This window comes from Phalacrocorax aristotelis, chromosome 3 (genome assembly GCF_949628215.1).
Source record: "Phalacrocorax aristotelis chromosome 3, bGulAri2.1, whole genome shotgun sequence".
In the NCBI taxonomy this organism is placed as follows: domain Eukaryota; kingdom Metazoa; phylum Chordata; class Aves; order Suliformes; family Phalacrocoracidae; genus Phalacrocorax; species Phalacrocorax aristotelis.
Genome location: NC_134278.1, coordinates 45,555,689 through 45,699,867, shown reverse-complemented (window position 1 = coordinate 45,699,867; position 144,179 = coordinate 45,555,689). Strand labels below are relative to the sequence as shown.

Here is a 144,179-nt window from a genome sequence, read left to right as displayed (position 1 = left end):
CGAGGGAATTTTTGTTTCAGGACCGTGGGGAAAGCCCCAACGTGGCCACGGCAGTAGGAATGCAGTGCAAGTCTGCTTGAGCTGCAATTACTTTTTGCAAGTCAAAAAACTTTCTCTTTGACAAATTATTTTTTGTACCTTGCTTTCTTCCTTTAAGAATTCATGGTTTTGTCCTAGAAATAATAGTGTGCATAATCTTTCCCCCCTTATTACCAGTTTATAGCAGGATACTGAGCCTGTCTGATAAATTTAGACCTGATTCAACTTGATTAAACTTCATACTTTAAAATCTTTTGTATTTTTCTGTGCAGGTCTCATGACTGCTGTCTTTTAAATCCATTCTTGGTTTCATGCTATAGACATCAAAATTTTGCTCATGATTTAATTCAGAGTCTCTGTTCCTTGTTCTCCTCAGTTATTAAAAGCTCAGCCATTCACTAGAGGCTTGTCTTTTGTGGAGCTTTTTGGTCACAGCTTCCTTTCTCTCTGAGGGAAGGGTCTCAATGAAGAGCTGTGATTTAAGAATTAATGCGATGGCTCTTTGCAGAAGCATTCCAGAAAGCTCTTTTGATTTCCTGTTTCCATATGAGGGCTTCTAAAGGATTTTTTTGGGGAAATCCTCTATTTTTGTTGAAATAGGATTGACAACACACTTGGTAATGCTGTCCTGCTTATAGGGAAAAGTTAATCCTGACCATTAGAAGCAGGACATTTTGTCACATGTATTTTTACTGTTTTCTGTTTCTCAGGTGGTAATTGTTCCTCATACTCCTTTCTTGCACAATAACAAGAAAGAAACAGCAGCCAGGCAATTTCTTCTCAAATCCTTTACATCACTTCTTCTTTTTCCCCTTTTGTAGACCCAGCCACAGCCTGTCCATAACTGTTTTACAAACAGAAAGGAGTTTGCAGAGGTACAATGGATTTTTCCATAACTAACATCATTCCCCAGCCTTTTCCAAAGTGTTTTTCTTAATGTCAGTGTTACAGATGGATGAAAAAACTGTGCATTGCACTGAGAACTTTAGCATTCACTAATAGTACTAACACAAAGCTAACAGGCAAAAAGAAGTAACTAAAAATATGAACAAGTGCTAGGGAGCAGCATATGAGAGGAAGAAAATTAGAAAGTCAAAAGTATGAAATGCCATGTTAGGATAGTAACTCTGTGAAATAATATGTGGAAAGATGACCCTCACAGTTGCATGATTTTAACTTCCAAAAGCCAGCAACTCATAATATTTGTCTTACCTTTGGCACTTAAAATAGAAGGCCAGCTTTATTTTTCGGCTAAAGGTAGTTTCTATTTTGATTTTCTTGATGGTCTCATCTACATGCGAGTTTTTCCCAGTACTTCCAGTATAATTAGACTGCTACAGTTGCATTTTTCTATTACAATTAGTCTTCCCACAGTAAGGACTTTTTATTGTTTACATTAAGCAGACATAAACTAAACTGGACACAAAAAAGGCACTCGTAGGGGGCTCTGAGCAAGCGTCAGGGAAGTAATACTTATAACAGTGTAGGTCACACCTCTCTGACTTCCTGTGTGCTCCTACCCTTGGGTTCAGACACCAAGTTATGGAGCTGAAATGCCTATTTTGCAGATGTTGGGAGGGAAAGGAGTTCAGCGCCAGTAGTTACGCTGCTGCAGTGAGATGCTTCACGCACGGGACTGCGCACTTCAGGATGATTTGCTGAAAACCAGAACTATCCATGGGGCCTCCTCCAGCCAACATTCAGGTCTGACTGTTAAACTTCTTAATAGTGGATATCCCAGTGGCTTGTATACCTTAAGGGGACACCCTTAGACAAAAGCTGAGCAAATAATTTCCATCATTTCATGGAAAACATACTAAGTATTGCCATTTTAATGATCAGTATAGAGTAGCCTAGGTCTTCCAAAATGATCCAAGGTAAGTAAAATCTTATTGGCAGGTATTAAGAATGCTTAGCTTCTGGGCAATTGAACCTCTTTTTGATGAAAATTACAAAAAATAAAAGACTGCTCACAAACAGCAGTTGGGGCAGAATCTAAACTTGATGTTACTAAACTCTGTGTTTCTTTGGGCAATTTCACAAGTTGATGTATCAGGGAAAAATGTAATCCACTGCAGTGCTCGAATTAACCTGACATCCTCATAGCCGATGAACACATGCAATGAATGCCAATAACCAGAATTAAGGTTACCTTGGCTGCCGAATGGAAATTGTCTTTAAACATATGGAAAATGGCATAGAAGCATAAAAAACAGCCTGGCTGATTTGTAAAAGAGTGTAAAGCATATTCATGGGAGACCTTGGGCCTGACCAGCTCCCACATGGTGTTAGTAAAGCTTTTGCCAGGAAGCATAGGAGCGAGAGAAACTAACCCCTGGGGAGCCGAGCTGCCTGGCTCACATTAGCATGGCTGGCAGGGGAATACAATTCAACTTATAACTGGAACTGGTCTCTGTACAGTTGCAACCTGATGCTAGTTTCAAGGGCTTCCAACCTTAGTTAGGTTTCTACCTTCGTTAGTACGGTGCGTACAATGGAGCTGGATCCAATCCTTTTTTTTTCCCCAAGGTACGGATGTTTTCACAGGCACAACCTGCCAGCAGCACACAGCGCTCCCACTAACTTCTGGAGATCCTGCTGCATTCAGATGAGGATCCCCCTCTCTGGTCTGTGCTCTCCCTGGAAATGGGCAGCGTGTCCAGCTCTTTCCTGGTGCAGAGGACAGGATGACTGGTGGCTCTGGTTGGGGACAGCAGGAACTGGAGATATTTCAGCTCACAGGTGGGAGAAATTGCTGCACCTCAGGAGGAGAGTCAGAGCTGGCATGGGCACTGTCCCCAGGCTGGCACAACTCTCAGAGGGCAGTCTGTGTACTCACACCTTCACTCCTTGCTTTCAAAGGGAAGGACACACATGCACAGGCTGCTCTCAGTGTTTCCAGCATTTAAGACCTGATTGACTATCCTTTGCTGGGAACTGGTGAATGAACAGGGGCAGCCAGTCAATGCATTATTCTAAAATATACTTAGACTCCTCCTTGAATCCCGTGGGTGCTCATAAACCATGGCCAATCTGCTATTGCATCAGATTTTTCTTCCTGTTAAATGAAATTTGAGTGATAATTGGTAGCAGTCACAACTTTCTCATTATTAGTGTTACTGCATGTGAGAGACATACTTGGAAGGAGATGCAGAACCTGAATAGTTTTCAAATGGAAGCACCAAGACCTTTTGGGTTTAGTGTTTCCTTTGCCATTTAATTAATAGTTAGCCATATTCCTAAGAAGGTGGCAAGTCCATGAGTAGGTGTTGACATGTTTTCCTGTAATTTGTTAATCCTAGCACTGACCTGTTAAGATTACTCCACAAAACCCACCATATAAAATAGCACAGCAAAACTGCTACTTGCTGAAAATACTGCAGACAGGGCTGGGCTCCCAGGTGGTGGGAATACTCTAGGTTTATACCAGTGAGACAAATTTGGCCACAGCATTCATAGGGAAAAGCACATCTTTTGAAACTGTACCAAACATTAAATGAAGGAGAAACATGGGTTCTCTGCATCTGTGATGCTAAATATTCAGATTTTTAGATTTTTTTACTCATTATGCAGTTGTAAGACAATGGGAAGTAAGGCACTGAAGTAATTCCAAGCTGAGGGAGAGTACATGACCCTGAGACCTCTCCCCTATAAGATATCTTAATGGTAAGCAAAAGCCACAAGCAATAGTTGAAAAAAATCAAAATCAATCTCTTTAACATTTGGTGATTATTCAGAATGTTCTAGGGTGTGTGCAGGAAGGATGGATGGATGGATAAACCAGATTTTTATCAGGCCAATGCTTTTTTCTAACATGTTCTGAATTTAGTGTAATATAGTGATGATCACTCATCAGAGACAATGTTGGCCACTAGCGTGACCAAGGAAGAGACAAAATTACATTGCTATTTAACAGGAGCTATGCTTGGCTATCATTCTGCTGAAACAGTGGTTGGTATAATCCCTCTGTTACTCATGGACATTTCAACAGCTGGAATAAATGACATTGTCGGCAAGTGTGATGCTGTGGCTATCTCCTGAATTGAGACAAGTGTAGAACATGTGGAAAATGGGGTGGGGGGAATGGAAAATCACTGGGGCAGGGCATTGTACTGGTTCTTTTCTTAATGTTCTTGCTAGGCATCCATCCTGGGCACTGCCAAGGGGCAGTACAGAGAATCCAAGAGTCCTTTGGCCTACAGCACAAGAGCAGCTCCTGCGCTCTCCTCAGCTACTGTGACATTTATAGTCTACAATTTGCACAGTTGATGAGTGCACAGGCTTCCATGCTCAGCTGGTGCACACCAGCCCGGTGAAGTTCTTGCTACCTTTCCTTGGCAGGTGGAGTTCCCACTCTTTGTCCCAGGGCAGCCTGCCCTCCTTCCTGAGGGCAGCGTGCACCTGGTCACACATTGCACTTTGCTACGATTGCTCACACTCTCCAGTCTCTCTTCTTACATTCCTGTGGTCTAAGGCCAGCTGTTTCCACTAAACAGAAATCCAGGAAAGTTAGAACCAGGCAGATGAAATACTTTGAAAGCAAGGATACGTCTTATCCCTTTGAGTAAAGGTAGATAGCACAGAAAACCTTTCAGTATTGCCAGTACAGTTTCTGCAGGTGCTGAATATCAATTGCAAAAATGTATCTGTCCACATAACTGCTTCAGTAAAGCAGCTCACCTTCAGAAATGAAAATGTCCATTAAACCCATTGGCTACAATTCAGCTGTCTCCCAAAGTAAAGTTGAGGTTTACATTACTTTCTCCAACCCTATTTTCCTGTTTTTATGTAACCTGTTAAGTCAGCACCACACAGGGACTGGCATTTCTTGTGCAGTCGGGTTTGCTGGTGGCAGGGGGCACTGGAGGTGTCTTGGTCTTGTCTGGCCACAGATTGACTGTAAAAACCATGGCTGATTCAGGGGCTGGCTGAGAAATGGCTGCTAACAGGGTCTGCTCCTGTGGCTCTGGGTCCCACCTCAGCTCCCAGTATGGTTGTGTCAACTTCGCGGAGTTTCCCAGGAGGCCTACAGAGCTGCAGCTGCAAATGCTTGTTATGTATTGCAGGGGCCAAAAGGATTGCACCTGAAGGCGGCACTTGTTGCCATCACAGTTTACGCCTTTTGTGCTTTTGATGGCGATTATCAGAAATGTTATAGTGTCCTTGTAAAGCACTTAGCTTTGCTTGTTCCTTGAAAGTATCCTGTTGTGCCCATTCAGGGATGTTTTCTCTTTGCTCCTTCTTCCCATCCTAATTACTGTATATATAATTACGAGATTTAAAAGGTAACAGCTGGTCTTTAGTGGGCGCCTCTGTGTTTCTTTTTCTAAACTTTGCAGCATTTGCTTTCTTTTTAAGAATAGTGCTTTCCTATGCAAGCCTATAAGCTATGGGCCAGAGCCAAAGCCGCTGTCAGCAGCCTTGATCAGCTCCCAGCAGTGAGACCCCAGCCCCGTACATTTACTAGGTGTCTTCAGCTAAGAGCTGGGTGCTGTGCATGTGTGCAGAGGTTGTCTGAAAAGGGCTCCTATCTTCCATGAGCTACAGAGACTGAGATGGCTATTTCCAATAGACTGGTCACTGATACCTAAGTATTTTGGCAATTGTATTAAAAGTATATCCATAGGAAAGTGATAAATGGGGCTTGGTCTTTCCTACGAACTTCCACTGTCCAAGTGCAGAGATTTTTATAAGGCGATTTAGCAACAAAGTATTAGATTTCTAAAACCCCTAAGCAATTACCTAAAAGGCTTTACCACAAGCTGCCAAACATATAATCCTTTCATATGGATTATAATTAGCTATTGTTTGTCTGGCGCTTTGGAAATGTAACATGCAAAACATGGTTATACAGCATTCGATTTCTAGTGGGAACTGGGGAGCCCTGCCCTGGAGGTGGCAGAGCCGCTGCCTGCAGGGCTTTTTGCCTGCTCCTGCTCAGCACCGCTGCTGCTGGCTGCTTTGAGGTGCTGGCGGTGGGAAAGGACCAAAGCCATCTATGGCTCCAGCTGATCTGGAAGGGTGCTTTAGAGCCTGCCACTTCCTTCCAGTCATTTAAGTGTGATGTTCTCCCTTCCGCCTCAGCCACATGCAGTGTCTGATACATTGATTTAAAAGCCTTAAACTTCAGTGCTATCAACTGCAGATTTTAGAGAACTCTCAGAAAATGTCCTTAATTATTTAAAAAGAAACCTCTAATAGTAATAGCACACTATCTGTGGCTAAAGTGAGCAGTGGCAGCATGGTGGGTATTTCTTTTTTAAATGCATTGAAGCAGAATATTGACTTGGTGAATACATGAAGACCATGAAAGTCATCTGATGGATCAGCTCTGGGTCGTCCAGACACTTTTTATGAAACAGGCACAGAGGAAAAGTTTTGCAGGTTCCTGAGATTTAGAAAGAATGTAGTGGTGGTGTGTGGAGTGGTGGTGTAGCCTGTGGAGGTGATGCTGATGGCAGCAGTCGCAGACTTCATCCCAGTTCACCCTCCTTGGCTGTGTCTGAACCAGCAGGCAGCACAGCTTGGTAGCAGCAGGTATATGAAGTGGCTCAGCTGGTGCCAAAGCCTTCCATTCACCCTATGCATGTTTGGTTTTACTTGGTCTGGTGCCGTAGAGTGCACGCCCACAGCGCTGGAGAACATGAAGTGTGTTCATCAAGTGCACCTCCCATGGAGCAAAGCCGTGCTGGCCGAGAGCTGTGGTAGGAGCCAGAGCACTGTGCAGGAGTGCAGTGGGGAGACTCACACTGAAACTGCCCTCTGGATCTGAATGGAAATGCTGATACAGGCTCCACCTTCTTGTGCCAAACTGATGACAGAGGCGCCCTGCCAGCTGGGATGTTTGTCTGTACGTCCCCTGGCTCAGTTGCCCCCAGGGTCAGGAAGGAGCCTTTACACTGGCACTGCCCTGGGCCGTCGATTCAATGGCACAAAGGCTATGGAGGTCTTGGTGTAATTCTGTCATCTCTTTTGGAAACATAAATAACTAAATCCTCAATAATAAAGAAAAGTGGCATTTAACATCGTACCACCAGGGCCTATCAGTAGGAGATTTTTACCAGAAATATTGCAGATAATGTGATTGGCAAAGGAGAGAGGAGGTTATTAATTTGAAAGTGTTGTGATTACTTGTCAGTCTTAAAAGGGTCATTTTCATAAGACTGGCAAAGAGTAGACTGAATTAATACTCCTTCTAATAATGTCTTGATCTTTTGTAACTTCAGATTCCCCAAAGTTCACTGTTGCTTGTAAAACCGTAAGGATTACATCAGAAATTATCAACACGATTATATTATTTGATTAAAAGTCAGGCAAACAGACACCTGTTTTAAACTGTTTAGGATAACATAATACTAATTGATGTGATTATATACTGCTGTAAACAGAGAGGAAGTGAAAGACTTGCTCAGAGGTTCAGAGTACAATATGGGAACAATCACCACTATACTTCGAATTTCTCAGTGGAGTACACATTCAAAAATCTGAAGTCAGTCACCCTGGAGAACGTTTATGCATGGCTTCTGAACATTAAGCCCCTTTTATAACGCGCTACTGGCGAGGACAGTGTGGCTGGGTCCCGCCCCAGCCGCTTGGGAATTGATGACAGTTGTCTCCTAATGAGAAAGGCACTGAAACTCAGCACCAATGTCACGGTGGAGTCCCCGCTGAGAAAATGACACCAACGGAGAAAAAAGTTCTTCTTTTGGTAAGGTGCATGAATATAAAGAGACTTATAATTGGATTTCCTTAAAGACTTGGAGAACTAACACTCTTACAACTCCTCACATTGAAAGGAAGTTCTTTTAAATTCTATTAGTTCTCCAGCCTACATTTTTTAGAAAAGTAAGTTGTATGGCTTCTGAAGAAAACCAGGAACAATGAGGTGAGCAGTATTTGCATTCACAAGTTATTCTGTGGTGGCACGTTGTCATCTTTTGTTGAAATATCACAACTTTCAAAAAGACTCCTTTGAAGCTAAAGAATTATATTTCATCTTGTTTTCTAAAAAGTTACACTGAATACACACTTTGAAATGACAACGTGAGATTTGGCTGCCCTTTAGCATTGGTCTGTCACCTAAGGTGCCTGTGTTCAAATCAGGGTCACTGTGTTTTCTCTTATCTGTGGATCATAGTATACATCAGTCCATATCCATACCACTGGCCAATCCCAACATTTGGTATGAAAGACTACGACATATTGCATTTGGAAGATGAACAAGAGTGAACTAATAAGGGCGTTAGATTTAGATACTAATCTCTGCATTGAACGGTTCGTCAAGATCAAAGTTAAAATCAATGCAGGGATACGTGCCACACAGAATTAATACAAGATTGAAAAGAAGGTATTTTAAATATCTGAGTAATGTAGTGCTGAAAGACTTCTGGGCTCACCGATCAGTAGGAGGGCACGGTCCCAAACTTTTAAGACGAAGCAACCATGGTAGCATTATGAGCTAAGAGACTCCTCCAGTCTAGAAACTTATTTCTTCCTTTAGGCAAATTGAGAACAAACAGCAACAACAGTGTACAACCAGGCTTAAAATGGGCATTAAAAGCATATCTGCATTAGGAGATCACCCCAGCCACAAATGGGCATTCAGCCCATTCAGACTAGGGATCATCTGAATTAAAGAAATGTGCACAGGATTAACATCAGGTTCTCCAAAATACCTGTTCCTCTCTACTTTCTGTAGGTTTTCACCCTGCTCTGCACTGGGAATTAATGTAGACACAACCAAAAAATATTTGAGCCTTTCAGTGAAGAAGCCCAGTGAGCTGCTTTGCATAACCTAGATTTTAATGTCCTCATTGACTGCCTTACTGCGGTCTTATCTTATTAACACCGTGCTCTTATTCAGATAGTTATCATTCTGCAGGGGTCTGGAGTCCGGCCCAAAGCCAGCCGCTGACTTCTCCTTCACGACCCAGGCAGAAAGCTCACCTCCTGTGCTGCCATTTCCCTATTAGTTAAAGGGAGAACAGTAAATTTTGGCAAACTTGTGAGGCCTGTTTTATTAATCTAGGAAAAAATGCTTTGTAGCATTTGAAAATTAGGTTTATAGGGAAGTTGGTTTTCTTTTTTTATTACTTTTGGGCCAAATACCAAACCATTTACACAGGCAAAACCCCAGTCCAGACTACTTCTGAGAAGAAATAGTGACAGAGCCAGCATCTGTTGCAATGGCTTTGATGGCTCTCTGGTTGTGATGACCAGCGAGTGCCTTGCTTTCCAAGAACATGCCCAAGATCTGGCAGAAACGTGTTGTTTCAGGACCAACTTGCTCTTAAAGAGGCATCAATTTTGCTCTAAGTGCTATTCCATTAAGAAGAGCTGCAACCGATGCTCTGACTTTATGCTAATCTGCAGTCTGGAAATCAAAACATAGACTGTTCAGCCATTAGGAAACTGCACATCAATTAGGAGATCTGAATTTGATGCCTTGCCAGCTTTCCAGATTTCATATATGACCCTGAATAATCATGGGGCCAAATTTGTAAATGGGTGCATTAACCCCAGTTGAAGATCCTCTCACTTTGCCGTGGTCCATCTGAGCACCAGCTTCTGGCCCACACAAGGCATCTCTGTCTCACAGAAAGAAAGATCGATCCCACCTGTTTTTTCCAGGCAAAGAAAATAATCTGCCTTTTGCAAGTGCTGATCGTTTTTGCGCAGCTACAGAGGGAGCCTGGCCCATTGGGCCAAGGACACCTTCCTCAGCCCCCAGGTTGCTTGAGCAAGGTCCCTGCTTTTATGATACTAGGTTTCTCTAGTCCTTCTTTGCACATGGGCAGAGCATCTGCATTGCAGACACTTGTGGTTGGAAAGGCCACTGGGGTGCTAAGCATTTCATCGCCCAAATCCCAAGGGAATCTGGCCCTTCTCTCCCAGATGGGAACCCTTCATCTGTCTGTGTGTCCGTTCCTTATTTGTACAGTGGAGATAACGGCGCTGCCCTGTCCCATACCGATTTTGCAAAGAGAAATCTATGAATGTAGTCCTTGGGATTAGCAGGAAGACTGTGATGATTGGGACCATATAAATACCTAGATAGATCTTTTAGGGAAACAGCTGGTAAAGATATTGGGAAGGATTTAATTCCCCTCTGAGCAATTAAAATGAGAAAAGGCCATAGTTCTAATTTACAAAGTAAGTAAGAGAGAGTAAAACTGAACTGTATTAGATTTTATTCTGTTTAAATGAGAAAATCTGCAGATTTTGTAATTAGGTAGTAGAATTCTCTGATACATTCAGTTGCTTTTACTACCCAATGGTTTACAAAATAGGAGTCGTCTCTGAGACCTATCATAATGGGTTTAAATAAACCCAGTGCCAATTAATATGAATGGGAAAGGTTGTACCCGAACAATCATAAGCCTGGAACAGTAAGACGGTTAGCGCTGTCATTTACAAAGAAATCAGTGCTGAAATATATGCAGCAGAACTTGCTCGAGATTTAAGGAGGAATGCCACAGGCCACTAGTGTTTCTGTCTCTAAAATTCAGCTGTGGAAGCAGATGGTCAGGAGAAACTGGCCAGAAATCTTGCAGTGGATATTACCAATGAAGATAATTTTTAAATCAGCAGAACAGAAGGTACAAATATTATGACTTGTGATTGCAGCCTACGTTACTCTATTTCCACTCTCCCAAGCTCTTCTATGTGATATTGTGAGTCTGAGACAAGTGAGCAAATGTGCTTGCTGTGCTGAGACACTCTGAAATGTTGTGGCACCTCTTCTGCCCCCATAGGATAGGGTGCAGGGCAGCTTGAGCACTCAGGACCTCAGCTTAATCACCGCACACTTTTTCTCTTGGTGGCGATGCCTCAGGTGAGCAGAGAACTCCTGGAGATCATTACTTGTGATTTGTGCCACGTCCCAGTGCACGCTGCCTCTGTGTCAGTTAACGCTGCGGAGCACTGATGCCACCAGCTCCTGGGTCTCTCAGTGTTTTGTTTATTTGGGCTTTGAAAACTGTATTTCTTAATGCACCTGTTTTTTATTCTTATGCTTCCATACACTTTCATTCTGAAGCCTATTAGCTTGCATTTACTAGAAGTGAATTTTTGTTTTGCATAATCAGTCTTTGCTATAATACTACCATTGTGCTGGTATCAAACCAATCTTCATTCCATCACTGTTTATTTTCTTCACCTACAGAGAACTACGGTGTGTGGCTAGCGCTCATTAAACCTTATCTGCAAGCAGTTTAGCTTGCTGCTTGTGTCAGTCCTAAGCTTAGTGAGAGGGTAAGAGAACAGAGTCCACAGGGCGCAAAGGACTAGAGAGGACCATTTTCAGGCAAAACAAGAGAGTGCCATATCCCACTATAGGGGCGGGGTCCAGAGGGTACATAGGGTTGACTAATTACATACCTGCATGATGCTGGGTGCTGTACAGATGTATTGTACCTTTCTCTAAGCCCTCACATCCAATGGCCCTTATATCACGCTAAGCCTTTCACAATATTTCAGTTGCAGGTACTTCCAACCCCTCTACACAACTACAGCTCTTTTCACCTCAGCTACACACCTCCTGACAAATGCCATTTTGCCCTCATTTTCAGTCAAAAATACCAGAATAAAAAACCCTCTACCTTAACTAATAGTTTCTTTTCATTACTGCTTCTTCATTTGTGATTTGGTAATGAAAATGAAGGTTGCATTGTAAGTTCACCTAAAAGGTGAGTCTTATCTAGTTTCTATATGAGTTCCCCCCCAGACAGCCTGTTAATAAAGTGAACAGAACATGAGGTGGAAAGAGGAGAGCATTCCTACATGTGGCAGTCGTCTGCAGAGAGCCTGGGGATGACTGCAAGCCATGGCTCAGTGCACAGGTATGACAGCGTCCTCATTTTCCAACCACCAGTGGTTGTCATCATATATATTTTTACAATAAACCTTTGTCAATAAGGATCAAGTGAGGCGTCAGTTCAAGAATCAAGGCTACCAGCTCACAGACTGGCATATATAAATACTCCTTGAAATTGAGATTACAATTACATTTTTTAATAATCACACTATTCTTTGAAATACCTTTTTGTTACACTTAATATCCAATGGCATTTTAGACAGTCTTAATTCTACCTGTGTAATCAAAGAGTGAAGTCCCACCTCACTGACTTTGGGATGCTGGATTTTACCCTGGATATCAGTGTTCAAAGTGGCCTCTGAGCATCTACTCCACCTGTGCCTACGACACTGCGAAGTCCCGTGTCCCTCAGACCTCCTGTGAAATGCAGTTCCTGACAATACCTTCATGGACCATCATTGAGAATCCAGCCTGTCCTTTAAATAAAAAAATATTGGGAAAACATATTGACTTACGTTTTGTGGAAATGAAAAATATTGGGATGACTATAGGTGGGAAAACCATGTCAGAGAGGATAATCAACCTTTGCTGTAATTACAGTCTGAGCACAGGTGGCAGCATGCTGTATGAAGATCTGAAATGATATGATGATGTTAGAGCGTGTGGGAAGCAGGCTTGGTAATTTCAGCTCTTTCATTGTTGAAAATGCTGTCTGAGAGGAGAACATGAGTGTCTGAGAGGAGAACATGAGTACATTTTCTCTGTTTACTTTTAAAATCTCTTTTCCCTTGGGTAAGGCCCACAATTCATTCCATTAACAAACAGGAACTTCCCATTGATTCATTGTATTTAAAAGCAGAGCAGGTGCGAGGACTTAGTCATCCATTTCAATGGTGTCATCCCCTGCACAAGCTGGAACATATAGTTACACAAATACCAGCTGATATTTCACATAAATAGGGCGATCAAAGGCAAGAGAAGTTTTCTTGGACTCTGAAATTAGGCAAATCATGTTTCCAGAAGACACCCTGTTCTGCCAGCAACCATTTTCTGAGACATTTTTCTATGTACAAAGTATGATTCTGTAGGAAAATAATGTGGAAGCATAGGTCGGAAAAGCAGGGGGTGCAATTGAGATATCAGCCCATTTATCCCAGGCTTTGATACCCTGTTATTTCTGTGTGTGAGATGACAGTTTTTGTGGGAGGAGGTGTTCAAGGAGATTGCTCCTCGAGGGGCAGCAGGGGCCAGAACCTGGGCTGGGAGTCCAGGATGAGCTCCTGTTTTGTTGGGGGAGAGCTTTAAGGTGGGCTACGGAGGCAGCTGCTGGGCAGTCTGTGCCTTCTGCACTGGATGCAGCTGCGACGAGGGGAGGACAGGTGCTCTGGACAGTCAGTAACCCTGGTGCTTGAAACCATGGTGGTTTGTTAATGGACGATTGCTTTGGCAGGGCTCCTGCTCTAGCTATCCCGTTGCCACCCAATTCTGTTAAGGGTGAGCATGCCTCATGCCCAAGCAACTAGCAGAGAATAGTTGCAGCATGCCGTGCTTTCCAAAGCCTTCTGGGAACCCTGTGCACGTGTCCTGCTTCCTCCAGCCCCCGATGAAGTGGCACAAAGCAAGATCTGATTTAGAGCTTCCGTTCGCTTTCCTTAATAGACCACGGTTTGAGCTGAGCTTGCATGCCACACCGCTCATCGCATTTGACAGTCCAGACTTGCATCTCCAGGACAAGAAGGGCTGCATCCCACAGCCACTCTCATTATTTGACTCCAGTTAATAATGTCTGTCTCTGTATGGGAGGCTTTTTTTTTTCATGGAAAAGTTAGGAAACACTTTGAGCAAAGTGATTTTCCCAGATATTATATTCATTATTTTCTCTTCAATGTAATAGGCAGATTCTCCCGTGATACAACAGGAGCATTAACAGAGATTACAGCTGAACAATCCCCTTTTACAAGAACAGACCCTTTATCACTGTCTCCTACCCCCTTCTGCGATGTCTGTGGTTTTCATAGAAACTCAGTTTCTGAAATCTTGAGGAACTGTATTAAATACCACTGTTGTGATTTCCTTTCACTGTACATTCAGCTTCCTTTTTCTTATTCTGAAAAGAGGTGCCTCAATTCTGATATAGGATCTGCATAACACGAACAGCAAAGGGAGCAGCAAAGCATCCAGGAGAGCCTTTTACAGGTTTTCCTTGTATTCTGCCCTCCTCCTCCTCCTGCTTGAGATTCTCCAGGTGCTCTTTCACTTGCCATCAAATAAACAGCCCTCATGAAACCTAAAATCTGATCTAAAAACAAGGGCCTTTGGGCTAAAGTGTTAAATATGCTACCACAGCCCTGCTTAACTTCACTCAGAGTAGATTGTATAGATCTAAAGATAAAATCTGTTTTTCAACCTCTATATATTTGAGACAGGACCAAAATGCATTCTAAAAGGGGGAAAAAAGGCTGAGGGTTTCATGTTATAAGCAATTTGTGGGAGCATTACCTGAGAAATTTGCTGTTGTGCTCTACATATAGATGCTATTCTATTAAAAAAAGACATTGTTACACGTGTAGCGTGCTTGGAAGCATGATACAAAAGAAAAGTCAAGCAGGTGCTGCCTATAATTGTTTCAGTCATTTTAGATCTTTGGAAATGCCCAGGTATTTGTATTTTTTCCCTCTGCTATTTCGTCTTGCAAACAGGCCTGTTTAAAACACAGTAAAAGACAGGACTGAAAGTGTCTGAATAAAGGAAAAAAATCCCACTCAACTTCCCTCACTCCCATTTCTCCCAATTTCCACTTACATTTCAAAATCAAGACCTTCCTCTACCTCAGATCCTGAAGTTGGATGTCCTGAATTTTCGGCACTTTGATTCATTTTCTTCTGTTTTAAGAAGAAGAAGAAAAAAAAATGCCATGTTCTTGGTGAGGAGGTACAGAGTGGATATTATCTAAACTTCCAGTGAATCACAGCTGACAGTGTTGCTATTTCTAGGCCAGAGAATCACTCTTTGAACAAAATGCAATCGCTGTGTCTTTTCAACCTGCGCTTCAGCAGAGTGAAACAGCAGGATTCCCGTACTGTATAATAACTGTCAGAAACAATTTCTGCTCTGTAAGTGAGGTGAAGCAAAATGTCAAAATATTTGAATACATTTCATTGAGGATATCTTCTTTTAAATTAGTGAAGGCTAGAGGAAGAGAATCCTATTCTTTCACATAATAAATATGCATGGAACTGTGGGGCCAAGTGAATTCTAATAAAGCTGGGTCCTCGCTCGTTAATGTGTTAGAGAACCACAACAATAAAACACAATAATTATTAGTTAAAGAAATGCCAGCATTGGCCTTTTACCAACACTCCCGAACATATAAATTGCAATAAATTTAGACTGTCTGAAGGCACTGCGTTAATTACCATATTTTATAAAATGCCTTGGGTAGAGGGAGCAATCACAGCGACCGAGAAGGATCCTAGCCCGAGTGTACATATCTCGTTATTAGTACAACTGCATTCCTTGGAAATCATTAGCTGACCTGTGTTATCTTTGCTTATACCCAGGGAAGAAGGGTAAGGAAAGTTTACTACCAACAACCTCATAGTTTTACAGGGTTTTCCATCCCTGAGGATCCCAAAGCACCTTCTGAAGAAATGCCTGAGATTTTGCAAATGTCTAGATTTGGGATTCTTTCAATAATATTATCTTGAACTTCCAAACAATTCTTTTGTGCTCCCGCTTGGTGCTTACAAACACAGGCTGGAGAAGGCTGCACGGGTTAACAAGCCTTGTGCCCAGTGATAAGCAGCCATGCGATGGATTTACATCCAATAGAAGGGTGAAGAGAGCACCTAATTCATGTGCCCCAAGAGCTGCCAGTCACAAAACCCTTTCAGATGATTTAATACCAGAATCAAGACAGCTGCAAAGCACCACAAGAAGAGAGCGACAGTGAAAGGTATCTGAAGTCCCACAATAGTGAGGGAATTACATGGAAGCATCTCAGCATCTCTAAGATGTGGATCACTCTTATATGCCATAGACAAATCAGCTCCCTGTTTTTCTAGAGTCCTTGCTAATCCAACGTGGTTCACCGAAGCACTAGGATCACGGATGCATCCAGCGCAACATTTCATCTCTAGCTACAGCCAGTCCAAGACGATTCAGAATAATGTGGAAAAAAAACTGCCAGAAGCCAAACTGTACGTTGAGAAAAAGAAAAAATATTCCTGGCTTCTGCAGGTCACCTGTGGAAACTGAAACATCACAGTAGTGTTAAGTAAGGGAAAGGCCAGTGAAATATGTAATTGTACAGGCATAATTCTAGCAAGAGGAATATGACGCCCATAAAAAATCCCCTCCTTTCAGTTTCCTGAATGAGTATTCTTGGTGACTGTATTGAAATGCTGAAGTGGCTTCATCATTAAGGTGGGGAGCAGAAATAATGAGTGCAATTTATAATGAGATAGGCATACGTACATAACCACATACAAAAGTAGGAATCCTCTGTGTCAGTGAAAATATGACTGTCCCTGAATCGATTCAGGATTTATTAGTTCACAGATCTCATTATGTCATACTATGAGATAAGAGTTCAGCCCTCTTTATTGTTTTACTGCCATAACCCACTAAAGCGTTGCTTTTTCAGTTGATGCTAAAATGTTCTCATCTGATAAAGCCCTTCTGTAATAATTTTTTAACTTATAGTTGTTTAAAAAGTGTCAATTCGAGTATCTAATACCAACGGACTGCTATCTAAAACACTGATCTTCTGATAAATTTCTACTCTGCTTGGCATTTCATCCTTTGCCTGTTTAGGACTCCTGGAAAAATCTCTCAGGAGGTGAACAGACTGTGCTAAAGAACAGGTTAATTCAAATTACCATACTTTTTTGCAATGGAAACTACAAATCCTTTTGTTAAATGTATACATTTATGGAAACATGAAAAATAACTAGGTCGTGTGGCTTTCTGCTGAAACTAGTACCAGTCAATAGCCTTGTTTTGAAATGTTGATCAAATTGGTTGCATTCCCAACCGCTGCTAGTGAAGGAGATTAAATCTAGTAAATATCTATCTAGATGCCCAGCTAGCGGAAGGCATTTTGACAGCAGTCCAGTGCGTAATAACAGATTACAACGTATTGCCTGTGCTGAATGCAATACAGTTACACCAGTTCTACCAAAAAATATTAGTGTTAATATTGGGGGTTTTGCATCTATCCAATGCATCTCCTCTGTAGACAAAAAGAGAATTGTGATTACACTCATTGTTTACACTCTTAAGGTGCCCGAGCGATTTTATTTTGAAGGCAAGTGATACCAAATAAATATTGTTGTTTTCTTCTAGATAAAAACTTCCTCATTTGTGAAGAATCTGCTTGTTGATGTGATTGCTCGGCTGTATTATTTAAAATAATGTAGCTGGAGATGACAGGTTTCTTTGGTAATACTGGGATGAAATTACAAACCATTTCGGCAGTGTTCAGAGGAAGATAATGGCAACCCTTGGTAATGTACAGCGGTCTGCCAAAATTGCTGAAAAGAAAGAGGAAATTTCATCTAATCCACATAAATTGAGTGTCTGGGATATCAGGCTTTCTGAAAAATGCTTGTTTTAGTTCCGGTGTGTGGCAGGTAGCTATGCAAGATGAAATATATATCTCAGCTCCTCTAACCATAGCAAATGCAGGATTGGCCCTAATTGCGTGTTTGCAAGTATTTTGAGTAAATTCAATAATCATCATTGCCTTGTTTTCCTCATTGCTTTTTCTGTTCACTCCTCAGCCTAATCTCTCTCTTCTTGTGTGTTCTCACCCTGGGGATCAAGGGTTTGTCACTAATATAGTTTAATACCTCCTTCATTAACCATTTTTGATTCTTTTCTCCATCCCATTAAAACTCTGGCTGATTAAAACCCCTTCTATATATAATATCCCTTGCTATGGACTTCTTGGTAATTGCTCCTTTACCTGCTGACACTGTACGCGCCCCACAGCTGTGCATGCACCCTGCTCACACGCAGGGTAAAAATAACTGTAAAAATTTTAATTTGTAAAAATGTACAATTAATTAATGTCTTCTTTTATTTGAAGATTACACAGGTGTTAGTGGTTCATCTGTTACTTTAATTTCTTGTCAATAGCAATGAACCATAAATAAAAGTTTGTCTTTCAGTTAACTTTTTAACTAGTCTCAGACATACATTCACAAAGGTAACACTATGCTTTTGGAAGAACCAATATGGCATGTATTCAAGTGGTTTAAATTCATTGAATAGTATATTTTTAAGCATATGAAAGGACATGCTCCTTGGTAAGCATTAGGGAGCACACCATTTGCAGTTCAGATGTCAGTATTTTTTGCTGTTACCGTGGCACCAAAGAATATGTAGTGTTACCATAAGCCTTCCAAAAGCTTAAAATGTTTTGGTTTTTTTACTTATTTAAAAATGTTCATGGGATTCTGTTTGCCTTTTCCAGAAAATGCTCTACCAAGGAGGAAATCAACCATATAAACATTTGGAAAGGTAAATATTTTGACAGAGTCATAACCTCTCCTTATGCTCCTACAAGAAAAAAGTATTACAGACTTGAATGTGGGAGTACAATACACAGTGGAATAAAGATGATTTTGAACAAATATATAAAGGAGGAGGTACCATAGGACTGCCATTGCCTTTCATGTAGGCTCCCAGTGTCTCATAAACCCCAGGTCCCTCTCAGAAACCAAAGCAAGCGCTGATGAATATATTTGTCCCTATCACAACTTGAATTTCCTGGCTGATGCGATGTAGAAGGTTTGGATTGAATCTACTGAAGCAGGATAGCAGGTTTGGATCAGTGCTCTTTCATATTACTGTAACAGTTGAGCATCAAAATTTCTGCAAATACTTCTCACTCAGTTGCCAGTAATTATCTGTGTAAACCATAAATGAACAGCTTTAAAATAATTTAAATCATGAAACCAGGTGCCTACTCTATGTTTCTCACTCATCATAATCTTTTATGTTTTATTCTTTCCTACCACTTTCTCTGTTTCCTTTATCCCTTTTTCCTCAATCTTTATCTAAACATGTTTGGTTTTGAATGCCAGTCGTTCCTCAGGTCTGTGGTCTCCATAGGGCCTTTCATTTAAGCAACAAATGGAGTGTAACACATGGAAATGGGATTGTAGCTACTGGATCTATAAACTAATTGGAAAACAAGTCATGTTGTTTCTTGGAAGAAGCCTGGGATGAATAGCAATAAGTGGTAAAGTGAGGCCTTTGTTTTGGGGAAGATAATATTTTGCCTGCTTGGGACAGCAAAACCTTAAGACGGTTGTGTGATAAGGGGGAGCAGAGCTTTCCTCCAAAACTATCTCAGGTTCCTTGTTCAGCATCCACTTGCATGGACTGTGCATGAGAACACATGCATGTGAAGGGCTGTGGCTGTACTAGCCCAAGAATGGTCATCGTGAAAACCTTCAGAGGACAGTAAACATATGCCAAAAGCCGTATCAGTTCCCCAGTAGACCCTTTCCTTTTTAAACTTACTTCCTCATGGAAGTACCACATGCCTTTGTGCATTTGCTTTGTAGGTCAGCAAAACTAACCACAATATGCTACTTTCTCATTTTGACAAAGAAATACGGGATTTTTCTTTTTTTTACTTAAGTCTTTCAAATAATTGGAATACTCTGTGTGATTTGCAGTACGCCCAGAAAAACTGCTTTGGATATAGAGTAAGTATTTAAGTGTTTTGGTTAGTGATAGGATTCTACAACCACTTGTTTCCTGTATTCTAGTATATGCAGTCACCTAAAGACTACCAGAAAGGGCAGAAAGCAACAACTTGCTTTCTGAAAAGTCCTAAGTTCAAAATCTGTTTTGCCATGGGAATGTCATGTTTCTGGTGAGTCATATTTGCCATATATGTCATGTATCCAGTGAGTCAAATGTTGCGTTTCCAGGGACTGTGCTCTCTTACAGGAGGCCTGGGCTTGTCCTGACTCCCCAGAAGCACGAGCAAACTCAGTCCAAAACTTGCAGCCGTAAGAGGGGCCCAAAGCTGAGCCAGGTACGAGAGTGATTCTTGTCACTTGTGTAAGTTTTAACTCATCGAGATGCAAAAGACAGCAGAGAAGGCAAGCAAATTCTCCCTTCTAGATGGAGTTTTTTCTCTGTCTGACACAGATACACAAAGAATTCCAGTAAAAAACATCTGTAAACTGCACAAAGATGTATTTCCCTAATGTGATGCATATTTATCTTGGAAAAAAATGTTGCTAATGAAAAATTATCCATAATACAGATATTCTGAAGAGCAGAAAAAGTAGGAAGAAGTGGTAACTGAACAGAACTATGAGGAAAGGCAAAGGGAAAATTAGCTATGAAACTGAGAATAAAAATGTCTATAGAATCTGAAACTGAATATACAGTAGAGCAGCACCTGAAGTAAAAAGAACATCTCAGACCCTTTCAGAAGGATTTTGTTACAGACATAATTCAGGAAAGAATGAATTCATTTAAGGCATTTCCTTAATCATAAGATTCTGTCTTACAGGAAAAACGAGACCTACAAAAATAATTAGGGGCATGGAGTGAATTCATTTAAAAGGGGAAAGATAACAACTAGTTATCTTTGGTAGGTGATGATTAAGAGTGGGAGAGGGATGCATAATAAGAATTTACAAATATTAGAGGCATAAATATACAAAAAGCAGATTATAAATATGCAGTGAAGTATTTTTAAAGGACTGGTGTTTGGGCTGTAGATGACTTATTTGCTAAAGGAAAAAACACATGATATAAAGGCCTTTTTCTACGCAGGTTAGCGGCTCAAATCTGTCCCTGCCATGACATGACTTTGTAATCTAAAGACTGTTTAGGATTCTGCTTGAAATAAATTTACTCCTGTTTCAGGAGAAAGTATCTTCATTACAAAGACTGAAGCCTGGACCAGCACTGCTGCTCGTTGTCTCAACAGAGCAGCAAATGGTGCATGTAGCCCCTTCCCACTGCTGCGAAAGGGGTTTATCGGTGTGGGAAGGGGAGGGAGCCTTGCACCATCCCCGTGCACTTGCACTTTACTGGCTGCAGAGAACTTTGTCCAACGAGAGTGTCAGAATCTTACTTGTGATACACTGGGCTGGTAATTAGTGAAACAGAATATGATTTTATGGACCCAGTTTTCTGCAAAAACTGCACGCATATTAAAGCCAATGGGAAAGGTTTTGCAGGAACAGTTTTTCATTTATAGCTCTGACATATAGAGTTATGGATATGAAATTTCAGACAGATGAAAAAATTTATTATGTTCCTTTCTAATATAATCCTAAAGTCTAAGCATTACAGGAGTTTCATGTTCCACACTGGCACCCAGACCAGCACTAGGATTTATCAGAAGTGTCTCTGCTTAAGGACTGATCCACCTGCTGCATTGGTCAACACCAGCATGACAAAGAAGCACCACTCGCCCCACTAGCAATGAACCAAAAAGTCTCCAAATGCACAAAGCTCTAACCTGTTTTGTTGTGTAATGACAACTGAATTGCATATATAGCCATATACATGCATACTGTATGACCTGTATGGCCATCCAGAAGAAAGGCTAAGAGAATAATAAAACAATAATAAACAGCTGTAGCAGGTAGTCTGGATGCTTCTAGCAACATGCGTAAGTGAATTAACACGCTCTTTCAAATCAGACTGGCAAACACTCCCCGTAGCAGAAATAAAAGCTGCTTTTTAAGCTACCTCATATTTGACAAAGACAATCTGCTGCCTACACCTATACTAATCCAGGTGACATGAAATTTCTCAGAAATGCTGCACATCAATTTGATTTAGAAGGGGGAGAACAAATAAGTCATTTGCTAAACCTGAAAGCGGATTGTAGCATTTCCTTCTATTGCACCAGAACATACATTGCATTAGGGCTCTTTCAAGTAGGTATTGTTTCACTGTGAAAGCTTACTGAAACTTAGGGTATCAGAGAAAATGGATCTGTTAATAATTAAATACATTCCAAGTAGGAATATGATTATCTCCTCTAAGAAATATAGTAAGAAACCCAGTTCTCATGTTCCTTTCCAGACCATAACATGCATGCTCCTTTTAAGCAGAAGTCTCCACTGGTCTGGGTTTTACTGTCTTTAATCAAGCAAATCCACACCCTGCATCAATTAGATCTAGAGAATTAGCACTCAGTGTCATAAAAGTATGTGGTTTAATTTAATCTACAATGCATAAATTGATGATGTAAGGCAATCTGCTTCCCTCATCTTCTGCCCCTCTCCTGCTCCCTCCATCCTCCCATCTGAGTAATATGGTTCAGAGCAGGAAAGGTTAGGATTTCAATACCTGTGTGGATGAAACCTTTTTTTTTAGTGTGATACAAGGTCTCCTTTTTTCACGATTTGAAAAATCAGAATAGATTTTTTCATGTCTCCTCCTTCACCACAGTTAGCTTTTCTCAGTGTAAAATGTGATCCATTCATGTTTGAATTATCTTTATTGTTAACAAAAGGTTTTTAAAGTGAAGATGGAAGACTACAGGGATCCTTGACTGCTACTGGTGCTCTAAGCACAGATTTTCTGGAATTTCCCCTAAAATGTCAGAGGCTTGTGGGTTTTTTTTGTTTGGTTGGTTGTTTGGTTGGTTGTTTGGTTTGTTTTTTGTTTTCTGTTTTTTAATCTTCCCACAAATTATGGAATTCAGGGAATGGGGAGACATTATCCTCTGTCCTACCAGTAAGTGAATGAGTGTATCTGCTGGCCACGTGGGTTGAAATGAAGCTTCTTCATTCATACTTCTTTTTCAGATCAGTCATTATGGTTTGGAAACTCTCTTTTGTTGTCAGATGCAGTCCTAATATCTATCTTACTAGCTGGTTTTCCTCTGCAAAGGTAGCAGCGAACATACTTAGATGGTATAAAATGGCATACCTGTCCTGACTTGAAAAGTAGTTGCTTTACACGAGCTGAAGATTTACTGAAGAACAGCTTCTCTGCCGGTTTGGGGGAGGCTGGATGGCTGATAACAACCAGAAAAAGAAATGTCATTACTCATTTTACTCTCCATTTTATCAGCATAATAATGCTTGTACTGTTCAAGGCTTCTCTTTCAGTCCTTTGCTGTCAATACATTTCAAACCCAGCATCTAGTGGTACAAGCCAATTAAATCCCAAATTCACTTGTCAGAGCATTCCCTCTATGTGTCTGCCATGTTCGGGAGCCAAGTTCTTCAGTTTCTTGGTTTTAGTCCAAGAGGAAACATTAACAATAAATAACTATGAAGATCTGTATGCTGGGAATTAAAACAATATCTATTAAAGGCACTCCATGAAAATGATCTTGAAATGCATGATGTGAAATTTAAATAAAACCTGTAAGAACATTAAAGCGCCAAAGAAATAAATGGAATGACCGCTGAGAAAAACTGAAAATGAGGTGCCCAGTGTTTTTAAACTGTTCAGATTTTTGGCAACTTGCACACTAAGTAAATGCTTTGAATCAGAAAAATTCCAAACAACTTTCAATTGCCTTTAAGCATATTTTGGACTCAGTTCTCAGTGTGGACAAATGTCATGGAGGAGAAGAAATCTGGCTCAAAACGATGAAGTATGAGTATTGAAAAAAACTTAAATATGCACAATATGTGACTTTCTATTATATTTTTAACAACATTTCAAGGTTGGATACATAATTCATGGCATTTTGGATATCTTGAGAGAAAGCACAGTGTTGTAAAATTTCTGGATCAGCATCTCTTGGCTTGGGACCCATAGCTCTGAAAATTTTTCAGTTCCCTTAAAACTGTTCTGAATGCAAAAACTCTGGTGCTATGATCCAAAGCCCTCTGAAAAAAATTAAAATTTCCTTATTCCAAAATATGCTCTGAATCTGCCTGCATTGTGTAAGGCAAGGGATTCATTCCTTATGTGGCACAGGCTATTTAGAAATACAAGGCAACAAAGCAGCACGCATTTCAGTAGTTTCCTCCTTCAGAAAGGAGCAATCCTCTCCTTGCAGAAGGGACCACACTCATTAGGGGGGTTATTTGTTGTTGGGTTTTTCATCTCAGCAGCAGTCACCACAACTGGCAGACACCTTTGGTTTGGCATCGTGCCAAGCCCTGTTTCTCAGGTGAGGTTTGGACAACTGGGTCCCGAAGCTGCGGGCAGGTTCGGTGCTGCACTCGCACGTGGCTAGTATGGCATTCATGGTGCTCGCACCTCCACCTAAGACTCCTTCTCGAAGCTTCTAGAAGGAAATAAATCTCAGTGCTAGTAAAAAAACCCCGTGGGTGTTTTTTTCCCTCCCTTGGGTGGTTTGAATGTGTTAGTTTTTGCTGTTGCAAATGAAACCTGAGTTGTACAATTGTATACAGCTCCCAGTCGCCACAGCGCTGAGGTCAATCCAAGCTAAAACAGGAGTTGCCTCTCCAGGCTCACCCAGCCAACAATCATCCTGAAGCCAACCGAAAATGAAGCCCCGCGCAAACACTTGAGCTGCAATTCCTTTCATCCATGCTGAAAGGCTTTCGGCGCGGTGTCAGCCAGCGTCTCCCAGACCCACCAGTGCCAGGCGGGTCTGCTGTTGTGCTGGGGTTGGCCGGCTCGCTGGGGCACTTCACCCCTCTCCCCTGCAGCCTCCAAAAGCGTGGCATCCTTGTGGCTGGGTCACCCGCCGCTCGCCTCCCCACAGGGGCCGCCGGGGTTGCTCTTCATCACGGTCTGCTCGACAGTTGTCTCTCGACTGGAGATACTCAGGGAAGCCCTTCAGCGTGAGACCTGGCCATAGGATAAAAGCCTCACGGTAAATAATAGCTGTTATTCTCAATCCTCTACACACAGAATTTAAGGCAGAAAAGAAAAGAAGAAAGGGAGAGTGAGTGCTGTGAAATTAAGTAGTGTACCACATGCTTAAGACTTTAAAAAAAATGCAGCTCGAAATGAAAATAAGGCCTAGGTAATGTCCTCACCCTCAGCAATGAAATATTCCTTTAGTAACTATTGTCCCCTGCTATTCTTACAGCAGTTTCAGACCCTTGTGGTCTTGCTGTTTTTCATATATTGCCAGTGGATGACGGTGAAACAGGGTCAGTTGAGTCCACCCAGAGCCTGTTCCCTCCATGTAACACCAGAACCAAGTCAGGATTTTGGAGGACTTCTGGGCCACCACATCCTTCCCTTTGTGCTCCCTGTTCTCCCTGATAGACTGATTTACAGTTGGGCAATATTATAAACATCCACCCCAGAGGTTCTTTAATATGGACCTTGAGGGCAGCTGAAGGCCCCAGATCTACAGTTCCTCACAATGTGCCTTGCTTCTTCCTTGGATCATGATGATGAGTAACCACAACCTCCTCCAGTCCTGCACATCATCCCCTTACAAAGGAGGTCACCAAGAGAACAAGCCTGTCTGGGGCAAGAAGGAGACTGCCCGTACCAAGATGGCTTGCGTGACTTTCTTCTAAATAACCTTCTACCATACGTACTATTAGTGCTAGGGAGTGCCAAATTAAGAGCAATGTTAAAACTCTGCAAATGGTGACTAAATGATGGAGACAATAACAATGTAAATAACTTGGTAATTTAAATAGCTGGTTTATAAATAAACCAGAGTCAATATATATTCCTGCTGGTCTCTAAAGAAATTAGACCAGTAAATTCCTCTGAATCACAATAAGGAACATATTTTCAGCATTTAAAATAAATCTCAAAGCTGCATGATGAAGTACTTTTAATTATTGTAGAGTGGTACAGGCAGCAGCTTTATATATTATATCCTTCTAATCAATAACAAAAGAAGTGCTTTGCAGGAACTGATGCTGTACTTTTGCAAGAAAATAAGTTGTACTTCAAAAGAAAAAGTCGAGTGCTAACCTTAATTTGTCCTTGCTAGTCATTTTGTTTGACATGTGTCTTAAAATTCAGTTGGTTACTTCATGAAGGATCACACTGCTTAGAAGAATGCAGTGTACCTTAAACTGGGTAAAAGTTTGGTGGGTTTTGCATTTTAGTTGTAGCTGATAAGGAGAAAAAATGTAGAAATACTTTTCTTTGAATTTATAAGCAACATGTATGAAAGCAGGGATAATTTCTCTAAACATTCTTTTTATTTAAAAAAAATAATGAAAGGAACTCTGCAAGGTGGGCACTTGAGAATGATATTTTATTTTAAAAGAAATGAAAAAATGCTCACAGTAGGCAAAATCCCCAAATGGAGCCTGTAGCTGTTGCATTCAGCGGGTAGCCTGGGTTGTTAGCATAATAGTACAACTCCAACAGTGATACTTGAAGCAAAACTGTATGCATTTTTAAAGAGAGCTAAAAAAAACACCAAACCCTGAATTTGATTCTTGCATTCTTGTTTTCAAACATGCCACTGGAAAAAATAAGCCAATATATAGTCTTAGTAACTAATGTTAGCAGCCCACACTTATCTCTGTACAACTCTGCAGCACAAACACTTGAGAGATATTGGTCCTGTCCAAGGTCACGGGTGATCCGTTTTTCAGAAAAAACACCTTGCTTCTAACTGGCTTCATATTTAGGAAACCACATCTGTCCTTCTGTGACCCTTTAGGACCCTTTAGGATCATTCTTTCATTTTGCAGTCATTCCTAAAACAAGTTTCGTACTCTTCCTTACCTGAGCAAGTGGTGATTACGCTCTCAGAAAGGAATTGCGTCCTCAGAAAACTGTTTAGTGGATGAGATACTCACAGGAGCACTTAGTTAACGTTACTGCTGACCGCACTTGGGGGAACTGGACGTACACTTGGGGCTGCTACCAGAGTTTGATCCAGACACATGGGAGGGTGGCTTATCTCCACATCTGGAGCTACAGTGTGAAACTGCGTTAGCTTTCCTTTTCTTAGTGATACGGGGTTTTTTTCTCAAGAGAGCCTACAGCTGCTTGTGGCCAGTAGCAGAGCCCACAGCCATGAGTGCTCGCTTAGGTCCTAATATTGGCATGTATTTTGGCCTGGAAATGGCCACTATTAGCTATTCATTGTGCCATTTCACACCTTGGGTCTCTCTCAAGCTCCAGCTGCATTGTGGATTATCTGAAACCCATGGGAAATGGGCATCGGCTCAAGCTGGCTTCAAAGACATTTTTCTATAGAATATTTCGGTACCTACTTTCTTTGTTTTGTCATATTTGGCACATCTGGCAGAATCATTGCCCAGCTGACGTTTCAATGGCACCTCTGCCCCAAGGCACCCAGCAGACTTTGTGGAGAGTGTCCAGCTGCCCCCAGGGCAGCAGTTATTAGCGGTTCCTCACCAGCACCAAGCAGCACCCAGACTGCGTTGCAGGAAGGATGGGGATGGGCAGAATGAACTACACAATTTTAAACTGATCTCAGGGCTAACATTATCCTGGGAGGAAGTCCCTGATAATGTTAATGACCATAGTGATTCAGGAAAAAGCCTCTCTATTAGATCTCATTCCAATGTAACATCTTCTCATCCCTGCACTGCATAGCAAATGGTGGTGAGGAGGTGTCCTCTGCCCAGCCTCTCTATTCCAACTCTGTCCCTGCTGCCCCTCTCCTCCCACAGTGCTCTGTGTGCCCTGGCACAGTCTTCCTGGGGATGGGAGAGGGGTCACCCATGGAAAAAGGGTAATAGGTAGCCCAAATGTTCATAACCTTGCTCTGAATTTTTCTCTGTCACCCACATCTATATTAAAATGCCCTGCCTGGATAGCTCTGCCAGTCAGGGGGGTATGATTTCTCATCAGAGGGACAGCATCAAGGCAGCATTTTTGCCTACAGCTAGGGTTTTTGACTGTGGGAGGGAAGGGCACTTATTTCAGAAGACGTGTAGGGATGTCCACAGGAGCACCTTCCCAGCCTGGTGCATCAGTCCTCGCTGTCTGGTAGAGAGGGATGCACTGCTTCCAAGCAAAAGAGAATTATCTCCTGAACAACTGTGCTTGCTGCAGCTCTCTTCCTTTGCCTACACAGCCAGCCAGCCAAACTCCTTGCAGAATGACTGGTTGGTTGACAAGAGTCACTGTGATCACAGTCCAAGGCAACATGTTTGCCATTCACAGGAAGCTGTGGGTTAAAGTACAATTGACCTTCAAAACCCACCAGCACAGGCAGTGCTTCAGTGAAGTGAAATACAAGGTTAACTTATGAATGGGGCAACTCATCATCAGCATTTTAATGAAAAAACGATGTGCCCATTCATTATTTTTCCATTTCCAAGTGTAAATAAACAGCGCAGTGATAATTAACTGAAATTCTATCTTTAAAGAAAAGTGGCACTTCAAAAATATCAAATTGTGCTCTTATCGTACACATCTACTGGGTTTCCATGAATATATAAATTTGGCAATTACCTTTGCAACTGTTTGCTAGAACGCAAAAGCAGGTTAGTGAAGAAGGGGAAAGTCATACAGCAATTAAAATTTGAGAAACAAGCACAACGTCCTCCTGATTCAAAAATTCAGTGAGAGTGAACAGGGCAATGCAATCAGGAAGGAAACCCCTGCCTTAATCAGCAAAGGTGATTTCTCACATAACTCGAGATGCGGCTGAGCAAGCAGTGGTGAAACCTGCCTTCAGTCAGCCAAACGAGTCTTTAACACACTGAACATCCAAAATTCCTGCCCAAGGAAGCGGAGCCTGGAGTCACACAACTATATCAGAAGGTCAGCTTTTTTTTAAAGCACAAAGAGAACCCCCAAATTTTCAAGCCTTCCTAGGAAATTACCCTGAAAAAAAAATATGAACTGACCTTTACCAGGGCTGGGCTTTGCACCTCGCTGGGAGAGGTGTGAGCTGCTTCTTTCATCTCAATGAGATGCTAATTCCCATACTCTCTTTCTGCGGGGAAATGCCAGGTCCTGCTGGAGCAGGAGGCTGTGGGAGTGGGGCATCCTTGAGTGTCTGGGAAAAAGGAGGAGGTGACTTTTTCTCTGATTTTTGATAAGTTGCAGTGCAGAAGGGAAGAGCTCAGGTCTCATCGGATCGTGACTGCCATCCTGGTCTGTAGTCTCTTGAAAACTAAGCAAGAGTAGATTCTTGGAACAAGATTTCAGAAGAAAATGGAGCATACAGAAAGTGGTGCTGGCTACCAGAAAGACAAGTACAGCTGCCTGTACTTTTTAGCCCGCGTTGAACCGGAGCTGTGTTTGGGCTGGAGCTCACCAGTGGTTCTGGATCTGGAGCTCCCCTGCGGTGGCCTCAGCTGCACTGGCGGAGGCTGTGGCAGCACAGACTTGGTTCAGCTGAGCCTGCTGCATGGTGCCTAGCTAACTGGTTGGGTGTGACACCGAGACGTCACGCCCAGGTCCTTGGTTTGGTTGGTTCAGTATCTCCGTCATCAATCCATCATCAAGTGGGGTGGTGGGGGATACCTACATAATGGGCTAGCAACACTGGGGCGTGGGTGCAACAGACATGTTGGACCAGAGGGTTAGGGCTAGAATTTAATATGTGTTGCTCCTTCACATTGCAAATTGGTGCCATGTCCTCCCTGGGGACACTGCTCCTTTATGGAGTGAAAAACCTGGACTTTCCCACTCCTGGATGAGCAGAGGTGCCCGAAGGATGAGGAATAGCACTGAGACAGGAAAGGGCGGAAGATAGATTTCTGGGTTTTGGGACATGCTGCATGGCTTACTTTGCTGTTTCAGCTGCAAACCCAAATTCTGACTCTGAGGCTCGGAGTGGTGAGCGCAGGGTCTCCCTCCTGCTTCGCGCTTATGTGCACTAACTGAGCAGCACCATGCTCCGGTCAGACAGCTACTACTGAGCACTCGCCCTTGTGCAGCAGTTTTCCACCGGCCTGGGCAATGAGGAGATTATCTTGCCCACAGCAGGTGACAGTGTTGATTCATGTCTCAGCCAGACGCGGTTGCTTAGCTATGCAGCTGCCATCCCCCAGCTTCCCACATCTCCATACAGTTCCTGAAGCCAAGACCACTCCAGCAAGGGAATGCACTGGGCCTAGAAAGGCAACTTCCTTTGATGAGGACCTTTCAAACCTCTTTGACCTGACCTCACTGACAAAAGAGCCCTTCAAAGAAGATGAACTGTTTCATGTGGCAGCAATTTCTCATGTCAATCAAAAAGATTTTTTTCTTACAGCAACAACTCTCTATCCTTTCCCCACAAAATTATTCATTTTAATACAGCTATCCTCCTCTCTACAGAGAACACCCTTGGGTAGCATCTTCCAGTGTCTCACAGACACACTCTTCAATTCACATTTCCATATTTTATTTTCTTTAAAAAGGGAGGAGAAAGGGAATGAATTGAACTTTCTTTGATTAAGATTCTCCTTTTGCATTTTTAAAACACACATCTTCTAAAGAGCAAATTCCTGCAAGAGATCTGGTGGTTTTCTGAATATCTTTTAAGAAATAGATGCTCAACTTCTTTTTTTTTTTTTCTTTAAATGATAGGATGTTTGACCTGTTGGCCTCAAATTTTTAACTCAGTTTTCTGCCTTAAAATATTGCTGCAGCAGTATTTGAACTTTTGTGACATTGGGACATACAAGTCAAACAAATATTTCTGATGTTGAAGGAACTACTAAACTTCAATGTGGATCCATGACCTTGAACCGTATTTTAGCCAGGAAGCAAATAATATGGATGCACCACTCAGAGGAAACCATAAAAGCTACTTAAAATGGCCTACAATAGATTTTCAGCACATAAAATTGTCCTGCATTGAAAGTCCATTCTCCCACATTCTTCCCAGGTTCAGAGGGAGCCTCGGCCTCCTCGGTGACTCTGGTAACCTCTACATTTTTGGGAAGGAGAGGTTTCCTTCCCAATGATATAAAGCATCTGTCCTGATTCTTGTGCAGGAAATACAAAAGAAATGCTTGAGTGGGTTAGTTTAGATGAAAAGCCTTAATCTGTTTAGAGGTTTGGAACATCTCAAGAGCTTCAGCAAAGATGGATGGGTGGTCAGGGAGTCAATGAGGTGGTCAAATATACATGCATGATTTAGTCATATTGTCATTGCTCCAGGACTTTCCTCACAGTTCCACGCTCTGCCATATGGCCATCATTACTGTGAACGTGTGATATGCCTAAGTGTTGAACATGTTCATAAACAAAACTGTATGTAATGCCTGCAGTTAGGGCTATATAACCATTTCCACCTTTTCACCTGTTTCTAATTACCTTACTCTTTACCTCCTCCTTTGTAACTGTCAATGTTTTCTTGGTTCTGCAATTGCTTATTTATCCATTTATTTCAAAAATTAGTTGGCTTAGGCATTTCTTAAACTTTAAAAAAACCCAACACTTTTTAAAACAAGACCTAACTTGTCAAAACAAACAGAACCTGGACATTTTTGAGAAAGAGGATGTGTAGGAGAGCAAAATGTGCTTCCTGTCAGCTGGTGGAAATTAGCTGTGATTTGAAAAAATAGTAAGAATTTTTTTTAAATGTCCTTCTTTTTTTCATGCTTTCTGCATTTAATAATGTGTTGTGATCACAGCCTAGTGGTTCTGTGGGAATGCCTCGTGTAGGAGTATGTAAATCACACTCCGCTTTTCTCAATGGTTATTGGAGTTGCATGGAAAGCTTTCCGCTAAGCTGCCAGAGAGATGCTTGTCACTGCCAGTGTCCAAGTTTTATGCCTATAAATCAGGAAATTTTACATTACATGAGGCAGAAAGTTCGATCTCTGGTTGTACCTCCTGAACAACCCCAGGTGCCCTGGTGCTAACAGATGTAGGTACATGGCAGAATAGGTTTATTCCTGTAATTTTGAAGAAATACAAAAAAATTGCATGGGAATTCTCTTAGAAGATTATTAATGCAGCAAAATTAAAGGTTCAAAGGCAGGGGAAAAGCTGAACTTTAATTCTGGTCTCTGAAATAGGCTCTTAATTACACCATTCTGCAGGGCTGCACAGAATCCTAGGTCGCTGTGAACGCTGAAACCTGCTGATTATTTGTTGCACCATATCTGCCCCAGTTATGCCTGGATGCCATGGGATGAAAGAGTGAGAGTCTCCTCACTCTTTAACAAGTCACAGCTAAACCAAGGAATACTGCTATGAGCCAAGGCTTGGACTGAGCTGCACATGCAGCTGCAGTTTTTATAGAGAGCAGCATTACTTTTTTCCTTTCGTACCAATGGCTGAGGGAAACTGAGGCTGAGTTTTAGTTGTTGGTCTTTATTTATGTGGTCTTTATATGATAACATACCTAACCTAAACATTTCTTTAAAGGAAAAATGAGCATTTGAAAGAGGCCGTCCCTGAGACCTTTGCTCAGAGCTGTTTATTGTAGCTCTTCTTTGAAAAAGTAGATACAGGACAGGAATACTGATCCAGTTTTCCAGTTTTGCAAGGAAAAAAAAAAGACTTAAACCTGTAGTGCCTGAGATTCCACCCATCCCATCCCTCATCATTTCTTTAATCCACTGATGATTGATGTAAACAAGTTTTACCGACTGCAGCTCTCAGATATGTGAGTTTATTTGAAACTGTGAAAAGCAGCATCTGCAAAGGAAAGATGGATCCAAGGAAATGCTGTGCTGGAGATTTCCTCGGGGAGGAGCTCAGTGGCAGGAGCCTGAGCCCAGCTGGGGTTTGGTTGCCAAGCAGGAGGTGCTCATTGGCCAGCTGGTCAGCACCCTCATCCCTGGGGACCAGCCGGGGTGCAGGCTGCTGCTCGGGTGGCATGGGGGATGGTGGAGAGATGACAGTGCTGGGGGAGGTGAAGGACAAGGGGAGGATGCTGTGGGAGGGTACCAAGGTGATAGGGAACACGATGAAGATTTGGGATGGTTTGGGGGGAGGAGGAGGAGGGGAATAGAAATATAGGACGGTTTCATAGTAAACTAGGCTTCGTTAATGATGCGGCTCTCAGAACTGCGTGTTTTCTAACTTGCAAAGAGTCTGTCAAGTGTTGCCTTTTTTTCCCCTATCAGACTTTTCTCCTCATTACTGTGTTCTTTTCTTTATTGCCATCCCATGCTGTGACTTTGATTCTCTGCTCTGAGTCACAACATACCCACTGCAACTTTATACTTTGAAATGCCTTTACATCAGCATTAATGTAAGAATGTATTTTGGCATAATAATTGTATCCAGTTATTGACCACATAATCAATAGTGCGGAGTTGGTAGAACCTTTGCTGCCATTTAAATCAAATCATTAACCAGAGCAATAAAAACCTAAATGTATGGGTCTGTAAATGGTCCTAACAGTTGCTTTATATTAAAGGGAAAAAAGGAACTCAACTTTGGGGTTTTTTTCCTCCCAGTCATATATAAAGCTGCCAAATAAGATGATTTCATCCTTTTGTTCATCTCTCAAGCAACGCCAGGATTAGGCAAAAATTACCGCAAGTGTCAGGCGAGGCTCCCAGGAAGCTGCAGGCAGCAGCGGAGGGGACTGCAGGCCATGTCACGCCTGGATTGCACTGGCAGAGTGATCTGGGAGCTGCAGTCACACGTTACACCCTGCAGATGTTTCCGGAAGCCTTGTGCTCACTCTCAAAGCAAAAATCAAGTTGTCAAAGGCTATGTCTGTGCTGCTAAATAAAGCAGGGCTACGGAGTAAGCTTGACTGCTGGCCATCCAGGCTACTTAGCTATTAGCTGTTAGCTCACACCTTGGTGCAGTCTCGATACATGCCAGCTTCCCTCCCTCAGGGAGTGCCCGGACGCGGCTGGCCCGTGCGCTCGGCTGGCGCTGTCAGTGAGGGTGCACCGGGTCTGGCTCCCTGTGCCCTGCGGCGGCCAGGATGCTCGCTCCAACGCCCCGCCTGTCCCCATGCACAGAGCCTGGCGTCTCTGCTAGGAAAACATCACCGTCACGGCCTGCAGACCCTCGTGACTCGGTGCCAAATACAGCAATGACAAAACCAGAATGCCACATTTGCATCTAGTCCTGTAGGCGCATCCCACAGGGCCTGAGGGAGGGCCAGAGCCCAGTGCCATGCAGCTGGTAAGCCTGAACCTTTCTGAGCTGCAGAGCCAGAGAACAGCTCCTGGACCTGTTTAATTTAGCAGTACAGATACAGTTGCTGAGATTAGGAGTGCAGACATCTCAGGTGGAGAATACTTCTGCAAGGGCACCTGAACTGGTGCGAGGTGATGCAATGAGGCCTCTTACCACATTTGCAAAGGTGTCTGAGCTTTACTATATTTTTTTCAGCTAGATCAGCCTTTCAGTATTGAATTTTGAGGTCTTAAATGAACGTGATTTTCAGACACTCTTAATGCTTAGCATTATGGAAACTAAGACCTTTTATAAACCCTTATGCCAGGCATCTAGAAACTGAGGAGCCTCAACTCATTGGTTACTGTTGAAACTCCTGGCCTGAATTTCTGGCTAGCTTGCTCCCTTCTCTTCCTATATGATACATCATTATGATATGTGAGAATTTCTTACCACTGTACTTTCTCCAAGAGTTCTTGCTCATTCCAGTGTAAAGGAGAATTACTCCCACTAATGGTAAAGGAGTTTCATCGACGTAAAGTTTCAGTACCAATGCACATGAAGTTAGAAGCAGACGGCCAGAGTTTCAGGGGTCGAGAAGAAATCACACTGCAGCTGGTACTCACCTCCCTGTACTCGCTGTCAAACTGACGGCAAGACAGCGCAATGTTGTCTTGCCCTCTTCACGGGGTGTATTGGCTATGACAGACGTGCGCACATCCTTAAAACACCTCCGTGCTTCTGAGACTACTTGTTTGTGTGGAGTGCTTTAGGAAGGCTGTGCTTATAAAAGGCTGATTAGAGATACTTGAGAAAAGAGAAGACAATGCACTGCTTTGGTCCATTTAAGTCTTCTTGCTATATAACAGAGACAAAATGGTTTCTGTTTACAAAAGCCAGCCTTGCAATGTGAGCATCCCACCCACCATTCAGGCTTTGTAGTCTCACCCCCTTAACTGAGATCTTGTCCTGATTATGGGCTTTCCCTCCTCCTCCCCTCCTTTCCCACCTCTAGGATCAGGTGAGCAAAAGTTACACCACAGCCCAGAAGGAAGGAAAAGAAGAGGAGAAGTCCTCAGAGATCAGCTGCATTGGTGGAGTTCATAGCTGCGTCCCAGGCAGGGCAGCTCCCAAACCCCCCTCTCAGGTGTCTCTCTCACCTATTGTCTCTTGGCCTCTCACCCTGGGGCCTCATGAGTTTTTCAGGATTCATCTGGGGCTTTTATAGTCAAAGGGCCGAATCTATAACTCAGATGTTAGTTTAATGTACAATGTAAATGCAAACTGCAAGTACAACAACGAAGCTCAAAGTCTGGACCCTGACCTGAAATATTTCATACGTGTGTTTTTCAAACCATGAGTAGACCATTAGCGGTCCTCCCCTACTGGGTTCACAGATATTTTTGAAATCTGACTGCAGCATCTGCTGACAATATTGTCTACATATATGTAAGCTCTGTTTTTCATGCATATTCATGTAGTAGGTCATTTATACACAGCCTAAACAATAACAGACCAAGGATGGACCCCAACAGGACTAGGCTGAAAAGAAGATTTAGTGCTTCTAGCAACAATATTTTGTTGGCAATTTGACAGCTTTGACCTAAGCCAAGTGACAGCGTTAGGTGATACACAGTATGCTGACAACTTATTACATAAAGTATCATGGTTGGCTGTCAAAAGCTTTCTTGGAATCCAGAAATATAGCTCTGGCCAATTTTTATGGCAGTGAAAATGTGTTCAGTAATTTCTACCAAGGCAGTTGTTGAGTGGGGAGGCTGAAAGACAGGACTGATGGAGAGTTATTTGATGACAACAGTAACTTGTCCACCTGCAATTGGACAGGTTTATCCACATGGTTTTGTAACCTTCTTGGCAGTGACTCAGACATTATGATACAGTCTGGACAATTCCCCTTTTTCTGTGGGGAAAAACATAATCCCAGCAAAAATAACATGATACCCATTTTCTTTGTAATCTAAAAATGAATTAGGAAGGAGGAGCAGTGCATGGGAATAATAAATCAATGCCAGTTGGATTCTGCACCTCTGAAATACAGGGCACCTCATTTTATGCCTTGAAACTGTGAGGAGTCTGAGGACCAGTGGGCATTGCTCACCCTTTTATGGCCCTGGAAATCTTTAAGGGCATTAGCAGGGCCAAGGATTTGGCTCCACTGATCTCCTTTTCCAGTAATGATTTGGAATTACAAAATCACAGTTCTTCATATTCTTTATCTGAAGCTTTGCTTGCAATAAAAAAGGGATGATTATTAGACTATATGTCATGCATTTTTGTGAGGACAAGGATCAATATGACAGGAATGGTCACTTTTGGGCAGCAAAAGCCCTCAGTGGCTTTCCTGAGCAACCCTTCCTTTATCCCTGTAAGGGGAGGGGATCAGCACGTATCCAAGTAGCTGGAAGGACACGTAGTGCTTTCAGAGGGGCAGATAGCTGCACTGCAGAGTGTAAGTCAGCAGGCACATGACTCACATACTCATCAGCTGAGGTATCCCACCAGGTCTGTGCTGATCTGGGCTTCTTTTTCCTCTGGCTTTTGCTACAGTGGTTGCATTCTCTGAGTTACAGAGGCTCACATATATTTTTTAAATGCAAATCAAGTATAGCATAAGAGACACACACTCTTGTTTAGAAAGCTTAATCTTGTCTTGACCAACACAAAGAGCTATTGCTTTTGTGAGAACATTAACCTAGGAAGTTAATTTAAATTAGTGCAATTTAGGCTGGGGAAAAAAACAAGGAGGTTCCACTACCCAGGGATGCATCAATAGGCAGCTGGTCCCCAGCTTTGGACCCTTGAGTTTGATAACTCTGCTTTGACCTTGCTTGCAGGATGCAGTGGGGAAGCAAAGCATGAGCCCTGACTTAAGGGAAGGCACTGCAGCTATCAGTGTTGGCCTTTCCTTTCTACTGCAATGCCAACCCATACCAGCATAGCTTTATAAAATGAACCAGTATGATGAGTGAACCAACCGCAGACAACAGTTTTTAACTGCCTGCACATGATCAGACACACAGACCCCTTCTTCTGGCATGTCTAGCACAGTCTTAATTAAGAAAGTCAGGAGCTGGAGTTGAAAATACGGTATCACATTTCCCATAATGTGCGAATGGATGGTTTCCTCCAGTCAGCGCCGACAAAAATCTTCCCTTCCTCCCAGTTCAAAGTAACTGTCGAATATACAGATGGGCCGTATCTACACCTTTCCCCTCACAGCGAAAAGTGCTTTAGATGATTAAGAATTTAAACTGTATTGTGAGCGAGAATCTTGGTGGTTTTAAGGAATAAGGGTTTCCTTAGAAACCGGGAAAAGTAGTTTAGGAGCAGACGTTTATGAGGGCGAATATGTACACCATCAATTAACACCTTGTTTCTTTCACAAGTTCAGTTATATTTACAACACTGCTATGAAGCAGTGAAAGCAGACAGTTTTGTATGTGCATCAGGGCTGTGAAAGATAGACTGTGCGCTACCAGACAAACAGGGATTCACACCATATGGCTGGTTCAGGAGTTTTGACCGATTTAGAGCAAACGCATAGTAATTTCCCACCGGGGCTGGGTTAGGATGAATATTAATACAGATCAGAAATGACAAACAGAGAAATGGACAAAGATTGTCCCCAGATTACACCCCCTCACCAGCCTGACACTAGTTTTTAAAGCTGTTTTCTTGGCAAAGTCAGCTGTTTGCACCTGACTTCCACAGTACTTTACTTACGTCGGGTCTCCGTAAAATCCCACCAAATGTTTCCAGCTCCAAGCAGCAGATCATCGCCTGCAATTTGGTATCCAGAAGAGTTCATAGGCTGAACATGTTTAAAAAGCAGACAAACAAGCCAAGAGCGCAACAGCTAACAATGTTGGGGAGGCTGTAGACACCGAGCCTGGCACTGACAAACACTGCTGTCATTCCTACCTTTAGTGCCGGTTTTATCCAGAGCCGGTTTTATATCAAATACCAGCACATTGCACATACACATCCTGAGAGGCTGCAGTACTAATACATTACAAATAACATAGCAGTTCAGCTGACAAGCAGAAGAGTAAACTATTGTCGACCCAGCTGGCATAAAATTAACCCTGGTTTTATCTTGCTTTCACTGAAGGAGATTTATTCCCCTTCTTTGAAAGAAGATAATTTAGAAGATAGTTTATAATTGCCTATGAGAGTCTCCTCAATTCAATTTCTGATCAGCTTGTGTAGTGGAAATAATTAATAATTAAGTTTGAGACAAATTTGAGTCAATTGGGTGCTAAAATTGACATTTTGAGTCATAGTCCTCCACCCTTCTTGTTCCAGAGAAGCAGCACTGCATTCAGCTCCACTGAAAGCAAAGGTGCCCTCATTTAAAGCACTGTTCCTCAGCTTCTGGAAAAAAGCCCATTTGGAGATGACGGCTGAATGAGGTTGTATCCCAACAGCCGCATGGAGCCAATCTAAGTACTCACCACCTGCAGAAACACAGCAGTGTAAGCCTCAGCTACACTTAGGGTATGTTGTTCCTCCGTATGGACAGATTCTCTTTTCAGCTAACAAACTGTAACTGTGTGAGTGGAAATTTTTCATTCAGTGGCTTATTTCAGGATGGCTGAGCTGAAAGAATTCAATTAAAATGACTCAGCTAATTCTGAGGACAGGTTGTAGAATGACTGTTTTCCTATGTTAAAAAAAGATTCGAGGAACTCTCTCACACAAATGCTCTGAAGTGGTGCCTTCAAATTTGGCGGGATGCATGACTTTTCTATACAAGATTTGGTTTTTGTGGTTATTCTGAATATTCTCGTGCATAGGTCTTTTAAAATCTTCAATTAACACATGCCCTCTAATAGGCGAGTTTGGGGTTTTTTTTAAATGAATTATTAAGCATGTTGACACAGGGATTTTTTGTGACTTCTTAATTTTCTTTTTTATTAATCCTCTATTTGAATCTTGGGTACTGCTGAGCTAGAGTATTCATGTTGTATGTGTTTTACTTCCAAAGAGAATATATGAAGGAACATTAAGTTATGAATTCAAAACTTAGCCAGTACCAAGACAAGCTTAATTTTCCCTTGCCTACCCAACGTACATTAAAAATTGTGTGAAGACCAACTATCTCAGCAACTACGTGCAGTTTAATTTCCTCTCCCTTGTTCAGCATGCTTTATTTTCTCTATGGTGTTCTATTTTCTAAATGTTGTTCACATTTTGGCCCAAAGGTAAATTTTCTGATTTTCTCATGGCTTGCAAGATGCACCTCAGGAGTATATCTTCCTGTTCCAAACACAAACTGAATTTTTGCAACACTACTGGCATCAGAGAGGACTCAAAGGACTACCACAGCCTGGAAACCATATCTTCTTTTTGAGATCCACTGCATCATAAATACTCACTACTTCCACAGCAGAAGAGGCAGAAGTCATCCAGATGCTTGCCTTTTTTTTTTTTACACAAGCTTGTTTCAAAATCTTCTGGCTGATTGTAGCACCAGTCTCGTGGTAAAAAAATGCAGCCATGTAAGTAATGCTTACTGCAGACAACTACGAGGAGTTCAAATTCAGGGTTTTTCAAAGAATCTCAGCTGCTACATAACTTTAGAACCCACCTTTGAAAAAATCTCATTCAATGGTTGTGCAACAAGTAGACCCTTTATCCATTAACAGAAGAAAACATAACAGACATCCATGTCATCAGAAAAAATGTCTGCACCAGCTTTAGATGCCAAAATGAAAGGCAATTCTGAGAGACTTGTATTTAGAATAACATGTGGGAGAGTAAAAAAAAATATGACCAGACTACGGTTTCTTTTGAGCTAGTGCAAAATTGTTCCTTAAGAATAAATGCTCATAAAGGGCCTCATTCTGAATGGGACCTATGCAACTGCATCTTCTGACTCTTTGCAAACGTAAGACCTCAGCTTGCAAAAAACACAGTGTTCTTCAAAATCTGAGCGGCCTATCACGGTCCAGCTGAGACAGACTTGGTGAACCGCAGGGCTTGCTTTTCATCAGCGAGGCCGTTGTTCACCTCCTGAACGTTTCAATCAGCCCACTGGCAGATGCTCTCCCGTACATGCCTTCATGCTCAGTCCCGCCGTGGCTTCCAGCATTGTTTGGCAGCGCTGCAGCAGAAGCGAGACAAAGATAAATGGAAGTGCAAAATCTATATTTACACAGCATTTAAACATACTGTGCACTGGAGATTGAAGGGCTTGCTGATAGGTGACACTGCAGGTTTCAATAGAGAGCACATCTAGTAGAGCCCTTTTGCCTTCTTCAGGTCATGCGGCTCCCATGACTTTACCTAAGGATTGTTGTTTTGCTTGAAAAACAGGTTTTTTGCAGCTAAAATCCAGACAATAGTGAAGTTTGATCCCTGATCTCAGCAAAGCAAGAACACTGCTCTCCCAGACATATTCTTCAACTATTCAAAGATCATTCAAATCTAAATAGGAAATAAGTCAAGTATGAAAGGGAACATGTATGGAAAGCAGAGATCCAGCAAAAAAGTTACTTCAAAAATATGATCATTTTGCTTCATAAGCTAAAAACACAAAGCAAGAATTACATAAATTTTTCATTGTTTGCCATTCAGACAACACTTCCATTTGGCATACCTTTAGACATTAGTCTTAAACTCCATAGAGTGTTGATATTAAAGCTGGAAGAACGTGAAGCTGGAAGAACATGAAGCTGGAAGAAGTATGTGTAACAAAGCACACTTTCACTGTTTTCTGAAAACAGCCAGTTTTCAAATTCACATAACACTGACAAAACTGGGGTAAATTTATGACATTTTGAAGACTGTCAATCTATTTTTATCAGAGGATGACTTTGGAAATTTATGTTGAAGACTGGCATAAAGGAGATATCATGAGAAGTTACAAGATATGTCTTTAATGAACAATATTTTACTAGATACTCATAAAGAAATCATCACACTTACCACGTGTCTCCTTTTAAGAAATCCCTTTTGATTCTGTTGTGAGCCACTGATGGAGAACACAGAGTATGAATGGCAGTAAATAAATTTTCTTTGTAAAAGGCTAATTTAACCGGGTCTTCTGGGCTGATGAATAGAACATTTATGGCACCAAGGCAGTCAAAATCTTGATGTTACTACTCCATGAGTGCAGGGGATGAAGGGCTGTTAATGACACCGGCATCTCTGTTAGACATTAAATATAGAAAGGGATGTGGGTCATGCATGTTCATTGTACAAGTAGTGCCTGAGCACCCTGAAGAGTTGTATCAGTTGTTCCACCACAGCAAATGAGATGGGATTCAGCTGCCTGGCTGTTACCTGCGGGCAGGTCTGTCGAGGTTTGTGGGAACTCTGGCCATCATTGTGGGGTATTACTTTTTCTCAAAAACTGGTTCTGATCCTCGGAGGACGCAGTCCTGATGAGGCTGCATCCCTGGAGAGATGGGGGGTGACTACAGAGAGGTATAGCTGCTCCCCTATCATTTGCTTGGGGTTACAGCCTGTTCAGATCCTGCTATTCCTCCCTGCCTGTGGAACTGTGCCTGTCTTATTGTAGTGCAAAATAATTCAGCAGAAATAAAAGTAAAATACTTCAACCAGATGAAATTTAAATAGTATAAAATTGTGATTTGTGGAGCAAAACTGCTGAATGAGTAAAAAGAAAAAGAAGCATGAAAGATTTCTTATCAGTTTTTCCATTTCAAAAGGCTCGCCTGTGGACTGACCCATCCAGCATTCTTCAGGCTTTAATTAATTAAAAGCAGGGACAAAGTTAGGATTTTGGTGCAGGATAAATATTCCAGACTTGAAGAGATGTTGCTTTAATGACCTGGACACTATCCAGGAAGTATGCAAAGGCTAGCAGGCACTTCTGACAGCTAATATATCTGATAAAAAAGAGCATTCTGGCCAATTAAAGAACTGGGGTAGAAATAATGGTTTGTCACCAAGTGTGTAACTGAGGCCAATTGGTCCAGATTAACCAATGGGTTATCCTTTGTAAGTGAATTTAAAGGTCACGATGAGCTGTCTTGGTGGGTAAAAGATAAAAATGTTAAATTAATATGGTGGCAAAAGATTTTCAAATGTGAGACGTGGAGATAAAAATTAGATTTGCAAATCATGCAAAATCACCTGGAGTGGACTAAGCAAATTGCTCTTATGGCAGAAGGTCATTAAGAAAAAAGTGTGAATAAAAGTATGAATTTCCATCCACCGTAGAGCGCAAAAGCCTTCTTTAAGTATTCATAGGCAAAGGTTCTCCTGAAGGACTTTATTATACACTAACAGCTGAGAGCCTATACATCTGTATATGGGGAGAGGTAGGGCTGTTTTCACCTTCTGCAGTAAAACAACTGGTTATGATATTGATAGCTGACCTATGCAATACTACATGACCATGAAGAGATTTTCTCTAATCTAGCCATAAATTTCCATCGTGCTGACCGTCCTGGGGACAAATCCTATCAAGGTGGATTTTTCCAACATGCTTTTCTCTACAACCTTCCATTGCACAGAGATGTAAAGTTTGACACTGACTCCGGACAAAGAAGATGGTCACAGACTTCAGGATCCCCACAAGACCTCTGGGGATCTCTAGGATGTCTTTGGTGTCCCTGTTTTGGCTATGGCAGCCTGTGACAGAGCAGTCACTAAGGTCACATTGCCTGAGTATCCTGAACTATAACAACATGCCTCAGGAGAGAGAACTGAACCCAAAAGTTTGCAGTCAGTGCTGTGAGGTGATACCTGTTCCTCCCAGGTATCTTGGAATCACTTGGACAATGACATCAGAGATATGGTGTAAATTTGGGGTTCTTGTGTGCAGGGACAGGATTTGGACTTGATGATCCTTGTGGGTCCCTTCCAACTCAGGACGTTCTATGACTCTGTGATTCTCCCAGCCATGCTCTTGGCCTTCTCCTTGCTCAGCCATGCTCTCTGCCCACAGACTGATGTAGACGGATATGTGAGTGGCCACCAATGGGACAAAAGGATGTTTACACTATAAATGACTGTCTGGCTTCCCAAATGCAAGACAGCCTATTTAGACACAGTGCAATATCTAGCTGAGAGCCAAGGCCTCTCCAAACTTGACTCTCCCCATGGGGGCAAGGTAAGATGGCCTGACCCCATGCCTACCCCATGCACGAGGAATGTGGAGGCAGTCTCATGGCTCTGCCTCTCACCTACCAGCACTGAGGACACCCATCAGAGCACCGAACTAGATAACTGCTGCTCGCCGTGGGCCAGCCACTCCTCATGAGCACCTCTGCCCCATCCCTCTCCAGAAAGTCCTGTTGTGCTATTAACATTAGAGAGAGCCTGTCCACCACACACTTCTGATTTCATGTGCATCACAGCCAGCCACTGTATTCAAATGGCTCTGCTTGCTGCTACTTGAGAGATAAGATTCTCCAAATAAGGCAATAAATATCCACAGTAGCTGTTGCTTACTTTTATAAGCACCTGCAATATGGAGGCACCACATCATCACTGCAGTGCATAAAAATGTAGATGTTTACAACAGGCAAAGTCTAGCCAGCCCCGTAGGGAGGTCTTTTGGTGTTCACAGCCTCCCGCTGTGGCTGTGCTTAGCACCTCCTTCCCACCTAGAGGGTGTCACCCCCACCCCTCAACCGGGAGGGGGAGGGGGGAGGGATGCCACTATCTTCTGTGTCCCTCTTTCAAGCAGGTGAATAGTTTGGGAGGGAGCCTGCCTGCCACCCACCCTGCCCAGTCTGCTGTGTGCATACTGCTGCTCTGGCAGGATTTGGGTGGCTTTGAAGCCACAGAAAACAGCAACAGCTCTGAGGGAGCTCAAGCGGTGTTAAAAAGCATAGAGCTCCATTCCTATACTGAGATACTGGTGCCAGGCCATGAGATTTTGGGAATTCAGAAATGGGTTATTACAAGTACATAACCAGTGATCATAAACGGTATTTATTTTTCTTTATGTGAGTACCTAAAATACCCAAAACACACATAAAGCAGCTGTTTATTTCTCTGAGGAGCATTTAAAATGCATGTTCTTCCATGGATTACCCGTGTGAGTGAATGAACTTAAACCACTAAACAGCTGATTCTGAGCCAAGTTTTCAATGGATATTAAAAAAGATGTACACATACCTACGAAAGTGTGCTTTGCCACATGAGGTAAATGCATGCAAATGAAGATATCCAAACACAATGGCCATAAAGCGTTGATGAAAGGTATTTTATTGACACTGAAGTAACCTTGTTGAATTGCAGATTTTGGCTTCATTTCCTTTTCTGTAACCAGTGCAAAAGCAAAGAAAGGATCTGATTTCCTGGAAGCAGGTCTGCCTTATCTGTTAATATATAGTCCCACCTTTTGCATTGGGTGAATATATTTTTATGTCCTTGGTTGGCATAATTTGGGATAAAAAGGTGAAAATACCTTGGTTTTTCAGAGAGAAGCAGCTATTCTGAGGACTAATTCTAGGGAAGTATTCTGACATTTCTTTAAAGAAAGTGTAGAAACAAATCATGCCTAGTCAAAGCATTAGCAAATTGCCCTTCTAGTAGAAGGAATTACAATACCGAAACTTTTAGTACATGGTTTCCTATAGGCAGACTGCCTTATAGGGTTTTGTAGGAAGCAAGACAGTCAAGTTGAAGTTAGCTTGTACGTGAGATTCCTTGGGATGGGAACTTCAGAAATACTAAGCGGAGCATGAACTTAATTCCCATTTTTGAAAGCAACTGAGCGTAGGAAGACCAGGGTGCATGGCCGTACATACTGGTGATGGTGTAGAGAATCCTGACGGCTGGTCCAGCTCAGGCTGTGACAGCATCCGCTTGGGTCTGCCTCTGCCTGGTGCTGTCTGTCCAGATGTGGCAGAGCTAGCCAGCTCTTCTGATACTTGCTGGTGAGGATGGTTTCAAGGTTGTGCTTATGTGGTGCCATTTCAGGGCTTTCTACATCTTTCTTAGGTGCACTAAGGTCCCATTCATTCTCAGTTCAATGCAGGCTCCCCACTCCCTTACTCGCTTCTGAAGACTCACTTAGGAAGCTTCTGAAACTTTTACCTTAAGTCTCTGCTGACACCATGAGAAAGTGAGGGAGCAGATGCAAGTACTCATGTAAAATAAAAATGATCTGTTTAATATTTGAAATTTCAGTGGAGGTGCCATTCTGTTTAGAGACTGTCCATTCAAGTGCTAGAGTGAGAAGCATCTCATCTTAAACCCACAGCCAGCAAAATCTCCTTTTGAAATCACAGTATCTTTCACGAGAGGCAAAATGTGGGGAAATAAAGCTCAGCTGAACTTTTTCTCCACTCTTGGTAAGTGACATGTAAAATAATAATAAAAAAAAATATAAAAAAGAATCCCCCAACCAAACAACAAGCAGAGCCTTCTTGACCCAGCTGACTTCACTAGTTGGTGCCTTGTTTCCTTCCCTCTCCTTAGCTGTCATTGCATCTCGCCCCCTGCAAGCAGCTCAGTCTCATTAAAAGCAATGTGGTGAAACTAGCCACATCATTATGCTCACTTAGACGGAGTTCTTGTAGCCAGCACGTACCGTTCGTGGCAACTGCCACTTAGGATTTGTGAACCCCCTATTGGCACCTTCCTGGTGGTTTGTTGGAGGTTTTTTTGTGTGTGTGTGTCTTACTTTGAAATTTACATGTCTACAGAACAACTAAAATTCACAAGAACAAACTAATTAATGGATTCCAGTTTTGACAGCTACAAGAAGACAGATGAGAAAGTAACATGCTTCTGGCAGCGTGTTATCAATTGGGAGGCACCAGTGCATCGCCTCTATGTGGTACAGTGAGCTGGAACCGACACTGACAGATGACACAGCCCTTGACAGTGAAGCCTGTACGAGCTGACAGCTCCACTTGCACTCAGGCAGGTCCACGCTCGGCGCTGGAACTGAACCAGATTGATGTGCAGAATATGTTTGCTTTTATCTCCCCCCCGGCTGTACAGTGGGCAGGCTGAACAGCACTGTCAGGTGGATCCCAGGACCTACCTTAGAAAGTTACAGCTGTAACAAATGCTAAAACCAGTAAAAATAAATTTAAACAATTAACAAGTATGTAATGATGCTTGTCTTCTGACCAGTGCTTTGCTCTCCCTTTCGGAAGCAGGGTGGCTCCCTGGTGGTGGGACCAAGGAAGCCTGGCTTCCTACAGACCAGTGGGTGTCTCTCTGTTGGATTCTCAAGTGTCTACTAAGAGGCTTGCTCTGAGATCCTCTGCCACAGCTGGGCACCCCGAGCCTCCCTCTGCTGCGTGGATTCGCCAGTGTCAAAGGGCTGAATGCACATGCCTGCCTTTCTTTCAGGTGGATCTCCCTTCTCTGGGCAGCTGCCTGCTTTCACAGAACTGCAGGTGTTTGTGCCTTTGGGCCTGCTACCCCTGTGTCAAAGTTGGTCAAAACTGGCCAAACGTTTAAGTTCAGATGGCTCTGCAGGGTGGAGAGAGAGTGCAGATGCACATGCAAATGTAGAGTGTGACAACATAGACTTAATTTCCTTTGAAAACAAGAGTAATACAGAAAGGCAAGAGTTTCTTCACACTAGACTTTCAAGACATATATCTACAATCTTGAGATTAAATAGAGCCTGAGTGTAGAGGCGCTGGCAGCCTTATCTAATTCTTCCCTAAGGGGACAGGGATGCTAGAGGCACCTGTGTAACTGCTCCATGCATGGTGAATTACAACCCTGCAGCAAGTATCCTTTCACAGATTATTATGATAGATCTTTGTTCTAGTCCTCCTCTCTTAGTGTACATAGATGAGCTCAGGAAGAGACCATATGGTTTTAAAAGCAACAGAACACTGGAATCAATATTCTCTCATAGATTTAAGAGAATATTGTCTTAATGAAGAAACAGCCCGGTCAAATTAGTTTGAATCAGCCTAGATCTTCAAGAAGCTTCCTTTCCTTCATCTCTAATGCTGTAATTTTTTTCAGATCACATTACAGAGGAACTGAGAGCCTTATTAAGGGGAAAATCCAAGTTTTATGGCTCCAGCGAGGGGATTTATTGCAGCCAGCACATCTCTCTCCCTTGCTCCTTACAGCTCCATGTGGCCCCTCTGCCTGCCTCCCTCCTGTTCATTACAGTCTCCTTTGCCCCCCAGAGCAGCTGCCAGTGCTCCCTTGGCCTAACGCTGGGGTGACACAAGCAATAATACCGGCAGAAGCCAGAATGGCATTGGGCATACTTGTCCACATTCAGCAGCTGTCAACACGAGCTATTTGAAAGATAGATGGGGGTTTCTATAGCTTTGTTTGTGCACATGTGCCCCAGAATACGGCGCTTAACTAGAAGGAACATAATTCCACTAGCTTCACTGGGACTATTTGTATCCTTAATATTATGCTCGTGTTTTAGGGACTTTGCTGAATCGGGACCTAAATTTGTGAAATCTGTATTGTGTGCACATTTGCTTGGATTTCTCTGTGCTGTGGCTACCCATACATGCTGTCGTTTCAGCTGCTCGAGAGCTTGGTAGTACTATGTAACAGGAGGCACTTTTCACACAGTCTGTTTCTGACTGTTTTAAAGTGTAAAAGGAGAAAAAAGTTCATTCAAAATTGGTCTATAGAAAGAAAATCAGGCAATTTTTTGAAGTGGTTTTCTCTGTGAAGCTCTATGAGGACAAAATGAAGGTTTTTTCCAGATATACATTTGCTTACTGTTACATACCTACATGATGTATAAATAATAAAACCTGCCAGAAGCCTTCAGAAAAGTTTAATGAGGATCAAGATTAACAGGCCTTCTCTTTATGTCAACAAGAACAAATTTGTATTCCTTTTCCCAGGTAGCCTTTGTGCATCACATCCCCTTTCCCTAGAAACCAAACAAAATCCACAACCTGTGTGGCTCAGGTGGACCATATCTTTGAGAAAAGCATGTAAGTATGGTCATTATTTGCCTTATGCTAATTTTTCGACACTCTTATTCCAACTTCACAATCAAGGAACAGGGAGGCAAAGAGAAGCAATTGCCTAAGGCAACATTATGGTCCCATGTTGAGCCATGAAGCCCCTATTTCCTCTTTAGCAATGGCATCAGTCACCCTGGAGAGTCACATTCTCATCTCGCTTGGTCCTTCCTTCTCCTGTTGAGGCAATCCGCCTGGGTAACAGCGTGACAGTTCGCAGGCACCAGCTCAGTCAAGGCAGAGCATTAGAGAGCAGCACTGCAGGCACTGCCTGCCTGAGTCGGGCTGGTCGTGCAGGGGTGAAAGGCTTTTTTTTTAACGTTGCAGCAGCATTCTATAATTGTGTTTGAGCAGACGGTTATCACTAAGTTCTTGCTTTCAATATCTTACACCCACCTGAAAAGTTACCATTTAGAAAGAAATTCAAATATCTCTTCTTAGCCTAAACCAGTTTGGAATTAACAGAATATAGAAAACCAGTGATTTTCACCATAAAATTATTTTCCCAGGCAAAACCATTGTATTTCCTGCACTCAGATGTTTGACCACATATGTCGCATCAGATAATTTTTTAAAGGAAAAGCTTCTATAAAACATGAGCTAAGGATATGTGGACAGAGCTCTTTCTTCTTTCATACCGATGAAAACTAATTTTATATAAGCAAATAGAAAAACGTCACTGGCGTTCTTAATTTTTAGGTGTTAGAAAAAAAAACCCTGGGGATAAAAATATCTTATGGATACTGCTCCTAATTTAAGAAAAGTCTTCCCAAGCACAGAACAAACATGCCGTGGGAGGTGCCCAGTGGCATTATAACTGAGTGCCCTGGATGGACTTCTGCAAAGGTCAATAGAAATAGCTATTTAGAAACCAGGCCCTCACTTCAGTCCCTCTAATATGAAATTGAGCAGTGAATTGACTACCCTTCATAATCCATCTTGCAGCAAGAATCTAGGGTGTTTGACTGTTCAGAGCTGAAGGTAGTCTCCTTCAGGTTTCTTTTTTTATTTTGGGGTTTTTGCTTCTATACTGGTTGTGAGAGTCACATCCTTACACACTTACAAAACAAAGCAGGATCACGGAACAGGCAATTTGTGAACTCTGCCTATCTAGGTTAGGAGCTGAATCCAAATTCAGACTAGATCCAGATGAAATATTTATGAGCATGCACAGATATATATTTACACAGAGAGACACGGATATAGACAAATTCAGATTATCTGTTTTCCTCTTCCATGACCAGATTGTTCCCGGATCCCTCGCTTAGATATATTTGAAATGGCTTGCATTCATACTCGTGGTGTTACACATATCTCTGTTCTTGCTGTGTTAGATGGATTTTACAATATCATACTGAAATTTTATAGACAGCGATAAAGTTGGATAGCAAACTTTCTTAAACAGAATGACGTTGTACTGTCTAACATGGCACAAGGCTATCCAAGATATTCTTTAACTTCTTTAAATATAACACTGAGCATGCAGTTCTTTTTGTTTGCCATTTTTTGAGCAAGTTATCTCCAAAAACCTCCATAATTTTTATCTGTAACCCAGGAATACTTGCAATATTTCTTTACAGCCTCGTTTATCAGAGAATCTGAAGTAGAGGAAGCTATGGTGAGCCAAATTTTCTGGTGGTATAAGTGGGGAAGCTCACTGACCTCATGAAGGCTCTGGCAATTTATACTAGTAGAGTCTGACTTTTCTAGTGCATCCACATTACGGTGATTAACAAAACATAATTAAAATGTCAGCTGAGTGCACACTGTGAAACTGTCAGCATGAAAAAAATGCATATTCCACACAACAAAAAACGAGCTTAAATTTTTTATTTACATTTTCACTCCATTGACTCCATCCTACATTCAGACAGGTAAATATAGTGTCTCTAACTGTTTCTTGTTTCTGTTTTGGAGCCATCCACGGAAGAGAAATCCACTAAGAGCTGTTAAAAACAAAACAGTCTCTCTGGCTCAGAAATCCCCTGAGGTGCAAATCTGTGATTGCTGGGAGAGTGTTTTGGGGAAACATGACTACGTGCTTTCTCTATTCTCATACTCTTCTCTAGCCACCTGCCCTCGGATACTGCTGGAAACAGGGTCTTGGGCTAGATGGACCTTATACTGGTTAAAGTCAAAGAGGCCGGGAGCAGACGTAAATCTTCACTGGTTTAAACTCTCAAAGTTGTTCTAGAAGTAGAAATGTTTGCTGATACTCAGAGTGCATTAGAGCGTGATAATGACATTTTGCTTTTTTCTAGAAGGCACTGGGTCTTTTCCTCGGAGGTACGTGTTTGTGTTTCTTTCTCAGAATTTACGAGTAATCAGACAAAATGTATTCAAAATATCCTACTCGGAATGTCCTCACAGTGTCCCTTGTCCCTGCCTCTTATATCTAGGAAGGACTAGCGCTTTGTTTTTTGTCACAAAATCATACCTAGCATATGAAAAATGGGGTTCTATTCTGTGCATGCATTTTCTGCTGTAACTCTGGAACTCAGAAATGGGGAGCTGAAAGTGGTGAGGGCAGCAAGGGGGAAAGAATTTTGCTCCTTTGAGAGCATCAAACACTAAGACAATAGAACTTTTTGGTGTTTTTTTTAATGGTGGTTTTTTTCACAGTAGATGAAGTAAGGAAGAGATTATCCAGTGGGTGAGTAACAGGGCTGAGATTCAGGAGGTGCCCTATCCCAGCAACTTCTTGCATGTCTATCGGAGTTTGCGCTCCTAAACGAATGAGGACCAAAGAAGATTTCACTCCAGGCCCCAGTTAAGTACCCTGCTAACTGCTCTCCCACCCATGGCTTTGATTTGGATCGCTGCAGACAACCCGCGCAAAGACAAGGCACAGGCACCAACCCTGTTGAATCTGCTCCATGGTCTGTTCCTGAAAGGCAGTATGGAGGAGACCACATTAGGTCTGGCCTCTCCTGCCTGGCACAGTTTCCAGCACTATCTCACCCACTTTGCATCCTCACATCACTCTCCAGGACATGTTATGTGAAGTCCTCGTTTTTGTAAAAACACTGCTCTAGTGGGTTGCAGCACACGTTTCATACTATTCCAGCAGTTCAAATTGAAGAAATACATGGAGGGAGTCATGACTATATCTAAAATCTACAGAGGCACCGCTTGGCCCAGAAGAGGCCCAGGTGTTGTGTGGATGATCTGGAGAGAACTGAAAGGAGCATCTCTTTCTGCTTTCCTCCCTGAGAAATCTGAGTCAGCACCTGTCTTTAACAATGTTTTTTTCAGCCGTTAGATTAACAGCTGGAAACTCTAAGCACTACTACAAGCTTGGTAAATAATACAAGTGAAGCTAGAGCTAGCTTTTTGGTAAAGCAGTTCTGGTAGGAAAGAGCAAGAGTTTCCATTACTCTTCCTGAATGCGATGCCTTTTAAGGCCTGCTCATCGGAAATGTTCATAAGAATTCTGTTTCAAGACATTCTCAGGAATTTCCTTAATTAGCCATCCATGTTTACTGTACTTGTCCCTTATAATATGTGCAGTGTTATATTTGCTATCTGTAATCTCTTTGTTGATTTTGATTCTCCTGAAATGCATTTTTCCCTCCAATGAAAAGTACCACAAGGGCTTTCATTCAAGAAAATATGCTCGGCATCTGAAAGTTTGGGATATGTGGGAGTCACATCCTTCTCATACAGTTTCCTTTAATACAGTGGGAGTTTAACTCCTTCTGTCTCCTGCAAAATGAAGTCAAACTTGCGGAGCTTGCAGCTCAGGGGGAGGGGAAGGTTTCAAGGGAAAGCCCAGCAGCTACTGCTCCCCCGGAAGGGGGGCAGGTGGAAGGGACGAAGGGGCTTTACCTGTGCTCACAGTCCTGTGTCCTGGAAAGGCTCCTGCTACTGCACAGCAGCTAGTGCAGCTGTACATCAGCTGTAACTTCAGTAAAACAGCACCTATAACTTTGGTGTTGGATAGGGAGGACTCCCTGGAAGCACATACCTTTCCGAGCCTGAGGACCTCTGCAGGCTTAATAGACTGCATTTTCAGTTGTTATAGATCACGTTTTTGTACTATTAAGGATCAGGCATAATGTCTCCATGTGAAGCTTTTTACATAGCTCCCCTTTTATTTTCCACTACTGTTCTGACTCCAGAGTCAGGTTAAAAGCTCTAGAAGCTGGTGAGAAAGTACCAGGTGCTGGACTGGAAGGAAAATATACAATATTCTGATTTTGTCACCTTCTTAATTCTGGTTGATCTGCAGGCCACAGGCGCTCCTCCACTCCCTGCTGACTGTAGCTGTTCTGCTTTGACAGCCTTGCACACTGGTTATGGTTTGTGCCACTATGCACACTTTGCACATTAAGTATGTTTTCTGCCACCCATGGGCCACCCACCGTCTTCCTCTCTTGCCTACATTTGTTCATCTGAGGCTATATGGCACAGGCATAAGTGCAGTATAAATGTAGGAAATGTTAGGGCTGCAGCACCAGAGAGTGCTTCCCAGGTCCTGAGCTGGCTTAGTAGCCAACCAAGGTCTGGACTGCATGGAAGCAAGGGAGCTATGATGCTCTCCAGCAGGGCTCCTGAGGGCGTCTTCCCTGCTGAACAGGCACAGCCATGGGGCTGATTTACTCTTTCTGCACCTGAGGAATTGCCAGAGATCATTACAGACATTTTACTCTGCAGGAGGAATACAAAAGAAGGCAGGCACCGGTATCTGGCTCACTGACAAAAAGATTTCAGGCCAAATGACTCACCTCTGGAGGAGTCAGACAAAGCTTTTCAGAGGACATGACTTAAAAGAGAATTCAGTAGCTGAGATTTATTTATTTTCAGGGTTTGTTGAGCTTTTTTTAGCTCTTAAACAGTAAATCTGCATACAGAAAGAACATAAGACTTCAGACTCATGAAGTTTGAGGACAAACTTCATAAATGGTCACTTGTTGTTGTGACTTATCCACAGAGGAAGAAAAAGCAGGTTTTTAGAATCTTATTGTTGCCCAGATCATAAGACCCTGATGCTTGTTTACATGAAGATGGCAAGCTGAGCGTCTGCTTCTGGTTATAAACACATCATTTGTGAAAGCATCCACCCTGAAAGAGAGAAGTTTCCTTCTTATGAGAACTGTCTCCTTTTTCCCTCGGTTCTTCAGCTGAAGCTTTGCAAAAGAGGTCAAGCAGACAGTGGTCTCACAAAACTGAGAGTCACCTAATGTACTTAGTGTATTCATAACTCTGACAGTTTCTAAATATACTGCTAGACAAGGACCAGAGTGTTCAGGAAAAGACTACACTGATAAAATCCTGAACATCCAGTGCAAATAGCCAGACACAGAGTAAGGCGTAATATAATGGACTACTTGGAGCATGACTCTAAAGTTGCATTATCTTGAAATTCTTCACATTCTGTGCAATAGTTTATACCTTAAGACCTTAAAGAATTTCCTGCAGCATAGACTATGTTTCACAACTTACTCTGTATGTCACTGAAAATTACCTGGTGTGTTTACCTAAATTGGGGATATTATCATATGTGGTAATTCTAATGAAATGTTTACTTTTGCCATAATAACTAGAAGTGATCGTACTACACGATGTTCAAGAAGAACTTCCCCAGTGAATTAAAAGGATAGGAAATTGCTTAACATATATTGATATTTTTTGCCTTTGAGAAGTCACATAACAGTTTTGTTTGGTGGTTTGTTCCATAGCACTTTGCATCTTCAGAACAACCCCTTTTAAATGGGACAGAGAATTATTTGATATCTGCTTGTGATATCGAGGCTGCATATCATTGCTGCTTCACTGAAATATGACTTGAAACAGTCTGACTTAAATTCTAAAAACAACAGTTCCAGACTGACAGTTTTCAGGGACTTTGCAAGTCCATTTTTAATTAACCAGTTTTGCTATATTTAGTATAACTGCAAACAAAATAACACATGTACAGAAAGCTTTTTTGTTTAGAGTTTTAAATCTACCAGTAAAAACTTTGCCAGAGCATTGGATTTAAAAAAGGGTAATACAGCAGGTGATCTAAGCAACTTCTTATAACCCACCATAGCGGTACTTACAGATGGTACTTTCACTACTACTACAGGCGTATTTTACTCATTTCACTAGGTTTTCATATTAATTCTATGTTTATCTGTTACAGAAGTGAAGAATAGTCATAAATAATGTAGGAAGCCTCCTAATTATATAGAAAAGCATACATAGGAAATTAAGAAAATATTTTAACAATGGACTACAGCTGCATGTTACAATTACAGGGAATTGTAATGGTTTGATGAGCTAAATCCTATAGCTTGTCTAAGCACAACAAGGTGAGCTGGAAAAATAAAATAAAACTTCTGTAAATGGTTCTTGTACTGGCACCATGTCTCATAGTCTACTACAAGGTAGAAATGGCAGCAGCAGAAGAGGGTGAGTGAGGAGATGTGAGGAAGGTGCTAGATGCCCAAGAAGCTGAGGTATACACTAAATGGTCCTTTGCACACTATTCTCCTGCCAGCAGCAGTGTGCAGCATTAGGCAGACACCTATTCTCCCTACATCTAAAGACAACCCTGCTCAGGGTGGCCCAGTTTTGTTAGGGCTGGTATTTGCAGCATTTCTGAGCTTGCAGACCTGCAGAAGGATTCAAATCAATATTAAGATACCTCTGTTTAGGGTTGCAGGCATGGGTTTTAGTGATATCTTGCTTGCACTAAGCCTCCAGTTGGTGGTCCAGAGGGGTGCAAGTTGCTCAGAACCCTGTGAAGATGCCTTAGATATCACAGAACATCTCAAATAACACCAAGTGCCTATATTTAGGTAACTAAACTGAGACTTAGTTGTCTACATCAAGATTTCTGCAGGTGATCAAGGTATCTAATCTTCCTTTGTAACGTGTGGAGACCTACCCTTTACAGTCAATGGAGACCTGAGCTCGTTCTCCATGTTCCATTGACAGTATTGACAGGGCCTCTACTTACTGAAACAAGAGCTTAGATACCTGCCTCCTATGTAGACATCTAAATATAAGTACCTATATCCAGAGCTGAATCCCACTCCAAGTTTTGATTTAAATTCTGGTTTGTTTTATTCTCATTGAAACCAGACTTTTTTATTGCTGTCTAAATTGTGGTGATGTCTAAGATGTATGCAGCTTGAGATTAAATAACTCATTAATCAAGTAAACTTTAAAGTCTAGCTTGATGGTAGCAGAAACACCACATTCACCTGTAGCACGCTGGCACCATGGCAACAATATGGTGTGGTTTAACCCCAACTGGCGACAAAGCCCCACACAGCTGCTCGCTTACTCCCCTCTTGGTGGGATGGAGGAGAGAACTGGAAGAGTAAAAGCACGAAAACTTGTGGGTTGAGATAAAGACTGTTTAATAGGTAAAGCAAAGGCTGCACACGCAAGCAAAACAAAACAGGAATTCATTCACTCCTTCCCATGGGCAGGCAGGTGCTCAGCCATCTCCAGGAAAGCAGGGCTCCATCACGTGTCATGGTTACTTGGGAAGACAAACACCATCACTCCGAACGTCGTGTCCCCCCTTCCTTCTTCTTCCCCCAGCTTTATATGCTGAGCATGACATCATTTGGTATGGAAGATCCCTTGGGTCAGTTGGGGTCAGCTGTCCCAGCTGTGTCCCCTCCCAGCTTCTTGTGCACCCCCAGCCTGCTCGCTGGTGGGGTGGGGTGAGAGGCAGAAAAGGCCTTGACTCTGTGCAAGGCCTGACTCTTGACTGCTCAGCAATAACAAAAGCATCCCTGTATTATCAACACTGTTTTCAGCACAAATCCAAAACATCACCCCATACTAGCTACTATGAAGAAAATTAACTATCCCAGCCAAAACCAGCACACAATGTGATTAACTTACGACAGAAGACTGCAGAGAGCAAACTATGAATTAAAAGTTAGTGTGCAGGTTCTCCTCCTGCTGACATGTAAAACGGACTTCTCTGGAAAGCAGTGTTACCCTTAACTGAGCTTTTACTGATCTTCATTGCAAGATAGCAAGCTCCTCTCAGTCTATCAGAATACAGGACTACCAGGAGGTGTGGAAAATGTTCTTCGCACTTGGTCATCTGTACATGGCTCTGGCCAATTCCGTTTGTTCCTTAGCTCTGTCAACACCAAATTGGATTAGAGATTTAAAAAAAATATATCTGTCAAAAGTGAATTATTAAGGCATTTCTTAATTTCCTTCTGATGTTGCACCTGAGAAGCCAAAAAGGAAAATGAGAAACAGTCTATTTCATCTAGGTACTAAGTACAGATTAGAGAAACAGCAGGAAGAAACAAAAAAAATACTGGTCTAGGCTGGATTTGAATGGTCCTGGCTGGGTGAAGAAGAAATGCCCGTGGACAAACTTGGAAAGCTCAAAGACAGTGTACAATGTATCTAAGTAACTATTCACTTGGATTCAGCTTGCAAAACTTGGTGCTTAAATAGGATATACAGTCCCAAATTCAGGTGTTGTAATGGGCAATTATCCTTGGGTGAATAAAAATGCAGCAGAATTTGTGCTTCCTATTGCAAATACCTAGGTATGAAAAGTTGGGTTCTAAATATTTGCCTTCCTGGCTCAGAACAATTATCAGACATTATATTTTAAGGAGTAGACTTTATAGCTTGCAAATACCAGTCATGGGTTTTAATGCATTTCATTTTACCGGCCTGACTTTCACATATTTTAAGAGCTCTCTACCTCTCCTTGGCAGCATAAGAAATTTATCTTGCCAGAGGGATATAAAGGGTCTGTAAATGAAAATCAGGGCTCAGTTATTCTATTTCTGAACATCAAGGTCTCAGGTATTAGGCTGTTTGAGATTATTGTTACCTACCCTACCTTAATGTGGAAGTGAAATCATGCAATGAAGAATGTGCTCGGATGAGTGAAACATTCCCCCCTTCTGTTGCTGTGTTTTGTTTCCTTACAGGTAAGAGAAGCATAAAATGTGCAATTGAATCCTGTTTGGTTGATATTAAGATAATAATTTCACGTGTGTACCCATACAAACAATGCTGCAATGAAAACTGAACACATTGCTGCAGCCTATCAACACCCATAGCAAATAGCCCTACTCTAAATTAACTAATAAAACTTTTCTAATTACGCATGGTAGAAAGGGTAAAGGAGAGTGATAGCAGGAAATTCCTTTTGCCTCATGCTACCGGTTTGGAAATGCAGCAACATCATTCCTACTGCCAGGCACTAGAGGAGATCATAATAGGATATAATTGTTGCTTGCTCATTTGATTGAACTCCAAAACCATATCAAATAACACTTAATTATACACATAGAATATCATTACAGAAGAGAACTCAGAACTGAGAGCTCAGTGTAAGCAGAAGCATTTAATAATTATACAACTCCTGTAGATGCAAATGGATAACTTGCTGCTAATTAGTCTGGAATTTTATGCTCACAATATTCTAAGTAAATCTAGTGAAAATTAGTTGGGAGCCTGAACATACAGTTTTACTATAGCTCCATCTGGTACGTGCCCTCCGATTACCCAGCACGTTGGCTAGCTGTTTGAGGGACACGTTTGATATCTCGCCAAGTTTAAAGGTCTACTGGAGGTAAAACAATGCCCACCCTTTTACAAGGGGACCACTGTTGCTCAACAATAAAGCTCTCTGGCTTATTTGAATGTCAACAATTCAGAAAAGTTGATGTTTGGAGCCATCAAATAAAATGTTTTTGTGAAACAGTTTATTATTTCAGTGGTAATTATTTGAATCATTCATGGTAAAGGATGTTTGCTAATGAGAGCTTGGCTGCTGTAAATTCCAGGGAGACTGAATGCTCTTTGTGCTGACAAAAAGGCCCAAATCACTGGAGAGCAACTGACTGGACAAATCATTCATCTATGCAAATGCCAGCTGAAATGGTCAGATGCATTTATTACCCTCCTCATTATAGTAAACAAGGCAGAAATCGTGACTGGCAGTTATCAACTTGCCCTGAAGTGTGATTTGTTCTCCTACCACTATTTAAATGAGAGGAAGAAAGGCATGCCACCAGGGACTTTGTCGGTTTATAAAAGAGTAAATGTCACATAGCCCAGTGCTTAAAGACTTTTGATTGACAAATGTTTTATTTGACATATCAAACAATAATGGTTTTCATATCAAATAGTCCATATTTGTTAGCAGAAATTTAACCCCTGGAAGAGTGAGAAGTGATTTTTCAGAACGCTCTGAATCCAGATGGAAAGTTACAAGTAAAAAGAAACTCTCTAACTGGGTGGACTGGAAAGACTCACACAGTACTGTATTAATGGAGGCTTCAAATGAACTACTGTCTTAGTTGCTTCGAGAAAGCATCTCACATCGGGAAGGCTAATAGCATGTAACAGAAGGAAATAAAACAGTGATTTTTTTTTTCTAAAGGAAATACAATAGCAGTTTGAGAGATCTAAACTATGTTCCTATGACATTTATGCTTGTATTAGGGCAGGATGTAGCCAAATTTGTTTGAGGAATGTATGGGTTTGATAACCAGAAATATTACTGAAAAAAAAACCCAAGCAAAAAAGAAGCAAAGAAGAACACAACTCAAAATTCTTATTTGTATTAGGAGCGTCCATTTGTTGCTACCTTTCATTTTAACAAGCACAGGCTTTTGTGTTGGTGATCTGTCATTATTGAATATGAACTATTATTACATAGGTGGGTCTAAGACCCTGTATAAATATTTACAAAATCATATGTCCTCTGGTATTAAACAAAAAAGAAATGACATGTAATTAAATGATGCTTCACATCATTTGCTGATGACGTCTTTTCACCTCTGTCAGTTGGTGCAAGAACCAGATGGAAAAAGCACGTATGCTCCATCCAAATGTGAACGTACACTTTGATTGTTAGAGCATGATCTCTTTCGGCTTTATAAAAGTGGGAGGACAATCTCTGAGTCAGATCCTTTAAAACTCTTCCATCCAGAAGAGTAAACTGGGTCTCAAGAATGAGATGCTGAAGCTGAAGAAAAAGGAAAGATCATTAGGTATTGTAAGAGGAGAATAAAGGTCTTTCAGCATAACTTTTGGGAGGGCAGGGGGAACAATCCTACCTGCCTACATCTTCTAACCTATGTATTCTGTTGAACTGAGATTCTACAATCCAAGTAGCCTCGAAGAGAAATACTAAGTGGAAAAGGAGCTAGAAAAGCATTTTAGAAAGATGCTTTGGGTTATCTGGGAAATATAATGTGATTTTAATAATAATACAAACATGAATAATACTGCTTGTTAGCTAGCATGATAGAGGGAGGAATTAAAAACAAACAATGTCTATATAATGCTTTATGGCTTTTGTGAATCAAACATTAACTGATTCGTTTTCTCATTAGCCCTGTGAAGTAGCATCATTAATCCTCCTTCATGATGGGAGAGCATCTGCATACACGGATAGGTGACAGATATTTAAGGTCACTCAGCTGGCTGCAGCAGACCTAGGTGTTACTACCTAGAGCATCTGATTTCCACTTGCATGCATAGCTATTACTGTATGCTAGGACTATGTACAGAGACACTTCCTATGTGCTGAAAAGGGATCACCACAGTGTTTACTTGTACCGCACGCCTCTGCTATCAACATTTAAAGGTCCCTGCCTTTTAAAATCATAAAAAAGTACTTGTCATTGTGGCTATCACTACTGTCTTTTAGAAACCAGAATTTTATATTCCAACCTGAAATAATGATTCTTAATTCCAGTATGTGGAGGCAGGTCGACCTGGCACTTCAGAGGAATATCCTTGGCCAGTCAGGCTGTACTGCCTTGCATACAGAAGGAAAAATCCTCCACAGATATCCTGGAACCACAAGGACATCTGGCAAGATATATACCTTGCAGACAGAAGACTCAACCATTCTTCCTGATCACAAAATAATCCAACAGCAGTATTTGGTTTTGTGACATTATGCAAAGATATCAGAAGATAATTATTGCAAATACAGGAGGGAAAATATTCCCATTTTTTTCTAACATAGTGTCTATTATTAGATCTAAGTACCCCTTTGCATTCTGTTCCCAATGTAGTCTGCATACACATAAAAAAATAAAAAGTCATTTGTTACCAGCGTCCTCTTTATAGGCATTTTGAGACTACCCTTCTGTCTTGGGATGTGGCCAGCTCTTATTTATGGGAGTTCCCGCTTCTCCTCCCTCCTATGTCCCCATATTCCCCTTTTATCGTCCTCACGCTCCTAATTTCTTTCTCAGTCTCTCTGAAGCTGGTATGTTTAAATGCTCCCATCGGTCGACCATTCTGGCTGCCATCAATCTCCTTCAGACCTACCACGCCATTCCAAAGCCATTGCTTCTGCAGGTCTTGAGGTTGCTGTCACAAGAGGCTGATTTAACACAGTGGAAGAGGCAGGCAAATGGTTAGCCGCAGACATAGGACAGGTCAACGGAGCTTTGTAAAGGCTATAAATAGTGTTCTTGATTTTGAGGATTTTGGAGCTGAAGAAGAAAGGCAAGGTGCTAATGAAGCAGGGAGGAGCACCTGCTCTTCGATGACATTCCTGGCCTCCACTTTCTCCAATGGAGAAAAAGTTAAAGGAGTTGATTAATATAGTTCAGGAAGGTTTCAGGATTAATTTTCAGGAATGTGAAGTAATCAACATTTTCTCAAGCAGTTAGTATGCTCAGTCAATAACAATACCACCTTCAGGACTAACTATGTGCCCAGAATAAGTGATCATCAGGAAGCCAGGGACAGGACAATGCTCAGTCTAAAGGGTTATAATAATAGAAGAGGGAAAAATCTCACTAACAACTCCGAATACCTTTCATTAATGCATACTGGAGGCTAACAGCAGGCAGAAAAAAAAAAAAAAAACTGTTTCATTTTGCCAGTTATTCCAAGCAACTTCGCGTCCCCTGTGTGGAGGTGAGTGGGCTGTACGCACATAAGAAGCTTTCTGTGCACCTCAAGTCTCCTTAATCTGTGCAGGAGCTGCAGATGTCACTGCAGCTTCAGGCTTGGACTGATGATCCCTAGCTATGTCCTCCAAACAGTAAGGAAAGCTTTTGCTGCCAGGAAGCAGAGAAATCAATAGATTAAAAAAAACACCAGATTCAAACCAAACATCACTCTTCTGGTGAAACTGCTGTATTTAAAAGCTAAGAATGAAATCGCTCTGCCATGAAAAACATATTCCAGTGATCTTAGCAACTGCACACTGTTACCTTGTTTTTGGATGAACTAATTAATTACAGTACCCGCAACTCACTGGCAAATCTCAGGCATGATATGCTGGAGGAAAAAGGTCCAGGAAGTACTGACCTACCTATGATCTTCCTTAAGTGACTTTATAATGGGATAATTCCAGCTACTTCAAAGGAGCTACCCTCACTCAGAAGTGTACGAATCAGTACAGAAGTATGCCAAATATTTTATACATATTTGCAGTCAAAACCTATTTAACAGCCATAATTGTGAAAAATCACTGGCAGATGTGCTGAATAGCCTGAAACTGAAGGGAGAATGGGACAAATAAAACAAACTCTGAAGGCATTTCTACATTAAAAAAAAATGTTCCTTACACAGTCTGATCCATATCCGATACAAAGATATTAATACCGGTCTTTTTATTATTCCGAACTCTTTCAGCAACCGCATCCAAATTAACATAACCATCTATTTCCATGTGAGCAGGAATTCATGCTAATTGTACATTAATTCCCAGGATGAATAATTGAGGTATCAGATACAACCACTCAAAAACCTAAATCTTGTTCAGTGGTAAAGCAACAAGTTCTAAACCTTAAGTTAATAAAGAAAACTACACCTAGTTCTTCATTAACATACCTGGAATCAATCCACAGCTGATAAAATCACAGACCATGCAGGTTTAAGAGTGTGCGCCTCATTCATACTTAGCTCAGCCTGAGCAAATCTGTGTCTTTAAAGTTTCGCAGCACTGGTAATTTTACAGCTAGGAACCATCACCTCCCATTACGCTACAAGTCCTCTTTCCAAAGCAATAATGATGTGTGGATGTGGAAAAGGAATTATTTTAAAATGATGCCTAGTTTTTCTTGTTTGGGATCAGCTAGCATTTACTCCCTCTTCCCTGTATTTCTCCCTGGCAATGCTGCATTGAGAACTTACATGCCCATTACGATTCCTCTGTGTACTAGTATGACACTATGTTGTTTCACATTGCTGCCCATTCACCCTCTCTCTGTAAATATTACCTAGATCACAAACCCACTTCATCAACTATGGAAACCAGCAAGAAAATACAGCAATTTCAAAAGCTAAAACATGCAAAACAGAAAGGAGTTAGCTAAATAAACTGAGACCCAAGGGTTGGGGAACTACTTGTAACTAACAGCTTGCGTGTTTCTAACTAGCTGTAAGACAGAAATACAGCATCCAGCTCACTAAGGTAGAATATTCCAGTGTAATTAGTAGACAAGAATAAAAAAACCCGGATTCTTGCGTTTTATATTCTGATCGTTTGAATGCCGACGTGGTATCCATGCATACTTCAGAAGTGACTTAGTCCAGTTGTTCCTATTGCTGCAGCACATTCATTCCTAAACAAAGAATGCTTGGGTCAGACATCTGGCTGTGTTATTTTGTACTTGTATGGTATCCATACTTCAGGGACTTTCACAAATTAAGGAGAACAAGTGCGTTTCCTGTGATGGGGGCAGGGTGTATGTGGGGGTGCGTGGGGGGTTGGTGGGGGTGCGTGTGTATTACACACACGTGTATTACAAGCACGCATACCGTGTAACTTTTAGCTGTCGGTATAGCAGGGAAAGGAAGGTGGCTGTGAGCTTCTAGTCAGAAGCTGAAGCTCATTAATTCTTTCCTGAAATTGCTAAATGCTAATATACTAAATACTAAATGCCTATATATTTAGGGAAGCGACAGTATCTTTTTTCACACATTATCTGATGGAAATAAAAAGCAGAAAGAACACAACTAGAAACTTCTCGCCAGTTTTACACACCCGCCCCAGCAGTATGAGCCCTCTTTCCCAACTCATTCTCCTGGTTTGCTCTATATTCTGGAAAAATACTTGAGTGACAAACTCAGCTGAATGACCTGAAGTCATTTATCCTCAACTCTGGGAGGACTGAACTTCTGCTGATGAATAGACCTTACCTCTTTGAGAAGATAGGTTCGTTTTTTGTGCCCTTGCTTGCTGAAGAGGACTCATTAGGTTAACCAAGAGGTCATTAGGTCATTAACTGCCCAAGTTGCGGTAGATTTCCCATGACTTTTTAGGGCGTGTATACATTCAGAGCTCCCAGACTTTCCTTCACTGAAATTCAGGAATATTTTTTATGAAGAAGGCAACAAAATAAGACGCTGAATTATGATACATGTTCTGAACTGTTCCATCACAAAATAAACTTTGCAATGTGCGTCGTATATTTCCTCTCCCCACACCCCCTTTTTTTTTTTTTAAATAAAACACAGCAAGCAGTAAAGCCTCCTTAATTTTTTATGGGTTGATCTTCTTATACTGTCTTTTAATACATCACTTTTACTTTTTATACTTATATGATATCTTTAGCAGGGGAAAAAGGTACTAAATAAGCATATGGTTTTACTGTTGGCTTATTTACATGGCTGAAAGCAGCTTTCCTGCATGCAGTGGATGCAAACGCTCTTTCTGAAAGAAAACTTTTGCACATCTGATCCATCATGTTGGTAGAAGCCTAAAACATCAGCTGCAAAGCACCACCAACTTCTCCATTCATTGCCATTGATAACAATGCTCACATCGATCTGATTGGAATAGCGATATGAACTTCACAGTACTTCCCCAAGTTCTCCAGGTTTCTAAACCTTGGGTGGAATCATCTTACTGTTTAGCATCTGTAACTCTTCAGCTCTGCTGAGCTCTGATTGAAGTGATCATGTCATTGTGAAATGTGGCAGCAGTGGATGAGCCACAGGCAGCTTTGTAGCCATGGAACACAACTGACCTATAAAAATATGTCTGGTCAAATGAACATATTATAAAAGGTTTAAAATTGTTATGTGATGCTTGATGAGAGGCTAACAATGTCTCATTGTGAGGCTACATCACATGTCTCTATTGAAATCAATATGGCTCAGATCTGCAAACACTGAAGTACTGCACTGCAGCTGTATCTGTTCCCTTGGTTTTTGTGTTAAAAAACCACACAGTGTGGACATTACACACGTCTATCTAAAACCTACCAGTCATCGGCTCCTTGCTGCCAGTCAGTTCATACAGCCGTTATGCAAGAAAATATGAAATGTCTGACACATTTCTGAAGAAAAAGTACTGGCATCATAAAGGAGATTTGAGCTGATTAACAATTACCACCAATCAATATCATAAACCTGATAAAACACAGAGTCCTGCTAATTATTAGAACTTTCCTTTCATCATGAAATTAGGGTAAGACCTTGTTCAAGTATACCTTGCAGCTCTCTAGCTGTTATGAGGAAGGAATCAATTGCCCCTGTTCCTTGAGCGTACATGCCTGTGATACTCTTCTGCACTCCTAGCAGGCTGCGAGGAAAGCCTAGAGACTAGAAGCAGCCGACAGTGCACCAGAAGCACTTAGCTTTAGAAACTTGACATTCAGAAGGTTAAAGCAACGGGTCCAGTTTGAAGAAAGTAGGTGTTTTGCCAGAATTGCCTCTGGGAAAGTTTTTATGGCACAGACACCTAGAGCATTTACTTGTCTGCTGGAATAGAAGAATGGTGGTAGCCCAAGGGCTAAGGGAATTTCCTACTTACTCTTTCAGTTGTTATTCAGGTTTCAGTGTTACTGTATATCTTGCTAAAATGTTATACAGGTTTTACATTCCCACTCTTAAATTTCAATCGAATGCAGTAACAAGCTGTGCGGTGTCAACACAGAAGCTTAATAAGATTGTATCTATCTCTGTCTCTTTAGATCCCTATATGAAGCCTATTGCTGGTTAAAATTAGCATATTATCCTTACTGGATCCTACTGCTGCCGACAAAGGGTTCTGATTTAAAGCTTGTCTGAAGACTCTTGCACAACGACCTCCTTGTATACAGTAGATTTTACTATCTCAGATTCCCTAATCCTTATTAAAAACCTCACGAAGACTTCAGTCAGCACACCCTTCCAGGCTTTAGGATTATTGCTCATGAGTATACTTCTGCAGAAAGATAAAAAGGAAAGAGGAAAGATTTTTAACTGTCATGTATCCAAGTAATACCGCATTTTGAGAAATTAGGAGTTGCACATTCTTTATGTGTTTTTTCTTAAAGCTTAAACACATACCATGCAGAGTGCTTCCATTGTAAGGGCAGTGCTTAGCCACTGGAATGCTGAAACTGTTATTTTTATATAATTTGATAATATATACTAGGTACCTCATAGAAGGAAGACATAGCAAGACATCGCCCTTGCCCCAGTGAGTCTATAATCTAAATTCTGTGTGATCTACCGAGAAACAGTGCCAAGCAGCAGAGAGACAGATGAAATACTGCAGCAGTTTAACTGTGTATAAAATTTAAGCACGTACTTGTACTCTGGTACATTCTTCTCTTCATTTTTTAATAAAAACACAGGAAAATAAAGATAAAATGCAACAAATATGATTAACTATGCAATATGGTGTATTCACAGAGCATAGCAGAGAGAGGATGCTACACAAAATATTGTTACATGACCAAAAAAACCCCACAGGGAATACAAAATTTCCTCTGGAAAAAAAAAGAATTCAAGCTGACACAGAAACCAATGACTTGTTAGGCCTGGCTCATGGATACACCTACAAACGTGTTTAAATTTACCCAGTGAGGAGTCTCGTTGACTTGGTACACTTTCTCTTCCACTTCAAAGAATATATGTAATTTCACATATCAAAAAGCAGTAATGCCGGTCCAAGAGGCGGTGAGATGTTTCCCACGCTGGGTTAATATCCCGGGATGCAGAGGAAGCCAGAGAGAACAGCTCACACCAGTGGCAATGGTGTTATGCATAGGCACTCAGTGCTGCTTGGTGGTTAACACCTGGCTAAGTTGGTTGTATTAAAAATAACTCACTGATTAAAATGATTTCATTATTTTTAGGGTTCAGTTTAACACTTTAAAATACAAAGCCTTGCAAAGTGATAACAAAATTCAGGTGAGTTTCCTGCTGGGAGTGGGAGATGGTGACTTGCAAGCCAGGTAGTGTTTTTGCATGATTTTTTATTTACAAAACATTTTCTCAACCAATATGTTGGAAATAGCAACTCAGGCCTCTCTGTTTTTTGCAAATTTAAATAAAGGGTTACCCTGTTTTCAGGAGGAGCTGCCTCCTAACTTTTTTCCCAAGGCTCAGGTAAGCTTCATTGCTTAATAAGCAGGTTCTTCATTCTCACTAAAAATCCCTTTGCTGCATGTGCTTTTTCAAAGACCACCTTTTCTGGAAAAGTGGATCTGGATATCTTCTGGGAGTGCAGAACATAAAAGAACCTTGGAGTTCCAACCGCCAGGCACAACAGCTGACGTGGTGGGATCTTTACGTCCTCCTATGGAAAGCTTCCTTCTGGACATTTTTTATCACAATGGCGGCTTGTGGTGACAAGTGAGATAAAGGGTCTGACCGTGGATCCAAGACTCAGCCACATGTCTTGGGAATCAAAGCAACTGAAATGTCACTAGCCATACCACTCCCGTACATGCCTATGGTATAGACACAGCCATAACTTCATCACATTTAACCATGCCAGTGATATGTCCTTTCCATTCTCTATACCTAATTTTAAAATAACAATATTCCTACAGACTTCAGTAAGATTTCCCCCTCATGAGCAAGCCATAGCACCGCTTATTGTAATGAGCAAAAGCTGAAGGAGAAGGAGGATGCTGTTAAGGTATAAATTTGGTGATTACAAGGTTTGATTAACAGCCAGAAGATAAGTCTCACTGTTATTTTACAAGCAGAAGGTTTCCAGTATATTTCCTTTCAACACAGAGGACCATTTCTGGAGCGTATTCTATGATTAGTTTTACTGCTGATGAGTACGTGGAAATATGTACAAAGTGTTTATGTGGCATAGCTCACTGGAAATTATGTCATCTCCATATGTGGACAACTGTTGAATAAAAACAGATCATCAGCTGATTTTTACAAAGGCTATGGAATGACAATTTGACAGTAATTTGGAGCACATCTTCAAGGCACATAGCTTGAATCTCAGACAGCAGCCTAGATAAAAAGGACACGATCACCCAATGTCCTCTGTCCCCTTCAATAAATAGAATCACAGACTCACAGGATCACAGAATCACAGGTTGGAAGGGACGTCAGGGATCATCTAGTCCAACCTTTCTAGGAAGAGCACAGTCTAGACAAGATGGCCCAGCACCCTGTCCAGATGACTCTTGAAAGTGTGCAAGTCAACCACTTCTCTGGGGTGATTATTCCAATGGTTGACTGTCCTCACTGTGGAAGATTTCCCTCTGGTGTCCAAATGGAATCTTCCCAAGAGCAACTTGTGTCCATTCCCCCTTGTCCTCTCCATGTGACTCCTTGTAAAAAGGGAGTCTCCATCTTCTTTGTAGCTACCCCTTAAGTACTGGTACATGGTGATGAGACCCCCTCTGAGCCTCCTTTTCTCAAGGCTGAACAAGCCCAGTTCTCCCAGCCTATCTTCATATGGCAGGCTTCCCAGGCCTTTGGTCATCTTGGTGGCCCTTCTCTGGACCCCTTCCAGCCTGTTCACATCCTTTTTGTACAGCGGGCACCAGAACTGCACACAGTACTCCAGGTGTGGCCTGACAAGTGCTGAGTAGAGTGGGATAATGACTTCTTTACCTCTGCTGGTGATGCCCTTTTTGATGCAACCCAGTATCCTGTTGGCCTTGGCCACAGCAGCACACTGTTCGCTTGTGTTGAGCTTTCTGTCCACCAGGACCCCCAGGTCTCTTTCCACAGAGCTGCTCTCCAGCCAGGTGGATCCCAGTCTGGGCTGCACTCCTGGATTATGTTTTCCCAGGTGAATGACCTTACACTTCTCCTTGTTGAACTTCATAAGGTTCTTGCTGGCCCACTCTTCCAGCCTATCCAGATCTTCCTGCACAGCAGGTCTCCCTTCTGGAGTGTCTACTTCCCCACTCAACTTGGTGTCATCAGCAAACTTCATCAGGCTACATTTGATCCCATTATCCAGAACACTTCAGAAGATGTTGAATAACATCGGGCCCAATATTGATCCCTGGGGGACTCCACTTGTGCCAGGTTACCACTTTCAGAAAGAGCTATTTACCACCACCCTTTGGGTGCAGCCTGTCAGCCAGTTCCCCACCCACTGCACAGACCACTTGTCTAGGCCATAACGCATTAATTTCTCCAGGAGGAGGCTGTGGGGGACTGTATCAAAGACCTTGGGGAAGTCCAGGTAGACAATGTCCACCATCCGCCCCATGTCAACCAGGCAATTCTCTTTGTCATTGAAGGCCACCAGGTTTATCAAGAAAATAGAAGTGTCTCTGCAGTTTTAAAATGCTACCTGCTGTTGGACAACCCCTGCGAGTAAGGATGAGCTTGGTTCTCTAATTTGTCTAGCTTTGTAAGGATGTGTCCATACATAGCACATCGTATTTGCTGTCTGAAAGCTTGGGGATGGTCTACGCTAAGCAGAGAGGTGAACCTCCAAACAGCAATATCTTCTGTGTATCTTAGGCACCTGTCATAGGAGTGAACGGGGTAGGCTGGATCACCTGGGGGCAGCTGTGTCTCCCCATGAATGACAGACTGAGCCTAGCAGCCTAGATCAAACACATAACCTTTACAAAGCTAAATTTAAGTGATAATTCCAGCATTTGTGAGCTGGAGGGTGAGTGGACTGAGAGAAAAACTTTTCGTATCCTTCTACCTTCTGCACTGACACAGAACTCAATCTCGGTACAGTCTTTAGATAAACATGGGATGGGAATGATTTGGTCAGACATAGACCTCTGCATAGATACTTGAACTAGTTGCCTGCTTTTTCTTTGTAGCCAGTAGACAGAAATGGATATTCCTAGGTTCCTGTCCCTAGGTGATAGATTTCATGCTAAAGTAGAAGTCTTACATGAGTTAAATAAATTGTGCCTTCAAAGTTATCCCTTTCTCTTAATTTAATCCAGGAAGGGAGGATAGCATGATATGAACAAAAAAACAAAATGAAAGCAAAAAAAAAAAAACCCACAGAAATTCAGCTTCCTGTCTAACCTATTTTCTGATTCATCAAACTTATTTGTAGTCTTATTTCCTTTTTTAAAATATATTTTTATGAATTCAGATTTTAAGGTGGCCACTGTCTGGGAAGGCGGGCATTGAGAGCACCTTCATAAGTACTCTGTAGCTAGCACCTGACCATAGGGTAGGAGTGAGGGAGTCAGGCTAAGTCATGCCGAGAGGCACAATACACCGCTGGCACTGGAACCTGAAGAGCCTACCTCTCTCTTCTGTGAAAGTAATGCCTTAAAAGTTGGGGTTTAAAATGTTATTTTTAAAATATTGTGTATGGTACAGTGGGATCTTATGCATATAAAATACGTATGCACGTATGCGTGTGTATTTCTGTATGTGCACACACATGTGCGCGCAGGTACGTGAACCGCCTAGAAGGCAGTCACCCTGCCATGTGTGCTTGTGGAAAGCAGGGTTGTGTAGCGGCCTGTCTGCCACCACAGTCAGCAGCAGAGAACCACTCTATCCTAAAGGTATAGATTTCTATATATGGGATTTATAGTAAATGTATAGAACTTACAGTAAAGCATTACACAAAAAGTACCATGGATATCAAGTATTTTTAACCTTTTCTGGATTTTTAGAATTATTTTTTGACCAGAGTTGAAGTCAGCATCACTATTTTCTGCTGTAACTGAATGGCCCAGGTACCACCTCAGGCGGAGCATGGCCAGAGGCGTGAGGAGACGAGACAGACCGACAGCAATTTTGGCGATAGTCACAGGAGCTGGAATGGGGAGCGGCGGTTGAGAGGGAAAGCACAAGTGCTTGGGCATGCGTATCGAATTAGAGGATATGGAAGCAAGACATGACACTTCCTTTGCAATACGCCGGTCGGGGGCCCAAGAGGCACTACAGTTCGCTGGAGCAAGTACTCATTAAGATCAATTAAAATCAGAACTGCCCTTATGACATGCCAGGGACTCAAGGCACCATGTTAAATGCATGATCCGGTTGGGCTGGGGCTGGGGCGAGACTTTTAAGCCGCCTGTTCAGAAGCTTTGGGCGAAACCAGGTTGCCAAGGGCCAGCGGGCTTCCAGGGGGCCCGGCCGTAGCCTTACGCGGCGGCGGAGATAGAACGGCACCCAGCGGGTCCGGCCGGAGCCACACACAGCAGCAAAACAATAACCCCCCGCCGCCTTCCGCTTGACTTTGCCAGCAAAATAAAGAGGGGGGACCCTGACCAGCGCCGACCGCTCCCGCCGCCCCCCTCAGCCCTCACGGCCCGCCCCGCCCTGAGGCGCGGGCACACGCAGCCGGAGCCCCGCCCCCGCGGCCCCGCCCCCGCCTCGCCTCTTCCTCCGCCGCCCCGCCCCCGCCGCCGTGTGGGGCTTCCGGCGGCGCTGGGTGCGGCGGTGGCGCGCGCGGCCTGGGCTGCTCCGCCCTCCGGACGGGGTAGGGTGGCGGCTCCGCGCGGGCACGGGCACGGGCACGGGCACGGGCACGGGCACGGGCACGGGCACGGGCACGGGCACGGGCACGGGCACGGGCACGGGCACGGGCACGGGCACGGGCACGGGCACGGGCACGGGCACGGGCACGGGCACGGGCACGGGCACGGGCACGGGCACGGGCACGGGCACGGGCACGGGGGGCGCGCTGCTCTACCAGGGCCCCGCCCCTCCCGTCCTCTCCCCTCCCCTCCCCTCCCTCTCCTACCTCCCCTCCCTCCCGTCGGGACGCGGCCCTGCCGAGGCGGCTCCTCCGCGCCCCCGGCCCGGCAGCGCCGCCAGCCCGCCGCTTAGCGCGGCGCCGGGCCCGGGAGCAGCCTGGTGCGGGGCCGTTCCTGCGCGGCGGGCGCAGCCGGCCGCAGGTGTGTGCCCGCCTGGCCGCCCGCCTGCCTGGCCGGTGGAGGCGGGGATCGGGCCGCAGGGCCGGAGCCCCGGCGGGGTTGGTGGGGCCGCGTCGGGCCCCTCAGGGAGGGGAGCCGGGGAGCAGCGGCGGTCCCTCCTGCTTCAGGTGGGGGTGCCTCACCGGTGCCCGCCAGTGGGCCGCGGCCAGATCTGCCCCTGGGGAAGGGCCCTGTCGGCGAAGAGTGGGGCTGCCCGCGGGGTGAGGGGGCGGAGGGGCAGGCACCGGGGCAGGGCCGGTACGGCTCGGGCATCCTCTCCCGTGCAGACCCCGGCCCGCTCCGGGGCCCGGGGCTCCCCGCCGGAGCCACCCGCTGCGGGGTCCCTGTTGTGCCTACCGGAGTTCTGCCTTACTACCCCAGTTGCCCAGTCACACCACAACAGAAGCGGGGGGGGAGCTTCAGGGGCAATATTTAGTTGTTTTTTTTTTTTTAAGTGTGTACTTTGGGGAGCTTTGCTTCACGTGAATTGTTATTTATTATCGGTGCAGGCTGACACATGGACAGTGGGAGATAACTGCGTGGCCTGATAGCTGCTGTCAGTGCAGTGAGGAGGCAGGGGACCAGCAAGTAAATACTGAACAGGACACGACTGCATGGAGAGGTAGGACAACACTGTGAAGAGAAAAGCGAGGGGACAAGTGCACTTCAGTTGCTTGTTGAAAGTAGTATTGAATGGGGTGGGGTTTTTGGCGTGGGGGTTTTTTTGACATGAGGAGAGTTTCGCTATAGCTGGGAGGGCAGTTCATAATGAAGTGCTATAATGCTGGTAACTTTAGGCTTTGTATAGAAAGAGTAATTTTTAAAAGGGACTGCCTGAATTATTTACACATATTGAGGAACAATTTCTGTTCTACATGAAGACATTCTCCAGAAGGCAGGGTGGTTATCTGGACAATGAAATAGATGCCTAAAGAACATTTGTCTCTGTTATACTGCAGTGCTAAACCACGCAATGAGTTCTGGTCCTAGCAGGAAGGAACAGTCAGTCAGTGAAATCAGTGATCTGAAATTCTTGGATTTTGCATGTTTTGGTGCCCATGACAGCAACACAAGCAAGACTTTAAATAGAATTGTCATAATGTTTCTTCTTTCTTTTTTTTTAATCTGTAAGTTTATAAGTTGCAAGTATGTAAAATTTTAGTGTCAGAACTCATTACAGGAAGAAACACAGCAAGTGGGGCCCGAGTTTAAAGTATGCTGTAAGAGCTTATTAATTTTTAATTAATATTAGCTTCCAGTTTCAACAAGTTGAGTGTAGATGTTGGTATAATCTAGGTAATTAACGGGGAGAGATGCAAGCCTGTGGTAGAAGTAGTCTGGTTTAGCCTGTAATGTAAGGTTCCAGGGTTCCCTCTGTGCAATAACATGCAGAGATGATTAATAGTTTTCCCACTGACCATCTAAGATGCATATATTAAATTGTATTAATCTTCAGAAATAATACAGTCTATTGTTTTTGTCATTTATACATTCTTTGTAATTTGTTAGTGTTGCTGTTTCTTTTATAGTCAAATGAAAGACAACTCTGCGCAGCACTCACAAGTGTGAGATCAGGAAACTTGGTGTAAAGACGAATTATTACCTCTGGGGCTTAAAAAATCAAACCTGGTGTATACATGACTTGTATATACAACATTTGCTTCGCTTGAAATAGTATGAACTCTTGTCTAACACATGCATTGCCAGGGATGGCTCAGGGACGAAATATGCCATCTTTATTTTTTTCCTGGGTCTAATATCTGCTATTTGTTATGTTTTTACACACATCCTTCACTTTGCAGCCCCTCCGAATTTCCCACCTGTTCTCAGCAGTCTGGTTGGTGAATGCATATGTAACTGTGTCCTGTTTCTGCTCTCGTGGGATGAAATTGTGAATACTGGGGAGTTGCATTTGTAAAAACAACCAAAATGAATAGGTGCAATAATCATTAACAGGAGGGATTGCTTGAAAGCTGGACAATAGATCTGTGTACGTAAACTCCCTGTAAAGAGGCAAAATAGACTGAAGAGATCTAGTGCTTTTGAATGGTTTAATTAGTGCCTGTTCCCATGAAATCTGTACAGAAACCATAAGACATTTTCCTTTATCGAGGTTTGTTGTGTTTGAAAGAAGGAAATAGTGAATTACAGTCTTGGGAGGCTTTCTGTAGGTATAGCACGAAGGGAATAAGGGATATTTGTAATAGGAAAAGGGAATTTGCCCATATAATTGAAATAGTTGTCAATTAAATAATGATCTGAATAGGAGAGATTGTAAATAATGGGATGGGCTCTAATGTATTTTGAAAGAAGGTAGCATCTCTCTCTCTTTGGAAAGTTTTATTCCAGGTCTAGTCCAATCTCATTGTCTGGAGTCCGGTCTGTCTTGTAAAACTAGAGGTAACATCTCCATGGCCCTTGGAGCTGGTCTGACTTGGGCCTCTTGCAGCCTTCCTGCCCCTTGAGCCAGTGCTGACGTCATGTTAACTGGCAACGGGTTTGTTCGGGATGATGAACAGACTGAAAACTACAGTTGCTTGCAGGGGTGGTTGGTGTCTGGCTGGATGAGCCCCAGGACTCACCTGGCTCCCCAGTGGTGCTGGCTAGAGAGCTGGTGGCCCTGTGGCTGTGGAGCAGAGAGGGATGGGTCTGTGCAGGGCCTGAGATAGGAGGGCAGAGTGCAGGCAGCCCCGAGAGAGGTGGGGCACGGGGTCCGGTCTGGAAGTGCAAAACGGGCATGTAGGCATAGGGCAGCACCTCTTAATGTCACTGTGCATTCATAGCATATTGCTTTTTGTTTCTAACCAAACCATTAACGGCTCTGCGCTAGTCTGTGGTGACTGCTGAAGGTACCGGTATTTAATAGCGCCATTTCAGTCCATTTAATGGTATCTTGACTGAAAAACATTATGCTATGAAAGAAACAATATAAAAGAAAAGAAGGCTGCTGCCTGGGAGAAGGAGAATAAGATACATTTAAAAGAAACCTTTATTAAGCTTCAGTTTGGCAGAATTATGCCTGTACGAGAGAAAATGAATAATATACAACAGGCCAAAGATACTGCTGGAGACTGGAAGGTATAGTTGCATAAGCCCAAATGGATCTCTTAAAAATAGTCAAGCAGTTTGGGGAAGGGGGGAGTTTTCCACATAAACTTTGCATGTACATGAACTACTCTGCTCCAGAGCTGTTTATCTCGATGCTTCGCATAGGCCTGAGTCTGCATTTTTATCTTTTTTTTGCGCAGTTAAATCCCTTTAATTGGGAATCAGCTTGACCTGTGGTAGTTCCTGAAAAAAAAAAAATCTTTATATCATCTGGCCCTACTGATCTGTATTTAATGTAATTCTTTCACTAGCTTATTATCCTTTAACCTCTGGAGCAGTTTTTCATTGGTCTTTTAACTCCACACTCTCCAAAAGAAGAGTTCCTATTTGTATTGTATGCTTATTTATCCTTCTTTTGTAATAGTTTTCTGTTTCCTCTTACTTGTTATAAACTACTGAATCCTGCGTTGCTTTAACTCCACTTGTGTTGTTTAGACTAATACATTTTTATGAAAGCTGTCTGCTCTTCCCTGTTTCTTTCTGCTTGCTTTTGAGCTTGTTGACCAATGTCAGCCAAAATTGACAAAGTGGCGTCAGTGTCAAGTACATAAAATTTTTAGAAGTTTTACAAAAATCATCAAGTTGGTAGAGGGGGAATGACCCAAATGAATGTTTCTGCTAATGGAAAACCGGCAGCATTATTTCAAGTTATCTGCTGTGTTAGACCTGACTTAAACTGGCCAGTTAGTTGATGTACAGCTTTGAACCAGCCGGTGGTTATGCTACTCTTTGACAAGCTGGTAGGGAGCACAGCTGGGTTTTACAACAGCGCTACAAGACCTCTGGGCTGTTGCCAGAGGAAGCCTGGAGTTTGCAGTGCAGACGTGAAGTTATGTGGGATGTGTTTGTGAGATAGGTGATTCACACCTGATCTTGAAGTACCCTGGCTGAATGATTCTTAAAACTGAGCTCTGTAAAGCTGTAATTTCCATGGAGCAGCCTTCAAACCATTTTAATTAGTGAAATTTTGGGTTAGAAGCTCGTGTATATGTGGGTCTACACATGATTCCAGGGCTTGACAGCAGTAAGTTTGTTGAAGTTTAATGTCTGTTGGCATATTCTGTAAATAGGTTTTTCTTTTTAAGAGGGAAAAATCCAGAAGGAGAATGCATTTGTAATCTTCACTTACATCTTGCAGCAGCTCCACGCTGAAAAGATAAAATAACAATTTTCAGTTGATTTTTTTTTAAGGAGGAGAGATTGGGGGTTGTGCTGCTTTTTCCCCAGTGCCTTTTCTAAAAGGTGGTTCAACAGGATGTTTGGGGGAAATGTGACATTATTGGGTTTTGGCATACCAGGAGAGCTTGAAGTGGATCCAGCATATCATCTTATGCATTCCCTTCTGCACAGAATGTCAGGAGTAATTCATGTTGTTGACAGCTATGTCAACATGTGAAACTGAATGAAGGACAGGAACTAAACAAAAAGCTAATAATAGAAGAGGCAAGAAAGTGAGAAGTGAACACTTCGTTAGTAAACTTTCTCACTGTCACAAGTAAGAGGGTCAAATAGTACAGCCTGTCCTTATCTGTTACCACAGGAGCCTTCTTGTTGGCAACGTTCAAGCGAAAGAGAGCTGTTTGTACGTCTATGTGCGTTTTGCTAGTATGGGAAACAAGCAGTTTACCTAAAAAACAGGCACAGTGAATTTGACTTTTTATGCCTCTATACACTTTGATTCGTCTCTACTTGTTTACTTATTTATCCTACTTTAAGGTTATGTTTCGAAAAACTCTGTAAAGTATGGTCTCACTTGTACCCATTGCAAACATTAAACATGTAGTTTGTCTGCCAGGCAACATGAGGCTTCATGTTAGTTGTTGTTTGATGTGTCTTCTGCAACAGAAGAGTCACCTCTGTTGGTTCAGTGATTACCACAGTATATATCTTGTGGTAGACTAACCAGCAATTCCACTACAGGCTGCTGAAGAAACATTTATTCTATTTTGAGAGATGCTTACTCATCCCTGTTTTGGCCTCTTAACAGGTTACAGGCATTACTCCTTATTCTTTCCTAGTAAAGCTGATGAACAAGTTAATAGGAAGGCCAGTTTGTGGTACTGGAGGCTGTGAATTCTGGAGTGCTGTGTTACTGCCCAAGTGTGGTGTGTACTGCTAGCAGAAATCAGAGAATGCATTCCGTGTTTTGTTTTGTGTTGGTAAATCTAACAGTTTACATCACACAGGTATGGAGCGGCTGCTAAATATGGGACAAGCATATGTAAGAGGATCTTTATTAGTAGGCAATATGATACAGCCCTTCTGTGTCCTAAAGACAACATTCAGCTATAAAAATTTCTTCACCATTGTAAATAGGAAACTTTACTAAAGAGACTTAACCTTTAATTTAGCTTTTTCTAATTGTTAAACCTGCTTGATTGTTGTTTTTACAATTATTAATTATTGGTGGTATTGGTATGTTTTGTGTTGATTTTTAGGTGGCCTGGCAGTATGCCGATGTAGTGTGGTTTGTGTTTAACTGAATTGTTACATAAATGAAAATATTTTCTTTTGTCAGAAGTAAAATGCTTTCTGTGGGGACTTCTGCTTCTGATGCCAGGACTCTTTTGAAGACTTACTCTGTCGCTTGGCTTAAAGGAAGATGATGTTGTTAAATTCTGAGCATCCTTCAAGAGGCTGGTGACCCTTCCATCATTGGTGAATGCTGTCATGGACAGCCTCAAAGGGTAAAGACAGTATTTTTGTGAGTCTGTTTCAGGCTGGTGCTCTGATATAGGGAGCAGTGTGTTAAGTTTTTGTTTTAGATTAACTGCCCAAAGCTCACTCTCTTCACTCTTAAAACCATTCACAAATTATGGGAACAAATTAGACGAAACAATTAGCTGGAGTAGCTGTCCAACGTTCTATGTGAGCTGTCTTTGAAGGGTGTGTATACTCTCCAGAGTATAATATAATATACATATACTTGATCTAGTTTCACATGAACTAATTTGGGCATGGAGGAGTCTTACTGCAAAATGTAAGCAGTGAAATAACTTAGATTTTGTCAGGCTGTATACTGCTGCAGCCTGACTGGGTACCTGAGTACTTTGTTTAAAAGTCAGTGTTTAAAAACTGCACTACAGATCATTTTAGCTGTACCTCCAGATACTCTTCTACAGTTGTTTACTCCAAGGGCCAGATTTCATTTCATACTTGATTACATTTCCATAAGTCAGTGCAAGATTTCTTTCTCTTAATAAATCCCTGAAAATAAAGCTCTGTCTAACCATTAGTCATCTTCTTGCTTGAGGGCTAGTTTTGGCTAATGTTTCTTTACAGTCTTCTCTTTTTTTTAAACTCAGTAAATGGGAAGCCACGCTTAGTAGCTTCCAACTAAATAATTGTCTTAAAATGAAATGGAACTAGTTTATTAATGTTTTAGTAGCAGTACATTTAAGAGGATATGAAAAAGAGTACAGTTCGCTTTCTAAGAATGGTTCATCGTCTCACTGTGTTTATTCATTGTGTTTTATCAGCTCTTTTCCAAAATACTACAAGCAGTTAATGCACCTTATAAAGGACTCCTGACCTTTTGCATCTTCCTAAGTCATATCTAGATGTCACCAGTGTTTCCCATGTTAACAGTTCTGAGCATGTTTTACTATATGTGCCTTCGGCGCCGAGCTAGGACAGCGACGAGAGGAGAAATGAACAGCCGGAGGGCTATTGAATCAAACACCCGAGCCTTACCTATCAATGTTGAAATAGTTCAGTATGCCAAAGAAGTGCTGGATTTCAGCTCTCACTATGGTAGTGAAAACAGCATGTCGTATACCATGTGGAATTTAGCAGGTATTCCAAATGTGTACCCTAGTTCTGGTGACTTTACTCAGACTGCTGTCTTTCGAACTTATGGGACCTGGTGGGATCGTTGCCCTAGCGCTCGGCTGCCATTCAAGAGGACGCCACCCACCTTCTGTAGCCAGGACTACGTGGAACTTGCTTTTGAGGAACCAGTTTATCCAACTGCAGTGCACATTTTGGAAACGTATCATCCTGGAGCTGTAGTCAGAATTTTGGCATGCTCTGCAAATCCTTACTCACAAAATCCACCAGCTGAAGTAAGGTAATTTTTTTTTCCCCCTGCTAATATGCTTTCCTGTAAGATGTTAAATGCTACAAATAATGCTGTTTAGCAAACTTTGCTTCCTAGTATTTCTCTGTTTTGTATCTGACCCACTTTTCCTTTATTTCTGCCTGTTTTTTAAAACTGTGGTGACATGTTTTTATAGCAACTTCCGAGATGCAGATTTTTTTGGTAGGAATTAATGCAGATCCTAATATCTAATTTAATTTGTGCAATGATAGTTTTTGTGTTGGAGTTTTTATGAGTAATAATTATTATGTAGGTAAATAACTTTTGAAATGGCAGTTCCGAGTTCTTCGCTTTCTCCAATAAGAAAAGCAAATTGTGTAGAAGAGGCTGAGGATTCACAGTTGCTGTGTCATCCTGCTTCAAGTAGCCATAAATTCTTCCTTCTCTCTGCATGCTTTAGGTTGTGTGTATAGTACATTCAGGTACTGTAATTGTTCATATGGAAATGAGGCTAAAAACAGGATCACAGAACAGTCGGACAAGGTGATGCCATTTGTCTGATCTCGGTTTTTGGTCTGATTAAAGCGTGCAAGCCGCACTTCATTCTTACGTTTGCATCAGAGATGGAAACATGCTGATTTGATCCTGTTGGTTTTCCTCATAGTAGGAACTCCTGATGAAATTCCAGTTGGGGGGCAGGAATATTGGGGACCTGGGGAATGGTAAGATAGTAAAGAAAAACACTGTGTATGAGGTGTAAAGCTCTTAGTGAGGAGGTGAGGAAATAGAATTGGAAGGAGAAAGAGAACAGGGAAAAGCACATGGTGGTGAAAAACATTGGGAAACACTATCAGTATGTGTAAACAAAGTATTGCATATACATCAGAAAGAGATAAAATGATACCAAACCCATAAAGGAGGGGAGAACTGATAGAAGAAAGACTTAACAAAATGTATCCTGTAGAAAAAAATATGCCAACAAATACTGTATTCCTTTGAAATTCATGCTTTGGTTGTATAAGCAGTGTTAGCTTGGATGCTGGTTGTTTTTTCCCTGACATGCCTTTTACAGATACAGCTAAAAAGCATACTTCTAGGTGTAACTTAATATCCCATGCTTCCTAATACTAGGCCATTGACATTTATTCAAAAACCCTAGAAAATCAGGTGTCATGTTATATATTCAAAATTCCCAGCCAATGTATTTCGTGTGATTCTATCATCTACTGTTGATTAGTGCAGTTGTTTGTTTTACAGCCAATATATACTAATGAGTATGTAGTGTACAGCTCTAAAGTAAACATCCGAATTCAAGGAAGAGTGATAGGTCAAACTAATAATAATAGGCCACCTAATTTCAGAGGTAGAAGTGTGTTTGGCACTGTAATACAGAACTTATTTATAGGATGGTATGTGGTAAAGGCAACTCTTAAGACTTTTGAACTCAACCTAATGTGAAATGACTTTTGGCCAATTACTCTCTGAACTTTTAGTTTTACTTTTTTATTTTATGGTATAGATTTTACTACTTTGTTTTATGATGTATAAATTATTTCTGTAACTTGATAATATTGCATTGGAGTAATAGTAGGATAGTGTGCTGCAGGGCAGTACAAGGATATAACTGAGTAATAAGCTGATGCTATTTTATAAAAACATCTGTTTAGGTTTTGGTTCTTCAAACAATACACTTTTTTAGTTTTGTGTAAAGATCAAGAAGTGTTGAAGGAAAGCTCAAGAAATGTTAACTGAAGGAGCTATTTAGTGAGGTGCACTAAAAAAAAGAAAATTGTTCAGAGATCTAAAAATAGATGGAAGTGAAAATACCAATATAAAACTTTTTGGGGTGTGCTTTATGACTCCTCTTGGGGAGTGGTCAGAGAGAGAGCTCAGACTTTTCCTCCTTCTTAAAAAATGGATGAAGTTTCTGTAGGATCCTGCTTTTTAATTTCTAGGCAGGAGTATCTTCTGTCCTGCCTACCTAGGTTAATGATATTTTTGGATAGAAGGAAGTTATCTTGAGGAGCCTCAGAACCATTTGTCTGTGCTGCATCTTCAGTACTTGCCAGTCTTGATGCTAGAGAAGTGTTAGAGGGGCTTTTTTCTTTCGGCTTACTTTTCCTCAGCAGGGCTTGTCTGTTCAGAGCTGCGCATTTTGTTTGTCACTTCCTTTATTCTGAAAGAGACAAATGTGTCTTATGCATCATGTCTTGAAGGGAAGATGAAGGCACCCTTTCTCCACGTGAGGTATGCAGTATTTTTTCTCTGTTCCATTTGCTCACCTCTATGAGGGGAATATAGAGAGTTGCAACAACACAGTCTCTTTTCTGCTTCAGTTCTTGGTCCCTTGTTTTCACTTCCAAAAGCTCTCTGAGATGTCAACAAGAAATATTTTTTTGAAGGTGGAATGCTGCAGATAATCTCAGGTGATTATGTGTTTAACTGATATTTCAGACTTGAACTGCTATACTATTTTCGTCTGTTAAAAAAGGCCACGTCCCAGTTACTCGAAGGGCACTTCGAACCTTGTTTTCCTCTTCTATTTTGATACTCAATTTTAAATCACCTTATTACCTAAAAACCTTAAAGTGCTGTTTTGTTGTATCTGCTGACTCTGGATCTGTTTCTTTCTGAACACCAGTGTAAAAAGGGCATGTCATTAGAAAGGTTCCTTTTCACCAGTTCTTGCTCTGATATAAAAAGAAGGCCAAATTAATGGTGGAGTTAAAACTGTTGAGAGGAAAACGTCTGAGACTTGTTTAAATGTTATGCTTAGTGGATTATACTAGTCCACCTGAGTAATTTTTTTGCTCTGTTTAGTACTTAAAACATCAGCTCATCCAAGACTTTGCTGTGTGCAAAAGCTTCTAACCTGGAAGAGGCTCTGTAAGGACTTGGTGTACCGCAGTCCTTGCTCAAGAGGACTTTATATATTCTTGTAGAAGAATGGCTATACCCCACATAGTTGGCCGATGTGTTGCTGTGTTGCTCACTGTGCTTCAGCTGCGTGAAAGAAACAACTTATGCAGGTGTTCAGGAAAAGGGTTTTAGTCATGTTACTCTGTTGGTGCATTGAATACTGCTATCAGTTACAGCTTTATGACGCTCTCAGATCAGCTTTATTCAGAGTAATTTTAGAGGTAGGATCAGCTCTTCATGGAATGGGAATAATAATTTATTTTTCAGAATTGAATGTAATTGCTCCTAAATAATTCGAATGCTGAAAACACAACAGTTAATTTGAAGTTTTTTCATTATAGTTTAACCAGCTTCCAGCAATTTGAGGATTCTGTCCTCTCATATATTTTGCTGCTTTAAACACAGAAGGCATTACCTCACTCTCCTCTGCATAAAAAGCATAAATGTCAGAAACCGCTGTCTTCACACGTGGAGACCTCTTCTGCTTTTCATTAGTGTCACTCACACCTTGACTGGTGGGAAGTGTTTGGTAATTTCTTAAACTATACTAACATACGTTAGTATCCATGTACAAATTTGTTACATGAATTGCCTGAGTGCAGAAAACCCAAGCAAAAATTACTAATCTGAGATTAAGGGAATATTGTAGCACAGAGTCTCAGTTTTTGTCACGAAGAAATCCATCCCTATTTTGTGTTGTGCTGTGATTATTACACTAGTGTAGACTTGAGATCGCATACTGTATTGCACATTCTGTGAACATAGGGTTTGGTGACAACAATGAGTCCCTCTTCAGCCAGTGGAAGAAGCTGAGCTCCACACAGGTGTGATGGGGACACGGCACCTGACAATGGCATGAGCTGAACCCAACCAAGAGAATTTTTTTTGTTGTTTCTCATAGTGTATTAGGTTGATGGATAAGATCTGTTAGCTTCTGTGATGAGGAGAATGTTTTCTTTCCTGTTTCTTTTTCTTCCTCATTTATCCAGAAGGCTTACTCTTGGCGATTCCCTAATGGCTTCTTCGGTGTCAGCCCTTTTGAAACATTTTGATACTCCTAATAGTTAGCTGCTGTCAGACAGGAAGAGTTTCTGTGTGTTTAAATGGGAGCTTTCAAGTTAGAAATATTTTTTTTCAGAAGTTTTTCAACTTTTTCCTTTAAAAAAATAACTTTGCTTTTTAAATTCGGAATATAAAAGAAAAAATTGGTCCCTGATCATCTTCTCTCGTGGTCTTTTTTTAACTTAATTTGACAGTTTCTCTTATCTCATGTACATTATAGTGACACCACATATTCATGTGCTTTTATAAAAGCTCAAAACCAGAGATTCCTCACTAGTCTGGGATGTGTGGCAGTGCTTGGGGTGATGTTTCATAGCATATGTCCTTACTGCTATGCGATGATTGCTTCTTTAGTAGACTGGAGATTGTTTTGCGATTATTTTTTTCCTGTTTTCCACAGAAAGTGTAATACTGATTAGGTTGTTTCTCACAGGTGAGATACCACGATCATTTGACTGGCTTGGGAGTACTTCCATTCTGCCTTGTGTGTTCCTGCCATTTATTTCTATTTAATTTAATTTTTTTCATGTCATTTAGAATTTTGCTAGATGGTCTTTTGAGCAAAATTGCAAGTTTGATTTGTAGATGAAACAGTTAGGCTCAGTATTTCCTGGCTTAGATGTGTTTGCTGCATGTGAGGTTCATTTCTCTTAAGGTCTTGAAGAGCCTGTAGAGGTGGAAGCTGCTGCAACCAGAGGAGCAGGCTAAGGAAGATGGACAAACTAAAAGGCTTCCTCTCCTTCCATTAGGAAGGTGATTTTATTTAGGCAATACAATGCTAATCCAGGTGGGAATGATGCAGGTTTGTTTGCTGGCAGCTAGGATAGGGATCAAATGTTTGATGGGGGGGGGGGGGAGGGCGGGGGAAAATCCCCCTTTTCTGATATCTTCTGATAAAGGGAGTGAAACCAGAAAGGCAGTGTACTGAATGTAAAATATTGTGGGTCTCTTGCTTGTAGAGATTGGCATTCAGATGGTTCTTTCACTCTACCTTTTGTTCCCTGTGAATCTCAGATGAGGGCACCCAAAACACTGCTGATACCATCAACACATCAGAGTGTGATAAGGGACCTTCAGGGCTGTATCTCACCTATGTGTAACACGCAACTTAAGTTCCAGCGATTTACATCCTTACTTATAAATTGTTTTGACATCTTCAGGGAAACAGCTTTTTCTTGTCCAGATGACTGTCACAGAAGAATGAATCTGGGTTCATGGGACATGGTCATTTTTGAGAAACCCATAAAAACCCCACATGGACAGGGCAGTTATTTCAAATATCTTTTGCTATTTTAAATGCCCTGAGCATTCTTGGAGTCCTGTCTGCTCTCTGGTATTTCAGAATTGAACTCTCAAAGTAGAAATGAAAATCTGCTGCGTATTTCCCCGTAGTAATTAGGCTGCTGTGAACTCTGCTTATGACATTGATCTGAATGGTTCTAAAATTGTTCTCATGATCAGTCTTCCCTGCCTTTTGTATTTACGAATGCACAGCTGTGGCCAGGGGTGCACTTTCCAGGTTATGTTGAACCTAGTATGCTGAAGCGTCCCCAGCATGTTAGCAGGCAGGAGGCATTTTCTTGTAAGTAGCCTACAGATTATTTACAGAGCACTTGGATAGGAGCAGGTGGGATGTGCTGTAATAACATGTCATGATTATAATTGTTGCAGAAGTTGCAATTTCAGCAAAGGCGTGGTCGTATTATTCTCTGAGTTTCCTAACGTTTTCCTTGTTGGTCTTTCTGAAACTTTCCCTTCTTTTGGCTTTTAACACAGCTATAAGTTTCTTGGGACAGGGCAATTATTTTTTTGTGCTTGCAATGCACGTAGTGCTTTATTCAGTTTCTACACCAATCTTAATTTTACAATGCAAGAAATCTCAGTAGATTGCAGGCAAAGTTTAATCTTGTCTCACTGGAGAGAAATCTGATTACTTTTCCTAGGAGCCACTTTTCCAAAGAATCTTTCTTATCACTTATTTTCTTCAGAAGTAACCAGGTCTACTCAAGCATCATCTTAGCCATTAAAAAGCTTTCCAACAGCACTAGGTCAACAAAAAACTAAACAAGCATTAAATACGTACTCTCATTTGACACGAACCGTGCAAGTATATTTCTCAGCCTTAAAATCACTAGACTCTGTTTTCCTTCATGGTGAGGGAGGAGAATGGGATTTTTTTTTTTCTACTTTTTTTTTAAACACATAAGTGTATGGAGTCTTTAGTATCAGAAGTTTGAGCAGAATGAGTTCCTGGCTATCTTCGTGAGGTAGAGAGAAATCTAATGGGAAAACTGAGTCCATTAAAGCTGAACGGAAACACTTTATTTAAAGACCTCATTTTCTTCAGTCACTAGAGAAAATAGTACAGATGTTACTGCCTCTCATTCAGACTTTGCATGGCAGTGTAAAGACTGAGGCTTCCTAGCACACTGCTGGTGAAACCACCTTATCAAAGTACTCTCATTGCAACATCTTTGATCAGCTGTTACTGAATATTTTCAAGACTTGAGGACAGTGTCCTACCTTCAGTCATCTAATTCTGCTTGATTTTTTGAGAGCTACCTAATGAATTCAAAAGTGGGGGGAGGAAATTTCCTTTGACTTATTTACTGGTGTTTGTTGGAATTCAGTTTTTCTGACACATTTAAGTGTCAAAGTGCTGATCCTAGATGAAGAGACCACTTCCAGTTGCAGTAATGGGTATATTAAGAGTATGCCTACACTCAGGAAGAATTTACCAACCCTGACTCAGAGCAATTGCTATGGCCTGTTCTTGTGTGCGGTGCTGCCAAGGCAGAGAGGAACATCAAATCAACCTCATAGACTTGAGGTTTTCCAGTTAAACCAACAGCTAACTCCTTTAAAGCTAGATTGGTGGGCTGTTGGTGAAAAGAAAACAGTATGACAAGGACAGTGGAAAATAGTCACTGGTCTTGTTTTTCATCAGCACTTAGTATGTGATGTGGAATTTCACAAGATTGTAAAGTCATGTTATGTGTCTTTCCTTTTCTCTAGTTTACTACAAAGACTGGAAGCTAGAGACACTGCTTGCTGAGAGAGGTTATTGCTCTGCAATTTGATGAACCTAGACCTCAAGATGCATTATTTTTTCCAGAGCTCTGCTACTGCTAGATAATCCTCTCAAGGGCACCAAAGGAGAAGTCAATAACTGAGACACATTCTGTTAAAAGTTGATGGTCCAGTGTGTGCTAAATTAGTGAAAAAATAGTCTTGAGTTTCTCTAAGGGTAGTTTGAGTGGGTATATGAAAGTGTCTAAGCAAAATGTCATATGGTGATCTGGATGTGTTCAAGAAAGGTCATGTGCATTGCCAACATTAAGTATTTGCTTAGGGAATCGACCTATGTGAGAGGGCATGACAGTGGGACTATATCTGTTACTTTCTGCCATAAACTGACATTAATTTCCTAAGTGAATGAAATCTTCTCTTAGTAATAAGTCTTTCTTATAAAAACTGTTAACCTTAAGGTAGAGTTGTTCACTCTCCTACACTGGTACTTTCTGATGTGCCATGTAGTCACTAGTCCTGCGTGTTTGTTTTTAGTTCATTACTTCCCCTCCACCCCGCCTTTGACAGAAGGCTTCTGCAGGCCTCTCATTCTACTGTAAGGTGTTTGTGGAGTGCAGCATGATGTGGGATAGGAAAGCTGATCTGTGCATACTTGAAAATGTCTGTTGTGAAGTGGAAGTTTCAGCCAATACGGATTAATTTTCCTATCCTTGAAACAGTAGCCAATAATCAAGCTTCTAAGCCTTATTTTTACCGTATGCTACGTTTTAGTCAAAGCCCTTACATATGTTTTACTTTCTGTCGTGATGGACAAAGCTTAAGCATTTGGTTCTGGAAAACAAAGCATCTTGATTTTTTTTTTTTTTTAATTAATTTTTTCCCCCTGTGGGTTCTGCAGTGCATGTCAGTGTTGAGCAATACTTGTATGCTCAGAGTGGTAGTATCTGGCAGGGAAAGCCAAGATGCTGAGGAACTAGGGAACAGTATTTCTTGAGACCCATGTGATCAGACAAGTAGCCTGAGAGAAATCCTTGAACCTGGGACTAGGGTGATCAGAAAGAGGGGAGTAGATGTGGAAGTGACCTGGGTTATGCGCACAGGATGCAGAGATTGCTGGAAGTGTACAGTCAAAGGGAGTAGCAGCAGTGGCTGCTGGAGGCTTCCTTTAGGAATTAACTAGAAGGAGGAAAAGATGGGCATCAGTGACTGAAGGACCTCCCAAATCCATTCACTGGATGAGGGCCCACACAGATATAAAGAGGAGTTTTTTGTTTTCAGACGTTTTGGCAAGTTTGGGAGCACTGAAGACCTAGTTGAATATATGACTTGATTCTCCAGATTATTTACCTGGCAGCAGGTTTCATTGTCATTTACTGGAGGAGACTTGAGGTCTGCATATGAAAGTAAGGATGTATGTGTGGAGGTTCTGTGCATGCCCTGAACCTCCTTCTGTCATTGGACCAAAGAGGAGAAAGTCTTCAGTTCAGCAGTTTTGAAATTCTAACGGCTTTTTGCAAAGGACCCTTTAAACTACTTGAAGATTCTATTTTCTGTGGTAATTTGACAGTGAATTACTTTTAAAAGGAATAGCTTGCTTACCTAGACAGTTAAAGTAAAGTTTAGATTGATTATTTAATAACTTGCAATGCTGCTATTTGAAGAGGTTTGATGTTACAGAGTATGAGCTATGGGGTTTTTTATTTTTTTGTGAAAACCTTTTATGGGAAATATGAGAGGTCAGCTGACTGTATATTTGGGTTACATGGCAAGACTGTTCCTTGCATATTTACACTAACATACCATCATTGTGAAGACATCTGTAATCCATTTGTTATGATTACCTTACCTGTGAGAGGTTAGAACAACTTGTGTGTGTATAACAGTGCTCTAACATAAGTGTGTGATGATGCGTGCGCAGCTTGTTTTGTTAGTTAGCAATGCAGACAAAACATGCTAAGGTCATGAATTAGTGTGCCCTGTTAAATTCATCCTTAGGATATTTACCAAATCTAGGGAAAACATAACTTTCGTTGTCTCTTCAACCACGTTTCTCACTTGTTAAATACTTCCAACAGAGAAACACTCTTACTGTGTTCAGGAAATGCTTTAGTAACTTTGATTTTAATCCTTAAACTGTCTGTATGTGCGATTTTTCTTTCACAGATGGGAAATCCTTTGGTCCGAGGCACCTACAAAGGTGAATGGTCTTCAGGCTCGGCAATTCACACCTTGTATCAAACAGATAAACTTTCCCACAAATTTAATCCGCCTGGAAGTGAACAGCTCTCTTCTGGACTATTACACTGAATTGGATGCAGTAGTACTACACGGTGTGAAAGAGAGACCTGTGCTTTCACTTAAGACTTCGATGATTGATATGAATGATATTGATGAAGATGAGGATGAAGAAAAGTATGGCTGTGGAATGGACACCCTTAATAAACAGTTCAGCATTGTTACCCTCAGGGAATGGCCGACTAACGGATATTTTGATAAACTGCCTTATGAGGTAAGAAAAGCATGTTTATACTCAGTGTATTTGTCTGGATCATTAAGGGTGCAACGGTGCTTTATAGGGTACTGGTCAAGATTGCTGCTTTTTCCAGTTAGGGTTCCTTGCATTCTTTTGTGCATCTCCTGCAGCTATTGTATAGTTATGCCTGAATGTATAAGTCTGTCTACTTCCATGGGTGGATGTCAGCAAGCCACTTTGCTGGTATTTGCATAGTTATTGCACTTTTATTTCTCAAGAATCTGTCCACTCATACATGGGTTTTACACCAGTTATTCTAGCCTTGAATTTCTAGCTCTTGAACTCAGAAGCTTCTGGGAGTTTTCCAGTACTTCTAGTCCTCATGCTTGATAAAGAAGATCTATAAAAGAGATATGAAAAGATCGAATCAAGATCTGGAAGTGGAAATGGTTTGTAATAGGCTAAAACTTTCTTTTCCTGTTACCTCTCTTACAAAAGCACAAAACTTTGTTCTTGAAGCTGCCGTAATATTTTCATATTACCATGAAATAAGAGTCTTCCATCCAGCTAAGTTTTGAATCATGGTGCAGGTAAAAAGTGTTATAGCTGGACTAATGTAATGCTGTCTTGTTTTGATGTTTGCTACTTTTTAGTCTATCATTAGCGCAGAAAACAGTTCTGAGGAAACTGCTCCTCTCAGTTTCCCTGGTGGCGGGGCCGTTCCAAGTGTGCTCAGAGTCCATGTAGATAAATATTCTTTCCTGTAATTTCCAGTATAATGAGATTGTGAAGTATGATTGCTGAATATTGTGTGCAGGCCAAGAAATTCTCAGTGGGGTGTAGCTGTTTATGGAGGCTGGTATCCTAGTTAGAATAAGAATTGAGAGGTGAAATAAATGTCTTCACCTCTTCTGAAATAAACTAGGTTTGCACATAGTGGAAAGGAGCCTTTACTTGCCGGTCAGACCTCTGGACTTGAGCTGGGGCATGATTGTTCCTGCTCTTCAGTGTAGTGCAGTCTGGCAAAAGAAGCATTTGTTTACTATGGTAACTCATCAAATGCTTGGAGTGCTTGTGGCTTGAATCAGACTCACTTTTGAAAGTGAAGGGAGGATGGTGAGAGATGCTGTCACTGATTGCAGGGCAATTCCAGAAATAGGCGATCTAATCAAATAGTGGTTTGGTTTTGTCACATCTTTTGTCTCTAAGTACCCCAGTTTGGCACGTGAAGGCCATGGTTGGGTGACTGTGTGTCCTAGTAACCTGCAGAAGTTTGCTGTGCTTGTAAAGAGGAAGCAGGAAGAAAATGTAACAACTGTCTCTATCTTTCTCCTCTGTATTTATCCTCTCTTTTAAGTCTTCTACTGTTAGAGGTTGGAGGGGAGGTTGTTGCCGCAGTGGAATAATAGATGAAGATACTGACTTGATCCTGAGTTAGCTGTAGTGGTGGTTTCCCCCCCCCGCCCCGAGTCCATCTAATGTTTAATATGTTGTACTGTTGCTGTTTTTGTGTCAGTACGAAAGTAAAAAAGTTCTTTGCATATGCAAAAGTGCAGTTGATTTCAGAATATCTTAAAACGTGTAACTGTTTGAAAGTTTGAAAACTGTGTTGGTTTCAGTCATTCAAAGAAATTAACTGTAGAGAAAATGATTTAAATCTAGGAAGTCTTGTCTGAAGAGGCTGGATAAATTGATTTGTAATATAGTAGGCTACCACAGAGATTGATTAATTTCTTTGTTCCACATGATTATACATATTAAGATTATAATTTAGGAAGTATTTGTGTAGTCCTGTTGCTCCTATGAACTTCTGCCTTCATGTACTTTGTGCTTTTCTGCTTTCCTGGTTGTGTACCAGCTTCCTTTTTTATCCATTTTTTAACACGTTTGGTTTCATGAATGCATTTATATGATTTATCAATACCAAGCACATTTTTTTCTTCTGCTTTGATTTAAAGAAACTGAAAATTTGAATGGAATATTTATCAGAAAACTACAAAAGACTATTTCTGGACTAGTCTTGTGCTAGCAGAAATCGTAGTCTCCTACTTTCTTGGTCCAGCTGGAAGGTTTGGGTATCAGAACAATAAAAATGTGGTACTTTGTAGTATGACAGTTTTTACTGCATCAGGTATGGGAATAGTGCTCTGCATGCTGTCTTCAAGACTGACAAATGTCAGATTTTCTGGGAAGTGTTTGAACCTTGTAATGATGAACTAAGGCAACCGCTGACTCCTTCCAGTTTTGATAAATTACGTGAAAAATATTATGTTTTTATATGTTCATGTTGACTGTGAACATGTAACTGTCCTAAGTCTTCATATATATGCCTATTTGAGCTGTTTCAGGCTTTTTTGTACTACCCTCCATAATTCACAAAATATGCAGGCTGAATGGTCTTCTGTCCTAATCTTAAAGTAGGCAGCAGTTCCTCCAGCCTTTGTTTTGCCTTCATTGTGTCTATGAAACTTCCATAGACTACCCTTTCATAGACTGTGTTGTTTCTCAAAATGGCATTAGGAATGTCTTGCTGCAGTGTGAGCTCTGAAAACATTGTAAGAGTCTAGATTGTTCCTGCCAACAAAAGAGAAAAATGGTCCTGGGGCACAGACTTTGTTAGAAGAAAGTGTGAAATCTTAGATGCACTAGGTGAGAGAATTTTCTTTCCCTGCTCATGGATGGTGTTAACCAGCCCTTAGTAGCTGTAAAGTACTTGTACTATCATCTGTTCTTCAGAATAACCTTAAAATTAAGGATTTTCTAGGAGATGCTTCGTGTCCTTATTTTTCTTGCCAGTTACCTTTGACAAGTAGCAAGTGCTACTTGTAAAGTGGAAGGAGTAAGGCCTTAGTCTTAGTTGGCTTTGTAGGAATGCTTGAGACCTGAAGGCCTGTACAAGTTAAAAGTGTTTGAGAAAGGTGAGGAATACCTGCCACAGCATACCTGTAGTGCAGTTTGAGATTCACCAAGATGTGCCAGGTACCAAGAACCTAACTTTTGTTCACCAGAGAGGAGAGTCAGGAGAAATGCTGCACGCTGCAGTTCAAAAGATATTTTTATATAAATTTTGATATAAAAAGATATGAATGACATCTTTGTCATTACTTGAAGCCAGTTTTTCCAAAAGCTGCCTACAAGATTTATGAGCTGTTCATGTCTACTGGGGAAGCGAATTTCACCACTAAATGTGGATTTGGCACCTATGTTCCAGGAAAGCGGGTCTTGAGTGTAAGATCTGCATCCCTTAAATGATACTTATTTAGAAGAGTCAGAGCAATAAGCTGGATCATTTTTAAGTGTCATACACTTTTTTCCCTCAACAGTAAACTTCTTAAGGTTTTCGAGAACAAGTATTTGTAGGTTTTCAGATAATCAGCAAGATTTTATGCCTCTCTCTGGAAAGAGAAACTCGTGAGGGTCTTAAAAGCTGTCGTAACAGCTAATAACCATACGGCACCAGATTCCCTTCAGTTAATGGCCAATATACTGGCAGTTGCTGTAGCAGACTAGCCTCTGAGCGATGGTACATGGAGAAGATCTCTCTAGCTTTAGTCCTCCTGGAGTCTTGGTTATTTGATTGTGCAGTCTGTCAGTAAGATCCTTTTCTGCTCTTTGGATCAAGAAGAGGCTTAACCTTTACAGTTTTTCATTCCTGAGAGGATCAGAGCCTCTAGCCTGGTGATACATAGCCTGCTCTGCCAAAGCATGTTATGTGAGTGGAATAAAGAAAAGAGAGTGTTAAATGGTTGTGTTTTGTGGAACAGTTGCAAGATCCACTTTTCATGCGTTCACATGCATGCATGTGTATGCATTTGCTGGTGCAAGCTATAGGATCGTGGAACTAGGGACTGTGTTTTCTTAAACTCCGTTGAGGAATGTCAGAAGCCTTAGAATACAGTCGTCTTCCTGCCTTCTGTCTTTGCCTTTTTGTGCACATATCCTTCGTCCTTTATCTGAGCATGTCTTAGTATCAATTCTAATTAGAGTCTAAGCTGTGGCAGCTCTAGCTCCAGAATGAAAAAATTTTGCAAGTAATTCATTTGTATGTTTCTGAATGAGTGATTTGCATAGACCAATGTATTTTCATATTGGAGGGACTCACGTTGAAGAACTGAAAGAAAATTTGTACAAAGTTCTGATATTCTAGGTTTGACCAGCATCCAAGCATTATTTCCTGGCCAAATCAAATTCTGCATTATTGTGTTCGAGCCACAGACAGTATTTTATTGGGTATTGCTTGCTGTTATTCAGCAAAAAAAAGTGGGAGAAATTCTGGGTAGGTAAGTACTATTGGGAGCTACGCCATTGGTAAAGTTTTACCCCATGTGTTGAAGAGTGTGATGGAAATCCTGTCTGAGCTTATAAGTGAATGTTGAAGCGAGTAAGATGTGTGGGTTTTTTTAAGATGCTGTATGTTTTAATTTATAATTCAAAATAAATGCATTTTTGTAAAATGCTGCATTTGGGGACTGTGGTGGTAATAAAACACACAGATCGGGTACGAATCAGGATCTTTTTTTATGCTTAAACAATATACAATGAATTTGTGTACTGTTGTTTGTTGAATTGTTGTGGAGACTTATGATTTGGAAACCTCCAGTTTTTGGAGGTTTTAACTGTAATGGGTGTTGATCTCACCACATCTCTAAAGCTGGCAGGTACCATGTTTGCCCTGGAAATGGGAAAGTACTTGTGTACTTTTGGTCCATCATAGCTTAGAGAGGTGATCAATGTTATATAAATTGTATTTTTCTTCTTTATATTCCTCTGTATTGTTTTTTCCAATAATCTTAGTTTTTACTGATTGATTTATAAGAAAGTGGGAAGCTAATGGGTGCCATAATTTTTCATAAATGCAGAGTAAAGGCAGTTGTTTGTGAGACACTGTTACGAAATTCATTTCCAAAGCAGATACTCAATTCTGCAGCATTCTTGGACTCACCATGAACACAGTATAACACAATACAGCACATCATGTCACATACTCATTATGGTATCAAGTTTTACTTTATGCTAGGATACACATACATAAAAAGCAGATTTCTGACAGACACCAGACTCCAGATTAACGGTGATTAACGGCTATTAGCCTGTAGGTTTGGAACCTGTTATCTTTGTTTAATCAAGAGCCAGAAAAGTAGTACTTTATATCTTAATGTCATAGTAGTGACATTTTATTATATCTTTTTCATTCTAGATACTATGAAGTAGCATAATTTCAGTAAAAAACTAAAGGAGGATTACTTTTTCTGATTAAGACATTCATGTGGTAAGAGATTTTGTCTCAGGTGTAGAAAGATTGCAATATCCTGCATGTTATAAAATACTCATTGAAGTCATCAGTTAGTGTAAAGGGACACTGGTGAGGCATTTATAGTTTCATTCACCATTATCTTCACTGCTCAGAAGTCACAATAACTTTTTTACCATTGAACAAAATTTGTGTTACCTTGTTTTTATCAGACATTATTATGCCACATCAATTGTAGATATAAATTTAGCTAACTGTGCAGCCTTTGCTCAGCGCTCAGCTCTAGAAAACTTACGAAATTAGCATGGAAAAAATCTGAGGGAAAAGACATTCGTAAAATAGATATTTAGGTGGCTTAGAGAGTGAAAGAGCTGGAAGGCTGCAACATAGTTTGAAACTGTCTTTCAGAATATTGAAAATTATTTAAAGTAAAATGATGGCTTTAGAAAAATAGGTGTATGTTTAGGTATCTACTATTAGAATGACAAACAAAACTATGCTAAGCAACTTTTATGCTGACGTATGGGTCTGAGCCAAGCAAAAATCAAGTTATTAACTTGGGATTATATCTGTTAGCTCCTAATTAGTTTGTGCTCTCTCAGATATCGAAATGCCAACAAACTAAATGTCGATTGGGAACAAACCTTGTTGATTATAATGTACTAACTGCGGTTATTATATATCTATTTTTTATTTATATTGCTGTCACATTGAAATGTCTACACAGATCCTGTGCATCAAGCTGAGGTGAGAGTTCCAGGCACCTGCAGAGACAAAAATCCTGGGTTGTGTTTGTTAGGGGGAAGGTGGAGCAAGAAGGGAAAAGGAAAGGCCTGAAATTAAGCTTAAGAGAAACAGGAGTATATGCAAACACTGTATTTTGGCGTTGAAGTTAAATTTTTTGAAGAGTCGTAGATCATGTTTGAATCCAAATACTAAATCTGGAGCTGAGTAGGAAGTAACATTTTTAATTTTGCAGGAAGTTGGATTGTTTTCTTATTTCTTCCCTTCCAAAAATGAAGGGGGGAGGAGGGGAGGCGGAAGCTAGCTGCATTAAACTGGTACGTTGGAAGTACAATCTGTTTGGCTCTCACAAAATGCTTCATTTTCATTTCTATGTCAAGCACTTTATTCTGATTTTTGGCGGTTTTGTCTTAGGAATCCTTATAAGACTTTAAAATGAAACATTATGGCCTTTTGAAAGGGCCACAGGACTCTCTCCAGTTTAAGCGGGTTTGTAGGCTGGGGTGTTTTTTTATTTGCACTGATTCGTTTCAGTGAGTTATTGCTTCCTACTCAGCTTGAAAACACTTTTAGTTTTCATTTTAGTCAATTTTAGTTACATAACTTGAGTGCAGGTACTTACAGCTGTTAAAGACAGCCCCTGTAAGGTAAATATTATTTTTTAGATTTCATTTTTCAAGTGCATTTTCTCCCAGTTTCTAAGCTAAAGGAGATTTTTTTTTGTTGAGTGTTTTATTTCCTAAAGGGGGTATTTATGTGTCTGTGTGTGTTGATTTTTTCCTGTAGAAAGGAAAACAGAGCATGATAGGAGAAGGGGGGATATTTCTTAATTTCTGAGCGTGAGATAAGCCATTACGAAAACATCTATAGTGCTCCTAGTCAGAAGGGCTGGTGATTATTCTGAAGCTGAGATGATTCAGTCTGATAAAGGTAAAAAGGGGGTTTGCCTTTCAGATTTGGCTCTGGCATATGACAAAAATGCTCTGAGTATTACAGCAAAGAAGAGATTACTTTTCAATGAAGATCTGAATAAGCTGAATTTTTTTACTGAGTTCCATAGTCCAGCATGGATGGGTGACAATCTAAGGTAGAAGACAAAACACTGATATATATATATTTTTTTTTAAAGCAAGGCGCAGAGAAATAAATCTGAAGTCAGTTCAGGGTGTGGGGAAACTCTGGGACATGGTATGGTTTTTCCATGTACTCTGCAGATACGCTACCATCTTAAAAAACAAATCCAGAGAAGAAAGAGGATGCCAATACAGTGTTCTGATCAATGGCAGTGAAGACATTATGAAGGGAAATATGTAAACATAGTGTTCACATACATATCACTGTTTAAATTAGCATGGGTAAAGAAACTTCTAATTTGAAAGCTTCCTGTCACTTTCATATGCTGATCTGCTTCTTCCTTTCTTGTTTAATATGTTGTCAAATTGAGAAGGCAGTGCAGTCTTATTTAATAGTTAATCAATGATTTATTTGAGAAGTTACTTTTAAGTAAAAGGATTTACTTTTCTTTGAAGTTAGAATATCTTTTCTTATTCCTTTGCAGTTTTCCCTTAACATTTCAAGTGCTATTTGACCATCTGTGACTTTTTTTTTCTGTTTTTTAATATAGCTCATCCAGTTGATTTTGAGTCACCTTACAGTACCAGACCTGTGTAGACTAGCACAAACTTGTAAGCTACTATATCAGCATTGCTGTGATCCTCTACAATACATTCATCTCAGTTTACAACCGTACTGGGCAAGGATTAATGACACATCTCTGGAATACCTACAGTCTCGCTGCACTCTCATCCAGTGGCTGAATTTATCTTGGACTGGAAACAGGGGAGCCATCTCTGTTTCTGGATTTAGCAGGTCAGTGCTAAATGTACAGAATTATTTTGACAAGCTCTGTTTGCAGAGCTGCTGCACAATAGTTTTACTAAGTATCTGAAACCTTAATAAAGGACAAGAAATGCCTTTGATTAACTATAAAGGGTGTGAATGTTATGATTTTTTTTAAAAAAAAAGCTAAACTGGTAAGAGATGGTAGATACAGCAGCAGAAGTCTGTTTCAATATGTAGAGTCTGCATGTGCCAAACTGCCTGTGACTGAAAGGAAGAATCCAGGAGGAGCAGTGTTTTGGTTTCTCCTGGGCTTCTAAGAGACACCACTAGAACCAAGCTGTCAAAAGTCCGTCTTGTGAAGAAAATGTTTGTGGTTGTTCTTTGTACAGATGAGTCATCAGTAGGACTGTAGTAGAATGGCTGCAGTAATAAACTGATTACAGTGCATGCTTACAAGGTATGGGCCCTAAGTAATCACTGGAGTGCAATGTAAATGCAAATATTTTCATACAAATGATTTAAAACATTAGCCCTGTTGGGAAATGGGAGTTTGCATGTGCGCCTTCCACTGAGCTGAAAATATGACTGTGCTGTAGGTCATTAAAATAGCAAATTCGCAGAGCTTCTTCTCTGTATAACAGCCGTGTTCTCTGCTTTCTTAACATATAATTTCTTGCTTCTTTGCTCGTTTGCATTAGTTAAACAGCATCTATCAATGCATTTCATTTAAGCAAAAATTGCTGCTTCAACTAAGAGGTAATCAGCAATGGCAGGTGAAAGTAGGACTTGACTGATAAGAGGCAGAAATGTTTAATATATCTAAAAAAAATTGTATTAACTCTCATTTGTTTCTGATTAAAAAGGTTAAATCAAGTATTCAAACATTTTCTTTCCTTTGGTGCCTGGGTGCCTTCCCTGGGGAAGTAAAATAATTTGAAGCACTACTTTGTCGAGATGAGAACATCGCTTCCATTTTTCCGGACCATCCAGTACAATCCAACAGCCCTATGCTCTTTTGTGCTTGTTGGTAGAAAAAGGAGATAGACATCAGCTAGTTGTTGCATGGGGTACAAACATTTCTTCTAAATTTGGATTTCACATTAGATATATTATGCAGAGGATAAATATGCAAGCTTTAATTGAAAAGTCAACTCTGAAATCATGAAGTGCTTGCTTTCTGATGCTTAGCTATTAAATCTTTCTTTTGAAAGCTTAAAGTATGTACATCTTCATGGCATTTTTTTAATTTCCTTTTTTTTGAGCATGCAGTACTGCTAACAATTTTTGTAGTCTTGAAAGAAATGAATGTTCAGATTCAGAGAATTATAAAATTTGCAGTTCTAGCATTTCTGCTTCCAGTTAGTTGAAAATGGCTTTATTGCTAATGACTTGTTTTTTACTTCAGTGCTGAACTAATAGCAGTGCTTACGTGTAGCTAGCATTTCTAAAATAATAAATATTCATTGTTTGACTGTTAATAATCTGTGAATAAATATGGTCAATTTATATTCATTATTACGGGTGATATTTATTTGTAAAAAGGATGAAAAGTGTTCTTGGACATTGATACAATTGTGGAGTTATCTGTATTTCTAGGAAAAAGTGTTTCTTGGAAGAAATACAAGCGGTCTGGAAATGGGAGATGCAGTTCAATCACAAATTTTTGAAACAAAGTTGTAAGCTAAATAATTTTCAGGTGTGACTTCTCAGAATTTTCACTTCCAAATCAAAAATTCTCCACTGTAACTAGGTCTGGTTTTGAAAGTTTTGTATTTTCCTAACAGAGAAATAATTTTGCGACTCTTCATTCTGTGGAAGTGTCTTTCTGAGTAGAATTTCCAAACACAAATTTTCCTTTTGACATTATTCATCAGCAGGTTTGTAAAATTTGCTGGCCTCCAGGAAAGGAAAATTTGCTGCTCATTTGCTATGGAAGTATCTGTTAATACAGGAGACTTATTAGAACAAACTTCCTTTTCAAAAGTGTTAACATAGCTTTCTTCAAAAAAGTAGCTTCCTGGTAAGAGATACCGTTCCTCAAAGGAGAAATCTCTGAAGTAATGTTTTAGTTTTAATGACAGCCAGGGCAATAAGAAACCACGATCATGTGGGTATTGCAGCATCCAGGACATGTACTCGTGAGCTCCCACAATTTTTCCTTTTGGACTTCTAGATGTTCCTCACCCAGCCTGACTTTTGGGAGATGCGCAAAACAGTTTCCAAAGAATGGAGGTACTTTGACTTCCCTCTGAATTCTATTTCACATGTAAATTTTCTTTCTAATCTACTCTTCAGAATATGAGTCTTGCCGAGGAGGTTCTCAGTTGGCTGGGGAGCATGCATTGCTGCTTTTATCATTACTTGCTGATGTTAACTGTTACTAAAAACTTGATCAGGTTTTCAGACTGTACTTGTCCTTTGTGGAAACTAAATACTAATGTATTTTTCTCTATATGTAACAGTAGAAGACATATACCACATTTATTAGTGTAAAATCTTCTCTTGCTGCCTACTGCACTGATGTTTCTGAACCAGTTTGGTTTTTCTTTATCCTGCTCTCTTTGGCTCCCTCTCCAGTCTTGATATTCTCTAGTTCTTCCTGCAATGGAAAATTTTAAATAAGGCAATGAGGTGTGCCTATGGCATACAAAGCTGCATATTTTATTTTGGATTTAATTGGTGAAAAAGTCTTCTTGTAACTTGAGGTTGAGTTCGAATGAGCCTAAATAGCTTATTCCAGTTCTTCAAGTTTATAAGTTTTGTGATAGGTTGCCGCATAAGCGACCATGAAGCCAACTACTTGGAGGCATAGAGAGTTCTGCCTAGAAGTTGTAACAATTTGAAGGACTCTGTTATGCTGTTATTAAAAGGCCAACTTATATTTGTCAAGTCAAGGAAAACAAAAATTATTTGCTAAATGAAATTTGTAAATAACTTCACAAACACAACAAAGCGCTGCAGCATAGAAATGGCAAAACGCTGAAACCAAAATACCTTGTCCTCATAGATAACAGCATTTCGCTTTTACAGAGCCTGTGTTTTGTTTTCTTTATTTTTGCACTTTTTCTCAGCATCTGGTGTTACAGTTGGCACATTTGAATTCAAAACTGGTAGAGTTAGTTTCATTCTTACAACTATATGCTTTGGGTTTTGATTTCTGGAAGTCAAGGCACATTTAAGTGCTACTTTTGCTTGAATTTTGTTTTGGCAAATATCTTTCAAAAATGTTTTCATCTGTGGTTTCTTACAACAATGTTAAAGTAGCTTGTGTAAATTTGTTGCTTTAAAAGGCTGATAGATGTGATTGTAAGAAGTAATTGAAAAAATATTTTCATGGAAAAATGTATTAAAGTAGAAAATTTTTAGAAAGAGTAATTTTAAGAAATGTGGCTGAAGCAAATACTGTATTGTCATGAGAAGATAGAATGCTTCAGGCATATGAACATCCCGAGGCAAAGCTGAAGGTATTTTAACTTATTGATAACACCTATTCCTTAGGGCTAAAAATGACTGTCATAAAGTTTTTATTTCAGCCTATAATATAAACTAACTAAGCTTTATCATTTAGATTGAACTAAAAGTATATGGAAAAGTGAAAGACAAAGTAAATGAGTATCTGAGCAGTCTCACGTGTCTGGAATATGAAGTGACAGGGGATAAACAAAGATTTCATGACAAGTGTTACATAAGCAGCACTGCGTTTCTCCTGGCGTTAGAAGTACGGTGAATTTCTTCATGCCAGGGGAGTATCAGCGTGGGAGGACAAGACCTATATAGGAAAAGTGAGGCAAGTTGACTGGAGGTATACTAAATATCAAGATGCTGAATAAACGCTCTGAGGTTTAAACAGCTCAAGGACGATGACAGTTCAAAAACTTGAGTTCTGCATGCGGATTTCTTTGTAACACTGATTATGTCATTAGATAGGTTAAACTCTTTAAATATCTAAGGTATTAGCATTTTTATTTACTTTAACATTTTATACTGTGAAAATGAATTAATAATGTTTTATTTTCAGGCTAGTGGTGCAGTGTTTGCATGTCAAGCACGTCCAAGAATATTTCTTTAACAATACTGCGTTGTTAACATTTGAAGGCTTTAGTTGCTGTTTAATAGAGGAGTATTTTGACAGTGTTTAACGTGGTGAGGCTTTGCTAGAATCAGACTAGCGGGGGGAGTCAGAGAAATTACTGAAACATGCATCAAATACTTGGTCACAGAAAATAACAGTAATGTGTGTCTTGACAGGGATTCTCAATTTAAGTCATGTATGTCTTCTTATAAATTTCCACAGTTTTTAGTAAAACCTAGGATTGCTGTAACTGAGATAAAGTAATAATGTTTGGTTTCCATGTTTTCACTGAAATAGTTTAATCTGTGTTGAGAAAAGCATGAGATCAGGTACTTAATATTCTGCTTACTTGCATGCAATGTTTTAAGGTTTGACAAAAAAAGTTTAATATATGCTAGAGTAGAAAATAACATTGTAATAACTACAGTATCTTAGAGGAAGGGAAGGTGACTTCATTTTAAAAACAAAATAATGTTTCTCAGTCTGTCGTGTGCATACTTGGATGCACCAAGACAACCGATATGTGTCCAAACCAATTTGTCCAGTGTGTAGTCTCGCCATTCTGTGCCACCTCCTTCCTTCGTCTCCTAATCTGCATGTCCTGAGAAACTGCACGTACATATGTTCAAGGATCTTGATGACCTGCTAATCTAACTGCCACTAACACACACCGTTCTACTGGCCCTTGTGCTGCTCTTCGTTCTTTCTTGTGCTTCCACACCTGTGTGCACTCATTCATTCTCCAGTCATGCCATTCTTAACGCTTTTCTTACAGTTACCTGTATTATATGCTACTGCTGTTGCATTTGTGTAACACAACTTCTGAAAGGAAAAACGTCATTGTGAGTATAAACATATCTGGACACGACTTTAAGAAATATGTTAAAATGTAATTCCACGAGTCAAATCTCATTGTTTTTAAATTACATAGGAAAATTTGTCACAGTTCTTTTAGGTCCTCAGATCTCTGCTATACGACTGGCATAGCATGTTATGATCCAGAGTCAATTAGGCACTTGGAATTTTTTATATTGATTGCGCTGTCAGTGCAGAGACCATGATCCCAGAAGTTGGTGTCTGCTGATGAATGGAAGTATCAAAAGCTGCTATGCACATACACAGTCACCACAATTTTGGAAACAACCCTGAGTAGAAAACAGTTCACTGATGAAAGGAGGAGGAATGTGCTTCAGTGTTTGGGGGGAGAAAACAGAAAAGCGCATGAAGTTTAAACTTGCATAGAACATTAGGGGTTGATTTTATTCAAATATATAAGCCTACTATGTAAAGTAAGTAAACTGTCTCCTTAATTATGAAGACTGAAGGAAAAATAGAAGATTTTAGAACAGTGGACAATAGAAGCTGCCAGGGATACAGGAATTGGAACTCTGGTATAGCCTTGGATTAAAAGCAAGACTGTAACTGCAAGACAGGTTGGGATTATGAAGTCCTCTGCCAAGTCTGTGTGAGTAATAATATTGATAGAACTACAGCAAGAAAGAAGAGACGACCTCAAGATCTTAGAAGTGAAATAAGAAAGAGCAAAATCCAGGTGTTTGGTTTTTGGGGCTGCTTTTTGGCATTATTCTTGTCTGGTGGCAGGCTCTGGAATGCAGGAGATGAGTAGGCAGAGAGAGTGCGTAATTGATTTGAAGCAAACTGGAACAGTTGTTTTAATGAAACACTGGTTCTAGGAGGGTGATACCAAGGAGGGCTAGGCAAATGGGACAAGGTTGTATCTGTCAAGTAATGGAGGTAACATCCCTGATTTGGATGCTAGCATGAGGTAACGTTACAAGGGAAAGTGCTACGGGGGGGAAAAAAAAAAACATCCAGCCCTGTGTTGTTCATAAATGGAAGTTGCTCCCGCCAACCCTGGACACCAAGTTCAGTGGTTTATATGTCAATGACTACAAAGCGAATATCTAAGTTTTTCACTGAAAATAGGTTTGGTAAAATCAGCATGACTGAAACCTGTTGGGATAATTGTACTAAAGGAATATAAAATTAGGTAGATGTTTGTGTTTAGGATAGATGAGTAGATGAGAGAGAACTGGGCTGTGATCCATGCTTGTTGTAGAGTTTTCAGTAACTTTGAACCATGGGATATGTAAGTGAGGATCATTATGCTAACAGTGAAGTGTAGGTTTTAGATCCAGTGCAGTTCCATTAGAAACCATTGGAGCAAATGTGATGTGTTCGGTACCCTCATAAGCATATGTCTAAAAGTGTTTTGAGGATTTTGTTTAGGAGGCCTCATGCAGCCGGTTCTGACGTGAAGGTTGCTACCTCTTGTACCTTGATATTTTAATTTTGGATCTTCTTTGGCTCATTGGATATGCTTATGATACAGTCATGAACTACAAGATTGGAAGTTGTTAGTAGACTAAGTGACTCCATGATTGTGATGGGTTTAACATCAGCATGAGCGTCCTAACTGCTAAGAGATATTTGATGTTCCAGAAGGTTTTCACTAGAACTAACTTACTTCCCAAAAGGTGCAGCTGAAGGAGGGGAAAATGAGCAGCAGTTCTTGAGAACAGGCAGAAGGTGATGGAAAGTGAGATTGCTTTTGTATATTAAAAAAACCCCACCTAAATCAAACAAAAAGCAGCTACCACCCCCACCCCCCAAAAAAACCCTACAACATCAAAACCAACTAAACAAACAAAAAGGCAAAAAAAACCCACCTGAAATACTGCAGTCTAGAATGAGGATGAACTCAGAGGGAAAGGCCAATCCAGTGTCTAGCAAAATAAATGTACATGTTCACATTGTTCTAGGTTGTTTAGTCATATTTCATAACAAACATGAAGGGATGAAGAGGAATCACTTCAGAAATTATGTGTATAAAATGCAGACAATAAAAGCAAAACTAAAGGGATGGATGACTGCAGAAAGGAGGAGAGATACTGGGGTGCCTTGGCGGTTCAGAGAGCTCTACAGTTCTGCCTGATGTTCTCTGCCCTGTGCTGGTTGGTGACTTTCTCCAGTTCTATCTCTGGTTTCTGTTCATCTCTACTTCATGCCTGTCGGCTTGTTCTTGTGCCCTGCTACATGTTCCTTACCCACCCCATGCCTTTCTGTTCAATGTCTCCTAAATAACCTTTTCCAAAAAGGCAGCAAAGCTGCAAAGTGCAGTGCTCATTGCTATTGCTGTGTTTGCTCTGCCTGTGTGTTTCAAGTGTAATGAATTTAAATAAAATGTTATGAGGATAATAACTCCACAAGCTGGTGAGCCTGGAGTTGTTCTCCAAGTCTAGGGGGTTGAATAAGTATTTCACCCACCCAGTAATGTTAACTGTTAATAGTCCTAGAAGGAGAAAAGCGATGATCTGTACCAACATTTATAACAGGCAAGCCCTGTTAAATTATATGGCAGTTAACCTAACATCCATTATTGTAATGGAGTAATTCATAAAATATTTATCTGTTAGCAAATTAAAAGCTAGAGGTATAATAAGTGGCGATTGACAAGGTTTTATGGAAAATACCACCGGTTAAACAAACCTGATAATTTGTTGATGAAAGAAGCTGTATGAATGTATTGTTAAAGCACTCATTAAAGAGAGGAAATGGCTAATTGGTAATCAGCAATGAATCCATGTGTCTCTACTCTGATTTCCATCCTGCATTTCTCCATGGCAGTGTTGGAACTCTATTGCTAGCCTACGAGAACAATTGAATGTTTAAATACTTGTTGTTAATTGTCATGTCATTTCAGCTCTGACAATGCCCATAAGAAGGCTTACCAGTCTAGGTGATAGCACTGTATCCAGTATGAAAACAGTAAACAAATGCTTGGCGTTTGATTAAACTCTGATTTTACGAGCTAAACCAGATTCTAAAGAGCGACTGCCGAGTTAGACAAAATTAGCAGAAGAGTAGATTTTGAAGGCAGAACCCCTGTGGCTCTGGGGCTTAAATCTCCCGTTTCATGTCTGAGACCCTCTCTTTGCTTCTGTTTCCATAGGCTCATAGAAATGTTGGATGTTAGACCTCTGAAGGTCATCCACTCCAAGCTCCCACTTGAAGTGCCAGTGTCCCCAGTGCTAGATCAGGTCGGTCAAGATTTCAGGTGACTCTTGGAAACTTCCAGGGATGGAGATGCCACCCTGGAATCTCATTTCCCCTCCATATTGCATAAGATCTGCATAATCAGACTAAGGCCATGTAATGTCCAAGATGAAAGGAATAAAGAAAGGTGATGATGAATGGCAAGTATGACTTGAGTGAGTAACGAAAAAATAAGAAAAGGAAGAGGTTTGAAGACTTGGGTCTTGGAAGATGGACTTCAAGTCCTGTGCTTCTGTTAGTGTTATTGAGCAGTGCCTCCCTGAATGTGTTGGCTTTTAAGGTCAGCAGCTCTTTCGTCCTAAGTTTCAACAGGAGCAGTGTCTTGTGTAGGCTGGTACCTGTTTAATTGCAGCAATAGGAGTTTTTGTGCAAGCAGAATTGTCATGTCTCTGGTGTATCAGTTAAACCCAAAAAGTAATACTAATTTGCAGTGAAAGTGTCAGAACCTAAAGCTGCTTTGTCTGCATGCAGGTTTTTGTAGGACAGAACTGGTAATAGAGCAGATCAGAATATTTATTATGAGAAACTACTTCATGCTTTCTCACAAGGAGCTCCATTATTCTAGGAAGTAACAAGGGGAACTCACTGCTGCCTTTGGTTAGGAACTTAGGTTTTTCTCCTGAAGAAACATAACAAAATCATTGCAAATGTGTGGGGCTTTTTTCCCTGTTAAATATCAAACAAGCCTAGTGACTGATTCATATTTTGAAGGTTATCTTTGCAAAGAAAAGGGGCATAAGCTTATGTGGACTAGATGATCCCTGAGGTCCCTTCCAACCTGTGATTCTGTGTTTTTAATTAAAGCTTGTATTAGATATAATAGAGCTTGAATTTCTGACACAAGATCTGTCAGAAGGTGCAATTCATGCACAGACCATCAAGGTTTCTAAATTTTGGATATTTTGTCTTCTCATATTTGTAATTATAGTGAAAGTCTTGTGAAATAGTCCTTCGGAATCTCTGTGTTCTAGAACAGCTGCCAAGTGTCAATTTTGAGTTGTTAATGAAGGGAATGAGATGTTTTTCTGAAAGACTTAAAATACTTCTGAATATTTCATCCATTTAAAGGTGTTTGTTTAACCTCACTTTTACATTTACAGATTTTTCCGAGATAGAGAAATATGAAACTGTTGATAGAAACTTGCAGGCCATTGTCAAAACTGGCTTTGGGGACTGCTTAGAAGCATTTCAAACATTATCTGTGTTGTACTTTGCTCCGTTGTCTCAGGCTGAATGGCAAGAAGGAAGCATGTTCCAACTTTCTAAATTGCAACAGAGTTTTCAAGACCAATGTTAATTTAATAAAAAGCTCTCTTTATAGTTCTTACTCCCAATGATTCTTCTGCAATTCGTTTTCAAGGTAGAATTGCTTTTTAAGGCTGCTTTTAGTTACATTAGCCTCCTTATGCCATGTATAGCATTACATAGCCTTCGGTGTTTCTTAAAAAGTAAGTGTACAAAGGAATATTTGACTAAAACATTGTTTGATATCTAGGTTATATACAGTATCAAGGTAATGTTGATGAAACAGCCTTGACTCTCAGACTACCTTTTGGTTTTTGAATATTGCTCTCTAACTCAAAACCTAATTAGTTTGGTCTCTTCTGGATTTGTACAGATTTGAATCAGAAGTAAATTTCCTTGGAGTGGTTGTGATTAATTAACTTCAACCTAGTAATGTTTTCTGTTAGTTAGCAGAGGTGACAGAAGAGCTGTGGTCTGCAAGCTTTTCATTGTTGAAAATAACTGTTTCCTGGTTTACATGCTTAAAGTTTTGACAGAATTCAGACTCTCACTTGAAAGCCTGTTTATTTTTCACCTAAAATGTGTTTTTACAGGTTTCTGAAAGTTTGTGGCTCTGAACTGGTACGTCTTGAGTTGTCTTGTGGCCATTTCCTGAATGAAACATGCTTGGAGGTTATTACTGAAATGTGTCCAAATCTTCAGGAATTAAATCTCTCATCGTGTGATAAAATACCACCTCAGGCTTTCAACCACATAGCCAAAATGGGCAGCCTAAAGCGTCTTATTCTCTACCGAACAAAAGTGGAGGTAGGAACAAGTATTTTTAACCTTTGCAGTAAATACTTTCAATCCTGGTAAAGCTGTATTTTTTTTCATTAATGAAGAAATGAATTAGGATTTTGCATGTAAATTCAAAAGTAAATTGAGAAAATTCAAGGATGGTTTCAAAAACCATAGGGTTTTTAAAAAAATATTTCAAAATAGCTTCTGGTTTTAAAAAAAAATAAATAAAAAGCCTGAATGTTATAACTTGTGTGGAAGACTGGTGATTTTTTCACCAGCTGTTTTAAGCAATGTAGTGAAATCACAAATATGAAAGCTTTTCTCTTATTTTGAAGCGTACTCCAGACAGACTGTATTTGGCAATATAATTGGGAAATTACTCTGTTTAGTAACTTACTGCAATTATTAACATTATCTCCTTTAGAATGACTTACTAATCACTAGATCCCTACTGTCTTTGTATATTAGCAGCATTTGAGACATGGAACATAAATTTTTTAAAAATACTTTTCATTTACAGTGTAAAAATTACTACTTTATGCAATTACTCAAGTGCCCGAATCAGGATTGTTATTGTTTGCTGCAATGTATTTCCTAAGATGGAATGGTTTTACCTGCTACAGTTGAGAAGGCTGCTGTGGTTCACTACATTTTACAAACATTGTATCCTAGTAAATTCAGCAATTAAAATCAGAAGCAGTTCCATTACTTCTCACTAGCTCCATTACTCGTGTATTACAACCTTTTTACTCTCTTCTACATGGAAGCTCTCATAGTTGTGCCTTTCTTGTTGCAAAAGCTGCTTAGTAGAGCTCCAAAAAGGGGGAAGAAATATGTCTCCAGGTTCTTCTAGCTTTTAGTTCTAGATTAAACATTTTAAGAAGAGTTTGCCTCCTGTGTGTTATTTATGCTTTTGGTATGCAGAAGTGAGGTTATGACACTGGATTGTGTGGGATGTTAAGCTGTAGTGTAATAGAAGCCGGAACAGTAGGTTTGGCCTGCTAGATGTCTAAGGGGCATCTGAAGTTTTAGTACCTTATTTCATTTGTAAGCAGTTTACATCAAATACACGTGTTACAAAGTTAGTTGCATCTCATTGTCCTTTTTTTGGCAAATCATACATGCATTTGTGTCCAAGGTCTAGGTAGCTGGCTGTAATGGTGATTTGGTAATGCAAGGTAGTTAGATTAAAGGGTAGGTTACCTGGCATGATTGGCATTTGCTGTGGGGTGTGCAGGCAGTCATCATGAAGCCAGTGCCCCTCAGTAGCTTGTTACTTTGCGGTAGTTCCTCTGTGTATTGAAGCAATTAATATTTTTTTTCAAACTAAAACATAATTTGGTGAGCCTTGCTTTGAAGTGCCTTTTGTATACAGCTTTGTATAGAGATATGCCTTGGGCATATCTGTTTTGTTTGAATCTCACTGGACTTTCTGTAAATATCGTATAAATTTCCCTACCTCACTTTGAGCATGGGCTCTGTACTTCACAAGGCTTTTTAAGATCCAAAAAAGATCATTGTATCACAGGTAAAGATTATATAACTTTATTTTTTTCCCCTGTTGATTGATCGTAATCTGCTTGATTTTACTCAGGTAACTTCTAAACTTTGAGACTTTGTGTTTGTGATAGTGTAGCATCTGAAAATGATTGGTAACTGTAATTTCTCAGCTATCACTTTTCTGAACAGAATTTGAAATTAGATTGAATGTAGGTGGAAAAGATTTCCTGACTTTGAAGCCCTTAAATTATGAAGATTCATTTCTGCCTTTCATCTGTATGGACATGCATCTGCTCAGAGCTGACAAGAACATTCATTCATAATCAAGTTTACTTAAGGTTGTGCTTCCATTTTATATATAAGTATAAACAAAAGGCACTGTTCCTAATGAACCATGGAAGAGAAATTTCTAGAAATTTAAATAGGTAAATTGGAGAGGATGCTTTTGTGTTACTTGTTAATGTGAAGCCACTTAGCAATATACATTGTGCATTACAGGTGGAAAAGTAGAAAGGAAAGAATTAAGATTAGAGGATTAGAAATACAGAAGTCACATGCTTGTAGAAATAACATTACCTTTCTTGCCATTAGCTTCTCTTAATGCAAATCTTTGTTTTTCTGTATAAAATAGGCTGCTGTTCCTTCTGTACTCTTTAGCTGGTACGGAGATGTTAAGTAGTAACCAATGTCTAGATGCAAAAAAAGCAGGACAGGTAAATTCATCAAGCATGCTCTGAAGTGATTTAGTCTTCTCTAAAACTTACCAAAGAACTGTGATATAGTAGTGTTCTTGATTTTTTTTGTGAAATTCCTGCTACTATTGGTTCTTCATTGTTGGAGCTTCTAAGGAGCACAAAAGGGAGCAAAGTTAATGTTTAATCAAGAGCTTGGTGTTGTATTGTTGCCAACGGGACCTGCTTAGAGAAAAGAATCTGAGGCCACGAATCCACTAAGGAAAACCACCAACTTGATAGCAAGGATGTAGTTATTAAGCGAAAGTAAGAAAGACACTGAGAAGAACAGAGCTGAGGTGTGTGTCACAGTCATCTGTAAAGGTTCTATTTCAAAATAAGAAACCCAAAGAAGAATCTGTTTGTTGCATTTAGGCCACTGTTCTCCTAAATCAATCAGTGGTTTGCTTTTTTTAAATAAACCAAAGAACAAATGAAATAAAGCACCAAGTCTCTTGATCTAAATTTTCTTCTCGCATCATATTCTAAAACGGTAAAGGTACAAGTCCTACCATAATTATCAATGTGTTGTCATTGTGACAGAAGGATGGCATCCCTGTTCATCTTGTGTTAACCTCCTTGATGTGAAAATGGGTGATATGTTTCTGATATTACTGGGGATTTTGAAGTAATTACCAAAATGTGAAGAGGGAATGCATATGCAGAGAACAAGTAGGTAAAAAGTTGACCAAAATGAGTTCTCCAGTGGGCTATCATAATTTTTCTTGTGTGTATCTTACTGCACAGTTAGAGGGAGTCGCTGGAATTGAAGCATAGTAAAATTAGATCAAATGAGGAGGGGGGCTACCTTTTATGCCTATAAGCAGTCTGGTGAATTTATTGTTATGGCTGATCAATTAAGTTGAATTATTTAAGGAAAGTGGTTATGTTTTTTAAAAAAGTCAACACTAAAGAGAACAAAAGCAGCAAAATAGGACTTAATGCTCTAATTGACTTTTAAAGGAGGGCCCCCCTCTGCAAGTTATTTGTGATGCCAGTGTTAAGGGGGTCATTTTCTACTCCACGGTTGTCAATCTCTGTTGAAAATGCAGTGTTGTATTAGAGAACATCTGGGTAAATAGTACAACTTGTTCTTTTCGTTGTGAATTTGGGCGTGTGATTAAGTAACATAGGATATGGGATGAAGTTTTTTCCATCCTTCTTGTCAGCATGTTGATAAAGCTGTTTGTGCTTTTGCCTGATGCTTTACAAAGTACAGCATTAACATTTTAATAAAACAAATGATATTTTGATTAAACACAAACTCCCATGTACCTGCCCAGGTGTAGAATCTCTCTACTCAGGCTACATCTTGCAGTACTCTTTCCTTTTATTTTTTGGGTTGTTTTTCCATGCCAAAAAAAGAGGAATTGCTTTTAAGATTTGAAGTATTTGTCGTACCTGTCTGTTTATATGATTATTATGGCACTAATGGATGAGTTCTGAGAAAACACTCTGCAGAAAATTAACTACTGTTAGGTACAGAAAAACATATTTTGAAGAAAACAAGCTTAATAAAACTGACAACATATGTAATCATCTGAGCAATTGTTATGACACTTCCTTGTTATTTTACCTGTTTTCTTTGTATAGGTTTTGTATTTGAAAAATATTCCCGTTGTCTCTGTAATCAAAGCTCCAAAGTGTACATTTTTAGTGTAATGGGCAATTCTGGTGTTCTGCTACTTACTATCTCTGGCACTAAAAGCACTGCATTGCTGTTTTGGAAGATAGCTGTACCATCTGGAGGAGTTTATGGTCTTTGGTCCTAACTCTTCTGATTCTTAAGGCCATATATAATGTTATTTCCTTGACTTATTGAGTGCAAGTTTCTGTAAACAAAGTCTGTTTCAAACCTCTGAAAGGGAAGCTTCCAACACACTGAAATTATTCCAGCCTCTCTGTTACAAGGAGGAAGGTCCCGTGACTTTCAGTAACCTGTTCCAGGCCAAACAATGGAAAAAAATAATGTCCTGCATCACTATATTCCTCCCTACTAAATGCAGCTCATTTTTGCAGTGCTTTAAGTTGATTTTTAAAGGGTTTTTGATTCTGTATATGCTTGAAATAATCTGTAACTTGCTTTGAGAAGCTAATCCAAACATTTTATAAATGTAATTTCTGCTAGCTCAAGACCACTATTATACTTGAGATTTTTGTGGTGGTTTTGGTATTTGCTGATACATGAATCCTTAAGGCTTATTCATTGAGAGTGTATTCACAGCATAATTTAAGCACTTGTTGGAATTGATACATTTAAAGAATACGATGAACAATGAAGATATTATTGTATACAGTAATTGGCAGTGCATGTCTTTGATTTGAGTATGAATATTATCTTGATTTAATACTTATCGTGAGTTCTTCCATCCAGATAAATAAGGCAGCCAAAACTGTATTTTAAAGAAGCCAAAGCCACTATTACAATAGAGAACTGGACAGTCTCCTTACTGCTGGGTGTAAATTTTACTGTGAGATTATATATTTCATGTTGCTTGATATTCTGAATTCTTTATAATGTGTGAAGAAAACGTTTTTAAAGTTTGTATTACAATTATAATTGAAATACAAAATGAACTAAGTTTAAATTCAGTTACAATGGACAAAGGACTTTGTTTTGTACACATTTTAAGGCAAATTTATAAATTATATCTCTGATATCTTTGACCAAGAACAAATTTGGAACTTGAGCAGCTGTAAGAGAAGACACTGGAAATTTTAGATACCAAGAAGAGGCATAAGAATCTTAGCAGTAAATGTAACAGTCCTTGTTTTCTTATGCCACGATCAATGAAGCAGTTAATGCTGCCATAAAATCATTCAGCAGAGTTTTCAGAAATAACCTGTTATGGGTTATGTTATACTTCTGAGAGCTATTGTCTGAGTTTTTTCAGCTTGGACAAAACTCCACGGGCTTGGGTACAGATCTTTAGGATTAAGAGTTGCAAACAAATGGGAGGGGCGGGGAGAAGTGAAAATCCTTTAGCTAGAAAGTAGGTTCTTGGAAGGAGGTTGAGCCAGTGACAAGTAATCATGCAATACATGGCCTTAATGGTGCCTTCTGATCCCTTGTCAGGCTCATAGGGCTGAATTTGGTCATTTCAGTCTGTAATGTGAAGAGTGAGGGGGAAGAATGAAGGTGTAAAACAGATTTGCAGCCATAAGGGAGGGCATAATTTGACCAAATGAAGCAAAACCAAAATACAGTAATTGAGTTAACTACAGAGACGACTAATTTTATTGAATTAATTCAGTAATTGCTGTGTTGCTGTGTCCCAGTCCCTGCTGTGTCCCTGGCACTGCCAAGCAGCTGTAGAGAACAAAAAGGTGCCCCTTGCAAATTACACTGCGCCTATTTGTGAGGAGGCAAGTGTTTTGACTCTTGAAAGGCTACATCTGCACTCAGTAATGAGGTTCGTTCCATCTTCATTTCCATGTACTCTCGTTCTCCTCTTACTTGCTGCTCATCCAGTGTTCATACTGCATCTGTTCTGAAACCTTGTGTCGTAAAGTTTTGGAGGCAAAAGTTTTATCACTGTCCAGTTCTTCATCTCAAAAATGGTCCAATAATCCAAGTACATTGTGGGGAGGCAGGAAGGAGGGGGAAGCTGACTTTTAACAAATATATTCCAGTTTTCACCCTTTCCATCATGTTTCTTTCCATGTTTTATCTTCCAAGGTGGTAGCTGGATGGATGCTTGAGGAGAACAGACTTCCCGTTCTAATGCCAGGTTATACTGTAGAGAAAAATGTTTTTGCTGCCATACTTATTTTGAGTCTATAAATTATAATTGTCTACATTAATGTCTCTCTCCATAAGGCATCACTTAAGTACATATGTGATTGTGGTAATAAAGGGGGTGAGGAGGCGAGGATTATCCCCTTCTGCAAACATCAATTGAGAAGATACGAAAGGGACTGGCTCCTCTCTCTGACAGCTTTGTTCAGTCTGGTTGGCGAGCCCAGCTGAGCTGGAGCCAGGTGGGCTGGGCTAAACAGTCTCCAGAAGTCCCTTCCAGCACTCAGCTCTTCTGTGATTCTGTGACTTGGGGCTGATGGCATTAGACAAGGGCTTAACCCATGAGCTTTGTTCTGATCTGTGACCAGGACAACAGCCAGTTGTCAAATGCACTGTTTCTGTATGCTATGCTTCTCCCATCAGTAACATTTGTGTAATAGCAACTTTCTCATTTCGTAGCTGTGGTTTGAGGATAGATATACAGAAGACTTTTTGAGATAATCTATGTATAGTACTATATAGGGTGCTTCATACAGAGGTGCATATAAGGACTTGAAATACTGTACCTTGAATACATGCTTTTCTAAGTTGCAGGAAGTTTAGTTACAAAGCTTAGCCTTTTTCTGCTGGGAAAATTGAGAATAGGATTGCTAAAAAAGCTTGCTTAAGAGGTATAAGCATTTCTGTGAACTAAATGATTGGAGGCTTTCAGTGGTCATCTCTGGCACTACATGGATATCTTGCTCTTCCTAAAGGCCAGAAAAACTGCCTTGTAAAGGATGAGATGACCTCTTCTACTTATTTCCTCATTAAATGGCACCAGTTAGCTCAGGGAACTGAAGGACTTAAGCATAAAACAAAGTCGGACACCATTTAGTTCTAATTTGGCATATGATTCTCACCATTTTCAGTAACTGGTATTTTCTGTAACATTTCATGTAACGCAGAACTAACATACAGACAAGTGAAAATAGATGAAATCAAAAGAACGATTTTAATAGCTTTGTAGACCTCTAGATCCAATTTTACTTTCCGGAAACAATATATGATGCATTTTGTGTGTTATTGAATGTTCATGTACTATCCTAAGACATGTTCTTTCTGTCAAAAATCAGATACTGAGGATAAGTATTTGTCCTTAGAACTCAAAATCTTAGTAGTCTGAAAATGAGTGCTTTCTGTGGAGCCAAGAGGCGTGAATACTTCCTGAAAACTAAAGGTAGCACTGTATAAGTATCTAAAATCTGTTTTGTGTTCTTTTTTAACTGGTTGAACCTATGACTCTCATGTGATTATAAGCACACATCTCATCTCTCTAAACCTCTCAAATTACCTTTTATCTTTAACATAGTTGTTTCAGAATATCATAGTACAAACAAGGACATAACTGGAATTGTCTTGATGCCTTAAAATACTGTTTGAGGGAAGACCAGACACACATTTTACAGTTTCTTTGCTGGGGTAGATTTAGATAAGAACTGTATTTTACCATTACTATACCTTTTGTTTCTGCATTATTGATATATTACAATTCTTCTTTCTGTGAGAAGAATTTATTTTTGGGACTATTGCAGGTTGGTTTTTAGATGCCGAGATACAATACCTTGAAATTCATGAAGTAGTTTTTTTTTATTTTTTATGGTCAAAACTGATTTGCCCTGTTGAACCTTTCAAATTGAATGGTTTAATAGAAGTTTACAGGATTCTGGCTTTGCATCTGATGTGGGGTTTTTTGCTGTATTAGAATAGAAGATGCCAAGTAATTTCTGACATAGTTCTTTCACAGACTGCGCCAAAAAAAAACCCCACACCCAAAAAGTTGATTTTGGGCTTTCTTCTTGTGCTATATAATACCAAAGGGAGGAAAAAAGTAGTAGTCTGAATTTTTACAGATTTTTAATTACTTTTGACAATCTTAACAAGATCACCTTTTACATTTGCATGAGGTGATTGTAATTACAAATACTTGTAGCAGTAGCAGCACTCATATTGAAATAAAATTGTTTGCTTTCATCTGAGGTTTTGCCTGTTTGGGTGGTTGGGCTTTTTTACCCCAGGTAGTTCTACTATGGTAAAACTTTTTGGTGTGGTGACTGTGAAACAGAACTTCACTGGCTTAACATAAAGACTGTGGTAAATAGTAATTGTAAATATTCAAATACGTGGTGGAAAACACCAATGAATTCTGCAGTATTTTTCCTATTAGAAGCCAAAATTAGAGGGAAGAACTTTCTCTCGGTTGCTGAGCTGTGTTGTTGGGGCAGGGTGGGGGGAGAGGATTGGTTGGGTTTTTTTTTTTTTTTCAAGGAGTCTTACTAGAACATCTTTTCATCCAGTTTTTACATATGGAAATCATCATTCCAAAGATACCTTAGTCACATATAGTAGCAGCTGCAGTCTAAAAGAAATTAATCCAGTGATGTGCTGCCATCAAGATTCCTTGTCTCGGCTTTACACAGGGACACGTAGCAGTTACTATTCACTAAGTATTTCTGGAAACCCTAACACAGAATTAACGTTTAGTGTCTCAATTATTCTCCCTGAAATTAGAAGCAGTTTGGTTCACTTTCTGAAATATTTTAGTAAAAGTTGTATATGTCAGTTTGTAATAAAGGGAGGGGAAGCTGCCGTATGGAGGAGGACAGTTCAGGATGTTTCCTTCGGCTGGCCTTTCGAGGAAGGGCTCTGTCTCCAGAGGCTGGGCAGTGGACCACGGCAGCCTTTTTCTGTCTGAAAGGTTCATGTTGAGAGATGTGGAGCTTGGCAGGAAAACTTCTGCCAGCTGTTGTGTGGGAGTGCCTGCCCCAAGGGAGGTGAACGGGCTTCAGGAAAGCTTGCTTTCCGGGTGGTGGGGCCGTGCCCAGCTACAGCAGTGCTCTGCTGTCTGTTGCTTCTCGGGCCGTTGCTTGAGCTCTGCTGCCAGTCACCTGGTATTTTGCTCTGCTAGTCGTAATTTCCCTGGTTTTCCATCCTTCATTTTTGACTGGTTTGTCTGACTTTGAGAAATCTTGAGGAGGATAGTGATAATGATGGAAATGTAACTGCCTCAAAAGAGGCAGTTACGGTGTTCCCCTTAGGAGGAGGTTTCTGTCAGGTGTTCAGTCTTGCAGATGAAGCAGCTGAATTTGGCTGGTGATAAAGCACTATTTCTTGTAAGAATTCAGAGTGCGTGCATGTATGTAGGGACTTAACGCACACCACTGAAATGCCCAGAGACCACATATGGCATGGATGGTGTTTTAAAGCCAGTTTAAAAGCCATCGCATCTCTCAGGTGATGATCACATCATATGTGTGACCTCTCTGTATTAAACCAGCATCTATTTCTTAGGTCCGTGCATGTCCCCCCCCTCTGTTATGTTAATTCTTATGGGGGGAAAACTACTTTGCTGCTCACAGAATCACGAACCGTTGCTCTCTTCAGAAACACGTCCTTGGTGAAAAGCCGGATATGGCTGTTGTCCTTTAGTAAGACCTCTCCTACTTAACATTTGAACTATTGATGTGAAATTGGGAAGGGGATAAACCTGTAGTCACTAGTCTGCCCTTCCAAAAAGTTTGGCCTTGATTCCGGTAGTCAGGCCATTCTGTAAAAACCGCCAAGACACCCTTTTGATTCAGATTACTTGATTCCAATAAATAAGCTGTGTGAGACTGTTATCTCAATGTCAAGTAGTACCTTGCACGTGATTTCTCTTCTTGATTTGCCAAGAGCTTGTTTGTAGTTTTCTTAAAGCAAGTGCTGGTTTCCTTCCTCTCTGCTTTCCTATCAACTTGATAGTCAGCTTTTCATCATGGGATCCGTCATGCATGTATGTTCAACATTAAGAGGTTTGGTTTTACTTGTGATAACTTGGTGGATATTTTTTACTATTTTAAGGAAGGAGTTCTTAACCAGTTTGGCATGTTAACTTGCTTATTTCTGTATCATCTTCATTTTGTGACTGCATGCAGAAAGACATGATTCGGACTTCTCATGTCTTTTATATATGCGGTATGAATCACTTCTCCAACAGAATAGTTATAGTCTGTGACATGTTGGAGGCCTTGCGTTACCTATAAGGGGAATTCCCAAAGTAATTTTGTACACAGTAATGTGTGTGCAGGACAAGGCAGTTGTACAGGAAGGGGGTTTGTCTCTGCAGTGTTAGAAGTAGCGCTCATGATGTGTGTGTCGAAGTTTGAAATGTTTTGATCTAATCTGTTCCCACAATTGTGTGTTTGGCTGAGTCAGCTGGTCCCAACCTCCCTTGCTGTAAATGTAAACCTTTTGGGAACAAAAGGGAAGCTCCTGCCTAGATCGTGAACTGAGGAACCTTTCTGTGCAGTTCTGAGAATATTCTGAGAATATCCTCTGCTTGAAGGATCAGCTTCTAAGAATATGGATGTGACTGATGGGCTGAGAGAGACATGGAAGACTTCATTGGTCTGGCCTCAGTCTGTAGTTCTCCAGTTCTCCTTTCCCTCTGCCTCTCAGGTTCCAAGAATTTTAAGGAATTAATTCAAAAGTCATTGACTATGACTTTTATTAGGAAGACAGAATACTTAGAGTACCCTGCAGAGTTACCTCCTTGTTACCACATCTACCCCTCCTCATTCAGGCAAGGTTGACTCTTCTGTCTTGGGTTTTCACTCAGATTATTAGTTGTTACTAAATGGAATAATATTGTCAGGTGTTCTGTCAGATAAATAGGCTCCCTAAAATGTAACAGCATAGTATCAAATGCATACTGACTGTTTGTCCTATAGTACTTGTCTAATTACTGTATTGACTCTTAGCTAAATGTTTTGAGAAATGTAAATTTGATTTGTACGCAAACAGCATGTGATAGCTGGTGATTAGGTACTGGATATTTGGGGTTTCACAATTCTTTACTAGCTGGCTGATCAAATCTTTTGATGCTTTTCCTGTTTGTCTCTTGAAAAAGTAATTGTTTGTGGAATAGGCTTTTCTAAATGTGTTATCCAGGACAATTGGTTAATATAGTCCCAATGACCCTGATTCTAACTTAAAAGCAAATATTTTTTACAATATTTTAACATAGATCTGTAGAGTAAGATGAAAATGCTACCTAGAAACATGGGTAAATACTGTGATAGAATCTGTTATTAAATATAACAACCTCATAAATTTATATGCAAAGGCAACTCACTGCAAAGGCTCTGCAAGATGCATTTTTTGATGGAGAGGTAAGTAACAGAAATATGAAAAAGAAATTGTGGTCTTTGATATTGTGGAAAAATGCGCTATTCTTGTTGTAGTGGGCTTGCAAATGTAGGCATGTTATCTGATATCTGCCTGCAGCTAACATTATATAAGTATTTGAATATAAGTGGAGAAGATGGGTTGGGGGGGATAGGGCAGGGAGGGCTAGAGATGATGATGTCATTTGGAAATGATAAGGAAAAAAAAAAAAAAACTTTGTCATCTCACACAGTACAACAGGGTCGGGTATTAAAGGATTTTTTTTTTTCTACCCCTAACTTAATTTTTTTTATGTTAAAACCCCCAAAATTTAAGTCCTGCATAATTCAATTTTTTCTTGACAAAGAGGTTAACTGGAGAATTAGTAGCTCTGATTAAAAACATAGCAAGCAAGGGAAAACATATTTAAAGAAGGCAGGAAGTAGTCTTTAATGAGACTTTTTAAGATTACTTTCAGTGTTCACTTCATTGTAAAATTTGAAGAAAAAATTGCAGGAGAATAAGAGTCTTTTAAAAGATTTAGGCTCTCAAGTTGTTTCACTGAGGGGCTGGAAGAATTCCCAACTTCTGTCAGACACAGTTCTTCTGAGAAGGGGAAAAAAACAGCCCGTTGTTTGTTCCCAGCATAAAAAGTAACAATTTAAAAGTAGTTTTAAAGATTTCTCTATAAAAAGAAAGTTTATAAAAAGGTGCGGACTGTTTCTTCCCTATCCCAACCCTGAAAGTAAAACTTTGTTGTTTGTCTTCCTTTAATATTCCAGAGGCACACTGTGGTGAACTTATTTTCATGCCTTTTATTACAGCGCAGCCATTACGTGGTAGCCATATTATAGTGCATCATTTGTATTTTTTTAAAACCTCTTGTTTTGGTTGGTTTGTGGTTTTTTGTGTGGTTTTTTTTATTTTAATCTCTGGCTACTTGACAGTGAAACTGCAGTGAGTAAATGGTCAGATATTCAAAGTGCATCTTCCACAGGTGAGCCACATCTGCCATAAACAGAAAGGTTTTCTGTTTAAATGGATTTTGAGCTCAGGCTATCTGTTGGATGCTTTCCTTATCGTACTAACATCAGAAAAGATTTGCACTTGCTGCTGGATCATGAATGCAAAAAAAAAAAATCAAGATTCAGTCTTGCCAAGTGTATTACTCTGGCACCAGTATTTGGTTTCTCCACTGATGTGTTGTCTGTTCAAACCAGCAACACTCTTGCAACATCCAAGTCAAAACTTAAGTGTGATATCTGAGGTCTTAACAAAAGCAGGTAGGATACAGGTTAGTTCAGTATCAGCTATATAGTTGAAGCATACACAACATATAAATGTCTTCCAGGCTGGTCTGTGTTACAGAGTGGAGGACTTCCATGTTTGGACAGACCTCTCACCTCTCTCATGTGGAGTAAGTTAGGATTTCAAGCGGTAGTCTCATCTCTTGTCCAAGGCAGGGTCAACTTTATTGATGTCCTTTCTGACAGATGTTTGTCTGATCTGTTCATAAAGACTTCAGAGGCTTTTCAGGCAGTCGGCTTCCGTTTTCTGAGGTTTAGGACTAACTGCCATGGCCTAAAATATTTCTGTAATCTGCTCTGTAAGGTTGTGTTTAGCAGCAGTATCATATCCTTCTCATCAGTTTGATGTCAGAGTCTCCTCTCTTAAAGCAACTCCTGCACTGTGTGTTTTCTTCGTCTGAAAAGACCTTTTCCTGGGAATGGAGGATAGAGCAGACTATTGTATTTGGCCCCTTCTGACTCTTCCTGTTGTCTGTGCCATCTTATAAAAATTAATTGTTTTAGTAGGTTTTGTTTTGGCTTGGATGGCAGGAGACATTTAGATCACTGAAGCCATGCCATACATTACTCCGCAAAGAAAAAGTATTTCTTACCTTGTTTCCAGAGTGGAGCTTTTTGTTTTGTTTTGGTGTTTTGTTTTTTGGGCTTGTTTTTCTGTTTGTTCGTTTTTTAAATCATCCACTCTTTTCTTTTCTCAGTCTGTGTAAAGGGGAGCTGGTATGAAGCCAAACCTTACCTTTGGTTCAGGGAAAACTCAAATTTCCAAACTGTACATGTTTTGGCTACTAGGCTCAAGAATGGCATTACATGAGGCTTTCATTTGTCTGTCTCCGCTTGGCTGAGAAAGTGAAATTAGACTCTTTCCAAGCTAAAGCTTACTGATCCAGAGTTTAGGTGGCCTCTTAGCTCCTCTTGTAAAGCACTCTAACATCAGAAGTTTGGCCTGTGCTACAGCTTCAGGGTCGGGTGATTGCCTTGCTCTTCTCCTTTGCTTAAATAGGACTGCTATCACTCATCCAGTATTACAAGTCAGAGAGATGAATTGTACAGACAGATGGCTTGAAACAGACAGGTTATTACAATGATAGTCCTTCTACATGTAGTGCATATGGATTCTGTGAGCTGCCATTCTCTCCTGCTATTTTCATGTCCTTTGCCACCTGGATTCTCAATTGACTGAGGCACAACTAGGCACGCACAACGGGTTTTTTCTTCATTCTTGACATATGCAAACCCCACCTCAGTTACAGAAGAACAGACACTACTTCTGAAAGAAATCGGATTTGTTGTGTGTAGGCATATATGCACCCCAGAAGAGGAATTAATATAGGCAGTATAATTAATGTGAAGTAAGTAGTTGTTTACTCTTGGGCTTGACTTGGCATGATTTGTGACAGTGTGACATGGTGTTCTACCAGGCTCCCTTCTATTACCCCCATTCCTAGTGCTTTTTTTTTTTAAATTGTTTGGAGTTTTAAAATAATTGTTTAAAATAATACTTTAGGTTTTATAGGTTGTGAAAAGACCATTGAAAATGTGGACTCGGTGCATATCAATACATGAAGCAACGCCTCATATTAGAGAGGGACTAAAAAAGGTATACATAAATTCCTGTTCAAGTTAACAGAAGTAGCTCAGTTACCTAATCAAGATAATTATGAATATTAGTCTTCTTACCTATTTCACCCCTCTCTGAAGAAGAGGAAGTATGAAATTGATCTCACATGCTATGAGCTGGTCAGAATAACCGTTCACTTTTGCACCATTTATGTCAATTAAGGAAAGATATTGCTGCTTCACATTCTTTCAGGCCAGTGTTTAAATTCCAGTCTGGAAACCATTTCTAAAAACTGTAGTAGAATGCATCAAGGTATTTGACTTTCCTGTGGAGTCACCTGAATACCTGCAGAAACCCTGTTTAGAACTGTGTGTACAGTCAGCAACTGACTTATTTAGCTCTGATATTTAAGGTTTGTTTGGGGATTTTGCTTGTAATTTGGCACCTGAGTAGGTTCTAAAGCTCGTAGCTTTCACCGAGTTAAATAGTAAAGACTCTGTCTCATTCTCTTGGAGTTACTTGTTTATTCAGGTGTAATGATCCAAATGAAACATTTGCTTAATAAGTATGTTATTTAAAACATATTGGGTATTTACACATTTCCTAGCTTTAAAGTGTTCTTAAGTGTTACCTCTTTAATAATGACTTTTTTAATGCCTTTGTTTAATGCCCTAGCTACATTTTTCTTTAAAAAGATGAATGAAAGTAAAGCAAGCAAGCAGTCAGTGGCTTTGTAAGATCCCTGCAAAGATATATGTGAGGAAGGCTTACTCACGGTGTCTGCATTTAGGCTGCCTTTTGGGAAATCAAATCTTAGAAGACCAAGCCAGAAGCTGAGGTTCCATACACGTCAAGTGTTGGGTATTTCTCATGGCTCCCTGGAGGCGCCTATATTAGGTGTCTGAAATGGCCACCATCAGTACCCCAGGCTATGTCCCTGTTCTGTGTCTGCCAGCCTTTCAGTGCAAGGGATCAGATATGTCTTCACAGTGGTATGACAAACATCATGTTCCTGCCACGTTTCATTAGAATATAACAAACTGAGGAAGCTAAGTAAAGCGCTTTACTACAAACTACCTGAAAACACGTAAATTTATATTTAAAAAATATATATATGTATAAATTATACTACCCCTACATACAAATACTGTTGACTAGTGTTCTTGTAGGAATTCTGCTTATTAGTAGTAGATTATTTTGTCCCTTATATATTGCTTGGATTTTTTTTTTTGTTAGAAACTAGTGTAGATCCTGTAGACATCCAAAGATTTGTATTGTTAATATACTGTGAAACTTACTCCTGTTTTCAAGCTCATACATTACAAAGTCCTAACAAAGCGGTGGATCTTTTAAGATTGATTCACAGCTATTTGATGTGAATCCCAGGCTATGTTCTTTTTTGCACTGTCTGTATTTCCAACTGCAAAACAAAATATGGCTACAGACAATGCAGAAGAGGTCTTTTCTCTGTCTTAGAAACACAAATAAAAACACGTGATTTTTCCCTTGTCGTGGAACAGAACAGCCGTATACTTTAGATTTTGTAAGATGCATCTGATGTTCCAGTCCAATTTCAGGCTGAGCAACGTGCAGTACTTTCTGAAAAGAATGGCCATGTTAAATGGCAGGAACATGACTGTAAAATACACGTTATATCTGTTTGAGTATGCATGCAAATAGTGACAGGTGCTCAATGGTTGTCAGCATCCTTGTCAGCATGGAGACTCCTTTGACATTAAAGTCACCAGCTCGGTCCTGATGCTGCGCAGCTCTATTGGCAGTTCCATCAGGCTGCAGCTGATCAGCGAATGTCAGAGCCTCCGCTGTTGCTCTGGTATGTCGCCAGCCCTCTGTGTTTCCGGGCTGGCCTTGACTGTTATTTGAACTTGCCACACTTCAGCAGCAGCTTTCCTATGGGAAATGAGCGGATAGGTCATGGGTGTGTAGGTATCTTCAGGTCAATGCAAAACCACATCCAAAGTGACTTGCATAAAGGTTTGTAACGATTACTGTTGCTTTAAGCCAGTCAATGGGTAGAGTACCCAGGGACTCATTAAGTGGCATTTGTGGTGTCTGTAACAGAGTTCTGAGCTGTATTTCAGGAAATGTGGTGACAGCCTTTAATGTCTAATTGACCTCTTCTCTTTGTTTCCCTTCTCATGTTTCCTTCTGATGTGTTCCCCCATGGCAGCAAACAGCCCTGCTCAGTATTCTGAACTTCTGCTCGGAGCTGCAGCACCTCAGCCTGGGCAGCTGCGTCATGGTGAGTACTTATACCATGGTGGGGGGGTGCGTGCGTGTGTGTGGGGGTGCGTGCACGCTTGCTTTGGAACTAGACCTGGATTTCTGTTTCACAAAGATATGCTAAATGCTAAGTTGACATTATACTATACTCTCTTGAAAGGTCCAAGATGAATGCAGCTTAGTCATATACATAAGGTTTACATACTAGTTTAGTAGGCCTAAAACATAGCTTGTAGGCTTTATCATAGTTCTTCAGCCTCTTCCTAAATTTTGGGGCATTCTTTATATGCATAATCACTTTTTCTTTTCAAAACTAATCAAGACTTATTTATTTTTATTCAGACCAAATCATCATTCCTAGAAGACTAACACTTGTGTCTGGCCCTACAGTAATAACCATGAGGGAAATATTTTCAGCAAAAGCTGTTTGACTTGTAGGCGTGCTGAGAGTACTCACAGATTTAAAGAAAGAGAATAGGATTCTTGCAGGGCACTCACCTGAGCTGTATTGCATGTGCATGCCAGAGCTGTATGTAGTGGGTTTCTGGCTTGCTGCTGTCCCTGGTGGTAGACACACCAGATCTTTCATCAGGGAGACTTAGCTGACCGACCTTGTCGTTCAGGAAGCAAGTGACAAAGCAGAATTGGCTCAGCCTTCCGTGTTTTGACTCATGGGCAGAAGACGAAGGCAGAGTGACTATGTTTTTCCAACAGCCCTTGTCTTCTACAGTTTTTGCTAGTGGATTTCATTCCTTCTGCCTGTATGGTGGGACCCTGTTTCAGTCCCTTTGGCTTGCCAAGGGTAACTAATAAGGCTTCTATAAGGAGATGCAGCAGCTGATCAACCTAGAATGGAAATAAGCATATTCTTCAGTCTGCATGTGCTTATGGTGGCAGTGCCTATGGTCATAAAAACAGGTTTAATCATCTTTTGAAGGAAAAACAACTGTGCAATAAAAGGAAGGGGTTTTTCAAAGAAAATGAGCTTTTCACTGCATTTTCACTCATCTTTAGAATTAAGCGACCTGAAAAACACCTATGTCTGGAGGTTGATGGGAAATTTATTTTATTTTGCGTTTTGGGTTTTTTTTTTGTAAAAGTAGACCTGACTGTACTCTACAATGAATAATTTTCAGAGCTCTTTAGAAATGACAAATGCTCAAGACAGATCTGTAGGTGTGTTAGCAAGCAAATCTTGAAACACCTATGTATGTCTGGAAAGATGGTATACATGACAAAGTGTTTGCTTTCCTTGCAGATTGAAGACTATGATCTTATAGCGAGCATGATGGGAGCAAAATGCAAAAAACTTCGCAGTCTGGATTTGTGGAGATGTAAAAACATAACTGAAAGCGGAATAGCAGAATTGGCTTCAGGCTGCCAGCTTTTGGAAGAACTCGATCTTGGCTGGTGCCCTACATTACAGAGCAGTACAGGCTGTTTCACGAACCTTGCACGTAAACTCCCGAACTTGCAAAAGCTCTTTCTTACGGCCAACAGGTCTGTGTGTGACACAGACATTGAGGAGCTTGCTGCTAACTGTACGCACTTACGGCAGCTGGATATATTGGGTAAGAAAATGTAGAAATACTGGTATATTTCGTACTGTGTCTCAAAAGCTTTGCAGTTAAAAAGGAGTCCTTAAGACAAAACTGTTTCTAGACATATTTTTAAATAAATATTTCTTAAAATTATGGTTTAGCATATGAAAAAAACAGAGGGAAGGTTTACTCACTGCAGTGAGTTTCTAGCTTAGAATCCAGTGGATTTATACCAACCATGTAACTTGACTGCTTAGTATGAATTGCTTAAACTGAGATTTAGTGTCAGATTTTTCCAATAACTTTTCGTTTCATGACCTTTTTTTAACTGAAATCTTTCTTTTGACTTTCAGAAGATCCAATTCCTTCTCCTTTCTGCCTTTGTTTGTTGTTTTATCTCTGTGAAGTGTGACAAAGTATATTTATAGTGTGAGTCTGGGATCAATAAACAGATTTCTGCTTTTGTGCAATACAGATACACCAAATAATATTGAATTTCTTTGTAACTTTTACCAGGAAGAGAATTTGACTCATGAAAGTGGAAAAGGTAGTTAACAGCAAAGCTTAAAATGGACTTTCTACTAAGGTGGGAAGGAAGTGACATGGGGCAAAAAGCATAGCAAATCTTAAATTTCTAATCTTCTGCAGCTTCTGTAGCTAAAATTATTTTTAGAAATCTCAAGTAAATATACTTTGGACTCTTGAGTAAGGACTTTGAAAAATGCAGGTTTTCATGATACTGAATTTATTCTTTTTATGGTGAAATATGAGCTTTTCTTTTTAAAATAGCGTAGAACAGCAGTGATATTTGTGATATCAAGGTGAGAGAAATTTCATGCTTTTACTGACTTGTTTTCACAGGGTCAGTTGGAAGGGGAAGATTTAAATTGAAGGGAAGAAAGTAGCAGCACTGCATATTTTTAATATTTAATAATTTTAATTAAAATCTTATGTTTAGGTTGAGAGACGCTGGAAATAACTGAGAGCCCTCAATTGAATAATATTCCAAGCAAGTTTAAGGCTCTCAGCGTTTCTCATTACAAAAAAAAGTATCGTTTAGTGTCAGGCTGTCACTCCAGTATAGCTAGTACACTATTCTACCATGAAATATGGTTTTACTCATCTCTTACTGAGAAAGTTGCTTTCTCACCAACATGGGAAAGGAGGATGAAGAGATAAAAACTGATCTCCACCTAGTAAAAATTGTAGACACTTGATGTATATGTCCACAGGAGGTATTGTGTTCTGCATGTCCCTAAGGAAGTCTGTTTTGTAGCTAGATTATCAAGGGCACATTTCTCTATTCAGACATGAAAAATTTTGAAACAGCATAGTGAATGAAGTCTTTCATAAACACACATGTTCTCCTCACCACCCACTGCCATGCATTTCTGTTACAGTGGCATTGTGTCTGCCCACAAAGTGCTCTGACCTTTTCACTACACCAGAGGCTGTCCAATGAATAGTTCGGCTGTGTTAAGCCTATGGATAGTCTGCTACTTCTGCTGCCTCTCTGCTGGCAGTGAAGGTTTGTTGCCACACTTCTCCTTTAGTGTTTGAATTCACATTTGAATTCAGTTTAACATCTTATCAATGTTTTTGTGGAAAAATAATGTGTGAACATGGAAAAGGAATTTGTTCTGTTCCCTGGGTGCTTACCAGCATTCCTGAGTCACGTGGATTTGTACCCAACCTTTCCCAGTGAGATTGCATGTTTGGTTCAGGTAGATGCTCTCCAGAGGATATCCAGTTGAATTACCTGCCAGATGTTACCAAAAAACTTAATATCAACCTCTAGATCTTGCTTTCTTCCTTCAGAGGAATACTTAGTAGGTGGGGGGGGAAGGTTGTCTTCTGCTGTAAATGAGTCAGTACAAGGTGACATGATATACATGGAGGAGCTACCCAGCTTTTTTGGCAACAGCAAGGAAACTGTGTTCATTTCTTTGACTATGGGAACCATTACAGTCTGTGGTTAAAAGAAAGAGTTGTCAGGTAGAACCACATCGGGTCATCTGGAGGTGGAGTTGCAAGGCGTTCCCATGTAAGTACAGAAGTTGCTGTTGTCTGAACTAAAGAGCTAGTCTCTCACAGTGCAGGAGTACCAGGAAAGTCATAAATCTCTGTATCTCTGTATGTGCTTTAACTTTTGGTGGCTGATGTAGGGCTATCCTGTTACTATAAGCTATATAAATGCTTAACATGTTTTTGTCCTTTTGAAGAAGTCTGGCAACAGGTCTGAAGCTGTTAGAGGCCTGAGGTCAGTTCTCAGCTTTGCAAGAATAACCTTGAACAGTGGGTCTTCTCTATGATGTGAATGAAGGAGAGGTATTCTCATTATATCCTTTGTCATCTCCCAAGTACAGAAATGTCTGGCTTGTACATGCATTGTGAAGTGTGTAGAAGTATTGCTGCTAGGTTAGCAGTGCATGCTGTAAGGGAACTTCTTTCGCTTCAACAAAGCTGTGTAAAAGCTTGAGTTTTTTTGATATATACAGGCACTTACCTAAGTAGGGATCAGAATGTCTTACCTTGCACTGCAGTCACCAGCATTGACAATACTGTACTGGTTTCTCTCTGCAGTTGGAAGAACTTAGGAACTTGTCAGGGGAAACTTGTTTCAGTTATAGATTGTTTATCAACACAATTGCCTCAGGACTGGAGGAGTCTAAGCCTCTGAAGGAAATCTTGTTGAACTGTGTGTCATTCATTTAAGTGTTACAAAATAGATGTTACGTATACCCTGGATGCTGTTTTCAGGTGGTAGGTCCTGCAGCTTGCTACCTGTCTGCCCTTTCCTTAGTCTCTCCATTATTGTTTGGTAGTACCCTTGTTACAGAATCAGAGGACTCTGTAGAAAATGAAAATAGCCAGTTTTCAAGGGCTCTATAAACATACTTCAGAAAGTAAATTTCTGTTAAAAAATAAATCATGAGTTAGATCCATATCTGCTCTGTCATAATACAATTTGGAAGAGGAAGCATGATGTAAGTGTATCACTGAGTACATGAGGGTGTGCTTCTTGAAGTTTGAGTTCTGAGCTTTCTTTTACCCGTTACATACTGAGCTGCCTGCTTACAAATATCATTTTCTTCTCTGCCCACATCCTTTCCACTGACTGACATGGTGGATTTCCACCTTGCAGTAGAATGATCCAGCTGTGATCATCTGACGGTTTTGTAGTGATGGAGTACATCATCCAGTGCAATCAGAAGTTAGGTGGACACCTCTAGATCTGTAGTTAAAAACTAGTGTTCAAACTGATCAGTGTTGAGCAATGTGACGAGTCAGATGGCAACCTGAATTGGCAATGCCAAAAGCTTTTCTTGCATGTCGTATCAGCTGCTTAGTTGTGTTGCTGTGGGGCTACCAGCTGCTGTCAAGGACGAAGAATAAGTCATCTTAACCTCGCTCCCCAGAAGTCCTGACTGCCTCTGTCCTGCACAAAAAGAGTAATGAAAAGTAGACAGCCTTGTTACTGCAAAATTCATGTATTCCTATCTACATACCAACACCTCCCACACCTTCCTGAGCAACAGAAAACCCAGCGGCCCCCTTGGCAGCTGTCAGAGTTTTCAGCTTTATCTTGAGAGCATCAACATGTAGTTAGTCAATTCAAACATGAAAATGTGTAGCATGTTAAAATTTAGAATTTCAGTTGTGTGCAATAGATTGAATACATTGTAAAGAATAAAAGGCTAGTCTGGCTGGTCTAGGGGAGGAAAGGAAAAGTAAAAACACTTGAGGGAATTGTGCTAGTTATTTTCAAGGTCTCTATTCTTAAATATTATTTGGTGTGTAGTAGTATCTCCTGCCCTAGAAATTGGGGCACTGGCAATATTTATAGCCATCATACGCAGGTCTCCTGAACAGCTCTAGAATTTGAAAACTTGGATGTATGATAGATTTAAATGAAATAATTTACAGCTAATAAAAATAATTGTTCTAGCAAAGAAATAATTACTCAGAAATGCTGTTTACAAATGTGATACCAGAGAATTTTTTCAGGGAATAAACTGAACAACAAAATTAAATAGTGTATTTTAATATACTGGTTATGTATGTATTCTGAGAAATGGCCCATTAGTCCACGTAGGAAAAGTTTTAGTAACAGTCTCCAAACTCTAGAAAAATGGACTATATAGGTAACTAGCAGGATATGTTGTCAGTCTTCCAAAGGCAAAGGAAAATGTGCTGTTTTACACTTCTGAAATGCTTTTGAATGTGCTTTTAAGATATATGACTAATTGTACATTGTGTAAATAAAAGTAAGGTTGTGGATGATGTTTGCTTATCCCCTGGTGTGAGTAACCAAACCCCAACTAGATTACTGGCTTTTTTAGCTTTTAGAAAAAGATATTTATTAACATAAAGTTATTTGTCTGAGGAGGTAAAAAGAAACAGGTGCAGTAAAGCATGTAATTTAGGATGGCCTACTTAGTTACGAATCCATTAAAAATCTTAGTTTTAGATGAAATGGTAGGAGAACTGTCGAAGTTCAGGTAGGAAGGAATGAAGAACATCCTACACAAAAAAAATGTGTGGCTAGGCATCTAGATCTAGCATTTTTGTAGAAACATATATTTGGATCTTGAAGCTTAAAAGCTGTGATGTGTAAAATGAGACTGGTTTTAAATGAAGGTGCTGATGCAGTAGCAATTTTAAGGCTTGGTGGAAAAAAGATGAGTAGCATAATGTGGCATTTCTGGAGTTTTGGTTGGAATGGTAGAGCAGATCCTGCTGGTGGGACAGTGGTACTATGGCAAAATTATGCTCAAGTGAAGTAAAGCATATTACAGAATTTCTGTGTATGGCTACAGGGACTGTTACATCCACCACTAGATGATTGTGGTGACAGTGATCATATGATAAGGGAGTTAAAAATCACTATAATAATTACAAGGTTTGATTACCTTTGCGTGGATGAGGTAAAACTGGGGGGCATGATAGCAAAGACTGTTTTCAGGTGATGTTAAATGATGCCTCAAAGTAACTAATCTGAGAGCCTACCATAGAAGAAGCAAAGACCACACTCGGGTACCCACGTGCTTACAAAGAAGAATACAGGAGACTACTGAAAACAGAGGCATCTTGCTGGAAATGAATCCTGTTCATAGAAGAAAGATAGGAAAATGAACTCTAGAAAGTGAAACAAAATCACAGCAAGGCAGAATGAGATGTTAAGGAACCATTGGCTATAAAGGTAAATGCTAAAATTGTGTTTCGGATTTGTTAGAAGTTTACAGGAGAGTTACTGAGGTTGGTAGGCAGCTCCAGAAGTAAAGGATTGCTCAGATATGAGAAGACCATTGCAGGAGAACTGTGGTCTGTCCATTAATGTTCATGGCAAAGGGGGATGAAGCAGGCTGCTACCTCAGAGCTATTCTTTCCAGGAGATTAGCCTGGAAAGCTGCCTCAAATTGGAATGCCAATACAGAAAGCTTTTGAACAAATCAATACATTGAACAATAATAAATTATTAGGGCTAAATGGTATTTTTGCAGCAGTTCTAAATGAGCTCAGATACAGGACTGTGGAAATCTTATTTCTGGTGTGTGATTTGTCACTTAAATCAGCCTCGGCACTAGGGAGGGAAGAGTTACAAACATGGCAAAATCTTCTGTAAAGGGTGCACATTAGAAGCTGTAAAACAGTAAAATTGTCTATTGCTGTGTGTAAACCAGCTGCAACCATAAGCAAGTCAGTCAGTCAGTAGACATGAAGGCCATTATGGTATTTGGAAGGAGAGCTGGGTCCCCGTGAGGATAGTTACACCTCTCCAATCTTTTAGAATTCCTTGGAGTTCTTGGTGGAAGTGGGCACTGATCCAGTCCATAGGGGATTGCATTTTTGAAAGCTTTAGCCAACATTATTCTGCATTTCTGACTTAGCCGTCTTCTCCTGGATTGTAATGAGTGTTTCAGAGACAACAGAGGAAAGGAATATATCATCTCTTTCCACAGTGAAGTTATGTTACTACTGTGATCAACCATGGGTCTCTACTGATCTGTTTATAAGTACTCCAGTCGAAGGGGTGAATAATGCTGTACCAGAGGGTAAAGCACAGATATTGAGGGTAGAAAAACCTTAAGCTGAAGAACTTGATGCTGAAAAACTGCAGAATGATCTTACAAGACTTAGTAAACAGATGATAAAGCAGGAGGAAAACTGTTCCATCAAGTGCCAAGTAATCACATGAGGCAAAATAATATTAACTAAGCATATGGGGGGTGGCTTTACATTAGTTACTGTTTTGTAGGAGAGTGATCCTGTAGGCAGTTTCTTTAAAACATCAGCTCGTTGCTCAGCATCATTCTAACAGACAAACAGAAGGTTAGGATTTCTTAGGAAGGAAGTGGAGAAACACCATAAGATCTCATTATAGTTACTGACTTTGTGCTCAGTTCAGTGTACAGTTCTGGTCATCCAATTTCAAAAGTACTAAATTAGTGCAGAAACAAGACAACAGGGGTCATCTGAGACACAAAAGTCTGGAAAACAGTCATGAGGGAACAGAAGAGATGTCCATAGATAGGATTATGAACGAGGTAGAAAGAGTGAACTGGCAATGATCTCCCACATCTTCTTTATGATTCATTGCCCCCTAACTATTGCAATTAATAAGCAGTGGGTTTAAGGCTGTGTTTTGTTGTTTGTTTTGTTTTTGTTTTTTTTTTAACATTATGTAGTTAAACTGTAGAACTCATGTCAAGGGGCCATAAGTATAAAGAAGTTCAGAAAAGTAGTAATATTCATGACAGGTGTCTTCAGAAATCCCTAAACTGGTAAGTTTTGGCAGTTGAGAAGATCCACCAGTGAAAACCTGCTTTAAAAATCTGCCCTTTTTTTTTTTTTTTTTTTTGTAAGCATTATTGGCCCTGGCCATAGACAAGGTTCTGGACTAGATTACTTTTTGGGGTGCAGTTCAGCTCCAGACAGAGCTGTCTAAGTTGAAGTGTCTACCAGGGGGTGTCTGCAGTCATGTTGGATGTATAAACTGTTTTTAGAGCCAGGAAAGCTGGATGAGCAATTTAGCCCACTGTAGACATCCAGGCTTTGTTCACTTGCCCAGAGTAACCTGCCTGGCTTCCAGACATTCCAGTCAGGTGTGGGTCACCTCCTGTGGGTCAGTGTCCTGTCTACCAGCTCTGCAGATGTCCTACACTGGTGTAAGGAAGCCGAAGGGGCACTAGGCACTTCCAGCAACTGAATCATGCCTCAGTGCCCAGTCAGCTGAATTGCGTGCTGAGCACCGTTGTCTGTACTGACCAGATTTCCATCAGCTATAATGGGTGTGTGGATGCATGCTTACAAACACCTGTTTATTTGATTCCTGACTCAATCCAATGCTTGACCTGAGCCTGTGTGACACTTAGGAGTTCAGTCACAGCGGTCGTGTTTTTAGCAGGGTAAATAATATGTTTTCTATTACAGTTAGTGTGTGTGTGTGTATATATATATATATGATTGGTAGCCTCTTGAACAGCCGCCCCTGCATGTGCATAATGCCCATGCTCTAGAGTATGGTATCTAGAAGCCTTGCTGATTTGTTTGGAATTGGAGTAGCCCATAATAGCTCATGTGCTGTGCCAGTCATTGCAGTCAGCAGGAGAGCCATGAGAGCATGAGTGTATCCTACTGTGTTGCTTGTTGCCAGAGCCCATCATCTGGTCACTGGGAGGTCTTGTAGCTGTGGGTACTCAGGGTCAGCTTCTGTAGTGAGAAATTCCCCTTGAAGTTGTAAAGTTGCCTCCCAGTAGAAAATGATGGAGTCACTTAAACAGTTGGGTTAGGAGAGTACAATGGGCTTCTTAAAGGCAAAAACTCTGCATTTTACCCCTAAGCAGCTTTTAATTTTAAATCTCATTGAAATAATCTAAATAAAAATCGTGTTATATTAGCATTTTTTTCATGACACGGTACTAGCAGCTTTAAAAAAAAAAAAGACTGTTCTCCATAACCTTACAGTTTGTTTTGTTTCTTTTTGTTTTTGCACAGGGACGAGGATGGTAAGCCCTGCATCTTTAAGAAAATTGCTGGAGTCTTGTAAAGATCTTTCTTTACTCGATGTGTCCTTCTGTTCACAGATTGATAATAGAGTTGTCCTAGAACTGAATGCCAACTTTCCTAATGTGTTCATAAAAAAGAGTTTCACCCAGTGACTCACCACATATGCTGCTGTGGAATTCATTTGACAGAGTTGTTTCCTGTGAATTTGTGCAGACTTTTTTAAGAAGAATATAAATCCCCTACAAAATAGTGGAAAGTATCTACACAAATGGGTAAAATATATTTAAATATATTATGCATTTCTTAAAGAGTTGATATTGTACGTAAGAATTGTTTTACTGTGTTAATTGGTGGCACTGCATGTTTTTAAATACCAGCCATATGTGTGACTTTGATGAGAAGAAAATAATGTCTTCTTAAATGTCCCTTCAGAGGGTGTTACACACCAACTATGTTAATATCCTGTGTTAATAGGTGAAAGCAGAAGTTCAGTATTTAGCAGTAAGAAAGATGGGTGCTTCCTTTTTATGTGTATGTTTGTGTGTGTGTGTGTGTGTGTACATAAAAATGTATACAGATGTATTTGTATATACATACACACATACTGCAGCATTCTAGTGTGGCCTGTAGCATAAGATGTTATGATCTGGCCTGTAATGAGTTGTTTTGAAAACCTGTTAATGCTTGTATAAGAATGGATTGAAAAGACATTTTGTCTTCACTGTTTTGGTAGCGAATCATATCTGACACTTTTTTCTCCCTTCCTGCACCTGAATTAGATGTAGTGATGTTTTACAGTCCAGCCTAAGCGGCACAACAGATAAATGCAAGAATCTTCCACCTCAACTTAGAGCAGAAACGAAAGAGAAAATTGCCAGCTGCTTCTTGGTATTGGATATAAAGTTTGAGCCAGGTACTTAGTGTTGTAACTGGTAATGTGTAGAAAACTCCAGAGCAATTTTCTTTTCAAATTTCTGTCCATGGTCAAGACTTGATTTGTGATACATCTGGTTATCATGCAAAGTCCCATACAAAACAGAACTTAGAATAATGTATCAGCCACTGTCCCTTACACTGGCATCAAATCTACTGTCAAGTGTAAAAACACATTTTGTTCAGTAAAACAGCAATGAAAATATAGTGAGTTTGAAACAAGGGCAATACAATTTGGTAATTTAATAATCACCAAATCTTAGTATTGGATTTGTTTTGGTTTGGGGTTTTTTGGGTTTTTTTTTCCAAGAGGTGATTGCTCAATGTACTATTGCACTCTCTCTCTTTAACACTGTTTAGCCTCTGGAGAAGGAAAATGGTGTCGATGGACAAATTCTAGAGGTTTCCTCCTTTTGCACTTCCTTGGATGAAGTTTTTATCTTTTTTTTCCATGAATACCACTGCTAATGTTGCTATGTACAGCTTGAGTTCAGAATTTTACCTTTGTAGCCATTGTTGACGAAAATGGACCATGAAATATAGCCTGTCATGTGATATTGGCTCCACTATCCTTGTATTGATGGCACTTACTACCTTCTGGAATAAGAAGGAAAATATGTCTGGCAGAAGTACATTATTGCACCGAAGATTACTGGCAAAGAATACTTCAGTTTATGCAGTAAATAACCAACCGCTACTAGAGGACTGCTACAAATCATTAAAGATGTGACGATCTTTATGAATCCTGAAAGAACGCTTTGAACTCTTTGTGCTGGTGCCAATACTTTATAAACCATGTCATGAAACAGCTACAGAACATTTATCTGATTTTATAAAAAGACCTTTTCCTTCAGATTTTTAAATTTTACAGATTCTTTGGGGAATTCCAGATCCAAAGAAGGGCATGTGCAGTTGGCTTTTTTATTTTTTCCTTCCACACAGATGGCACTATGGGATTTCCAACTAGATTATGCCATTCCATTATTTTTATTTCCAGAAAACTGGACATTGTCAGAGATATTCAGATTGATTTACCTTTTTTTTCCTTCCCCACTGACAGGTGTCAGCTTGGGTGTGAATCTGTGTGAGACCTCATTTCTTTCAATCAGGTTTAGGTTGATTTATTTTTCTGGGAACTTTTCATGGTTTTTTTTATCTACAAGTAATATTTTTCATTGTAATTGATTATTAAACATTATTGTCCTAGTTGTAGGAGAACACAGGTTCAGATAATGGGAGTTTACAAAGAACAGTATTTCAGAACAAATGTTTTTGTTGTGAAATTTCACTTCTCAGGGTGCATCTGTGTTTATATCCTTTTTTTCTTAGAGAACCTCCATTGTTTTTCACTGTAAATAGAATGGGATGTGGATGAAGTGATAGCCATTGTGCCTTCAAACCAGTAAACTTGGTAAATAATATAGTTTCATTTCTACAGCATTAGTGAATCAAATAAGTGTTTTTGTAATCATGTATGTGTAAAGGATTTCATTCTCCATTGCTTTTTAGGTAGTATAAAGGAGGTTTAAACTGATGTTTTGTTCTTACTAAAGGACTTCTTATGTTGTGCCTTCAGTTTGAAATTGGTTTGGTCAGGAATTCTCTGTTGTCACTTGAAAGAGAAATTGAAGTCTACTTTTTATTTGGACTGTTTAAAATTTAGCAGTTGCTAACACATAATTCAAATAGCTGAGAAATAATTGGGAAAGACTTCCATCTGTAGTTGTAGACTTTAACCTTCAGTCAGTGGGTAAGAAGCTCTTTTAGCTATGGCTTTATACCTCCAAGAAGTCTTCCAGCAAAGAGGGGATAGACCAGACTTGATATTCCTCGTATTTCCAGGATAAAGAAAACAACATGCTTTCAGACCTTCCTTATACATCGCAAAGAAGCAAGAATAGATCACTGTCTTTTTAGTTCTGTTATTTTAAAGTTGTGTGTGTATATCTATTTATACATCTATATGTAAAGATTATATATATACACACATTTGTGTGTATACATGAAGATTCTTTGTGTGTAATACCTATACATATATGTATAAATCTCAAAGTTTTTAATGTAGAAATTACTTTGTGAAGTGAATGTAATAGCAAAAGGTGTTTCATAGCAGTTCTGTTTTCAACTGTTGTTTTACTGTCCCTGGAGACTGAGTCCCTCTCCACTCGTGCAGCAGGAAAACCATGGGCAGGAGGTGTGCTGGATTTCCTGTGTTGCTTTGCCGAAGTGCCTTTTGGTTTGTCTACACGTGAAAGGTGTTACAGGGTATGGTAGAGTGTGAACGCGAAGTCCGATAACTACTGTGGACTGTCTCCTTGTGAAGCAGTCATATAGAGGGAAATTGTTCTAGTTTCATTTAGTCCAAAATGAATAATGTTAGTTCCTCGGTCAAAGGAATTGAATTATTCTGGAATTGGGTTGTCATCTCCAACACTGGACCATCCCTCAGTCATGTTATCTGAATTCTGCTTTTAAGGATATTCCATTTTTTTAATCTTGTCTTTCTGAAGCATTGCAGAAGATGTGCTTTGGCAACAGATGTTAAAAAAAAATACTGCTAACATGACCAAAAAAAAAGGCTTGCTCTGGAGTGCTCCTGTTTTTAAACTAAAGGGGTGCTTCCATACTATCTGTACGAAATTGGTGTGGGATGGTGTGTAGGTAGGTATGTCATTCTTTTGGTAATTTTAATATTAATATGATAATTTTACCATTTAAAGCATCTTCCCAACTCTTGAAGGCTTCAATTCAAGAGTGTACTTGTATTCATAATCCTGAGCTGTCTGGCTAGATAGCTCTATGGAAATGGATGGTGTTTCTGTTGTTTAAATTACGCAGTTGATTAAGTCCTGCTCACTAAAGTACTTATATGGAAGAACAGTTCTGCATAGGAGTTTGGACCTTATAATCCCCATGTATTCGGAGGCCCAAATTTCAGACAAAAAAAAAAAAGACTGATTCTTTCCCTGGGGCTCTGATGCCAACTTTTCCAGATACAAGATGTCCAGTAATCACAGTACACAGTGAGTAGAATTCATCTCACTGAATGTTAGCACTCTGAAAGTTAGACACCTCATTTAAGGCAGGAATCTGGGGACCTCTAGAGACCTATTAATCTCCTCCTAAGATAGATATTTAAGGAAAGTAAAATGAATAATTTTCCGAGGACTGGAAGCTGTGATTTAGCTCAGGTTAGATACTTTGCTTTAGAATACTAAACTGAGCTTCATGCTATACAGCGTTGTACTGCCTGTCTTGGAATAGCAAAAAACAGGACTGGAACATCCATCCACAAACCTCAAAATCCTCTAAAATCCTTCCAGAAAGAAGCAAATTAAAGAGATGCTGACAACTTGAAAAATTGGTGTTTTAAATGCCAGGATCTGCTTATGCCCCGGAGTCCCTTGCCAATGAATGCCTGTGGTATGTCTGGGATGTTGGGGGTTTTTTTGGTGGAAATGCATCCCCTTTCCCTGTTTTAAAATCTCATGTACCTAACTAGCTATGTGTGTATAGTTCTGTAAATGCATGAAATTAATGGGAAAATGTAATTAATGTATTGCAGATATTTTTATAATCTTTCATATACCTATGATCAAGACTCTGACTAGTTCCACTGCTCTCTTGTCATCAGAAATGTTACCCACTGTGCATTTGCAAGAAATGTGTGTTTAGTCCTGGTTCTTACTGTGTGTACTTACTGCATCTTATGGGATATGTTTCCCACATCACACCTGCAGGACTACTAAATTTACAAAAACGAGATGAAATGTAGCATTTTATTACATGGAGTATGGGGGTGACTTAATACATTGATTTACATGTTCATTAGCCCAAGAAAGGGCTGTTTATTAAATATTACCAGGCATGGGACAGGTTGTGAGAACTGACGTGAGGAGGGGCTGAGGCATGAGTCTTGTGCGTTACAGATCCTTGTGATCTGTAGGGCCGAGACCGAAGGGCCTCGGCAAGAGGTGACTCTTTTTAAGTAGATTCAGCCTCAGTAATAGCGGACTTTGGTGGGATTTTCCTTTTTAGCTAATGGACTAAGTACTGTTATTTTAGTTTGAGTAGCTCTAGTTTCTCCCTGTCTTGTTTTCATTTAAGAATGATAAATAGCCCAGTTAGGACAGACATCCTAAATTGAAGAGGACCCTTTGTGAGGAATGAAGTTCTTCTCTTGCATGTTTTGTTCCCCTTTTCTAAAAGCAAACAAATAAAAAACCCTCAACTATTTGAAAGCTCTCTCTTTTTCCTTGGATACTGAAGAAATGCAAATGTCAAGAAAGTTGAGAAAAGAAACAAAGGAGTCTTATCCAGATTTATCTGGGAACTCATGAAAGGGTAGCCAGAGCTATTTATAGACGTGAAGAAAGTAAGTGCATTGTTCTAGATCAGCTGTTATATTTCCCAGAAATTTAGTTTCCCATTTAATTTCTCATGCTCATACTTCTAAGTCAAGATTTAGCGTTTAGATGCTCTTAACACTGACCTTCTATACACATGCTTGTGCAGTGATTCCTCATGTCTCTGTTTCATTTTTATGAACTACGTAAAAATATTTTTTCTTCACCTACTGCTGCCCAGCTGCATTTTTTGTTAAATGATTTTGTGCATGCGCACACAGACATTTGTAAGACTTAATTGCTTAGGATTTTTGCAGTTGGTCATTTTCTGAGGACAAATCAACTGCAGTTTTGGGGTAAAAATGGTAAAAAGGCTCTGGATAAGACAAGACTCAGGGGAAATCATATCAATGTATAGGAATGCCTGACGGAGGTGGGGAATGAAGAGGAGGCAGTCAGATTCTTCTTAGTGATGCCCACAGACAGGACGAGAGGCAGTGGGCACAAACTGAATCACAGGAGACTGAACACAAGAAGGCATTTTTTATGGTGAGGGTGACCAAGAGAGTCTGTGGAGTCTCCATTCTTGGAGATACTCAAAAGCCGTCTGGATGTGGTCCTGGGTAACCAGCTTGAGGTGGCTCTGCTTGAGCAAGGGGCTGGACCAGATGACCTCCAGGGGTCCCTTCCAACCTCAACCTCGCTGTGCTTCTGTGATCTGAGACTTGCCATTTGGTTGTTCTGTTTGTCACAGTGTACTGATTGCTGAAGATGGTTGGGTGGGGAAAAAGAAATAATACCTGTCTGAAGGAAATTACAATGTCGAGAACAGTCACAGGATTCTTACTCATTTGTTTGTTTCCGTTTTTGGGGGTTTTTAAGGGAAGTAATTTTTCTTGGTTTAGGTTAGTAGGAAAATCGAAGTGTAACTTATTAAAATAAAATTTTGGTACTGGTTTTGACATACAGTTTTGCAATGTACGACACACACGACCAGTTTACAGGCGTATTATTGTCACTCTGAAGTCTGAGTGTTAGACCAAGAACTAAGGTAAATATCCCTGTTCTTGCGTACTGGCAATAGTTTCTGTTTAGAAACGGAGTTGTCTATAGTACATTAGGGACAGTTTAGTTTGCATATTTTTAGTATTAGTTTACATAGATCTTCTAATAAATTGGGATTACCATGGCTTAGGTGCCTGTTGTTTCTGCCTGCCCTGTTGGAAACTGAGTATAGTGGTTAGCTGTTCTTAATGTCAAAACACAAAAATTTGAACTCAAATGAAAAAAAGGACTAAGTGTATGAAACACTGAGCTGTCTGAGCATTTTAGGGTGATAGTGTATAATTGTGAATTACCATCATTTTGTGCATTTATTTACCATTACACCATTGTCAAGAGCTGTTGGGTAGTGCAGTCCTCTGCCCACCATCAGGAGATGGGTTCTCTCTATCAGACTTTGGTCTCTTTAGATTTATTTTCTTCAGGGCAGTGCCACAGGTTTCTGCACGTATACAGTCTTCTGAAACTAATAGAGGCAAATTAAAAATAACAGTTTGGTTGTGACTTGGAAACTAATGGCTAGTCTATGCTCAGGATTACTTTGGAAGAGTTACTGGAAGTGAATTAAAATAACCAGGAAGCGGTGTGTTTGCAGGGGGGGCATGCACTTTCTGATTTAAATTTCATATACAGACAAGTCCTAATTACCAGCTGTCCCTTGAGCCACCTTAGCAAAATCAATGTGATGGTCTCGTTCTAGTTCTTCCTAGTGAGCATAAAGCCACTGCAGCGCTTGAGCATCTTGTGGCGTTTTGCATTCATCTCCTTACCAGGCAGATATTGGAGTCGGGGTGTGTCGAGACTGGCCTGATCCCTGCAAGTGAGGTGTGTGAAGTGCCTGGGGAAATCTCCTGCTCACATTTATTCCGATGTGCAGATGAGAAGGAATGGCATCTTCAGGCCTCCAAATATAAATACCTGAACCCAGCACATGGATTTAAAATAATAGGTGTCTCTCTGCAAACACACCACACACACCCCCCAAATAACCAGCAACAAAATACTTGTACTGTGTTGATGAATTAATAGTATGTTCCCTTTTCTGCTGCAATAGTAGGAGTCCGACTAGGGTTACAACAAACTCCTACTGTGTTAACTTTTAAAGGGACTAATTTCTATGAAAGGTGGAAGAGCAGCAATAGAGGGAGCAGTTCCAGACTCCATCTGTAAATAGCTCTGCTGTGCATGCTATGGCAATAAGCTCCAGAAGCAAGTTATGCCTGTTTTTTTAATATCAAGTCGAGAAGGACAAAAGGGATAATTGCCTCTAAGCACATTTTCTATACCTGGAGGATATTTGTATCATCTAATTTTAAATATCTAGGATAGGTACTAAAGTTAGGAAGCTGGTCTCCTAGAGTCCCTTCACTCTGGAGAGGCAGCTTCCTCCACTCGGTAATTCAGAGCAGGAGACCATTCTTAAATTGAGGTCTTGAATTGACCTCTGGAGAAGCTGAGGGACCACGCTGACCACGTAAAACTTCTATTGGAAACTAGTTTCCTGAGCTACGCGTGCAATCCTAGCATGTGTGGATTTGGAATAGGATGCTCCCTATTAGTCCCCTAGCTCTCTTGCTTCCATCAAAAGCCACCAGTTTCTTTGTTCTGTTGGTTGAACTGTATCTGATCACTCCCTACAAAATGTCTAAAACTAGAAAACCTTTTGTTTTCTAGTAGTTGAGTGTTTAAAGCTTTTTGCTTTTTTTGGTGGTTGTTATTTTTTTGGTTTTGGGGGTTTTCTTGGTTTTTGTCACCCTCCCAAGTCAGATATTAAAGCCAGCAAACGGAAGAGGGCATTTAACTTCAGTGAAATTGTAGGTGGGAGGACATTGCTTGTGCAAATGTTTTAATTCAAATTAGCATAAACGAGGACAGCCACTCTTGCTTGTGTTCCAAGGCTCCTTAACTTTTAGATAGTTCACCTCTGTACTGTTGTTGCAAAAGTGTCCAAACCGAGGTTGTTTACTTTCACCTTATAATGGTGGTTCAAGCCCTAAAGTATAAAATGCTACTGTGAACAGATGAGAACATGCAAGTCCTAACCAGCTTCAATAAGATTCCTACTAAGGTCCTTTGAGCAACAGATGTTAGACGGTTTAGGTTGGAAAGGCTAATAAGAGTATATTTAAAGTATGGTGAAGGCAGCGGTTAGCTGTCCTGGTTTCAGCTGGGATAGAGTTAATTTTCTTCACTGTGGCTGGTACAGTGCTGTGTTTTGGTTTTAGTATGAGAATACTGTTGATCACACAGTGATAAACACAGCACTCTACCAGCTACCAGAAAGAAAATTAACTCTATCCCAGCCGAAACCAGGACATCAGCAAAACCAGAAGTGGGGGTGGTTCATGAATGTTGTTTTCATTAGTTTCCTGATATTAAGCTACGTGGACCCACAAAGCTCGAACATCTACTACATTGCACCACTGCAGTCCGATATATAGTCAGTATTCCAAGAGTTGCGCCTGTATGTGCAATATTAGATTCCAGATTTGTTCTCTGTGCTGTCATTCGGGCAGTCATACACATTCAGCATTAACCCCTTCTGTTGTTTTGTGCTCCTCTTAGTATACTAGCAGCGTTTACCTTAGCATCTTCTGTATATTTGTTTTCAAATATCCCACTCTGAGGTTTGTGCATTTTATTATATTTATGCAGGTACTTGATTACATTTCAAAGCAATGACCAGTCGTAAATGGCAGGTATGTTATTAGTGTGTTACTTCTCTTCAGATCGACTACTGCATCTTCTCTCTCTGTGTAAACCCAAAGGTCTCTGTGCATGTGCAGACACAGCTCAGGCACGGATACCTGGCTGCTCCTCCTTTAAATACCTTTGACTCGTACCACTCAGTATGTTTTTGTGGTATAAGGTAAGGGTTTACTTGAACACGCGTAAAACAGAGATGCTAGGCCTATATTTATAAGTGATTGACTTTGTAATGGAGAAATCATCTAATGCCTTATACAGCTAACTCAAAGGTAGGGGGTTTTTTAATCTTCACAAGTTAATTACATATTTACACACCAATTATTTCTATTTAGTAAATGAAGCCTGGTTTATTCTGACACGTTGAGTCATATAAAATGTTGTAGTACTGTGTTGTACAGGTTTTTTTCTCTTACTGCCAGTATAAAGAGGTTGAAATTAATGTCCTCACTGAGTTGTCAGTGTCTGCTAATTCAGAGATGACAGAAGTGTGTTCAGATGTATTCAACCTATAATATTTACCTTGCTTTGCACTTGTTTCCCTTTGACTGTGTTGAAAAATACCAAGTGTACATAAAATAATGAATAAATAAAACAAAAATAAATTGTCTACATTCATTGACCTTTTGTGCATTCATTTTACAAAACTGAAATAAAACACAAAACATGCTGCATTCAGAGGAACAGTTTGGGCATATTTTTATCACTGTTTATCTTGAAATAAGTTACCCTGGGTGTTTTTAGATACAAAGTTGTAGGCTTTTTTTTTTTTAAAGAAAAGTGGGGTATTTTTTAATATTTAGCTTACTGTAGCCCTATGAAAGCACATGGAACAAAGTACATAACACAAAATAAATGATTTGTTTCCTGAAAAGGTTTGTGATCTAGGTACAGAGCAAGAGACAACAGATGGATATAGACAGACGGGATATAAAGCGGAATATGGAGATTACAATGTACCAAGAAAAAAACCCGTTGAATTTCTTTCAAGAATAATGCCGTACTCTAGTGCAAATCATGTTACCATAACGTAGTCCTTAATCCCTTTAATTATATTGGTAGCAATATAGTTGTGTTTAAATGTTGCGGAACTTAAGTAATAGAGTAAACTCTAAATTTAGCAGAGATGTTATCGAGTTCTGCAGCTTTGAAAATGGGAACCAGAAGGGAACAGGTGGTCGGTTGGACACGACTTGCCCGAGTGCTGAGTAACTGCTTTGCTAGGCTTTGTGCTCCTGTTTTCATTAATTACCTGAGAAGTTTGTTTATTGTTTCAGAGATATTTACCAAATCTGTATTGGCCTGGTCAGTGCCCATCGCCTTCTAGGTAGAGTGAGTGTTAGAGTCACCTGATACCATTAATGGTTCAAGACAACACTCCTACTAAAACAAATACAAAGCTTTGAGTTGTCTTCTCGCATCTCTAAGGGAATGTTTGTTAAGACTTTGTCTCCAGCACCTACTGAAATGTTCACCTTTTGTATCACAACTTTGCCTCAGGTCAGTGTCCTTTCAAACTTGCTAAAACTGTCTTCTAGGACCAACTTAGAGCTGCCGGTGCTTCTGATTATTGAGAAGCATAAGGAGGAGACTGGACCTGGCTTCTGTGCGTCTTGGACAAAATGCAGGTGACTTTTGACACGTGCTAAGTACAGTTTCAGGCTTCGTTTCTGACTGCCCTGTTTCTGACAGGTACCTGTTCTGCGGTGCTGTTTTCGCAGTATTGGGAATTCACATACGTAGCTGAAAATTGTCGGGTGTCTCTGTCCCTCTGTGTGGCACTTCTGATCGTGCAGACGGCTTAAAAAAACCCCACATAGATAAAAGCAGATTTCAGGATATTTCAGGGTTTCCAGATTCTAATGCTTGAGAGCCTGCAATACATTTTGTTACACTATTACTTGGCAGGAGCGCATTACTATTCGGGGAAGTGAAAGCAGTTACGCGTTCTCCGTACCTGCAGATTTACATGTCATCAGTCCAGAGGGATGGAGGAAAGATTCATGTTCTGTGAAGACTTTCGAAAATGTGAACTTGTCTCTGTTACTTTAAGATGCAATCGGCAATCTTTATTGAATTTAAGCAGAACACTGCAGATCTGATACCATGCACGCTGCAATTGTTTTTTCACTGGTAATATCAAATGTCATCATATACAATGCAGGCATTTATTATTATGAACAGATCTTAACATAACGCTTTCCCTCAGTTTCGAAGAGCTAGAAATAAAAATGCCCTGACGCAGTGACCAGGGAGTTCAAAACTGCCAGATACCTTTAGGAGTTAAAATAAGTGCAGCAGCATTTTTGTAACAAGGTCATGTCCATCCCTTTGGATGCAAATGCGCAAAGAATTTAAGTTCAAACTGCAGGCCAGGAGGTCTCCAAGTGCAGTTGGAGCCCAGTGATAGAGTCTGCGTTAGTTCTTTGTAGAAAGGATAAATAGTGCTTGTTAACTGGCTACAAGCTCAGGACTCAAACAAAGGTCCTCACAGGCAAAAAAATTAAAAAAAAAAAAAAAGATAATAGACAAGGAACATTCTACATTTTAAAACTATACTGAATGTGACAGAAAGATGCGATTGGCAGTACACTTAGGTTATTTTTTCTAGTACTGCTATCCAGTAGTAAAAGGTAGTGATTTGGCCAGCTGTTCCTTCAGCACAGGAGGCCTCTTATAGGAGGATCAAGAGCACCTTGTCTAAATCAGTCATTTTAACAGTTGCCTAAAATTATCAAAAAGCAGCTCAGAGCTAATGAAAACCAGAATGGGAATTAAAAAGTTGCATTACGTCTCAGAAAGTGTGACTGATGCAAGCAATTCTCATTCTTGCTTCAAGATGCCGCTGAAGATGGTTGGGTCTGGTGTCTGCTATCGCGTTCCAACACCTGTTCCCAGGATGCTGCGGCTGGGAGCAGCTGTTCCCTTGCAGTGACTACAGTAAAATGTTAGAGTGCGAAACTGCTTAATTGAGCATTTTGAAAATACGTAGAGCGAGTGCGCGTTGGGATGAACTTCAGAGAACTTGCTCTGCGGCGTCTCTGTTTAGAGAAATCTTTACTGCGCTTTTGCAGTCACTTCGGCTTAGTAATTGTGAAGGGTTTGTGTGCAAAATTATCTGACCATCACAGGGAGAGTTCACAGAAGGTGATGACACGCTGTTTTCAGCATTTGTATATATTTTTTTCCATACAATGTATTGATAGGCTTGATGGGACGCTTTGCAGGAACTTCCATTCCTCCAGCAGACATCTTTATGGTCTGCAACCACTCCCTAGTGTTGAACGTAAGATGCTCATCTTTTTTAAGTGATGGAGAAGGGGAAAAAAGTGGTGGGTAGGTCCAGAGAGCCTTAAAGTGGGCACCGCGGGCTGTGTCATCGTCAGTGCTATGCCTGCCGATTGACCTGGGGACGAGTTACTAAACTTGTAATTCACTTCCCACCTGTGTGTGGTCAGGTAATATTTACTGTACCTTGTACTAATGAGGTTCATGGAGAACTTATGTTATGCAAGAGTAAATTGTTATCTTTGAATTGGCCAAGAGAAAGGGTTTGTAAGAGCAAAATACAGCAGGTACCAATCAAACCTAGAGATCTACACTACCGCTCTAATTTTTATATATACTTTTAAATAATTCAGTCTCTTCAGGGAATGACAGCAGCTTTCAAGTTAAAGTATTGATCCATGGGTGTTCTGCTGCTCTCCAAAAGGCACAGAGGCTTTTACATCTGTGCCTCCATTGCTTACAGTGGCAGATCCCCAGAAAGGCGGCACAGATCGAGATTAATGATCTCCAGCTAATGATCAGGTGCTATCTGTCACCTGATAGCAAAGAATTCGGTTGCGAGGGGATGACCCACCTTTTCACATTTTCCTAAATATACAGGCCTTCGGCAGTTTTTACGTCGTTCAGTTGGCAGGAACGGTACCAGAGGTCAGGTTCATAGAGC

At 40.5% G+C, this 144,179-nt stretch overlaps 1 protein-coding gene across 8 annotated transcripts; it reads left to right on the top strand.

The window, feature by feature from the left end:
* Positions 1-70,215: 70,215 nt before the first annotated feature.
* Positions 70,216-140,841, top strand: FBXL4 (F-box and leucine rich repeat protein 4). Of its 8 annotated transcripts, XR_012659596.1 has the most exons (12): positions 70,216-70,285; positions 71,231-71,343; positions 76,348-76,516; positions 77,309-77,898; positions 87,043-87,388; positions 94,972-95,216; positions 105,177-105,390; positions 121,577-121,648; positions 122,888-123,200; positions 131,169-131,452; positions 131,960-132,093; positions 132,474-140,841. XR_012659596.1 is itself a non-coding variant. In XM_075087327.1 (11 exons), the coding sequence occupies exons 5-11, from the start codon at positions 77,390-77,392 to the stop codon at positions 131,330-131,332; spliced, it is 1,863 nt and encodes a 620-aa protein (XP_074943428.1). In that variant the 5' UTR covers positions 70,216-70,285; positions 71,231-71,343; positions 71,681-71,848; positions 76,348-76,516; positions 77,309-77,389; the 3' UTR covers positions 131,333-140,841. The 8 variants fall into 8 exon arrangements, 4 of the variants coding, with proteins under 4 accessions (XP_074943428.1, XP_074943425.1, XP_074943427.1 ...); XR_012659595.1 differs by lacking the exon at positions 131,960-132,093; XR_012659593.1 differs by having other exon boundaries at positions 131,960-140,841.
* The last annotated feature ends 3,338 nt before the right edge of the window (positions 140,842-144,179 follow it).

Bases quoted from the DNA above. Each gene is read 5' to 3' on its own strand.
- FBXL4 (XM_075087324.1), top strand. From the start codon at position 77,390: ATGTCACCAGTGTTTCCCATGTTAACAGTTCTGAGCATGTTTTACTAT. The intron at 87,389-94,971 runs GTAAGAAAAGCA...TTTTTAATATAG, and splicing joins TTGATAAACTGCCTTATGAG to CTCATCCAGTTGATTTTGAG. The intron at 105,391-121,576 runs GTAGGAACAAGT...CCCCCATGGCAG, and splicing joins TCTACCGAACAAAAGTGGAG to CAAACAGCCCTGCTCAGTAT.